General features: G+C 49.4%; 2 protein-coding genes across 7 annotated transcripts; one reads left to right on the top strand and one right to left on the bottom strand.

Annotated features, from left to right (window-relative positions):
• Window positions 1-26611: 26611 nt before the first annotated feature.
• NDEL1 (nudE neurodevelopment protein 1 like 1) lies at window positions 26612-51463 on the top strand. Of its 3 annotated transcripts, none has more exons than XM_064728845.1 (9): window positions 26612-26721; window positions 36282-36379; window positions 37727-37880; window positions 39070-39218; window positions 40664-40800; window positions 42831-43004; window positions 43856-43947; window positions 45960-46111; window positions 50036-51463. In XM_064728845.1, exons 2-9 carry the CDS (start codon window positions 36294-36296, stop codon window positions 50121-50123), a joined length of 1032 nt encoding a protein of 343 aa, XP_064584915.1. In that variant the 5' UTR covers window positions 26612-26721; window positions 36282-36293; the 3' UTR covers window positions 50124-51463. The 3 variants fall into 3 exon arrangements, with proteins under 3 accessions (XP_064584915.1, XP_064584916.1, XP_064584914.1); XM_064728846.1 differs by lacking the exon at window positions 26612-26721 and adding an exon at window positions 31095-31719; XM_064728844.1 differs by lacking the exon at window positions 26612-26721 and adding an exon at window positions 32198-32235.
• Window positions 51464-52413: 950 nt separating this feature from the next.
• MYH10 (myosin heavy chain 10) lies at window positions 52414-137167 on the bottom strand. Of its 4 annotated transcripts, XM_064728813.1 has the most exons (43): window positions 137127-137167; window positions 134317-134694; window positions 123420-123576; window positions 108768-108795; window positions 99618-99720; window positions 95180-95209; window positions 91566-91658; window positions 89065-89128; window positions 87210-87308; window positions 85697-85840; window positions 85305-85400; window positions 81450-81568; window positions 80789-80941; window positions 80225-80398; window positions 78803-78976; window positions 77955-78069; window positions 76886-76948; window positions 74367-74560; window positions 73602-73723; window positions 73135-73204; window positions 72877-73037; window positions 72189-72297; window positions 71972-72103; window positions 70849-71055; window positions 69765-69902; window positions 69169-69292; window positions 66922-67093; window positions 65973-66185; window positions 65728-65872; window positions 64275-64481; window positions 63291-63395; window positions 62164-62316; window positions 61606-61854; window positions 60880-61092; window positions 59717-59929; window positions 58471-58632; window positions 57718-57846; window positions 56948-57036; window positions 56536-56659; window positions 55855-56063; window positions 54996-55104; window positions 54493-54665; window positions 52414-53990 (listed from the first exon to the last, which is right to left on the bottom strand). In XM_064728813.1, exons 2-43 carry the CDS (start codon window positions 134659-134661, stop codon window positions 53846-53848), a joined length of 6024 nt encoding a protein of 2007 aa, XP_064584883.1. In that variant the 5' UTR covers window positions 134662-134694; window positions 137127-137167; the 3' UTR covers window positions 52414-53845. The 4 variants fall into 4 exon arrangements, with proteins under 4 accessions (XP_064584883.1, XP_064584885.1, XP_064584884.1 ...); XM_064728815.1 differs by lacking the exon at window positions 76886-76948; XM_064728814.1 differs by lacking the exon at window positions 95180-95209.
• Between the last annotated feature and the right edge of the window lie 4647 nt (window positions 137168-141814).

The raw sequence follows: 141814 nt of genomic DNA, 5'->3' as shown, positions 1-141814 counted from the left end.
AGTATCCTTTTTGGTGCGTTGGCCGGGAAATTCGGAGGCCAAAAAGAGTGGAAAAAAACCTATAACAATAATATTTTGGTTTTGGTTGTTTTGTGGGCATATTGGTGATTCATAATGTCATTTGGAGTGGAAGCTTGCCGGTTTTTCTGGTCCCTAGGGGCTTTTGAAGTTTTAATACCTTTGTGGTCCCTAGGGTTATTTCCTTACCCAAAAATAGCTCTGATGTTGTCCCTAATAAGTAGCTTTTGTAAGCGGGGGGCACTAACCAGAATAATCATTGTGCTGGCCTTATGTGTGATGATGTGTCGGATAACAATGCTGGACTTTATTTCAGGAATGTATGGATTGTTGTCATGGCTGTGTACTCAGTTTGTTTGGGGAGAAGAAGAGGAAGGGGCTTTTCAGCCTTTGTCTTCCTTCTTCTCCTACAAATTGTTGACATCTCTATTAGAAAATACTGAATTTCCCCTGAGTTTGAAAGAAACCATCTTTCTGGCATTTAATTTATTAAGCCTTGTCTATACTGTCTGGAGTGTATATAAAATGAAAGCTGAGATTTCTAGAGGGGTTAGAGAGACTCCTGATTCAGGAGTAAAACAAAGCAGGAAAAATCTTGACTAGAGTGGGAAATGGGAGGATATGGGCCAGACTTTAAAGGAATTTTCTGATCCAATAGACTGGGACTTTCCATCTGATCAAATTCAGAATCCAGTCGAGGTGGCAAAGTATTTGAGGGAGAAGTGCCATGGTAATACTAAGGAAGAAAGGATTAATGCAGTGAGCTGGGCCTTGGCGTTTGTTTACCGTACTCTGCTAGATACTGTGGAGCAGCAGATAGCAGAAAGGGAACAGGGAGATAAGTTAGTTACTATCCCAGTGACCCAGGCTGCAGCTAACATCCCAGGCTCCAGGCTAGCAGCTGAATCAGACAATAGGCCCCAAACCATGGCTGTTGCAGCTAATACAAGAGGTGGAAAGTGTAAAGGCAAGACCGATCGGAAGGTGGAGGATGATGACGATGATGCAGAAGAAGGACCCTCACCAAAATCAGAGGCCACATCAAGGGGCACAGAATCTGGAGCCAATATTGACTCCTTTTCTCTGAAGGACCTCAGAGGCCTAAGAAAGGATTACAGACGACAACCTGACGAATCTATAATTAGTTGGTTAGTCGCCTTTGGGATGCTGCAGGGGAAGTTACGATTTTGGATGGTACTGAAGTGAGGCATTTGGGATCCCTGTCACATGATCCTGCCATCGATCAAGGTGTGATGAGGGGGGCTAACCCTCACAGCCTCTGGGAACGGGTCCTAAGAAGCGTAGCAGAACGGTACCTGTGTACGGATGATCTCTATATGCAGCAGACACGGTGGAAGACCATAGAACAGGGGATCCAACGCCTGAGAGAGATGGCGGTCGCAGAGCTCATTTTCTCAGATGACACAACAACTAGGAATCCGGACCTGGTACCATGCACTCCGGTAATGTGGAGGAAACTTGTGCGACTTGGGCCACCTGAATACGCTTCTGCCCTAGCAATAATGAAGCGAGATGATACATATGAGACTGTGCTCGATATGGCAAAGAAGCTTCGAGCGTACGCAGATGCTGTGCATGGCCCAACTCATGCCAGAATTGCAGCAGTGGAAACCCGACTGCAGAAACTAGAAGACAAAATAGAGGAGAATCATAAGAAACTCCGGGAAGAGATCAAGGAGGACCTTATTCAAATCTCAGCCGTACAAATTAGAAGCCCTGGTGTCCAACGCCGGCGCTCCTTTGATGGGGAGAGAAGGTACATCCCACGGGCTGAGTTATGGTTTTTCCTGCGTGAGTCTGGAGAAGACATGAGGAGATGGGATGGAAAACCCACCGCTGCTTTGGCACAACGGGTGCGTGATTTGAAGAAAAGAGAAAGTATCACCAAAAAGATAGCAGCTCCGGTCGCTCGTAGCCGAGATGTTAAGTATGACGATGACGATGACATGTCCGATCCCCTTGAAGGAACTTCCAAGGCATGTGCCCAAGGAAAGAAGGACAATCTGGCTTAGAGGGGCCCTGCCTCCAGCCAGGAAGAGGCACGGGAGAACCGGGTTTTTTGGAAGGTGTGGATCAGATGGCCTGGCACATCAGAGCCACAAGACTATGAAGCATTGGTTGACACTGGATCACAATGTACCTTAATGCCATCGGAACACGTGGGGACAGAACCTGTTTCCATTGCTGGAGTGACGGGGGGATCACAACAGTTGACTTTGTTGGAAGCTGAGGTGAGCTTGACTGGGAAGGAGTGGCAGGAACATCCGATTGTGACTGGTCCAGAGGCTCCGTGTATTTTGGGCATAGACTTCCTCCGGAATGGCTACTACAAAGATCCTAAGGGATTCAGGTGGGCTTTTGGAATAGCTGCAGTGGGGATAGAGGGTATTAAACAATTGAATACCTTGTCTGGACTATCAGAGAACCCATCTGCAGTAGGACTCTTGAAGGTAGAGGAGCAGCGAGTGCCAATTGCCACCTCAACAGTGCACCGCAGGCAGTACCGGACGAATCGAGATGCCGTGATCCCCATCCACAAGATGATTCGAGAACTGGAGAGCCAAGGGGTGGTCAGTAAAACCCACTCAGCCTTTAACAGCCCTATCTGGCCCGTGCGAAAATCTGACGGAGAATGGAGATTGACTGTGGACTATCATGCCTTGAATGAGGTGACTCCACCACTGAGTGTGGCTGTACCGGACGTACTGGAACTGCAGTACGAGCTGGAGTCCAAGGCAGCAAAATGGTACGTGACTATTGATATAGCTAACGCATTTTTCTCCATCCCTCTGGCAGCAGAATGCAGGCCTCAGTTTGCTTTTACATGGAGGGGAGTGCAGTATACCTGGAACCGATTGCCCCAGGGGTGGAAACACAGTCCTACCATCTGTCATGGACTGATCCAGGCTGCACTAGAAGAGGGTGAGGCTCCAGAACATTTACAATATATTGATGATATCATTGTTTGGGGGAACACGGCAATAGAAGTGTTCGAAAAAGGAGAGAAGATAATTCATATTCTCCTGGACGCCGGATTTGCCATTAAGAAGAGCAAAGTCAAGGGACCTGCCCGAGAAATTCAGTTCTTGGGGGTGAAGTGGCAAGATGGACGGCGTCAGATTCCTGCGGATGTTATTGACAAAATCACTGCTATGTCCCCACCAACTGATAAGAAGGAGACACAAGCTTTCTTAGGTGCTATAGGTTTCTGGAGGATGCACATGCCTGAGTATAGTCAGATTGTGAGACCCCTTTATTTGGTTACCCACAAGAAGAACGACTTCCACTGGGGCCCTGAGCAGCAGCAAGCTTTCGTCCAGATCAAGCAGGAGATCGCTCATGCTGTAGCCCTTGGTCCAGTCAGGACAGGACCAGATGTGAAGAACGTGCTCTACTCTGCAGCCGGGAGCCATGGTCTGTCCTGGAGCCTTTGGCAAAAGCTACCTGGCGAGACCCGAGGCCGACCATTGGGATTTTGGAGTCGGAGCTACAGGGGGTCTGAAGATAACTATACTCCAACAGAAAAGGAAATCTTGGCCGCCTATGAAGGAGTCCAAGCCGCCTCGGAGGTGATTGGTACAGAGGCACAACTCCTTCTCGCACCCCGACTACCGGTGCTGGGATGGATGTTCAGAGGAAAGGTTCCCTCTACCCACCATGCCACCAGTGCTACTTGGAGTAAGTGGATTGCCCTCATTACGCAGCGCGCTCGAATTGGGAAGTTAAATCGCCCTGGGATTCTAGAAATAATTACAAATTGGCCCGAAGGTGAAAGCTTTAGTGTCGCAGATGAGGAGCCAGAGCCAGTGACCCGGGTTGAGGAAGCTCCGCCATACAATCAGTTGCCAGTAGAAGAAACACGTTACGCCCTATTCACTGATGGTTCTTGTCGTGTCATAGGGATGAAACGGAGGTGGAAAGCAGCTGTATGGAGTCCCACTCGATGGGTTGCAGAGGCTACTGAAGGAGAGGGTGAATCCAGTCAATTTGCTGAAATCAAAGCTATTCAACTGGCCCTAGGTATTGCAGAGAGAGAGAAGTGGCCAAGGCTCTATTTGTATACTGATTCTTGGATGGCAGCCAACGCTCTATGGGGATGGCTGAAGAGATGGAAAGAGGCCAACTGGCAGCGCAGAGGAAAACCAATTTGGGCTGCGGAAGAGTGGAAGGATATCGCTACTCGGTTAGAGAAATTACCTGTGAAGGTTCGCCATGTAGATGCCCATGTCCCCAGAAGTAGAGCTAATGAAGAGCAGCAAAACAACCAGCAAGTACATCAGGCTGCAAAGATAGGGGAGTTGAAGATAGATCTCGACTGGGAGCATAAGGGAGAGTTATTCTTAGCACGATGGGCCCACGATGCCTCAGGCCACCAGGGTAGAGATGCCACCTATAAGTGGGCACGAGACCGAGGGGTGGATCTAACCATGGACAGTATCTCTCAGGTTATTCGTGACTGTGAGACGTGCGCTGCCATTAAGCAGGCCAAGCGACTGAAGCCCCTCTGGTATGGGGGGCGGTGGTCTAAGTACAAATACGGGGAGGCCTGGCAGATTGATTACATCACACTGCCCCAGACACGCCAGGGCAAGCGCTATGTACTAACCATGGTAGAAGCCACCACAGGATGGTTGGAAACCTACCCTGTGTCCCATGCTACAGCCCGTAACACTATCTTGGGCCTTGAGAAGCAGGTCCTTTGGAGGCACGGTACTCCCGAGAGAATTGAGTCGGATAATGGAACTCATTTTAAAAACAATCTTATTAATACTTGGGCTAGGGAACATGGCATCGAGTGGGTATACCATATCCCCTATCATGCACCAGCTGCAGGGAAGGTGGAAAGGTACAATGGATTGTTAAAAACCACCTTAAAAGCATTGGGTGGGGGGTCTTTAAGAAACTGGGAGCAGCATTTGGCAAAGGCTACCTGGTTAGTTAACACTCGAGGTTCCACCAACCGAGCGGGTCCTGCTCAGTCTGAGCTCCTTAATATAGTAGATGGGGATAAAGCCCCAGTGGCCCATGTCAGAGGTTTGTTGGGAAAGACAGTATGGATCAACCCTGCCTCGAGTACAGACAAACCCATCCGTGGGATTGTCTTTGCTCAAGGACCAGGTAATACATGGTGGATAATGCAGAAAGATGGAACAACACGGTGTGTACCTCAGGGAGACCTGATTGTGGGATGAGACTCATATATGAATGTCATTGTTTGTTGAATGTGAGACAGAAGGAAACTGTAAGTGTCAAAGGTCTGAGCAAGTAAGATGAGAGGAATGCGTAAGTGTCAAAGGTGTGAGTAAGTGAAATGAAAGTTTTTTATTGTATGTTCACGATATGGGATAAGGGGTGGAGTGTCGTGGGGTGACAGCCTTCAGCCTTTATCCCAATATCGTGTGTTGTGTCTGGCAGCTGTGCCTTCCCCCCCCCCCCCCCCCCCCCCCCGGCCGTCTTGCTGTGGCTGGATGGGGAAGGGGGGGGGGGGGGGGTGTGCCCAGGCACTTTCGCTTTTGGCTTTGGCTGCTCGGCTTGGCTAGCTGCTTGCTTGCTTGCTTGCTTGCTTTCTGTTTTTTTTTTTTTTGTGCTGTTTTTTTTTTTTCCCTTTTCTTTTGTTCTCTCTTTCTTACCCTCCCCTGAAGATACTGGACTGGCTCCGGCCCTGACCTGAGAGCTCCAGGACACCCGAAGCCTGCGACAGAAGCTCGGCGCCCTCACAACACAGTCTGGTCCCTTTTCTTTTCTTGTGTTGGGGAGTGTTCTTTTTGTTACTTGTAAATAAATAGGTTTTGTTTTCCACTTTGCTCCTCCGAGGAATTCCTTCCCGAACCCGGTGTGGGAGAGGGGTGGTTGGAGGTTTGTTTTGTTTTGGGGGGCTCCCTTTTGGAGATTTCCCCCTAATTTGTCCTAAACCAGGACAAGGACTCAGGCTGGAACCAGTTGCAACTTGGCCTGGTTTGACAGTGCCAAGTGGCTCCTTCAACCTGCCATAAGAACCAGGGCAGGTAACTTTTGTTTGTCAGGAAAAAGGAGTGAGGTTATTATTTCGTGGCCTGTTGCCTGGAGTGGCCAGCTGGCTCCTGAAATTCCACAATACACCCGATGGATTCCAGACCCAAGCTGGCACCAGTGCAAACACGGGCTGGTGTGACAGTGCCAAGTCGTTCTCGCAATCTACCATCAAGAACTGGAGATGCTGAGTTTTTTTGCCAGGGAAAAGGGCAGAGGTTTTTATTCAGGGCCTATGGCTGGAGTGGCCTGCTGGCTCCTGAAATTCCACAATATGCAGGATGGTACCCAGACTCAAGCTGGTACCATTTGAAACTTGGGTAGGATTGACAGTGCCAATTTCCTCCTGGAATCTTCCATCAAGGACCCGGGCAGGTGAGTTTTGTTTGCCAGGAAAAACGAGCCTCTGAATACAGAGGCTTTTGGTAAGAGATGCTGGCTGGCTCCAGAAATTCCACAATACGCAGGATGGTTCCCAGATGCAAGTTGGGACCATTTACAACTCAGGCTGTTTTGACAGTGCCAAGTGGCTCCTGCAATCTGCCATCATGAACCGGGGAAGGTGAGTTTTGTTTGACAGGAAAAGGGAGCAAGGGTATTAATTCGAGCTCAGTGGCCGGGCATGGCCGGCCGGCTCATGAAATTCAGCAATACGCAGGATGGTTCCCAGACCCAAGCTGGCACAATTTGCAACTCGGGCTGCTTTGACAGTGCCAAGTTCCTTCTAGAATCTGCCATCAAGAACCAGGGATGGTGAGGTTTTTTTGCTTGGGAAAATGGCTGAAGTTTCTTTTAAGTGCCTATTCCTGTAGTCGCCACCTGGCTCCTGAAATTCCATATTACTCAGGATGGTTCCCAGATGCAAGCTGGCACCAGTGCCAAGTTGTTCTGGTTTGACAGTGCCAAGTGGCTCCTGCAATCTGCCATCAAGAACCAGGGCAGGTGAGTTTTTTTCATCACGGACAATGGCTCAGGTTTTTATTCGGGGCCTGTGTCTGGAGTGGCCAGCCGGCTCCTGAAATTCCGCATTATACGTAGGATGGTTCCCAGACCCAAGCTGGCACCAGTGCCAAGTCAGAGTGGTTTGACAGTGCCAAGTGGCTCCTGAAATCTTCCATGAAGAACCAGATATGATGAGTGTAGAGAGCTTTGTGCACAGTTGGTTAACTGAGAAAAGTCACGTCGACTTAATGCCACTAGTTAAGCTTGAAGGGGACAAGCATAGAACCCTGTAGTCAGTGTCCAATAACAGGCAAGGACATGGTGCCCTTGGTGCAACAGAAGGATAGGGGAGAGCCTCTTTGGCAGAAATACAAAGAAAAGTTTCAATAAAATATCCACAAGAATGCAGAAGTAGGCGTAGTTGGCTGATAAGTAACTAGCCAATAGTGAGCTCACCTTTGCAATATGTATGAGCCTAATTAACACTGACACAAAGATGTGTGCCTATCAGTAAGGATTTGAGATTTGCTGATCACTCATATTGCGTGCCGCATTTCTCCCGCCGGTCCCAACAACATGGTGACCCCGACGTGATATCAGTAACGGCCACCACGGGGGATCGGTGAAGGAGTTTGGGTCCTGTCGCAGCAAGGACGGCGAAAAAGCACCGCTGAAAACGGGGGAGGTTCCGCTCCCTGGGTGACTTCAAAGGAAGGCCTGGCCGATACGTGCTGCTGCGACCTTGTGGAGCTGCAACAACGCTGACGTTTTTAAAATGGAAAGGCAAGCAGCATATGATTTATTTTCTGGCTTTTTAAAAAAGCAACAGGTTAAGGGCATAAATTTGCAGAAAGAGCTTCATGGGTTATTAGCTTACGGGTATGCACAGGGATTTTTTCAAAATCCTCATACAGTTTATGAATTAAGTGAGTGGCAAAAGTTTGGAGATAAGCTGTGGGAGGCTGTTTTAGATGATGATAAAACTGCAAAGAAGTTAAGGAAGTTATGGCGAGTGCTGCATGAGTTAGTACAATATCAGGTAGAAAAGAAGGCAGCACAGCAAGCTACTGTGGCTCATGGTAAGAATAAAAGTTATAGAGATTGGTCAGATTGCCCATTCCACATCCACAGTTATCTTGCCACCAACATCGACTCCTGCTTCACGCAGCAACTCACCCCCCATAACAGCACCATCCGCATCGCCTGTGCCCTGGCCAGACCCTCCACTCCCTCTCCTAGCAATGAGCCGATCCCTGGGGCAGAGAGTGACCTAGCGGGGGCCATTGCACAAGAGCGGAGGAAGGCATGGGCAGCGGTAGCAAAAGAGATCATGGATTCGGGGGATAGTGAGGCTATGGCAGCAGCTATAGAAGTGGCTTGCCCGGTGGTGTATACTCCTCTGGACAGGGGTGGATTACAGGCAGCAATTACTGCCCTAGATTGGAAACTGTTGTCGCAGTTACGGTCCACAGTTAGTCAGTTTGGGGTGACCGGTGAGCCCACAAAGCAAATGCTTGACTATATTTGGGGGACCCAGGTGTTATTGCCAGCCGATTGTAGAGGAATTGCGAAGCTTATTTTTACTCAACATCAGCAGCTTCTGTTTAATGCACATTGGCAAGCACTCTGCCAGGAGTGCATAGCAGTGGTACGGCAACCAGGTGACCCTTTACATGGGGTAACCTTAGATGAATTATTGGGCATAGGGGCTTTTGCTCAAACAGAAGCACAAGCGTTAATCAGTCCTGATAAATGTCGAGAGGCTATGCGACTGGTGAGGCTGGCTATAGGTAGGATAAAAGAACCAGGCGGGGTTCCCTCATACATGGGTATAAAGCAAGGAAGGGATGAATCGTTTGGATCTTTTATAGATAAGGTGACTGCTGCTATCGAGCAAGCTGGCGTGGCAGATTTCATGAAAGGGGCCCTTCTCAAACAGTGTGCCATTCAAAATAGAAACCAGGCTACGAAAAGTGTGTTAAACACCCTAGGAGCTAATTGGACTATAGAAGAAGCTTTAGAACGCATGGCAAATGTGCCCGTAGGGAGTCAGGCGATGTTAGTAGAAGCTATTAGAGAGCTAGGGACAGGATTGAAGGAGCAGGCAGTAGCATAGCAGAGCCAAGTCCTTGCTGCCCTTGCGCCCCTACAGGCAGCAAGTCCATGATCTCCATCTACTGGCTGATTTAAATGTTACTGGTGCGGAGGCATGGGACATACCCGGCGAGCCTGCCAAGCAGCTAGCGTCTGGTGTCACAGCTGTCGCTCAGATACCCACAACACCGGAGCCTACCAACACCGCTCAGGAAACGGGAGGCCCAGCACGCCCAACAGCCGCCGCGCCCAGACACAAGTAGCAGCTGTCAACACCTCAGCCCAGCCCCCCTTCAACCAGCCACCGCCGGGAGCCTCGGGCTGGATGTGGCAGCCTCAGTAGCGGTAACACTGATGACCACCCAACCGGAAAAGGTCCCGACTGGAATAAAGGGACCAATCATCATTGATGGACAGCCTATGAGAGCTTTGCTTTTGGGGCGATCTTTAGTTACCATGATGAGATTATTTGTTTTAACAGGGGCAATTGACGCTGATTTTACTGGGGAAATTTGTGTTATGGTACAGACTCCTTTTCCACCGATACGAATTGAGAAAGGACAGAGGATAGCTCAATTAGTTCCATTAGAACAAATGACTAAAACATTACCCCCTCATCAATCTGTTGCCTTCTGATACAAGGCCTGGTTTCAGGAAGCAGCACGGCGACCCCCTTCCCCGGGGTCGCTCGGGCCTAAGAAACACGCGGACACCAATATGGTGGAGGATCAAAGGCCTTTATTCTCTCTTCTCGTGGGGTTTTATAGTCTAAGGAGCTTCTACATCAGGTGGGGGTCTGTCTTTACCATCTATGGTTAGTAGGGATGGAAAAGTTACCTGGGCAAGTGGAAAATTACCGGAATCCGGTTCAGGGGGCTACATTCCTATGTTAATTTTCTTATCTAAGGGGGCAGGGGCCCTGTCTTCCCGTAACATCACGAGATCTTCCGAACGCCAGGCCCTATCTGCTACATCTCCCCCCCCTTTTTCACAAATGAATGAGGTAGTCATACACTGAAATGAGGTATAAGTTTGTAGTTCCATAAGGAAAAGGGGGTTTGGTAAATCTGAGTAAGTTTTCGCCAGTCAAGGTTAGAACTTGTGGCTGGCAGTGTTCCCTGGTTGGATTCGCCGCCCGATGAACAGGATGTTGGCCCGTTCCAGGCGGGCCTGAACGAATGAGACCAGCTTGTTCAGCAGGCAAGGTCCGAAGGTAACCGCTAGAAGCAGCAATGCCAGTGGACCTATTAGGGTAGAAATCAGAGTGGTTAGCCATGGTGATTGATTGAACCAGGACTCGAACCAGCCCTGTTGGGCTTCTCTGTCCTTCTGCCTCTGAGCCAGTCTGTTTCTGAGTTCTGCCATGGAGTCTCTTACGACTCCTGTGTGGTCTGCATAGAAGCAGCACTCCTCTCTCAAGGCGGCACACAGGCCCCCTTGCTGCATGAACAGGAGGTCCAGACCTCGCCTGTTCTGCAAGACCACTTCCGAGAGAGAGGAGACTGACTTCTCCAGGAAGGAGATGGATTTCTCGATCCTTTGCAGGTCCTCGTTGATGGTCATTTGCAGCTGGGACAGTCCTTGGTGCTGTGTCGCTAGGGCTGAGACACCCGTTGCCATTCCTGCTGCTCCTAAACCGAGCAGCATTGCGATCTCTTTTGTGGAGTCGGCTGGGTTCCTCAAAAAGGTGGTACACTTCTTCGTCTGAGTGGTACAGGACCCTAGGAACAATCAGAACTTGGACACAAAAGTCGTTAGAGTCATCAAATTTGGCAAGGGACACACAGGGACTCACTCCAGATCGCTGGCAAACCCACATCCCAGGTGCGGATGGGACTACCCACTTATTGTTTTTCCTGTTAGGCTTGACAACTTTGGTGCAGACGTTGCCTCTCCGCCTAGCTAGGGTTTCATTGCCAAAGCATCTGCCCTGGCCTGTGACCTGGCTCAGGGTGATTCCTTTGCGAGGGGTTTCCCATCTGCACTGGTGAGGGGCATCAGCTGTGGAGTAACTGAAGGGAGTGTTTAAAGCGATTCCTTCATAAAAGGGAGGTTTGACATCGTAGCAAAGCCAGCAGGATTCGGTTAGGTTAGGGTTGGATTCATTCAGGGATATAAAGGTAGCTTCTAACATACGAAGGATTGGGTCTGAGTCCGACCTGGCAGCGCGGTCTGTCTGAAAGACTTCTGCATGGCCGGTTGGGACTTTGCTAACTCTAGTGGGTAGGGTTTTAGGGTAGGTTGCGTTTTTCCCTTTTGGCACGCTTTTAATCACTTTGTTTGGTCCGACTGCTTAGCCATTGCACTGTAAGCGGGGATGCAAAATTGACTGCTCTCTGTGAGGGCACAGGGCACAAGGGTCTCTTGCCCCTCTGGGGGTCGCCGTGGCTGGGCCGCTGCATCGGGGTGTCTTCCCGCAGCTCCTACGGATCCCTCTCGGGCGTGCTCGGAGCAAGGATGCTGCCAGGGAAAGCTATGCCGGCTGGGGGAGGTCCTTGCCCTATAAGGACCTAATTTGAATAGAGCGCTCTGATTGGTCTCCCGCTCCACTGCAGGGGCCGCCCCTTCTCCCCCCTCGACCGTGCATGCGTTGTCAAGCAGACTGATTGCATCTCCGCCCCCCACCTCTTCCCTTCCACCCTTGCCATGCGGTTCGGCGCCACCTTCAAACGCAAACGGCGGCGGCGAGTCCCCGCCGGTCCCGGCGGGGTTCGGCAATCTGGCCGCACTCCGCGCCCGCTCTGCCTGTCCCCGGCAGAAGAGCTGCGCGTGCCGCGCTGCGTCCCGCACTGGGCTGGCGGCCGGCGGGGAAGGGACGGATAGAGAAACCGCGGATTTTTCGGAAGGTTCCGCGGGGGGGCTGGGACCCGGCGGGCTCCGCGAGAGGGTCAGGGGGTCCCCTGGGGGCTCCGGGGGGTCCCCCGGGGGCTCCGGGGGGTCTGGGCTCGGGCTCGGGAAGGGGTGGAACGCGCCTGGCCCTGGCATATTCCCGCATTCAATCCGATCGCTCTCAGACACTGTGTGCGTCGCAGCCCCCGCCCCCCGCTTTACTGCAAGAAATAAACGTATATGGGCGACTTTCCACGTCTCCTGTTCTTCTAATGCCTTGCGTAGGGCCTCTTCTCCTTTCCCCACGCTTTGAGGCTTTTACCACTGCCTGAGGACTTAGTATCATCCGCTAAGGCGGCAGTGCGCTTCTCCCACACTTCCGAATATAATATATTTACCGGACGTTCGATCGTCCCGAGCTCTAGGAGCCTTGCAATAGCAAGATTAGAATTCCTGAGCTCACCCTTAATTTTACATTCTATCCCAAACTGTGCATGTACGACCTTTGCATAGGATTCCATGTTCCTTGCTGGTCCAGGGGCGTCCCCCTCGCTGCAGTCGGAACCCGCCGCTGCAGCCGCTGCTTCCCGTCCAGGCGAATCCCCGTTCCCCGGGCGCTGATCGGCTTCGCGGGTTTTCGGCACCAGATGTTGCCTTCTGATACAAGGCAGGCGGCCTGGTTTCAGGAAACAGCACGGCGACCCCCTTCCCCAGGGTCGCTCGGGCCTAAGAAACACGCGGACACCAATGTGGTGGAGGATCAAAGGCCTTTATTCTCTCTTCTCGTGGGGTTTTATAGTCTAGGGGGCTTCTACGTCAGGTGAGGGTCTGTCCTTACCATCTATGGTTAGTAGGGATGGAAAAGTTACCTGGGCAAGTGGAAAATTACCGGAATCCGGTTCAGGGGGCTACATTCCTATGTTAATTTTCTTATCTAAGGGGGCAGGGGCCCTGTCTTCCGGTAACATCACGAGATCTTCCGAAGGCCAGGCCCTATCTGCTACATCACCCCCTCCTTTTTCACAAATGAATGAGGTAGTCATATACTGAAATGAGGTATAAGGTTGTAGTTCGATAAGGAAAAGGGGGTTTGGTAAATCTGAATAAGTTTTCGCCAGTCAAGGTTAGGACTTGTGGCTGGCAGTGTTCCCTGGTTGGATTCGCCGCCCGATGAACAGGATGTTGGCCCGTTCCAGGCGGGCCTGAACGAATGAGACCAGCTTGTTCAGCAGGCAAGGTCCGAAGGTAACCGCCAGAAGTAGCAATGCCAGTGGACCTATTAGGGTAGAAATCAGAGTGGTTAGCCATGGTGATTGATTGAACCAGGACTCGAACCAGCCCTGTTGGGCTTCCCTGTCCTTCTGCCTCTGAGCCAGTCTGTTTCTGAGTTCTGCCATGGAGTCTCTCACGACTCCTGTGTGGTCTGCATAGAAGCAGCACTCCTCTCTCAAGGCGGCACACAGGCCCCCTTGCTGCATGAACAGGAAGTCCAGACCTCGCCTGTTCTGCAAGACCACTTCTGAGAGAGAGGAGACTGGCTTCTCCAGGAAGGAGATGGATTTCTCGATCCTTTGCAGGTCCTCGTTGATGGTCATTTGCAGCTGGGACAGTCCTTGGTGCTGTGTCGCTAGGGCTGAGACACCCGTTGCGTTCCTGCTGCTCCTAAACCGAGCAGCATTGCGATCTCTTTTGTGGAGTCGGCTGGGTTCCTCAAAAAGGTGGTACACTTCTTCGTCTGAGTGGTACAGGACCCTAGGAACAATCAGAACTTGGACACAAAAGTCGTTAGAGTCATCAAATTTGGCAAGGGACACACAGGGACTCACTCCAGATCGCTGGCAAACCCACATCCCAGGTGCGGATGGGACTACCCACTTATTGTTTTTCCTGTTAGGCTTGACAACTTTGGTGCAGACGTTGCCTCTCCGCCTAGCTAGGGTTGCATTGCCAAAGCATCTGCCCTGGCCTGTGACCTGGCTCAGGGTGATTCCTTTGCGAGGGGTTTCCCATCTGCACTGGTGTGGGGCATCAGCTGTGGAGTAACTGAAGGGAGTGTTTAAAGCGATTCCTTCATAAAAGGGAGGTTTGACATCGTAGCAAAGCCAGCAGGATTCGGTTAGGTTAGGGTTGGATTCATTCAGGGATATAAAGGTAGCTTCTAACATACGAAGGATCGGGTCTGAGTCCGACCTGGCGGCGCGGTCTGTCTGAAAGACTTCCGCATGGCCGGTTGGGACTTTGCTAACTCTAGTGGGTAGGGTTTTAGGGTAGGTTGCGTTTTTCCTTTTGGCACGCTTTTAATCACTTTGTTTGGTCCGACTGCTCGGCCATTGCACCGTAAGCGGGGATGCAAAATTGACCGCTCCCTGTGAGGGCACAGGGCACGAGAGTCTCTTGCTCTCCTGGGGGTCGCCGTGGCTGGGCCGCTGCATCGGGGTGTCTTCCCGCAGCTCCTACTCGGGCGTGCTCGGAGCAAGGATGCTGCCAGGGAAAGCTATGCCGGCTGGGGGAGGTCCTTGCCCTATAAGGACCTAATTTGAATAGAGCGCTCTGATTGGTCTCCCGCTCCACTGCAGGGGCCGCCCCTTCTCCCCCTCGACCGTGCATGCGTTGTCAAGCAGACTGATTGCATCTCCGCCCCCCACCTCTTCCCTTCCACCCTTGCCATGCGGTTCGGCGCCACCTTCAAACGCAAACGGCGGCGGCGAGTCCCCGCCGGTCCCGGCGGGGTTCGGCAATCTGGCCGCACTCCGCGCCCGCTCTGCCTGTCCCCGGCAGAAGAGCTGCGCGTGCCGCGCTGCGTCCCGCACTGGGCTGGCGACCGGCCGGGAAGGGACAGATAGAGAAACCGCGGATTTTTCGGAAGGTTCCGCGGGGGGGCTGGGACCCAGCGGGCTCAGCGAGAAGGTCAGGGGGTCCCCTGGGGGTCCCCAAGGGGCTCCGGGGGGTCTGGGCTCAGGCTCGGGAAGGGGTGGAACGCGCCTGGCCCCGGCATATTCCCGCATTCAATCCGATCGCTCTCAGACACTGTGTGCGTCGCAGCCCCCGCCCCCCGCTTTACTGCAACAAATAAACGTATATGGGCGACTTTCCACGTCTCCTGTTCTTCTAATGCCTTGCGTAGGGCCTCTTCTCCTTTCCCCCACGCTTTGAGGCTTTTACCACTGCCTGAGGACTTAGTATCCTCTGCTAAGGCGGCAGTGCGCTTCTCCCACACTTCCGAATATAATATATTTACCGGACGTTCGATCGTCCCGAGCTCTAGGAGCCTTGCAATAGCAAGATTAGAATTCCTGAGCTCACACTTAATTTTACATTCTATCCCAAACTGTGCATGCATATCTGATACGACCTTTGCATAGGATTCCATGTTCCTTGCTGGTCCAGGGGCGTCCCCCTCGCTGCAGTCGGAACCGGCCGCTGGCAGCCGCTGCTTATCGTCCAGGCGAATTCCCGTTCCCCGGGCGCTGATCGGCTTCGTGGGTTTTCGGCACCAGATGTTGCCTTCTGATACAAGGCAGGCGGCCTGGTTTCAGGAAGCAGCACGACGACCCATTTCCCAGGGCCGCTCGGGCCTAAGAAACACGTGGACACCAATGTGGTGGAGGATCAAAGGCCTTTATTCTCTCTTCTTGTGGGGTTTTATAGTCTAAGGGGCTTCTACGTCAGGTGGGGGTCTGTCCTTACCATCTGTGGTTAGTAGGGATGGAAAAGTTACCTGGGCAAGTGGAAAATTACCGGAATCCGGTTCAGGGGGCTACATTCCTATGTTAATTTTCTTATCTAAGGGGGCAGGGGCCCTGTCTTCCCGTAACATCACGAGATCTTCCGAACGCCAGGCCCTACTGCTACATCAATCACAGTCCAGGGGGGAACGGGGCTTTGGCTCCACTGGAGGACTTACTCTGTTAACAATGAATTTAAACTATCAGCCAAAACGTGCTGTATTGATAGAGTATCAGGGTGACAGGCAAACCTTGGAAGGTTTATTAGATACTGGCGCAGACTCCAGCATTATCAGCCTGGATTGCTAGCCCCACAACTGGCCGTTACAGCCAATCACAGTAGCAGTTACCGGGGTTGGAGGCTTAACGCTTGGAAGAAAATCACCCATGTTATCAGAAATTATCGACGGAAAAATTTTATGGAGTGTTTTCTCAGTTTTACCTTTGCCCCCTACTGTGCAGTGCCTCATTGGTCGGGACATTTTGGCTCAAATGGGGGTAGTGCTGACAAATGAGTACTGATTGGGCTAATGGCCATTGCGTGGACTTTCCCAGTCCCACTCATTTGGAACACGGACACACCAGTGTGGGTTAAGCAATGGCCATTAAAAAGGGAAAGTCTGGAACAAGCACATGTACTAGTACAAGAACAATATGAGCAGGGCCATTTACAGTTGTCAGTAAGCCCATGGAATACCCCTATTTTTGTTATAAAAAAGAAGTCGAGAAAGTATCATTTGCTACAGGATTTACGAGCTGTAAATGAACAAATGGAGCCTATGGGAGCCTTACAACCAGGTTTGCCTAACCCAGCCATGTTGCCAAAGAACTGTCCACTGTTAATTGTAGATCTTAAAGACTGCTTTTTTACTATTGCTCTTCACCCTCGAGACACTCGGAGGTTTGCATTTACCTTACCAGCTTTAAATAGGGAAGAACCAGACAAGAGATGTGAATGGCTTACTCTCCCACAGGGAATGTGCAACAGCACCCCCTTGTGTCAGCTGTATGTTGACAATGCTTTACAACCTTTGCGACAGGCCTGGGCCAAAACAACCATTTATCATTACATGGATGATATTTTATTTGCACAGCTGCAGCCTTTTACAGATCAACAAATTCAAGAAATACATAAGGCCCTGGAACTACATGGCTTGGTTGCAGCTCCTGAAAAAATTCAATTATCTGCACCCTGGAAATACTTGGGATGGGCACTTACTGATCAGGTTGGGATCCCCCAGAAATTGCATTTGAATATTAAAATACATACATTGCATGATGCTCAAAAGTTACTTGGTGATCTGCAATGGCTGCACCCTATTGTGGGCATCCCAAATGAGTTGTTAGATGAACTTCGACCTGTACTAAAAGGGACTGACCCAGCATAACCTGTCCATATAACCTCTGAGCAGGTTAAGACACTTCAGCAGATATTGGACTGTGTAACCCAAGGCAGTGTCCGGAGACGAGATCTTAACTTCCCCATACAGCTGACAGTTTGGTGTGGAACTAAATTTTTACTGGGTGCACTCATTCAGCAAAACAGAAAAATGGGGGAGGCGTGGGCCTTAGAATGGATATCTCCTCCACTTCAACAGCATAAAACCCTTCTTCAAAAAATCGAAATTTTGGCTGACCTGCTAAAGAAGGGTCGTGAACGGGCATTACAGATTACAGGAAAGGAGCCTGATCAGATATGGGTACCAATGAAGAAAGATACATTGACCTGGTACCTGATAAACAGTGTGGAATTACAAGAGGCCCTGCTGGGAGCTGGAAGCGTGATTGCCACTGATGATATTCCCAATATACCATTGAACTGGATAGGGTGGTGGGGTTGGATTCAATGCCCAAAAAGATCACAGAAGCCCCTGTCAGATGCTTTAACAGCCTACACGGATGCAGGAAGAAAATCAAGAACTGCTGCAGTGACCTGGCAGGAAAAGGGACAATGGCACCATCAGATTCTTCAGGCTTCCGAGTGGGATACTTTACAAACGATGGAGCTATTGGCTGTTTATTGGCCATGATGCATTTTTCGGGGCCCCTCAACATAGTGACAGATTCTTTGTATGTTGCAGGAGTGTGCGAGCGAATAGAGGATGCCTCTATAGAAGAGGTTCAAAATAGGAGATTACATGAACTGTTTATTCAATTACAGAGGGCGATTAAGCTGAGAACACATCCATTTTCTGTTATCCATCTCAGAAGTCACAAATGGGATATTGGTCTGGGAGAGGGTAATGCACGAGCAGATAAGCTAGTCTGAATCACACAAATGACTCCAACTCCCAGGCAGACTATGGCCAGAGAGGCACATTCCATGTATCACCAAAATGCAAAGGGCCTCCATAGAGAATTTCAGTTATCTATGGAAGAGGCACGGGCAATAGTCAATGCCTGTCCCATATGTAGTCATCATAATGGGGGCTGCAGGTTAGGTCTGGTAGTTAACCCAAGAGGGTTGAGTACAAATGAGACCTGGCAAATGGGTGTCACACATGTTGCTGAGTTTGGTAGGATGAAGTATGTGCATGTTACTATAGGCACCTACAGTCATTTTATATGGGCCACAGCACAGACTGGTGAGAAAGCCAGGCAAGTGGAGAAGCACCTCAGCAGCTGCTTTCTGTAATGGGAGTGCCACGGTGTATTAAGACAGGTAACGGGCCTGCCTATTGCAGCAAAAGAATAAAGCAGTTCATGCAAATGTGGGGGATAGAACACGTGACAGGCATTCCTAATTCCCCAGCAGGGCAAGCAATTGTAGAAAGAGCTAATGGTACCTTGAAAAGATATCTAGGTAAATTCAAAGATATTAAAAAACCACAAAAAAGACTGTTAAGGTGTTTATTTGTTTTAAATCACTTCTGTGTTTTTGGGGAAAGCAAGGTTCCTGCTGTAATTCACCACTATGTACACGAGAAAGAAAGTGTAAAGCAGGACGTATGGGTAAAATACAGAGATCCTAAAACAGGACAATGGCAAGGTCCTGCTAAGGTGTTACATCGGGGCCAAGGATATCTTTGTGTCTCTACCCCTACAGGATCCTTATGGGTACCTGCCAAATGGACCCGAGCAGCTGTGTTAGATGGAACCACCAGAACTCCATCAACTGAGTGCAGAAGACCGTTAGCGAGTAGAGACGAAGCTGTTGATCATCCTTCAACCAGTACTTCTTAAGCTGAAAGGACAGTGTAGCTTGGCTCTCGACCAAGTGATTGATCAGTGTAAATCCTTAGATTATATACTAAGCCTGCTTCCAGCGCTTTCTACGTTTGAATTTAGAGGGCTTAGGAACCTAGCTTGTATTGATTATCATAATAGACAGTGTGCTACAGGGGTATTGTTTTTTTGTGGGGGCTGTCAGCAAACTAAGTGGGTACATCAGACTCAATTACCTGACTTGTGGTGCAGGAACTGTGGATTTTATTGGCAGTTGGGCTCCTGGCAAGCAGAACTCCGGGCCTTTACAGGATTACCTGGCCGCCAAGGGTTACAGTTGTATGAATCACCAGAACAGAAAATTATTGCATGGTTTAGGTGGGAAACCCAGCATTTAGTTAAACGTGCTTTGGGACAGTCCAAGTCGCATATTTTACAGGCTAAGTGTGGTAGGGGTATTCCCCTTTCACAGACAAGTGTAATAGGTCCAATTTCGTGAGATCAAGATCCCAAACAAGTGTGGACAATTGTCCGAGAGACCTAAAGAGGTTAAATCTGGGCAGATCAAGGAGAAAGAAGGGGAAAAGAAAGAAGAGACATTCTTAACGACTTGTGGGAAACATGTTTATCTCCCAAATGTCTGGGTGGTTCAAAGCAGCGCCTGGGGAGACCAGGGTGATGTGGCACATTTATGCTGTTACCTTGCTAATCCTCACCCTCTTAGCAGACAGTGCAGATGCTGCCGGAAAAGTGAAAACTCATCATGCATGGGCCCCACCTCAGCCTAAGACTAACATTTGGGTCACCCTGGCAAACTTAACTAACCAGGAGGCTATTTGCCTGTCATTATCTTCTCCCAGTAATCCATTTACAACTTGCTTGGTTGGGCTACCAGCAGATCCCTGGCCATGTCCCTCAGGTGTACCCACCTGCAACACTGACAATCCTAAGACAAGTGTAGATAATTGGGACCAATGGGTTTCTCACTTCCCCATAGCACCACAGGAACCCCAAGAATTGGAGTTGTTAGGTTCAGTGATGGCAGATGCAAGTATTAATTTTAACCATACAAGCCAGCTTTCAGCAAAAAACCATTCCACTATTGTAACTTCCAGCATGGCTGTCTATCGTAATGCAACAGCTTGGTGCAATTATACCACAGGGAAAGTGTCAATCTCATCAAATGACCCTATTCAATTGCCAGCAGGTTACTTCTTAATCTGTGGGGACCGTGCTTGGCCTGGTGTCCCATCGGTGCTGCCATGTACAATTGGATGGCTGTCTCTGCTTACACCCAATACGTCCATGATATTAAATATGAGCTGCCGCCGTCATCAACATAAGAGAATAATCCATGCATTTACTGCTGACTGTAGGGAAGATGTAAAATTTTGGTCCCCAGGAGCCATAATTGCAGCATCCTTTCTGACTCCAGGGGTGGCAGCTGCAGGTGACCATGGTGCCCTAAATAAGTTGGGATGCTGGCTTGCAAAGCAAACCAATGCCACCTCTTTGGCACTTTCTAGCCTTTTGCTTGATGTTGATTCTATTCGTCATGCAACGCTTTAAAATAGAGCTGTGATCGACTTTCTTTTACTTGCACAAGGCCATGGCTGTGAAGAATTTGACGGCATGTGTTGCATGAATCTTTCTGACCATTCGTAGTTCATCCATGCCCCGCTTGCAGAATTGCGAAGGTTAACTGGAAACTTACAGGTAGAATCAGGTTTCGGTACTGATGGATGGCTCTCATCGTTAGGCCTGGGATCATGGTTACGTTCTGCTGTTAAAGTTAGCATTATAGTGGGCATTATAGCTCTGTTAGTAGTGTTAATTTTGCCGTGTTTTTGCATGTGCTTACAGAACATGGTGCAAAGAATGACATCCGCTGCATTTAATCAGACTATGCTTGTCCAATCGAAAAACAGGGGAAGGGGCTTTGTGGACAGTTGGTTAGCTGAGAAAGGTCATGTTGACATAATGCCGCTGGTTAAGCTTGAAAGGGACAAGCATAGAAGCCAGTAGTCAGTGTCCAATAACAGGCAAGGACATTGTGCCCTTGGTGCAACAGAAGGATAGGGGAGAGCATCTTTGGCAGAAATAAGAAGAAAAGTTTCAATAAAATATCCACAAGAATGCAGAAGTAGGCGTAGTTGGCTGATAAGTAACTAGCCAATAGTGAGCTCACCTTTGCAATATGTATGAGCCTAATGAACACCGACATAAAGATGTGTGCCTATCAATAAGGATTTGAGATTTGCTGATCACTCATATTGCGTGCCGCATTTCTCCCGCCGGTCCCAACAGGTGAGTTTTGTTTGCTTGGAAAAGGAGTGAGATTTCTATTCGGGGGCCTGTGGCTGAGAGTGGCCAGCTGGCTCCTGAAATTCAACATTACGCAGGATGGTTCCCAGACCCAAACTGGCACCAGTGCCAAATTGGGCTGGTTTGATAGTGCCAAGTGGCTCCTCCAATCTGCCATCAAGAACCGGTGAAGGACAGTCTTGTTTGCCAGGGAAAATGTCCGAAGTTTGTCTATGCCTTGAGTGGCCATGTGACTCCTGAAATTCCACATTACGTAGGATGGTTCCCAGACCCAAGATGGCACCTGTTGCAACTCATGCTCATTTGACAGTGCCAAGTGGCTCCTGAAAGCTGCCATCAAGAACCGGGGCAGGTGAGTATTTTTGCCAGGAATATGGGCCAGCATTTCTATTTGAGGACCTGTGGCTGAGAGTGGCCGGCTGGCTCCTGAAATTCAACAATACGCAGGATGGTTCCCAGATCCAAGCTGGCACCAGTTCCAAGTCTTACTGGTTTGACAGTGCCAAGTGGCTCCTGCAATCTACCATCAAGAACCGGGGCAGGTGAGATTTTTTGCCAGGGAAAACGTCTGAAGTTGATTTTCGGGGCATATGCCTGGAGTGGCTGGCTGGCTCCTGAAATTCTGCATTATACCGGATGGTTCCCAGACCGAAGCTGGCACCAGTGCCTAGTTGGGATGGTTTGAGAGTGCGAAGTGTCTCCTGAAATCTGCCATCAAGATCTGGGGATGGTGATTTTTTTTGCTTGGGAAAATGGCCAAAGTTGATTTTCAGGGCCTATGCCTGGAGTGTCCAGGTAGCTCCTGAAATTCCACATTATATAGGATGGTTCCCAGACCCAAGCTGAAACCAGTGCCAAGTCGGGCTGGTTTGAGAGTTCCAAGTGTCTCCTGAAATCGGTCATCGAGGACCGGTGATGGTGAGTTTTGTTTGCCAAGGAAAAGAACTGAGGTTTGTGTTCGGGGCCTTTGGATGGAGTGGCCGGCTGGCTCCTCAAATTCCGCAATACGCAGGATGGTTCCCAGACTCAAGCTGGCATCAGCGCCAAGTCAGGATGGTTTGACAGTGCTAAGTGACTCTTGCAATCTGCCATAAGAACGGGGGCAAGTCAGTTATGTTTACCAGAAAAAGGAATGAGTTTTGTATTTGTGGGCCTGTGACTGAAACTGGCCAGCTGGCTCCTGAAATTCCACAATACGCAAGATAGTTCCCAGACCCAAGCTGGCACCAGTTGCAATTCTGGCTTGTTTGACATTGCCAAGTGGCTCATGCAATCTGCCATCCAGAACCGGGGATGGTGAGTTGTGTTCGCCGGGAAAAAGGATCAAAGGAGCAAAGTTTTCATTCAGGGTCCTCTGGCTAGAGTGGCTTCTTCACGTAAAGAGCCTTATGCCGGTCGTAGATCATTGTGCCGATTGCAGAGTGTAGCTCGGCTCGCGGTGCGCTCCTGAGGGCAGCTTCTGCCGAAAGACGTCCGGGACCGGTGTCTAGCTTTGGAGAGCTCTGTATCTTCATCTGTAGCGTCTACAGTCACATACATCTAAGCAAAAAGCTTTTTCACTATGTCTCGCAAGGACAAACTGTGCCTGTTCAGAAAAAATCTCTGATTGTCCTCTGGACTTTGCACGTATGTCTACAGAGTGTTTTGCAAGAAGCAAAAGCAAGTTGTCCAAAACTCTTTTCATTTGAATGTTCACGTGTTTGGAAAGGGCAGGAGAGTGGAAAGATATTGTTTTCTATCAGTTTACAAGCTGCACAAAAAATCCCAGTGTTGTGCAGCTTCGTTATTCGCCTTTTGGATGCTGCCGCTCTCTCCGTCTCCTGGAGGCGAAGAAGCGGCTTCTTCGCAACAAGAGCATTGTGCCGGTCACAGAGCATGGTGCCGGTTGTGGTGCACTCCGTAATGCTGCTTCTGCCGAAAGTCTGCCCGGGACAAGTGCATAGCTTCGGAGAGCTCTGTATCTTCATCTGTAGTGTCTCTAGTCGCCTACATCTAAGCAAAAATCTTTTCCACTGTCTAGTGAGGAGAAAATATGCCTGTTCAGAAAACATCTCTGCTCATGCTCTAGAGGTTGCACACAGATCTGCAGAGTGTTTTGCAAGAAGAGAAAGAAAGCTGTCCAAAACACCTTTCATTCAAATGTTTTTGTGAATGGAAAATGCAGGAGAGTGGCAAGGTACCATTTTCTATCAGTTTGCAAGCTGCGCACACAATTGCAGTGTTGTGTGGCTTCATTGTTCCCCTTTCGGAGGCTGCCGCTCTCTCCGTCTCCCAGAGGCAAAGAAGCGGCTTCATCACCTGAAGAGCACTGTGCCGGTCAAAGAGCATGGTGCTGGCTGCGGTGTGCTCTGTAACACTGCTTCTGCCAAAAGACTGCTGGGACAAGCGTATAGATTCGGAGAGCTCTGTGTCTTTGTCTGTAGCGTCCCTAGCCCCCTACATTTGAGCAAAAAGCTTTTTCACTATGTCTCACAAAGAGAAACTGTGCCTGTTCAGAAAACATCTCTGATCGTGCTCTAGAAGTTGCACGCAGATCTGCAGAGTGTTTTGCAAGAATCAAAAGAAAGTTGTCCAAAACGCCTTTCATTTTAATGTTAATGTGTTTGGAAATGGCAGGAGAGTGGAAAGGTACCGTTCTCTATCAGTTTACAACTGCATACACAATCGCAGTGATGAGCGACTTCATTGTTGCCATTCGGAACTGCTGTTCTCTCTGTCTCCTGGAGGTGAAGAAGCGGCTTCTTTGTGTGAAGAGCATTGTGCCAGTCGAAGAGCATTGTGTCAGTTGCAGGGCATGGTGCCGGTTGCGGTAAGCTCCGCAGCCCCTGGAATGTGCCATGCAGAACCGGGGCAGATGAGTTTAGTTTGCCACAAAAAGGAGTGAGGTTTTTATTTGGGGGCCTGTGGCTGAGAGTGGCCGACTGGCTCCTGAAATTCCACATTACGTAGGATGGTTCCCAGACCCAAGCTGGCACCAGTGCCAAGTTGGGCTTGTTTGACAGTGCCAAGTGGCTCCTGCAATCTGCCATCAAGAACCAGAGATGGTGCATTTTGGTTGCTAGGGAAAATGGCTGAGGTTTTTATTCGAGGCCTATGGCTGGAATGGTGGGCTGGCTCCTGAAATTCCGCAATACCCAGGATGCTTCCCAGACCCAAGCTGACACAAGTTGCAAATCAGGCTGGTTCGACACTGCCAAGTGGCTACTTCAATCTGCCATCAAGAACCGGCGCAGGTGAGTATTGTTTGCCAGGAAAAAGTACCGAGGTTTGTGTTAGGGGCCTATGGCTGGAATGGCCGGCTGGCTCCTGAAATTCTACAATACGCAGGATGGTTCCCAGACCCAAGCTGGCACCAGTTGCAACTCTAGGCTGGTTTGACAGTGCCAAGTGGCTCCTGCAATCTGCCATCAAGAACCGGGGCAGGTGAGTTTAGTTTGCCAGTGAAATCGGCCAGAATTTCTGTTTGGGGGCCTCCTGTTGGAGTGGCCGACTGGCTCTTGAAATGCCACAATACGCAGGATGGTTTCCAGACTGAAACTGGCACCAGCGCCAAGTCGGGGTGGTTTGACAGTGCCAAGTGCCTCTTGCAATCTGCCATCAAGAACTGGGGCAGGTGAGTTTTGTTTGACAGGGAAAATGGGCCAATATTTTTTTTTGGGCGCCTTTTGCTGGGAGTGGCTGGCTGGCTCCTGAAATTCTGCAATATGCAGGATGGTTCCCCGACCTGCAGGATGGCAGCAGCAGCATCAGCCTCTGGGAGCAGAGAGCACAGGGAAGGTGTCTTGGGAAAAATGCTGGGAGCAGAGAGCACAGGGAAGGTGCCTGGGAACAAGGCTGTGCTCCCAGGAGCTATGAACAGAGCACAGGGAAGGTGTCCTGGAACAAGGCTGGGAGCAGAGAGTATAGGGAAAGTGCTCTGGGAATAAGGCTGTGCTCCCAGGAGGGATGAGGTAGCTCCAACGGCGGTTTGTCACCAAGGGAGGTTTGTCACTGCTCCCAAGACGCTGTGGCTTCCTTCCCCTTTCGGCACAGCCTCTGATTCAGTTGTCTCGGGAGATTCAGCTGTGCTGTCCTGCCCACCGGTCTGACACGGCTCATCAGCATTTCTGGCCTTGTGCAACACCCAGGTGACACGGCATGACCCAGAAAGGCCCGTGCAGGGTTCACGGGACAGCCAGGCTGGCTGGACACCCGGCTGGGGACAGGTGTGTGCCCTTCATCCTCGGGCTGTCTGCAGCAGTCCATTGGAAATGCAGCGTGGATAACCCATGGATGGATGGAATGGGAGGTGGCCGTGGGGACAGGGGCGGCCGTGGTGGCATTGTGCCCACCGGCTGTCCCAGATGCCGTTCGGGACACGGCCTCTGCCGAGGGAAGCACGGGGGCATCCCGGCCGCCCCGCCCACCGCTAATGACAGCACGGACGCTAATTACAGGGCAGGCAATTAAACACAAAGCCAGCCGGAGTATCGGGGCAGTGCCGGGAGCTGCGGGTCACGGCCCGCCCGGGAGCCCTGCAGAGGAACCCGAGCAGCCCGGGGACGGCGGGGACAGCTCTGGGGCAGTCCCGGAAGGCCGCGCCGTGCCCAGAAAACGGGAGTGAGAGAGGCACGATGGACAGGGACGGCCCTGGAGGCTGTCAGCTCTCCTAAGTTCAGCTCGGGCTAGAGGGGGTCCCTGGGGGAGCTCCAAAACCCTCCGTTCACGGAGTTCCCTGCTCCGGGGACAGACACAGTGTGCGAAGGACGAGGCAGCAGGCGCGGGATGCGAAGGAGGAGGAGCTGCCCCTGCCCGCTCCAGAGCTCCCCGGAGGGATGGATGTCCTGGGCCCCAAGGGATGGATGTCCTGAGCCCCGGGGCAGGGACGGTGTCCATGCCCGTGCCTGGCTGAGCCCCTGCCGGGGTCACCGAGACCGAGCGGCGGAGGACGGGCAGGAGGCAGCTCCCGAAGGCCGCAAAGGGGAGAGGGCGGGACCATCTCACCCCGGGAACTGCCGGTGGGACGGGGGCGAGCGGGGCGGAGGGGATCCCCTCACCGGCGGGACAGGGGCCGGGGGTTAAAGGGGCGAGAGGCTGTACCGGGAAGCGGCACTGGGGAGCGGCCCCGGGGTGCGGCACCGAGAGCGACACCCGGAACCGGCACCGGAGAGCAGAACCGGGGATCGCCACCCGGAACAGGCACCAGGAGCGGCCCTGGGGAGTCGCCCCGGAGACCGACACCGGGGAGCGGCACCGGGGAGCGACACCGGAGACCGGCGCGGGGACTGGCACCGGGGGCCAGCACCGGGAGCGGCACTGGGGACTGGCACCGGACAGCGGCACCGGCACCTGCACCGGCCCCGGACAGCGGCCCAGGACAGCGGCGCCGGTGAGCGGCACCGGAGGCCTGTACCGGGGACCGCCTCCGAGAACTGGCACCGGGGAGCGGCACCGCCCAGGCCCCGGCCCCGCCCTTGGGCCCGCCCCTCATGTGACAACAGCGCCCCCGCCCCCGCCGGCTCTTGCATCACGCGCCGGCCTCGCCCCCCAGTCCCCGGATGAGGCGGCCCCGGCGGGCGCGCGCGGCGGCGGCTGTGACAGGGGATGCGCTCCGGTGAGCGGCGGGGCCGGGCCCGGCTCGGGGCTCCCCGGGTGGCCCCGGCGAGCGGGACCCGGCGCGGCGGGCGGGGGGCGCGGGCCGGGCGGGGAGGGGGCCGGGGGTGCTGCGGGCCCGCTCCGCGCCGCGATTGGCTGGAAATTGACAACGGGGCAAGACCCTCCCCCGAGCCCCGCCATTGGCTGCGGGCGCGGCGGCGCCATCTCCCATTGGCCGCGGACGGTGTCAGTCACGGCGCGGCCCCGCTCGGCCGCCGCCCTGGCCGGATCCCGGTCCCTCTGCCGGGAGCGCGGCGGGAGCGGGGCCGGGGGTCGGGGCTCGGAGCTGCCTCGGGCCTGCCCGCCGGGGCTCGGAGCTCGGAGTTTCCCCGGGCCCTGCCCGCCGGGGCTCGGAGGTGTCCCGGGCCCTGGCGGGGCGTTTTCCCGTCACTGTCAGCGAGCTAGACGCGTGGTTTGCGTCTATTCTCGTAAAATCCCTGATCGATCATATGCCCAGGGCGCAGCGTCTTTTTCAGGAACAAATTCCTCCCGGAATTGGTGCTGGGATGCTGGAGGGGAAGGGAGGAGCTGATGGAGTCATCCCCCTGGGGGTGCTGAGGACAGGCGCTGGAGCTCTGTGCCCTGTGACACGGCTGTTTGCTCCCAGGCTGGACCCACAGGTCCCTTCCTGTCATTCTGCGGTCTCGCTGGGTGTTTGTCCGTCATTGCGTCCGTCATTCCGCCAGTGTTCCTCTCCGGGGTTGGTATCCTCCCCGAGAGCCCCGTGTGCTGTGCCTGAACGTGCCCTCCCGGGTGATGAGCGTGACCCGAATTGCAGCAGACGGGCTGGAAGGGTGCGCTGGGAGGAGAGCGGCGACATCCCCAAGCCAGCCCCGGGCTCCCACTCACATCCCTGTCCTTCCCGGGGAGCAGAGCTGAGCCATCCCCCTGGCACAACCCTGTCCCCAGAAGGAGCAGAGCTCTGTTCCCACCGGCACATCCCTGTCCCCAGGGGGAGCAGAGCAGAGCTGAGCTCTCCCACCCGCAGCCAGCTCTGCGCTGGGAGTGACTCAGGGCTTCTCTCTTCCCCCTGCCTTGACTTGCTCACAAGTGCAGGGGTTTGGCTGCCTGTGGCATTTGTTGCCTGAGAGGTGGTTAAATACAAGAAACTGCTGTAGGGGATAATACTGGATACTTCAGATACTTTTTTTCTTCCTTCGCATTTTTTTCCAACCCCTCCCAAGAAACAATTCCTTGTTGAGGAAGGAATTGTTCCTGCTGAGAGCTGGTGGCCTTTCCAAGGTCAGTGTTTTGTTGGAGATATCAGTAACTGTAAGAGGAAGAAGCTGTCCCAAGGCAGAAAAGAGTCTGGGAAGCTTTTACATCTTTTGGAAAGGGCTGCGCAGGAAGGCGGTGGAGTCCCTATCCATCCCTGGAGGTGTTCATGGAGCTCCTGGATGAGGCACTCAGTGCTCTGCTCTGGTTGACAAAGTGGTGATTAGTCAGAGGTTGACTTGATGATCTCAGAGGTCTTTTCCAACCTCAGTGACTCTGTGCTTCTATATTTATTTATTTAAATGGCAGTTTGATGTGTTTGCAGTGTGACTGCACAGACAGGCTGGCTGATGGTGCCAGTTAACTGTGGCTTCACAGGATGTGGGTAAAGAGTGTGGATCTGGGATTAATAGTGTTAGATCTGCTCTGTTTCCTGTCTGGGCTGTGCATTTCTGTGTTGTTGTATATGTGGAGGCAGAGCCCTGGTGAGAAGGTTTAATAATTTAATTATTAAAAGGAGTCCCAGAAGTGAAGGAAGAGGCAGTGTTTGACTCAGTGTTTGTCAGCCTTCCTTCCTCTTCAGGAGAAAACCCTCCCTTTTCTCCCCCTGACTCTTTAGAGTTTCCAGATACATAACATAATTCCTCATTTGGTGGAGAAGGACAGAGAAGGGAAAGGAAAATAAGAAAGTGGAGAGAAAGCATGAGACTGATGATGTCTGTGACCTTGGTTTCACAAGGAATCTCGTCTCTGCTGCTGGCAGCAGGCTGCCAAGAAGTACAGGAACAAAGCACAGTTTATGCCCTCAGCCCATTACATTGGTTTTTTGAGGTGCCAGGAAAGTCAGACTGCAGAAAGGAAATGGTATTTTTGCAGCCCTTGATGTTTGATGCAAACATCATCAGATAAACCAGGGAGTGTGTTCACAAAGTGCCTGCACTGCTGTGCTGCCCTGACCCCAGGCAAAGCCAGGCCCATCAGAGCAGATTTTTCATTATGTGCTCATGTCCCTCCAGGGCTCTTCTGTCCCCACAGCTCAGTGGAAGGTTGTGCTGGTTCCTTCTCCTGATCAACATAGAGTTTGGGGGGATACTTTTATTATTCTGTTTAATATTTTGTTAATATTTTGTTAATATTCTGTTTATTATTCAATTTAATATTCTGTTCAGAGCCCCTCTCTGCTGGGAGCTGGTCTGGGATCCATTTTGGGGGTTATTTTTCAAATCCATTTTACCTCCTCCCAGCACTGGTAGAACTTCAAAGCTGTAAAAGCAACATAATTCATTTTGGCAGAAATCCTGCTGAGTGCTTTTCCCTTGGAATTCCTTGGTCACTGTGTGGTGTCCAGAGTCATGTCACCCTCTGGGCACTGCCTTCCAAGGAGATGTTGTCATCATGGTTTAGATTCTGGGGTGACAGGCAGGCCCAGGGGACCTGGAGCTGTCCCTGGTGCAGGCTGTGTGTGCCACAGCCTCCCAGATAAGCCATTGCTGCTGCCAGGGATGCCCTGGTGTTCCTCAAGGTTGGAACTGAAAGCAGCAGAGCTTAAAGATGGAGGTGGCTAAGTGGTCTCAGAGGGGTTCAGGTCCTGGCAGCCCGTGTCAGCTGCCAGCCTGCTGTGGGTGAGTGTCGGGATATCTAGCTTGTCAGAGTGACCCCAAGAAAAGTTGGAAAGTCTCTTTTCCCAGCCCAGTGCTTGAAGAATGAGTCAGGGCTCTTCATTTCTTGGTCTCAAGGTTGTTAATTTTACCTTATCTATAAAATTCTTTCTCCTGCCCTGCCGAGGTCCATCCAGCAGGACAGTTCCAGGCACTCTGCTTCCCCCCAGAGTGGTATTATGTTATTATACTAAAAACTATGTGTACAATGTTTACAATTACTTCCCAATACCTATCACCTATGTTAGACAGTCAGCTTCTACTCTAAACCAATCCAAAAGTGCCACCATCATAGCAGAAGATGGAGGCCAAGAAGAAGAAGAAGGAGAAAGGCTGGACACACCCAGACCCCTCCATCTTGCCCTCCTGAATCCCCATTCTAAAAACCCCAAAATCTACTTTTTAACCCTGTGATAAATTCACTATCATTCTATTTAATTTGTCGTGGCTTGCTGATCTTCATCCAAGGTTGGTAATTTGCTCCGCAGGTCATAATCAAACCCACAGGTGTTTTGGGCTCTGTGCCAGCGTCTCTGACCCTCCTGGCAGGGGTCTGGGCTGTTCTGGACCGCCAGAGGGATGTTCTGGGTTCCAACAGGTGAGGATCAGAGCTCCTGGTGCCCACCACACCTCACGTCAGCCTGCCCAGGAGGGGGGAGAGGCTGGGGCAGAGACAAGCAAATCCTTTCCACAGGCAGAATCTCCTGCTCAGTTTGCTGGTTGCTCCTCTCTGTGTGGGTTCATCCCTCTGGAGTTCCTGGGTATGAAGCTGGGAGCAAATTATCCCTGTGCTAAGGCCTGGGTGTTCTGGGACAGGGACATCTCCAGGAGCCTTTCCTTCACCTCTGCAGTTGCTGAGCCTGCAGCAGAAGCACCAGCCTCTCCTTTTTTAGTCACTTCTGTGAGGTTACTTGGGAAGAAGAAAAGGTCAAATGTCTGAAACTTCCCATGTTTGTGAAAGCAATAAATGTTTTTAATAGAAAATTCTGATACTTTTGGTAGTCGTAGGTTGATTTCTGAGAAGAGGCTTTTTGCATCAGTCCCTTTCTTCTGGTTTCAAGGCTTCTAACACAGTGTTGGCTCACTCTTCAAGGGTTTTCTTGTGACTGGATATCAAATATTCACCAGACAGATGAGTCCTGGCCATGTGATGCAGAGCAGACATGTTATATTTGATTAATGAGGCTTGTTGAGATAACAAGGCTTTGCTGTGTGGTGCTTGGTTTATCTTAAAGGCTTTTCTGAGTTTGGCACCAAGTTCTGCAGGTAGGGTTGGTTATCTCCTGCCTCCTGTGCTGCCCAAATTGGAAATGCAGGATTTATTTATTATTGCAGCAGAGCGAGGAGCGTTGTGCTGACGCTGTGCTCGCTGACTTTCTTCTCTTGCTGACAGCTCCCGTGCTGCTGTTGTAAGAGAGAGGGAGGCATTTGTTGTGGTTCACTCGAGAACATTCAGTTCAGAAATAGAACTGCAGGGGAAGGTTCACTTCCCAGAGGTTCAGTTCCATCCCAGCCGTGGATACAGGCACACATCCAGGCACGGATGGAAATCCGCCGGCTCCTGTTCCAGCAGGGGCAGAACAAGCCCAAATTGATTGGTGACATCTGATATGTGCCTTCTGTTTGTTTGTTTTCCATCTTCGAATAAGACAGTGCACGTTTGCTCTGAGTTTTGGCTGAAGGGCTCTGGTTGCCTTGCTGTGAGTCTTGGTTGGGTTTGCAGGGGAAAAATCAATATCTTCAGGAGCTGGAGGTTACCTGTTGGTCCTTGTGGTTTGAGAAGGTGAAGAATGATGGAAACAAGATTTCTTCTGCTTTTCTGCCCATGAATCAGCAAAAAGGAGGAAGAGGAAGGAGAGCTGGCTGTGGACAGTCCTTGCTGCTGTGCTGGCAGCTCTGGATGGTGCCAGCCCTCCGTGACAGCGTCATTGCCTCCGAGAGGGGGGACTGGCAGCCAGCAGGCACTTGGACACTTTGTGATAGCCAGAGTGGGCTGTTATCTCCAGAGCTGAAGGCCACATGTGAGCTTGGCAGAACTTCTTGATCAGGTCCTGTTTGAGCTGGTTGCTTGTTTAATTCCAAAGGTCAGTGGATATTTGTGGTGTCTTGAGGGGAGGGGGGATCAGCCAAGCGTGGCTGGGGGAGTTCAGCCCTGTGGTTGGTCCTGTTTGAGTGGCCTTGCTTTGCTTCTGCTTAAATTTTCATGTTGGGTGTCTGAAAATCTTGGGCAAATGGGGTTGCGAGGAACAAAGCAGAAATTCATGAAGATCAAATAATATTAATTCTCTTTATAGGGCAGTATTTATGAGCTGGTTTTAAATGGGAGAGTGTGAGGCAATTAAAATCAGGAGGAATTCTTTCTGCAGCCACTTGAGATGCTGCAGGTACATCTGGGGTGAATTGCAGTGCTCAAAGTCATCCCTGCCGTGACGTGTGAGGGACTGGGTGACTTTGAGAGCCGGGAGGAGTGGATTCCCCTCTGTGGGAAGGGGTGGGTCCCAGCTGAGAGCCGTGTTGGATTTCAGGCTGAGTGTTTTGGTCTTAGATTTCACCCCAAGCTTCGCTGCAGTCACATGGAGAGCCTGGGGAGCTTGTTTAAGGTATGTGTTACACTTCAAGCTGTGCTTGTGCTTTCATGGCTTAGCTGAAGGTGGCTCCAGAGAGGTTTGGGGTTGGCTTTGAATGCAAGATTGCTTAAATTACTTTGAAAATCCTGTCTGCATGTTAGTTTGGTTATTTCTGGTGCATTCTTGAGCCTCTGGCTCTCGTGATATCCGCAGGATACTGCTCCTCTTGTTTTAAGGATGCTTTCGAGGTGGGAAAACAGATTTGTCCTGTACAAACCCCTCTGGGTTTAGACAAGTTCTTAACCTCCACACTGTGTTTTTTTAGAGTCATTGCAGCGTGGAGAAGTTCTTTCCTTTTCTCAGTGCAGAGTTGCTGGGTCCTGCTGACTTTGTCGGGGGGGTTTGAGAGGAGCTCCGGTGGTTTGAGGGTAGTTCTTGTCTGGGAGCAGCTTTGCAGCTGGAACTGTGCCCACGGAGCCGTGTTTTCCCAGGGCACTGTGTGAATGCTAAGCTGTGTTGGAATGAATTTGAGGGGGCAGCAGCATAAGCCTGCTCTCATTTTCCCTGGAAGACGCTGCTGCATTGTCTTGTCTGCTCCCTGAAAGCCTCAGTGTTGTTTGTCAAAGGCTGGATTCTGCAAGTGCCACGTATGCAAAGAAGCCCTGAATAGGAAGGACTGGCCATGTTGGTTCTCAGCTCCTGAGAGAATTCCCAGGGCCAGGACAACAGGCAGCAGGCTGAGGCAAAGCACTTTTTGTTAAACTCTTGGTATTCCGTGGGCCTCCACTCTCCCACACATGAGATCTGCGGGGTTGTCTGGCTGGGCTCTGATAACTCCTGGGATTTGCTCTCTGCTTGCACAATCCATCTTTTTGTGGATCATTCTGAGGGAATGGGCAGAGGTTGGCAGAGTGAAGGATTTTCCCATGGCCACATATGTGCTGGGAGCAGGTCTGGAAGTGTCAGCATGCCCCAGCTCCCAGGTTGATATTTTGGTTTGCAGGGTGGCTGTGTGCTCTGATCCCTTTGTCCTGCCCCTTGTGAGAATACAAAAAGCAGGATAAAATATAAATATAAATTAAAAAATGAAGAATACAAAAAGCAGGATAAAATAGAAATGAAATAATAAAGAATACAAAAAGCAGGATAAAATAGAAATAAAATAATAAAGAATATGAAAAGCAGGATAAAATAGAAATAAAATAATAAAGAATACAAAAAGCAGGATGTGAGTGCTGGAGCTCAGCAGTGCACACTGGTGTTGGCATCTGCAGCAGGGATTCATGTGCTGATCCCAAATCAGCAGATCCCAAATCCCTGCTGGTGGCATTAGGGATGGTGGGACACACAGAGCAGGGGCAATCATGACCTACCACACCCCTCACCAAGCAGGATGGGAGAGCTGGGGAAGATCTGGGAAGGCTGGGAAGGGAGAATTCCTGCCCAGAATTCCTGAGGCAGCTGAATCTCCTCCCTCAGGTGTGTGGAAGGAGAAGGTGCTGGACAAGGAGTCGGGGGCAAACACACCACCTGTCCTTGGCAGCCCCAGGCAGCCCCTCCCGGCCTTGAACAGGCTGCTGTGCCCGCAGGGATCCCTCAGATGTTGATCTCCAAGGGTGTGCCCCGTGTGAGCAGACAGGAAGGAGTCTTGTGCCTTATCTCAGCTGCTTCTAGGAAATTATGTAAGACACTTCCTTGCACAAGCTTTTTTCTAGCCACATCCTGAATTTTACTGACAGCCCGCTTGGCTGCTCACCTTTTGAACCCAGCTCCTGAGCTGTGGGAGCTGAGCCTGTGCTGTGCTTTATCTGGTTTATTCTGGGGTGAATGTGCTCCCTGCTGCTCTGAGCCTCTCTGGTTTAGAGCTAGTCAGGGAAAGGTTGGAGGGGTTTGTGGAAGGGTTGGATCAGTGTTGATAAGTTCTGGGGACAGCACCAGCAGTGCCCTGTCCTGTCAGTGGGAATCTCTGCCCAGGAGCTGCTGAGCACACCTGAGCTGTGCCAGGTGTCTGCTCCCACTGCCCAGGAGCTGCTGGGCACACCTGAGCTGTGCCAGGTGTCTGCTCTGTGCTCCCACTGTGGGACTGCAGCAGTCCAGGCAGGAATACTGAGCTCCACATCCACAGCTTCTGCACAGGGACCTGTCCCTGTGGAGTGACTGAGCTGCCTTGGTAACGGCTGATGCAAGTGCTCCCAAAGAAAATCCTGTCTGAAATTTGTGATGGGAATGGCTCCACAGGTACCTCTCATTTTCTCAGTGCAGGAGAGGAAAACCCATCCCTTCTCCTGAGCCATGACATGTTTGCTTCTGCAGCAAAGCTGTGCCGTTAAATGAGCCCAGTGTGAGGTTGGAGGTGGATTTGAGGTGCTTGGCACTCTGTGGATCATTTGCTCTTGGCTTGTGGCAGCTGCAGGCTCAGCTGGAGAGCCAATGTGCCACTTCTGCCTTGCTGTGCTTGGCCTGGCTGCCCTCTGGTGAAAGCAGGGGGTTGTTCTGGCCCACTTTGAGGTGTCAGGAATGTGGGTCACTGAGATACAGAACACATTAGTGTGACAGTTTTAGCCTGAGGGGACAGGCTTGGCTGGGAAGTGATGGCTGTTAAGTCAGGACTTTTAGGTCAGCTCTCCTGATCGATGGGCTCGGTGCAGGCATTGTTCACAGCCTCTGCCTGGAGCTTGGGTTCACCCCCTTCTTTTTTGGGGTGGTGAGGACAGAATTTGAGGCTTGGCTTTGTAAGGAGAAAAAAAAATGCCCTGAAGAGCTGTGGGATTGCTTGGGGAGGGCTCAGCAATGGTGCATCTCCTGGAGGGGTCTGAGCATTCTCTTGGTCCTGCTCTGCATTTTATCTCCTTCATCACCTCTGACACCTGGTGTGTGCTGAGGCCTCTGATATGTCCTCTAGACCATATAAAACCATAAAACCACACCAGAGGTATGTTGGGTTGTGTTTCCTGTGCTGGCTGATAGCCTGGGCAGTCCAAGTAAGCAGGATCCTCATGGAGAGGGGATCTCCAGTGCCTTGATGTGGGAAACTTCTCTGAACACTCCTCTTTGATGTGACCATGTCATTTCTGGGACAGGCTGATCTTCCTGTGGCTGGCTGAGGCAGCAGGACCACGTGGATAATTCCTGTAACCTGCATGTGACACAAGTGGGAATTAACCAGGACTTGCTGCAGGAAGAATGAGTTGAGTTTTGATGTGCACACAGAGCTGTTTGTGCTTACCTCACCTGGAGTGCTCATCCTCCTTCCCTGCTCACCTTGCAGCTCTGAAAGCAGCCTCAGTGCAGTTACTGTGTGGTGGCAGGAGGCAAAATCTCTTCAGAACATTTAATGGGGTAAAGTGGAAACTGATAGCTGTGAATTTGAGTGTGTGACAGCTGTGGGCCTGAGAGGGCTTGTGGTGTGGGAATTCTTCATCACTCAGGGTCACTAATTGTGGTGATGTTCACAGGGGTTTTAGGATGAGAGAAGAGGATCTGACTCCATGTTTCAGAAGGCTGATTTATTATTTTATGATATATATACTATTAAAACTATATTGAAATAATAGAAGAAAGGATTTCATCAGAAGGCTAGCTAAGAATAGAAAAAGGAATGATAACAAAGGCTTGTGACTGACTGAGACAGTTTGGACAGCTAGACTATGATTGGCCATTAATTAGAAACAACCACATGAGACCAATCACAGATCTACTTGTTGAATTTTATAGCAGCAGATAATCATTGTTTAGATTTTGTCTTTGAGGTCTCTCAGCCTCTCAGAAGAAAAAATCCTAAGGAAAGGATTTTTCATAAAACATGTCTGTGACATTGTGGCACCACTGGAATTTTGGTGGCAGCTACAAAATACAGCCAGCCCTTCTGCTCTTATTCCAGCTGCTCCAGGAGCCCTTTTAGAAGCTGGGTAAAGCCCTGGGGCTCCTTGGGGCAGCTCTGAGTGCTGGGTGAGCCCTGCAGGCACTCCTGGCATCTGCCTGTGGGTGCCAATCCTGGTGCCTGGAAAGGACTGAGCAGAGGTTTTGGAGTGATCTGCCTGGGTTTGTCCTGAGTGTATCCCTGTGTTTGTGTCCTGCAGGTCGTGTTGATCATGGACAGTGAAGAAATTCCTACTTTCTCGAGTCCAGAGGAGGAAACTGCATATTGGAAAGAACTTTCCTTGAAGTACAAGCAAAGGTATTGTGGATTTGCAAGCTGAATGTGGTTCTTAATGACCAGGATTTGGATCTTAATGATGGCTGTTTAATCTGTTCCTCTGCAAGGCCACACCAAGATGGTTATTAGATACTTCAGAGAAAACCTGTGAGAAGAGAATTCTCTGGAAAGGATTTCCAACTTTAAAATTTCCATCTTTGTGGGAGCTGAGTGTTCCTTGCCCAGTGTCACCATGCCAAGAACTGCAGGCTATGTTTTGAGCGTGTTTGAGCAAGAGCAGAGCCTTTCTATGATCTTGTGTAATTAAAGTGCTGCCTTGAGTGGTATCCTGGCGTTTTATCACAAGAAGGTGCCTTTGGGCTTGCCTTGTATCATTCCTGTTCCCTCAAGCTTCTTGTAGTGGAGTTACTGGTATGAAAAGTGCCTGATTTGGTCTCTGCTGCATTTTATCCAAGTGTTCCATGGCTCCTGGTCCTGCCTGTGCCTGTGGTTTGCATAATTTGCAGAGCTTTGGCACCCAAAGTGCCAGGAGAAACTGCAGCTGCTCTCAGGAGCAGTGCTGTGCATCTGGAGAGACTGGGGCATGGGCTGAGGTTTATTTGGAGTTAAATCCCTCTCAAACCCACAGAGCCCAAGGTCCAAATGGGGTTTCTTGTTCGGTTTGGGGTTTTTTGGGACTGTGTTGGGAATGTGGAGGGGCCTGTCTGTCTGGAGAAACCTGAGCTGTTCTTGTGGCTCAGGAATTCCATCTGAGGCACCCCTGGATGTGTTGTTGCCCAGAGCCTCGGTGTTTTTCTCTGCTGCTTGCTCAGGTCTCAGCCATTACCTGTGGTAAAGATGCAAATTTAATAAGCAAAGTATGTGGGGTGGCTACTTCTGGTATTTAATAACTCACAGTGGAATGAGGTAGGCATGTCCTGCCCTCCTGACTCTGCAGGATTTTTACTAACTTGAATTTTCCAGCTAGTGCAGAGATGCAGAAAATGTTGTTCTCTCTTCAGCTGCTGACCAAAATCTGGTTAAATGTTTGCTTAATTCATTGTCTGTTCCATAAAGTCTGCCAGCAGTGAGAGCTAGTGGAGCACAAAGTGCTGCTCAGGCTCCCTTGAATGCTGTAAATAGCTTTGATTCCACACAGGCATTCCAGGTGGCTGCTGGGTTTGATGTAAGAGAATTAATTTCCTTCAATAGCTTAGCTTAATGCAATTTCTCTATTTTCCCATTTTTCTTTTCCCCCTTAGAGGCCTATGGCTGACACTTAAGTGCTTTAAAACTCGTGTTTTTCAGCTTTTTCTTTGAGAAGAGCTGCAGTTTTGTTGTAACTTGGGAGATGCTGGCTTTTCCACTGATGCAATCCTCTCCTTGCAGCTTCCAGGAGGCTCGTGAAGAGCTGGCTGAGTTCCAGGAGGGAAGCAGGGAATTAGAGGCTGAGTTGGAGGCACAGCTAGTACAAGCTGAGCAGAGGAACAGAGATTTGCAAGCAGATAACCAAAGACTGAAATATGAAGTGGAAACATTAAAGGTAAGTTTTCTGTGTGGTAGTGCTGCTTTTCCTTTCAGCTCGTCTTGGATCTCTTCTTGGATTGTCTGGGCTGCTCTTGGACACTGAATATCCAAATTAAAAAGGAGATGTCTGGTTAAGATCCACACTGAAGCAAGCATGGCATGTACCCAAATAAGGCCAGGGACGTTTCTGGCGGAATTTTTCTCGTTCACGTCATGAAACTTGGTCCTGGAGTTTGTGATGCTTTGAATTCCCCAGGCTGTGCCAAGGAGGAGCTTTATTTGTTCCACAGGGAACAGCAGCATAGCAACAGGGCACAGCACAGGGGGTCTGCCAGGCCACTGCCTTGTCACCTTTCCTTGCAAACCAGTCTCGGTGCCCTCAGGGTCTCTCTGGTTTCATGAGACCCCACAGAAAGCAGGAATTGGGTGATTTGTGCCCATTTTCAGGGAGCCTCCAGTCCATTCACAGCTGTATCTGTGGAGCCAGGAATTGCTGAAGGATCTGCAAAAGGTGGCTCTCAATTGATGCCTCTGTGCTAACAGGTTCTTGCCTCTCTTGTAATCTTGAAAAATCATTTCGGGCAGTCTTGGCTTATTTAGTGAAGACAGAGGTTAGAAATTCACTCAGTGGAAGGAGGGTTTATGGGATTGCTTGGTGTCTCCAGTCCCAGCTGCACTTGCAGGGTCAGGATGTGTTTTAGGAGCTCAGGAGTTTCTCCATAGGCCTTCAGAGGGTTTTTGGCAGTGAATTCTTCTGTGGACCTGGTGGTTTTGTGACAATTTCAGTGGCCCATTTTTGCCAATGGACACATCAGAATTTCTGCATTTGGGTGTGTGCTGTCAGAGCAGGGGCACTCAGGGGAGGCTGTCAGGGCAGGGGCACAGAGAGATGGCAGGGTAGAGGCACAGAGGGGAGGCTGGCAGGGCACGTGGATGTCTCCCTGCCCTCCTGGAGCAGCTGTCAGTGCAGGCTGATGGCAGCAGATGCAGGGCTGCATCCCTGACAGGCAGCTGTGCCATTCTGCACTGGGGCCAGCTCTGAGGCTCACAGCCTGTTCCTTCTCCCTCTCCCGTTTCTGCTCTGAATTACCAGCACTCCAAAACCAGCATGCTGCACACAGAGTGACACTTTTTTGTCCCCTTTTTGTGCTGATGGCTTGGTCAGTGCCAGTAGCTGATATTTATCTCCCTGTGCTTTGTTTCAGGAGAAACTGGAGCACCAGTATGCCCAGAGTTACAAGCAGGTGTCGTTGTTGGAGGATGACCTGAGCCAGACAAGGGCCATCAAAGACCAGCTGCACAAGTATGTGAGGGAGCTGGAGCAGGCCAACGATGACCTGGAACGTGCCAAGAGGTGAAGGCTGCAAACCCTCTCTTCCCTTTGAATTTTCACCACAAAGATCTTTTCTTTGCTACTCAGCTCGAGCATTTCATTGTTCCTTAAAGGGAAAATATCAGAAAAACCCCAAACAGCCCCAAGATTTGGGATTCTTTGAGCAGTGCAGTTGCCCCTCATCACCAGCTGGTTCCTGCTGCAGCAGGAGGGGAGGTGTGCTTTGTGCCCAGAGCCAGCCAGGCCCCTGCACTGCCCCTGATATTTGTGACTGGTATTTGTGGTGCTGCTGCCTCAGAGCGCCTTTGAAGTCAGTCTCCTGCTTTCCATAGTCCTGTTCAATCAGGCAGGCCAGAGAGTGTCCTGGTGCCTTGCAGAGCAGCTGGAGGGAGCAGCCCTGCCCTGTCCTAGTGCTGCAATGAGCAGGCTGCAGCTGGCAGCACCCACTTTGGGAGGAGGTCATGCTTCCCTTCTGCGCAGTGGGAATGCTGCCATTGATTCAGGGAGAGCAGGAATGAGCCTCTGGCCATCTGGAGAAAAGGTCTGAGAGCTGAGCCCTGTTTGCACAAGGCTCTTAAGCCCATGACTAACTTTTGGCACTGGTTTTGGGAGGAATTGGGTCTGAGGTAATGTCCCAGTGCTCTGCTGCCCACCTGGCTGGGCTGGGGCTGTGCAGAGCCCTGAGAGCACAGCTCCACCTGAGCTGGGGTGTGCCAATTTTCCTCACTCAGGGTCACCAAATGTGGAGTTTGCAGGCAACCATGACATGGGAAGAGATGAGAATCTCGACTGCATGTTTCAGAAGGCTGATACATTATATTATGTTATGTTATGTTATATTGATTATATTATATTATATTATATTATATTATATTATAATTATATATTAAAACTATACTAAAAGAACAGAAGAAAGGATTTCATCAGAAGGCTTGAAAGGAATAGAAAGGAAAAGAATGATAATAAAATCTTGTGACTTCTTACAGCCTCGACACAGGTGGCTGTCGTTGGTCATCAAGTAAAAACAATTCACATGCTGGGTAAACAATTCTCCAAATCACATTCCAAAGCAGCAAAACATGGGGAAGCTGAAGCTTCTCAGCTTCTCAGGACAAAAGATCCTAATGAAAGGATTTTTCAGAAAATATGTCTGCGACACTGGTGCACTGATTAATGCTCAGCTTTGGAACATGGCTGGGGGAAAAGGAGTTCTGGGCTGGGGGAAAAGGAGCTCTGGGCTGGCTCTTTCCCACATCCTTGGTACCTCTCTGAGAGCCAGATGCTATCATGTTCTTCTCATCCTTTTCTCCTGTTTCTTTGATTACTCCTTCCTAAGCAGCATTTCCGTGGCTTTCAGATACTTCCCTTGAACATAGCCCTGCTAACATTTTCCTTCTGTTATGCTTCTGAATAAGCTTTTATGCTGGCTGAGCTGAAGAACCTAATATTCTGGATTTTGTTTCTAGGGCAACAATAGTTTCATTGGAAGACTTTGAACAAAGGCTGAACCAAGCTATTGAGAGAAATGCATTTTTAGAAAGTGAACTGGATGACAAGGAGTCATTGCTGGTCTCTGTACAGAGATTAAAGGATGAAGCAAGAGGTATGGCTGGTTTGGTTGGTTCTGGCTCCTGGTGCAGGGCTGGGTTGCTAAAGGAGATGTGCAACAAGCAGAGCTCGTGTTTCTAGAAAGCCTCACATGATGAGACTTGAACTGCATGCTTCAGGTTTTACTGACAGTGTGTTCTTTGTATGTCCAGTGTAGCCAAAAAGAAAAATTTCCTCATTTAGGGCAGAATTAACAATTGATGAATTCAGGATTTTTAACACAAAAATACTCTGTTCCACAGATGTAAGAGAATTGAGGAAGTTGCTTCACAAGTTCCTCTTGTTGTGGGTTTACAGGAAGGGAAAGCACAGGAAATGACAGGGAAATACACGATAAATGATCAAGCAACTCTTAAAAAATCTCTCCTGTGTTCCTTCTAAGCCCCTTGGAAATTGCCTTGAATGTATTATTTAAGGTGTTCTGGTAAAATCTGTGTTTAAACCTGTGGGAGATGTTTGAGATGGTGTCCTGGGATAAGATCAGGAGTTCCCCAGTGGATTTCACACTGAGGATTCTGGGGAATCATTTTTACTGGTGCTATAAACTGATTTCTCTAACAGTGGAGGTTTCTGCTCATCAGCCTGTGCCAGCCAATAATGGCTTTAGAGGTTGGTGGTTTGAAACTTTGTTCCCTAAATGAAGCTTTCTAAAATATTCCTCATTTAAGGCCTGGAGCTCAGTGTAAGAACACACCTGACAGCAGGCTGGCATTTTTTGTTGTTTTTCTCCTCTATGAACCTTTTTGAAGCAAATCTGTGCCCCAGAAATTGTATTGGAAGCACAGGGATTTTGAAATAAGTGTGAAGAAAGAAATTTTCTGAGGGAGTATATGTATTGTAATGTGATATTAGAGCAATAAAACTGGAAAAACCAGCAAAACCCAGGGGACTGTTTTCTAGAACACTGGAATAATCAGTAAAACAGACATCTTGTTTCTTAGATGAGTCATTTGGACATTTTTAGCATTTGTGAGTTATTCCCCCTGGCAGTAAGCAGGAACAATAGCCTCTAAAAGAACTGGTTCTGTCCAAATCAAATATGACAGTTCCGATTGAATAGCCTCAGATCCTAAAAGAACTGGTACTGTCCAATTCCAGCATGACATTTCTGATTGAACAGCCTCAGATCCTCTTCTGGGAGCCCAGGCAGATTTTCACTTCAGCTCTGCTGTTTTACCTAAAATCAGCTCTAAATATTTGTTACAGCTTTAAAGCTGTTATGTGCAGGTAATTTTGCTTTTGTACCAGATTGAGGCAAGGAATAGGAGTTCTGTGAAAGTGAAGTTACTCTGGCCCAAAAAGGAACAACTCACTTGGAGTGTTTGTTTGCATCTTTCTGAGGATTTGAGAGATCCATTGCTGGGCTGGGCTGGGTGTTCCTGGTAGCAAAAAGCTAGGAAAGGGGAAGGGATAAGCTGCAGTCTGGGGAGGAAGTGAGAATAAAGCCAGGCTTTTCTAAGGCCCAGTCCTTTAGACTGCCCTCCAGTCTGATCTTTGACTTGTCAGGGCATCAAGAAATTGGCTGCAACCTTTGGACTGCCTTTGGCTTGTGTGCATTATTAACTGGGAGGAGAATGCGGGGAAGGGGAAGCACAGGAACAGATCAGTGCTCTGTTCTCCCAGGCTGGGTTTGAGGAGGAGCTGGGCCCAGCAGCAGCAGCAGCAGCAGCTCCTCTTTGTGTCCAGCTGCAGTTTTGGGAATGTGGAGCTCACACTGCAAATGGGGAAAAATCCTGATGTAAATCAGCTGCCCTCATGCCAGGGACAGGAGCTGTGTGGGGCAGGCAGGGATGGGGTGGGACAATGGGGTGGGATGGGACAATGGGATGGGATAATCGGGTGGGATAATGGGATGGGGCTGCTCTGAGCACTGTCTCCACTCCTGGGGGAAGCAGCAGGCACCAACCCAGGATTGGTGGGAATTTCCTGCTGCTGCCCCTCCCAAATGAACAGAGAGACGGTTTGTGAGTTTGTCAATCACTAATATGGGATTTTGTGGGTTTTTTTCCTTCTTTCAACCCTCAGACCTGCGGCAGGAGCTGGCTGTGAGGGAAAGGCAGCAGGAGGTGACACGGAAATCAGCTCCCAGCTCCCCCACTCTGGACTGTGAGAAGATGGACTCAGCTGTCCAGGCCTCTCTCTCCTTGCCAGCCACACCCGTTGGAAAAGGATCAGAAAATAGTTTTCCTTCCCCAAAAGGTACCATCCACAGGAATGGGGTCTGGTTGTGCTCCTTAAGGAACTAGAGGTGGATGGGGTGTGGATCTCACACATTTCCAAGTGTGTGTGTGATCCCAGGGTAGCAGCAGTGCATTTCAGGAGTAAATTTACTGATTAATGCTCAGCTTTGGAACATGGCTGGGGGGAAAAGGAACTCTGGGCTGGCTCTTTCCCACATCCTTGGTACATCTCTGAGAGCCAGATGCTATCGTGTTCTTCTCATCCTTTTCTCCTGTTTCTTTGATTATTCCTTTCAAAGAAGCTTTTCATGGCTTTCAGAGGACAGTGAAGGTTGGGGACTGCCTTTGGGAGCAGGCAGGGTTTGCAGTGGGGTCCTGCAGATATTTGGGAGTGCAGGGGAGTGCAGGGACTGATAATTCTGCTCCATGTGCAGCAGCAGTGGTGGGTGAGCCTGGTCAGGAATTTGGAGTCTCTGTCACCACAGTGACTTCCCAGGGGTCTGTGTGGGGCAGTAGGATCTCAGCCCAGCCCCTTTCCCATCTGGAGGGCTCTGGGCTGTCCCAGGGATTAACAGTGGGTGTTTCAGAGGCAGCTCTGGCTGCTGGGATGGATTGCAGTCAGTAGCCTTGCAGATGGAGAGGGCATGAACTCTGCTGGGGGGGGCTGATGGCAGCCCGGGCAGGAATTAAACTTTATCATCCTCCCTGCCTAGTGATCCTGCAGTTACTATGGGTGATTGTATGAAATGTCTGCAGCAAGACTGTAGATGTGTTTGGGGTTTGTTTTTAATGTAGAAGCTGATGTATTTAAATTTTTGAAGAACCTGGGCTGTGGAGGAGTGAAGTAATGAGAGGTGTCTGTGTTTGCAGCTATACCAAATGGGTTTGGAACCAGCCCACTCACTCCTTCAGCTCGAATATCTGCACTCAACATCGTGGGAGATCTGCTACGCAAAGTGGGGGTGAGTGCTGAGCTCTGCCTGTCCCTGGGGCTGCTGTCCCTGTGCTCAGCCACAGCACAGCCTGGGCCCTGCTGGTTGCTTTCTGGAGCTGCCAGATCATCCATTCACTGCTTAGTATTTAACAATGCTTTATTTTTTAAATTATTTTGATTTTTAAAGCCTGATCCTATGGTTCTGAATCAAATTTGGGATGACAAAATTCACATTTGGAATAACAATTTTTCAAGTGGTGGGTTAGACACGGCCAACTTGTCCTTACCTTAGCTGGGCCTGCAGCTTCCTCTGCCTGGGCTGCAGAGCTGGAGCTCAGGCCCTGGGTGAGCAGGAGCTGGGATCTCCCTGCCAGGGTGGGACAGCTCCTCTGCCACTGAGATCTGCCACAGACACTGAAAGAAAAACCAGCCTGAAAACCTTTGGTAAGAAAGTGAGAAAATAAATGAGGAGAAAGCCAAATGCTCCCATCTGTGCCTGGTGGGGAAGTGAAATGCATGAGCCTTTAAAGGGATTACACTGTCAGCAGAGAAGAACTGCTCTCAACATCTGCTGCAGTGCTGCTCAGGACCCAGGCTCTCCCTGTGGAAGCAGAAATGACTTTGGAGCTGCCAGGAGCTGCTCTGAGCTGTGGAGGTTGGAGTGTGAGAGGACCTCAGGGCAGCTGTGGCTGGCTGTGCCCTGTGCCCCTGGAGCCTGCCAGGAGCTGCACTGCAGCAGACAGCTCACACAGTTGTTTTAGCAGGTTTGGACATGAAAAATGCCCTGGCTGCTCCCCTTGGAGCTCAGGCCTGGTTTGAAAGGGCAGCAGGACAGCTGGGGTTAGCAGTGACATGTTTCACAGGGGATCATTGTGAGCAAGAGGCTGCAGGGGATTTGGGGAGCTTAGTGCCAATCCCTGTGATTACTCTGTCAGGACAGGAAATGCCAAATAAGCAAGCTGCTCTCCAGCCTGCCTGAGCCACGCTGGCCCTGGGACAGGGCTCTGGAGCACTTAGGGGCTGCTCAGTTCTTTGGGGTCTGGCTGTGCCCCATCCCAAGCTTTGTCCTCCTGTCTCTGCAGGAGGTTTCCCCTCTGCTCCCCTGCCTGCAGCTGAGACAGGGCTCAGGTGACACTGCCTGTGGCCAGGGGACAATCTGTGACACCCAGAGCTGCCTACAGCTGCCCGCATAGTCCATAACCCCTAAATAAACTTCCAGGGATTCCTATAGGAGTGTGCCCAGGGCTCATTCACCGGTTGCAGCATGTCAGTGCCCTCTTAATGCAATATTCTGTGCAGAGCAGGAGCAAAGCCCACATTTGGGGAGATGGATTTCAGTCCCCACTGCAGGCATTTGCAATGTTCTGAAAGCTGTAATGAATGAGGGCTGTCTGGTACACCACGTGGATCTCCAGGACAAGGTGGATATTCAGCATCTGATGAGGGCAGAAAGGGCAGGTGATGCTCTGGACTAAAGGACAGAATCAGGATGTTGCTCCTCCTTCCAGGAGTCACTGGCACTTTGCGTGGGGGAAAGAAACTTCACCAGGCCTCTTTGGAAGGGTGGCAGTGAAACTTTAGAAATTGACTTTATTTTGCAAGCCAAGATTAAGAAAGAAACTCCAGGAAACATTGTCCTGGTGAAAAAAATAACTTTCCACATGCACAGTCCCTCTCAAAGCTTGAGGATTCTGCTTTAGGCTCTCAGTGCTCTGATCAGTTCAGGGCAGCTGCAGAGGGAAGAAGTTTGGGTAACTTCTGCTGGGATTTGGCTTCCTTATCTTGGGTAATTATTTCAGAGTTCGTCTGTTCTTGAATCTGAGCCCTCGTGGAGCTGAGTAATGTCTGGCAGTCTGCATCAGCATCTGTGTGTTCCTTTGTGGTGGGGTGATGAGGCAATGACAGCTTTGTTCCCGTTTTTTTGCCAGGGGTGATCACACTGGAGTCCTGATCATGGCAACTTGAGGCTCATGAGCAGCAAAACACATCCCTCTTCATGGTGTCACTTCTTTAACACTGTCCTTTCCTCCCCTTTCACAGGCCTTAGAATCCAAATTAGCTGCTTGCAGAAACTTTGCAAAGGACCAGGCATCACGGAAATCCTACATTTCAGGGAACGTCAGCAGCGCCATGCTGAGCAGCAACGGCACCAAGTACCCACACCCAGGGCACACGTCCTTCTTTGACAAGGGGTGAGTCAGGCACTGCTGTGCCCTCTCCTGCTCTGGCAAGGGGTAAATCAGGCACTGCTGTGCCCTCTCCTGCCTTGGCCAGGGGTGAGTCAGGCACTGCTGTGCCCTGGAGTGGCAGTGCCAGTCCTGCCCCATCACCTGGTGGCTGTGCCAACCCCAGGCTGTGAGGAATGAATGCCATTGAGCCCTCTATGGGCATCTGCCCCATCTCCTGGTGGCTCTACCAAGCCCAGGAAGTGGGGGATGAGCCCTCTAAAGGCGTCTGCCTGATCTGGTGGCTGTGCCAACCCCAGGCACTGAGGAATGGGCATCTCAGGGGCAGAGGAGGGGGTGCCCAAGCTGCAGGTGTGCTCTGGGGAGGTGCACAACCACAGCTGGAGATTCCCCCTCAGAGCCAGGGCAGGCAGGAATGTTCCCTGGAAGGAGGGAGGGAGTCCTGCAGCTCACACCCCCTCCAGGAGGGGAGGATGAATCATTGGTGATGGAGTTTGGCTCCTCCCTGCTGTGGGCCATCCTGGGAACAAGGACTCCGTGTGTGTGTGCTCAGAGCTCCCTCTGGGATGCTGGCAGTGCTGCTGCAGGAGGCATTCCCCCGTTCCTCACTGCTCAGGGCCACAGAGGTAGAAAGCACAGGGTTCTCCAGTGGTGCTGAGGGCAAACAGCCTCCATGCTCCCTGCACGTTAAATCTCAGTGCAGTTCAGTGCTGATAGTCAGCACTTCCCCAATTCTGCATTTATTTTAGAGAATATTTCAACCTGGAAGTGCCAGAGCAGCCAGCTGAGCTCCCCATATCCATCCTCAGCGGGACTGTGAGGGAAACAGGACAAGATGCACCCTAAAAACTGGCCCTGGGAGCTTCTGCAGCTGCTGGTGTTTGGAAAGGAAGGATTAAGAGCCTTGAACTCACGTGCAGATCAGCCTTTGGGGCTGTGTGAGCTGCAGGGTGGGCTGTCCCTCCCCAGCAGTGCTCCTGCAGCTGCAGGGAGGTGCTGGGCAGGGATTATGGCAGCTCCTGGCAGGCAGCAGGGCTATATTGAGGTGTGCTGGGACAATAAGCTGATTGCTCTCAGGGTGGGGGTCACTTTTAATTATACAGATTGTCATCACACTCCTTATCCAGGGCTGGCTGCCTGGAGGGAGGAGCAGGCTGGGAAGGCCTGGAAGGAAATGCTGCAGCAGAGCTGAGGGTGGCAGGGACAGGAACAGGGCTGGAAGTGTTCATGTGCTTATCTGCAAGTGGCCAGAGGTGCTGCATGGCCCCCTGTCCTGTCCTTGTCCCCTCAGCCCCTGGGCTGCTCCCAGGCTGTCCCTGAGACACTCTGTGCCCAGCAGGGCTGGCAGTGCCCGTGCTGTGCTCCAGGGCTGCTCTGGAAAGCCTGGCTGGGCCCTGGCAGCTGCACTGGGGGAGCAGCCCTGACCCAGGTGTGAGTGCAGCCCTGCTCCAGGTGTAATTCTGCTCCAGGTGTGAATGTAACCCTGCTCCAGATGTGACTCTGCCCCAGCTGTGAGCACAGCCCTGCTCCACTCTGCAGTCACTGCCCCAGGAGTAGCTGGTGGCTGAGTGCTGGGTTGGGCACAGATAACTCAGCCACACCATTACAGCTCTGTTACAGCTCTGTTTGCTCTGCCATTTCATTGAAATATCTGAGGTGTCTCCAGCTCTTGTCAACCCCCTCTTTAGGGGAGGCCTGGAGCACAGCAAGGGCTTGCACCAGAGCTTGGCTGCAGACCTGGGGCAGTCAGGGTTTATCTGCTTGTTAAAGACTCAGCAGTGTCAGGTATAAGATCAGTTTCCTGCAGATTTGTCCCTTCAGGAACATGCAGGTTTTGTCCAGATGCCAGAACAGCACCTGAGGATGATCCTCAGGATGGGTACTTGTATCTTGATATTGTAATTATTGTTAATTGGTTGTTAATGTCAGTCCAGTTTTGTCCAGGAAGCAGAACTGCTCTGGGCTCTGCAGGACAGCCAGCCTGAGGTGCTTGTTCCCCTCCTGCAGTCCTGACTGTCCTCACAGCTGATGTTTATTCTTGGCTGGTTTTGTGAATCCCTTGGGCTTTGTTTTAATGAAGGGGCTGAAGTTCAATGTGAGAAGTGCCTGTGCTCACACCCAGCACTCAGAGGTGTCTGCACTGGTACCCCGAGCCCTGACCACAATATCAGGCTGGGAAATCTGGGTTTTTCCAGGCTGGGAGATCTGTATTTTCCCAGTCCCTGACCCATTGGAAGGTTCCCTCGGAGAGGGGAGCTGTGTGTGGTGCAGTGATCTGTGCTGTGCTGCCCCTGCAGAGCAGCCTCACTGGGCAGAGCTCACTCAGCGGAGCTTTGCTTGGCCCCAGCTGCTCTGTGCTCAGGAATGTCATTTTTGTGTGAATAAACTTTCCCTTTCTCTCCACTAGGCATGAGAAGGTCATATTCCCCACCTTGGTCATGGGTAAATGAATTCATTTGCACTGATTGGCTGCATGTGGTGTAACCTGGGGCTTGGGGCAGGGCTGGGGCTCTGCTAACTGCACAAGCTAGTTGGTAGTGCCACACTAATGGGCCCTGGTCAAAGCCTGAGTGCAATTGCTCTTTCTCCTGACTTGAAATAAATCTCTCTGCTGCTGTGACCTGTTGCAGACATAAGCCTTAGTGCTGCTTGCTTTGTTTAATTCTGTTTAATATTCTGTTTAATACTTCCATAAGTGCATGTTTCTGATGGAACTGGTCACAGCAGGGGTGTAGGGGAAGTGAGGTTTCATGGATGGAGTTCATGTGGAAGGTTTGCCCTCTGCTTCGGATTTTCCTCCAGCATTTTGTGGTTCTTGACCTGCTGATGTGCAGTGGTGTGGTTGTGGCTGGCAGGAAAGCAAACAAGGGCACAGGGAGGGGACAGTGTGGGTGGGGACAGCAGTGTCCCTGCTCTGTGTCACTGTCCCTGCTTGGTGTCACTGTCCCTGCCCAGCTGTGGCAGCTGGGAGCACCTGGGGCAGTTCCAGGTGTGCTTTAGCAGGTCCATTTCTCCTTCAGGCCAGGCTGGTCAGCTCCAGGAAAATCTTCCACCCAGGATTTGTTGGATATTTAGAGCTGAGGGAGTCTTGGGCGTGAGGTGCTAAGTACAAAATACAGCTTGAAACGCAGATTAATGATTAATGAGTCCAAATTAGTAATCAGGGCAGAGAGTGGTTGGACATGGACACAAAGCTTGTGGCACTGCAGGGACAGGCAGCCAGAAACATCCCTGAGGAGCCAGTGCAGGGACATTTCCAGCAGGGAATGCTGCTCCTGGCTGGCAGGAGCTCCCAGGAGATGAGGAAAAGCTGCTGGACCCACAGGCTACTGTGGGAAGGCAGGAGCTGCACAGCTCCAGCAGGACTCTGGGGAGGGGGAGCCGCTGCATCCTGTGGTTCAGCACTGGGAGCCTCCCCTGCAGCCCTGTGGGGACTGTGGGGCACAGAGCCAGCTCTGCTGGGCTGGGACACTGCTGAGAGTGTGTGTGTGTGTGTGTGTGTGTGTGTGTGTCCCCTCCCAGGCACAGGGACACGGGGCTGAGACACTGCTGTGTGTGTATGTGTGTGTCTGTGTTTGTGTGTGTGTGTGTGTGTGTGTGTCCCCTCCTGGGCATGGGGACACGGGGCTGTGGCTGGGCTCTGACACAGAGCACTCACTGCCAGGGCAGGGACAGGTGGGGATGCCCTGAGGGCTGCCCTGACCCTGCCCAGCCCCTGGTGAGCCCCAGCAGGCTCAGGCTCTGTGGCCGCTCGTCCCCCTGGCACAGTGACCTCAGCCAGGCCGTGCCAGCTCCAGCCCTGGCATGGGCATCCAGCTGGGCCCATCCTGCCCTGCTGGCAGGGATGGAGGAGGGAAGGAGGGAGGAGCAGGGTCACTGCAGTGCCTGTGCTGACTGCTGCTCCCCTAACGGGCTGTCTCTTGTCCCCAGGGCAGTGAATGGCTTTGACCAAGGCCCCCCTGGCCTGGGGGGCTCCCGCCCGTCCTCGGCACCGGGAATGCTCCCCCTGAGCGTATGAGCCCCCAGGGCTTGGACTTGGATGCTTTTCTCAGCCCACCTCGAGAAGAACTGCTCCTGATTCCTCCCCATTGCCACCCCATTGCTGGAACATGGCCTGAGAGGAGACCCCGAGCCCACGGCCCTCCGTGTCCTGTCAATACAGTTTGTTTTCTGCTCTCGCTGTAGTGGACCTTGTCTACCCTGGCCCCGCCAGCTGCCACCTCTGCTGTGCTTGGGGACAGTGTCCTGCTGTGCTCGGGGACACTGAGTCCTGCTCTGTCTGGGGGCCAGGCCCAGCCTTGCCCCCTTGGCTTTCCCTCTCCTCTCACTTAGGTCTGACAGAGCCTTGTCCCCTCCTCTGCCCTGTCCCCTGCCAGGCCCTGCAGCTGCTGTTCTCAGACCTCGTGGAAGTGCCCTGGGGTGGCCACTGGTGGCCCTGGGGCCATTGGCACTTGGGATCAGCCCCAGGTGCTGTCTCAGGGGAGCCAGATTACGGCTGGGTGAGCAGCTCCAGCCTGGCCAGGCCAGTTCCATCCCCGCTGGACAGCTGGACACACACACACACAAAGCCAGGCACTGTGCCCATGCCAGCCCCCAGCTGGGCCTGGCACGGCTGAGCTGTTCTCCCTGGAGCAGGTGGGCAGTGCTGTGGCCAGGGGCTGTGCCCTCAGGTATGCCCAGGGCTGCCCCACAGCTCCCTGGCCCTGCTGGCCTCCATCCCTCAGCCCACTCACAACGACCCCATGGGAGCTTTAGGAAGCTGCTGCTCCCCCTGTCCATCACCCCTGTGCTGTAGGACTGGACTGTGCAGCCTCACCTGGAGGCTGCTCTGACACTTTGGGGCGACTGAACCTTGTGGGTCTTTCAGGCAGCACATTTGTGTGGTTTCTCTGTCCATGTGCCTCAGAGTCAGTGGATTTTTTTTCTGATCCAGCAAATGGAGCCAGGGTTGGAGCTGAGGGTTCAGCAGTCATCGGTCAGGGACTCTGCAGCTCCCAGGTGGTTGAATTAAATGCTGAGAAAAAAACCCCACTGGCCCAGCAGTGGAGGTGGGATTGTCCCTTTGCCATTAGGGTTTGTATGGTCTTTCCTTCCTGTGCATCCTCTGCTGCATTTGACTGTTTACATTTGTTTTATTGTACATAGATTTGTAAACATAATACCTTTGCCTGAGGTCTTTGTACATAACTTGGGCTTTGTAGCTTTATTTATTCAGCCTCTCTCTGGCATGTTTCCATAGGATGTACCGTTCCACCCTGGTGCCACTGACATGATGTGGTTTCAAAAGAATGAAAACAAATGAGAGTAATCTTCCAAAAATAAAGTTCTTTTAATGTGGAATCAGTGGATTTTGCAGAACCAGTGGCCGTGGCTCTTACTTTGTCCAGCAGGGTTTTCTGCCAAGCCCTGGGGAGGGGAGGGCAGTGTTCAAGCAGCGCCACATTATCCCACACCCCCTTCCCTTGGGAATGTTGCTCAGTTTGGGCACAGGGCACCCGGCACTGCTGGGGCCATACCAGCCTTGCTGCTGGCACTGAGGAGGAGACACGATATTTCACTTGGGGAAGTCTTGGAAGCCTCCAGCTGAGCCTTGTGGGGGATTTTTACTTCCTTAGAGCAGCTGGAAGGAGTTTGCTGTGCACGGGAGCTGGGCTGGGACCCTTCCCAGGCTGCTCCTTCCCCTCCCAGGCTGCTCCATCCCTTCCCTGGGTTGCTCCATCACCTCCCGGGCTGTTCCATCCTTTCCAGGGCTGTTCCATCTCTTCCTGGGTTGCTCCATCCCTCCAGGGCTGCTCCATCCTTCCCTTCCCGGGCTGCTCCATCCCCTCAGTGCCTGGGGCTGTGCCCGTGTCCTGCCCCTGTCCTGGAGTCCCTGGCCCCACACTAACACCCCTGCAGCCCATCCCATTCCTCTGGAGCTCCTGCCAGAGCCTCACCCCCCAGGCCGGTGGGGTAACCCTCCCCATGGCCACCCCCTCTCCCCATTACTGCCCTCCCCTCCCATCTGTCCCACCCTGGTCCCAAACCCAGCCAAAACCTCCCACCCTGGACTCCAGCTCCTGCCCAGCCCCAGGGCAGGTTCTGCACCCCAAGACCCCAAAATATGGGATGTAACTGCTCAGGCAGGAGCCCAGACCCTGTGCCACAGCTCAGAGTTTCTTTGTGCTCCAGCTGGGCCCTGCCAGTGGCATTCAAAGGCAAAGGCTCAGCTCAGACCAAGCCATTGATGCTGTATTTAGGTCAAAATAAAAGAAAAAAAAAAAAAACCAAAAAGAAAAGCAAGGAAACAAAAGAGGAGGAAGGGAAAATGCAGCTTCCAGTCATATCTCGTTTATTAAGGTCTATGCCAGCCTCGGGAGAGCTCTTCCAGTAAGTAAACAGAGCAGGCGGCCGCATCTATAATGAATAAATTTATTGTCTTACAAAAATCATTGTCTAGAAATATGGGTATACAAGAAAACAAGATATTTGCAGTCAGACGCCTGGTGGTCAACAGCCAGTTTGATTAAAAATATCCAAATACACACAACAAAACCTTTGCGACAGATGTTAAAGCTTTTAACCAAAAAGGGAAATCCATGGGTTTTGAGCATGTGGCAGAGGAAGTTTCCTAGTTAACACTGATTCATTGTCACTAATATCAATAATACCACTTGGACTAGAGAGGTACATGATATGAAGCACAGTCAAAATTAATACATTAAATCATTGTTATATAGGCAAATTATATATGTAACGTTGTCTTAGTACTGTAGTGTCTAAGGCACTTTCTGTAATGTCAGTTTTCAGCTATTTAAACAAAAAACGCTAACTACTCACTGTAATACTGCTCAAAATAAAAAAAACAACAACAAAACAACAACAACAAAAAAAAAGGATTCACATCCACTGGCATGTTAACTGTAGGCAGGCAACATCCATCCATCCAGGGCGGGAGCCCCATAGGACCCGGGGCCCCCACAGCCTGGCTCGGCCTCACATTAATAAATTAGTTTTGCCTGTGCTGTGTGTTTATTTCCCACTGGTGTTCACATTCTCCCAGCCCGGGGGGCTCTGAGCTCCACGGGCTGTGCGGGGACGGGACCCACCTCAGTGTGCCTGGACTGCATGGACACGAACGGATGGAGCTGAGAACACTTCAAATGGGATTGCAGGATAAAAACAGACACTACTCACTCATCCCTACACTTCCCTCTAACACTTCCCAAGGCCGTTTTTCACAGTTCACTCAGGGGTCGTGTGCGGATCACAACAATTGGGAGAAAAGAAAGAAATGGGAGCGGTTTGGTCTTCACTGATCCGAGAGGCTGCGGCCAGCCCGGAGCCTGAAGGATGCTGCTGGACACAAGGCATGCACAGCCACGGCAAGGGGTCTGTCCTGGCCCCCCACCCGCTGGGAATGACGCTTCTGGATCGATAAAAAAAAGTTTCATCCTTCACATGATGCTTTATAAAATGGCTTTACAATGAGTATCTGGAAAAGAGATGCACTGAACAGAGACGATCCCGGTTGTTTACTATATATAAAAAAGCAGTTGTACCTATATCTGAAGCAGGGTACAGTGTGGTGAGGCTGGAGAGCCTTAAGACATGGTTGACCTATGATAAGGAACCTTGTAGCACATGCCGAGGGTCGTAAGGCAGCTTTCCGGCCACAAGGCAGTTCCGAGGGCAGGGCAGGGCGCTCCTGGGGCGCTCCTGCGGGGCTGGAAAGGTCTCTGCATGCAGGCGGGGCCGGGGCTACTCGGAGGGGGCTGGCGGAGCCTCGTTCACGTCGCTGCCTTTACTCTCGGCGTCGTCGTCCGACAGCTCCAGCGAGGCACCCTCGATATGCAGCTGCCGCCGGCCCGAGCGGCTCGAGGAGAAGGTGATGGGTCCCCCCCTCCTGCGGACGGAGAGCAGCGCTGGGAGAGGCTCCTGGGCTCCTGCACCGCCCGGGCCCGCCCAGGGGCACGGCACGGGCTGGGCTGGGGGGATCTTAGAGCTCAGCCCGTTCCACCCCTGCCATGGCAGAGACACCTCCCACTGTCCCAGGCTGCTCCAAACTCTGTCCAGCCTGGCTTGGGCACTGCCAGGGATGCAGGGGCAGCCACAGCTGCTCTGGGCACCCTGTGCCAGGGCCTGCCCACCCTCCCTTCCCCAATATCCCACCCATCCCTGCAGCTGTCAAGAATATCCCCATGGAATATTCTTGTTCTCATTACCATGGCTCCAGTTTGATGGCTCATGGTAATGAGCCATGGTAATGAGAACAAGGTTATTCTTGTTCTCGTTCTCATGGCTCCAGTTTGAGCCATCCCTAACCCCAGCAGCTCCCCAGCTGGATGTTCCCCAGGGGGCTCTGTGGGCTCAGGTCAATCTCAGTCCCAGCGTTCCAGGGCACTGACCTTAGCCTGTTTTTGAGGGTGCTGACCTCCCTGCTCAGCCCCTCGTTGGCCTCTGTGGCATCGTCCAGCTCGCGCTGCAGCTTGCGCCGCGAGGCGTTGGCGCGCGTGGCCTCCTCCTCTGCCTCCTCCAGCTGCCGCTTCAGCTGCTTCATCCTGGCATTGGCCTTCTCCATCTGCAACCAAACCAGCACCCGGGGTCACCCCAGAGCTGCAGCCTGACTGGGGATGCAGCACAGCCCTCACTGGGGATGCAGCACAGCCCTCACTGGGAATGCAGCACTGCTCTCACTGGGGATGGAGCACAAACTCGTTCAGGCTCCAGCCTGGACCCTGGAACACCACAGAGCCTGGGAGAGCCTGTCCCAGCAGAGCTCACACACACACACACACACACACACACACAGTCCCTGCTGGGCTTAATCACCCCTCTAATTCCCTTTCCATTACAGTTCCTCCTCACCAGCCCTTCCCACCCCAGGAGGTTTCACTGAGCCCCCACCCACCTGCTCCTTGTACTGGTCCGCGTGGCGCCGTTCATCCTCCACCTGCATGAACACCTCCTTCAGCTTCTTCTCCGTGCGCCTCACCAGCTTGTTGGCAGCTGCTCTTTCCCTGCAACAGCCCAAAACCAGCATTGGTGCCACTGCCTGAGGGCTAGGAACACCTGATCTGCCCCCTGGTACAGAGCTCTAGGCATGCCAGACACAGCAATGCAACTGATGCATGTGCTGGGGCTGGCTGGGATGCAGGGATGTAGGGATGCAGAAATACAGGGATGCAGCTCTCAGAGCACAAAGCCTTAGCCCTGGGGCAATGTGACCATGGCACAAAGAGGACTCAGAGGGTTGCCTTCACAAGGAGATTGGACAGAGCAGCTTTAAAGTTGCTGCTTAGCCAGTAACACAATCCTGCTGCCGAGCCCAGAGCACAGAAAGGACAGAGGTGGTGGAGGGACAAGCTCCACCTGCAAACCAGCTAAAGAAGTGAATTTTGAGAATAGGATTCAAGGACAGATGGGTAATTCACCAAAGAAAGACTTCTGGAGAGCACAGGATTCATCTCAAGCTGTCCAACATAAGCTGTTCCTCTAACCAAGCACCCAGGGAACATTTCACCTTGTCCCAGGAAACTACTGCAGCACCTTGTGGCTCTGGGACATCAACACCTTGCAGAGTTCATGCAGCTGGTAGGAAGCAAATCCATTCTGGAGCTCCCAGCCCCAGTTACTCTACAGCTGCCTTGTTAAAAGTTTATTCCCTGAACAGGAGTCTCCAGACAATACACCCAAGGCCCTTCAGAAACGTCCAGCATGGAACTTCCAGCCATTCAACCCCCACAGGCAACCAGGTCTTGTCCCCTTACTTGGCTTCCTGCTCGAGCTGTTCTTCAAGCTGTGCAATCTTGGCTTCTAGAGTAGAAATTGTTGCCTTGAATTTGGACTTGACAGAGCCCTCCAGCTCCTGCAGCTTGGCCTTGAGCTCCTTGTTCTGCCTCTCCAGCTGCTGCCGCGCGTTCTCACTCTTCTGGGCCGCGCTGCGCTCGCCGGCCAGCTCCGCATTGAGCGTGTCCACCTGCAGGGAGGCGTCACAGACACATTTTATGGAAAATCCTTTCCTTAAGATTTTTTTTCTCCTGAGAAGCTGAGCGGCCTCAGGAACAAAATGTAAACAATGATTATCTGCTGCTGTGGAATGCAACAGGTGATCTGTGATTGGTCTTGTGTGGTTGTTTCTACTTAATGGCCAATCACAGTCAGCTGGCTCGGACTCTGTCCAAGACACAAGCTTTTGTTTTCTTTCTTTCCTTTTTCTATTCTTAGCTAGCCTTCTGATGAAATCCTTTCTTCTATTCTTTTAGTATAGTTTCAATATAATATATATCATAAAATAAAAAATCAAGCCTTCTGAAACATGGAGTCAGATCCTCATCTCTTCCCTCATCCTAAAACCCCAGTGAACACTGTCACAGGGAGGGACAGGGGTCACTCAGTGCCACCAGGGGCTCAGTGCACATCAGAGCCAGCAGCAGCTGCCCCGGGCTCACCTGCAGTGTGGTCTTTCGGAAGCGCTCATTGAGCAGCTCCATGTTGCTCTGCTCCTCCTCCAGCTCCTCCTCCAGCTGGGCAATCCGAGCCTCCAGCCGGCGCTTCTCGTCCAGCAGGGCTGACCTGCACAGGGGAAGGGGTCAGGGGTGTCCAGAACCAACAGAGCTCCTGGGGAGGTCACTTAGCATCAGGGAGACTCCTGAGCTGGAAGGGACCTACAAGGATCCAGCTCCTGTCCCTGCACAGACACCCCAACACTCCCACCCTGGCATCTCCTGGAGCTCTGGCTGCCTCGGAGCTGTTCCCTGGGGAGCCTGGGCAGTGCCAGCACCCTCTGGGGGAAGGACCTTTCCCTGAGCTCCATCCTGGCCCAGCCCAGGCCGTTCCCTGCCCCAGCCCAGCCTGACTCACTTCCCAGAGGCGCTGTTGGCGATCTCGTCTGCCAGCTCGTCGCGCTCCTGCTCCGCGTGCCGCCGCGCGCGCTCCGACGCCGCAAACTCCTGCCACGGTGGGGGAAAGAGTCAGGGCAGTCCCAGGCACCCCCCAGCCTCTGGGACACAGCCTCAACAGCCCCTGGGAGAGGCTGTGAACTGGGATATTCCTGGGGTTTGATGGATAAGGCAGCAGGACACTCAGCTGGATGTTCCCTCACTGCCCTGGGACTGCAGGGCAGTTACTTCTCCCTGTCCCTGAAATGTTCCTCACCCAAGGCAAAGGGAAAAAAAATCTGTGGAGATCAGTAACTCTCAAGCCCTCAGCAGCAGGAGAAACCATTGTGCTCCACGCTCTGATAGACACAGTCACTGTAAAGTAGGAGCTAAATTAAGCAAATGTTTTAGGCTCTCACAGAATTCTCAGCATGAAGACAAGGAGAATAAAAGTTAAAAAGCTTCAGCACAACAGCACACACTGCACTGAACCACAGATTATACATCTGCATTAAGTGGCAGAAACACTCAAGCATTTCCTAAGGACAATGAAATGCTCCACAAGTGCCACACTGAGGTCTGAAGGCCACTCAAGTCCACCTGGAGAAGCTCCAGGCAGTGCCAGGTTATCTGTGAAGGATCCAAGGGAAGTGTGGTGGGTCTGGGCAACTGCTGCAAGCCTTGCCCTGCAGCTAAAGCAGACAGGAGAGGCACAGGGACAAGAAAAACCAGTCTCTTGGATTTCCATCTCACCTCTTGGAGTTGGAGTATTTCTGCTTCGAGACTTTTGAGCTTCTTCTCACTCTCTTTGGACTGGGCAAAGATCTCATCCCTGGATGCTCGGGCCTCTTCCAGCTCCCGCTGGTAGTCCTTCATCTGAGCCTGCAGGTGGAGAGCAGGGTGAGGCACAGCCAGACTGCATCAAGACAATCAGCCCATTCCAGCTCTGAGGCATTTCAGCCCCTAAGAGATAAGGCTGTTCTCCCAAAGTGGCTTCATCTCACTTAAAGGCATTTCCAGTTATTCTGTATTCTTAAATTTCATTTTCTCATCTTTCCACCCCTCAAAGCCTGGTCAGAAATGTCACATTCCAAGACTTCAAGCGTTCCACAGAATTATAGAGTGGAATCTTAGAATTACCTGAGCTGGAAGCACCCTTAATTATCATCAGTGCCACCCCTGCCATGGCATGGACATCTTCCACTGTCCCAGGCTGCTCCAAGCCCTGTCCAGCCTGGCCTTGGGCACTGCCAGGGATGTGCAAAGTGGTTTTGTGGCAGGAGAGTTTGGAACAAGATTAGCTTCAGGGTCCCTTCCAACCCAAACCATCCTGTGATTCTGTATAAGGATGAGTTTTGCCCAGATGATAAATCCAGGCTGGACACTTTCAGACCCATCAGTGGAGTCTGGTTCTCCTCCTGCCCTCAGTTGCAGCTGTACTGAATAGAAGCAGCCCCTGGGCACCCCCCAAGGACAGCCCCCAGCCCCCTGACCAGTTGTGCCTACCTGGAGCTTCCTGAGCTGTTTGATGGCCTCATCCCGAGCCTTGTTTGCAGCCTCAATCTGCCCCTCCAGGTCCTTCAGGTCCATCTCCAGTTTCTTCTTGGCTGCCACGGCCAGAGCGCGCTGCTTGCGCTCGTCCTCCAGCTCTGCCTCCAGCTCCCGCACCTGGCATGGGGACAGCACCAGCTCAGCCCCTGCCAGGCTGGGCAGGGCCAGGCTGGCACCCAGGGCACAGGGGCAGCATCAGCACCAGACAGGGCCAGGCTGGCACCCAGGGACCCCTCCCCATGGCACAGCCCAAGGGAAGGCAGCCAAGGCCAGGTCCCAAATGGATGAGAGATCTGTGCACTGAGCACAAGGGAAACCCCAGGAAGGGACTCAGCTTCTGGTTTCCTCAGAAGCTGGACTCAGCTTCTGGGACTCCCTTCTGATTTCCATCTCAGCCTCGTGCCCACACTGCCATCCACCCCAGGGGATGGCTCCAGGGCAGATGGAGCTAACTCTGATGGAAAATAAGAAGTAGAATCACCTCATTGTCTCAAGACAATGAAGCCATTCCCTTTGAACACCCTGTTACTGGCACTTATACACCAGCAACTTCTCTTCCCAAAATGAAACAAAACAAGAGTGTGTGAACAGCCAGGCAACATGGGCTGGGCCAAACCGATGCAAAAACAAACTGAACCAGAAATGCCACAGGTGCCACAGGTTACCAACATGAAAGAATATTCTGTTTTGAAGCAAATCTCCCTCCCAGTGCAAGGTCAGGAGCTCTTGTCCAGTTCAGATAACAACAGCTTTGTCCCCTAAAGGCATTTCTTGAGGCTTTTCTGATTTCTGTGTTCCCAGAATTCTCAAGTCTGGAAACTTGGAAGCTCTGCCATGATTTGCATTTAGGAAACTGTTAAAAATCTATCTCAGCATCCATGGATTTGTTCCTGGACCTCAAATAGGATGGGCTTGAAAATGCACCTGAGGTATCCCTGTCCCGGGAATATACCCAGGCAGCAACAGCCAAACTCCTGGAGTGGCTTTGGAGGCCACCAGCACCACCTGACCCTGCCTGGGGACAGTGGCCACCCCTCAGCCAGAACTATTTATGGTTTGTAAAAATGCTGTGGTTTGGGGTTTCCACTGGATGGAGTCTTTAAGCAAAGGGGTTTATTTTTCTGGTAGCACAGAGGCCCAGAATTGTGCTCAAAGCCCTTCCTCCCCCTCCTGCCTACAACACAGAGTAAAGCACACGTACTTGTTTCACCAGCATCCTCTTCTTCTCCTCGTTCTGCTCATCTCTGGCTTGCAGGTCTCTGTCAAACTGGGCCTTCATGGCCTGCATGTTCACCTCCAGACGGAGCTTGGCATCTTCTGTGGCCTGCAGCTCATCCTCCAGCTCCTCCAGCTGAGTCCTCATCTCCTCCACCTGCTGCTCCAGGGTTCTCTTGGACTTCTCCAGCTCATGGACCTGCAGCACAAACTCTGCTCAGAGCAGTCCTTGGGGCTCTCCCAGCAGCAGCTCTGAGAGCAGGGAGGGCAGTGGCTCCCCTGGTCCCTTTGCCTCAGCTGGGTGCAGCAGGGAGGACACTAAGGGGTCACAGTTCTGCTCTGCCTTTGGTCCAACCATGTCCTGCAACTCAGCTTGACCAAAGGTAACAGAAATCCTCATGATCCCTCATTTACACACAATAAATATGCCCAGCAACACACAAATCGGTAGTGGCTGATCTGTCACAGCTGCAACGCAAAACCAGCTCTGTCTGACTGCAGTCCCACCTCCACTGACCCAAACGTACAAAACTGATATGTGGGATCCCCGTGAGGGTGAGAACACAGCTCTTGAAGATGTTAACAATTATGCTGGGCATTAATTCCTCCAGCATTTTGGGTGAGCTTCAGAAAGTTCTGCTCTAGTGCACAGACATGTAGCCATGATATTTTATGTAAAATCCTTTTGCCAGGATTTTTCTCCTGAGAAACTGAGAGGCCTCAGGAACAAAATGTAAACAGTGGTTATCTGCTGCTGTGGAATGCAACAGGTGCATCTGTGATTGGTCTCATGTGGTTGTTTCTAATTAATGGGCAATCACAGTCAGCTGGCAAGGACTCTCTGGTCAGTCACAAGGTTTTATTATCATTCTTTTCCTTTCCTTTCAAGCCTTCTGATGAAATCCTTTCTTCTATTCTTTTAGTATAGTTTTAAAATAATGTATATATCATAAAATAATAAATCAGCCTTCTGAACATGGAGTCAAGATTCTCATCTCTTCCCTGGTCCTGGGACCCCTGTGAACACCACCACACAGCCCCTTCTCCAGGCAGGGAGATTTCCCTGCTATCCCCAGGCTGGAACAAACAGCCTGTGGAACCATACTCACATTTTTGGAATTATACTCACATTTTTGGAACCATACTCACATTTTTGCCCACATCATCTTTGGAGCTCATCAGGTCTTCCATATCTGCCCGCAGCTGCTTGTTCTGCCTCTCAAATTCCTCCTTGGCTTCCAGGGCCTCCTCCAGGGCCCTGGCCAGGGACAGGGCTTTGGTTTCCTTCTCCCTGGCCTCTGCCTCAGCACGGTCCCGCTCCTCTGCATACCGGGCAGAAATGTTCTTTTCTTCTGCCAGCATCTGGACAGGAGAAACAATGAATCCATCTCCTAAGCTCTACAGCCAGGTCCTCCCTGCCTCAGGTGTTTTACTCAGGAAGAGGTTCATGTTCAGTGCTTAACTGGCCTTCAGGAGCTGTCTGGTCCCTCAGCTGTGATCAAAGTGCAAGTGAGGGAACAGCTACAGCTGCTCTGGGGTGAGAGGAGGAGAGCAAGCCACTCATCAATACTGGAGTTTCATGAGTCTCATCTTTCAGATCCTTTTTAGTCTACCTTGAGGGACTACAATAAAACTCTAAAGTTTCTGTTCCAGCATAATTCTCTTTTTCTACATGGTCACCTGCTCTAACAAGCCTCAGAGATGGAACCTGGCTCACAGAACTGGGAGTGACAGCCTGCTCCTAGCAAAGGCCAGCTGCTCACAGAGTTACTAATAACCACAGCAAGACCCTCCTTCCCACCAGGCTCAGCAGCAATAACCAGGTGCCATTTAAAAACCCCAAAAAGCCAGGCAGGTGGCAGGAGACTGCAGTACCTGATCAAACTTCTTCTGCTTCTTCTCCAGATTGGAGACAATCTGGCGCTGGTGGTCCAGATCCACCATCAGGTCATCCAGCTCCTGCTGCAGGCGGTTCTTGGTCTTCTCCAGCTTGTCGTAGGCCAGGGCCTTCTCCTCCAGGCGCTGGCTGAGGGACTCCATGTCCTTCAGCAGCTTCTTCTTGGTCTCCTCCAGCCCTTCAATGGTTCCCAAGTCATCATCCACCTTCTTCTTGGCCTCGGCCAACTGAAATTCAACAAGAGCAAGTGGAGCCCCTTAGAGCATCACCAGGGGGAGCAAAGGCACAGGGGCACAGCACAGCAGCAGGAGCAGTTCCTGCAGGCTAAGGGAACACAAACCTGGCACTTCTCAGGCTCCCAGAGGCCCCAGCCCTGCCCATCACAGTTCAGGGGACACAGGATTATTACTTCAATGGGAACTTGGCTCCAAAATCTGCCCCAGCACCGTGGAAGTGCCATGATGTGCCCCTCAAAGCTCTGGGACACCAGTTTGGGACAGCTCCTCACACAAGGGCTGCCACTCCCAGCAGCCTACCTGGGCCTGCAGGGCCAGCATCTGCTTCTCCAGGTTCTTCCTGGCCTCCTCCTCCTCCTCCTGCTGCTCCTGCAGGTTGTTCTTCTCCTCCTCCAGCTGCCTTATCCTGCTGCTGAGGTTGAGCTTCTGGCGGGTCTCCTCCTGGAGCAGCTCCTGAGACACAGCATGGGCAGGGCTGAGTGGGCTCCCAAACCCCCACAGCTCCTCACGGGGACTCCCAGGTTTATTTTCCCTCAGATTTGGGGACAAGGACATGCTTTATGAAGATATAAGTTATTTGGGGTCTCAAGAAGCCACTGACCATTCATTGTGGGCACATTTAAACCTTCATAAAGCAGATTTCTGCTCAGGGAACCCCTGCCAGAGTCTGCTCTAGAAATTCAGGGATGATACTTTCCCATCTTTCAAGGGACTGGCACAGAAGTCACCTGCAAAATGGATTTTTTCTTTTTTCAGACAAACACAGAGCACCTATTAAAAACCACCTGAGAAGAACATGGAGCAGCAAATCCTGCAATGGCAGCATGCTTCCAGGTTTTCTGCATTGGTTCAATATAAAGGTCACTTTAAAGGTGGAAACTTCTGTCATAACAAAGTAATGGAAGGTGCAACCCCCATCCTGCTCCCTACAAACCCCTCCAGTTGTGATTAACATTATTCACAGTTAAGTGGTCACCATTAGAACTTTAATACAGGCATGATAAAATGTATTGAAGTGATAAATATTTGCACAAAGCTCCATTTTCTTAATTAAGAACCAAAATCTGACAGTTTGAACTTGAGCTGTAAGAATTTGAAGCTGTCAGTAGAAGACTCCTGTTCCTCACATATCCCAAGGATATTGACATTAAATTCTGCCTGGGAAGGGTTTATTTGATTCTTATCTCCCTCAGAGACAAAGACATAAACCAGAACTCCCAACTCTCAGGAAGTGAAGCTCAGATAATGAAAACTTGGTTCCCCACGTGGCTGAGCCATCCCAACCCATCCCATCTCACTGGGCTGAGCAGGAAATTCAGCTGCTGCCCAAAGGGACTTTCCAAAGCATGAAATGAAAATGTGTTTTCTGTCAGCAGCTCCCTGAGGAGCAGAGCTCCATGGCCAGCCCAGCTCTGCTGCACACACACCTGTGTATCCTGGAGCTGGGATTCCAGACTGGCTGCATCCTTGGCAAACTTGATCCCTTTCTTCTCTGCCTCCTCCAGCAGACTGGAGACATTATCCAGCTCATTCTGCAAGGCAAGCAGCCCAAAGGTGAGAGCTCAGCCCAAATCCCACTGGGGCTGGAGCTGCACAGCACAGAACCTCAGCAGACTCCAGGCACAGAGCCCAACAGAGGGAGACAGCAAGCTAAAACCACTGAGGTTTGGCCACAAAAAAGGAAACTGAGTGTCAGTCCTGAAGTGCAGTAACAAAACCAGAGCCAGGCTACTTTGCTTCAGCACTTTGCTCTGATCCTGCATTCACACTTTAATGCCATTTTTAATTCCAGCACCACCTATTTCATGCAAGCATTAATTCAGGGATCAGCAGGGTGGCAGCTGGGTTTAGTCTAAAGCATCACTGAGAGGAAAGGTCACTGCCAGGTGCCAGCTCATTATTTTGGGTTACACTGCTTTTATACACACTGAGAGACAGCCTGAAAGCTTCCCCAGAGAGCAGGGTCATTCCCTGCTGGAAGTGCTTCACCTGGATTCACCTGAAGTCCTCACTGCTGGGGCTCAGAGTCAGCCATGGCTGCATTTTGCTATGAAAATGGGGCTGCGCTTGCACCCCCTCCCTGCCAGGCTCCAGCCTGGAGCACCAAACCAAACCTGAGGCCACCACCAAGTTTTGTTCATCCCTGTGGAAAAGCTCAGCCCAGTCTGCTCAGTCCCCAGCCAAGGAAAACCCTTCAAAGCCACTGGAACCCTCACATAGCCCAGGACTGATGTCACACAGCTCAGGACTGATGTTACACACCCCAGAAATGATGTTATACAGTTCAGGACTGATGTCACAGCACCACTTTGAGGCCTCCCAGGTCCATGAGAGCCCTTGCTGAGTCACCTCCCACACCAGGCCATTTCTGCACACGGTTTTCCAGGATTTTAGGATTCCCAGAGCCTTACCTGCAGCTTGTTTGCCTTCTCAGCCAGCTCCACCCTGAGCCTCTCCCCTTCTGACACCTTTGCAGTCAGCTCCTGCACCTGGGCATCGAGTTTCTTCCTCTTGTGCTCAGATTCTGCCTTGACCTGCTGCAGCACCTTCACCTCACAGGCCAGCTCCTTGTTGTCAGACTCCAAGCCCTGCTTGTTCTTTTCAAGGTTTGCTTTGAACTGGGGGAGACAAAAGGGGAGAAGTTCAGCTCTGTAGTGCAGGTGGATGTTTCCTGCTACAGATGATTGTGCAGATCAGGTTCCATGCTCAGAGGTGCTCAGCAGTGTGTGAAATGCTGCTGTGGAACATTCTGGGTGCCAGCAAAGGCTGAGGAAGCCAGGCTGCTGTGCCCCAGGTGAGGGTGAGGAGCAGCAGGGCAGGATCTGGGCTGGCAGCCCTGGAAATGACTGTTTTGGTAGCACTGCAAGGAGGAAGGAATGTGCCCATTAAGAGCTCAGCATGGCTCATCTCACAGAAATAAAGGGAAGATGTGAACCAAGGCTGCCCTGATTTGAGTGGGCAGAGCAGCCTGGAAGTGCAGAACAACGTAATTCTCAGCACTGACATTTGTCAGAAGCCTTTCACACAGCAATCACTGGCACCAGGGATGTTTAAGTGTCATTTCTGCTACATCACACCAGCTTGTCACAGGAGCTTTGTTTCAGATTGCAGGGTATTTTTCCATCTTTTCATGCTCTTATTGAGAATATTTATTGAATAAGGAGCAGAAGAGATGCAGAAGATTTTCAGGTGAATAAAGGTGGTGAAAATCATGGTTTAACTACTACATTTCTCACCTAATTTAGAACACTAAGGAAGACTGTGCAGTATTCACAATACATAAAAACATCACCACAGGACAGGAACTGTCCACACACACATTTGTGAATGACCCCAGGTGTAATTTCAAAAACCAGACACTTCTTTTTTTATGGAATAATTCTCCTTCTGAACAAGACCAGGAGTTGGGATCCACCTGTGCCTCTGCTGCTGGTCACCAGAGGACACAGCACAGATGTGCTGCTGAATATCTGCAGCATTGTCAAACCAACATGAGAAAGCTCAAGAGCTGGGATGGATTTTTAGAGGCCAGCTTAGCTCTGTGATGATGGAAAGCCTCAGCTCAGGTCTCCTGGAAGGAACCATACTGCCTATGGTATTTAGAATATAATATATAATATAGTATATATAATATAATATAATATAATATAATATAATATAATATAATATAATATAATATAATATAATATAATATAATATAATATAATATAATATAATATAATATAATATAATATAATATAAGTTATGTTATGTTATATTATGTTATGTTACATGTTTGTGTTATATGTTTATGTTATATGTTATATATTCTATTCTATTCTACATATAATAACCCCTGAAGCAGAAAGTTCCTTTTCCTCTCACCCTTTTGGCCTGTTCAAGCTGCTCAGAGAGCTCCTCCAGGGCAGTGGCATGCCTCTGCCTGATCTCCTGGATCTGGGCTTCGTGGTTTTTGGTTTCCTCCTCAATTGCTTTCTTCAGCTCAGCCACCTCCTGCTCTCGCTTTGTCCTGGAGGAAGCACAAAGGGTTACCCAAAAATCAGCATTTAAGTTTTCATAAATCACAGCTGAATTTCAGTGGTGCTTTCTTACACAGACCATGACCCTACCTCAGCTCTTGCTGTGCTGCAGTGGTGTCCAAGGTATCTTCCAGTTCAGTTTTCAAAGCCTCCAGCTCTTCACTCAGATCCCTTTTCTGCTTTTCTGCCTTGTTCCTCGATGCCTTCTCAGACTCCAGATCCTCCTGGAGCTCTGCAATCTGAGCCTGCAGCTCCCTGATCACCTTCAGGGCATTGTTCTTCTGTACTGCCTCCTCATCCCCCCTGTCAAACAGGCACCACAGTTACTGGGGCTGCCTCTCCCCAGAACCTCCTGCTTAAATTAGCTACAAACACAGCTCAGCTCTGCCACTGGAATAAAATAAATATCAACATTTATAGAATGGGTGGGTTGGAGCCTTAAACATCATCAAATTCCCACCCTTCACGGGCTGGAACACCTTCCTCCATCCCAGGTTGCTCCAAGCCCTGTCCAGCCTGGACAGCTCCAGGGATGGATGAAAAGTACCACAGATAAAACCAAGGTGCACCATCAGGATTATCAAGCTTTAGTTCACAGTCAGGTATTCCAATTTTGTAGACCTCATCATTGCCCCAGAAATGTTCCATTTCTGGAGTTTTCTCTTCCTACAAAATTATACTTAAAAAATCCAGGTGGTGTTCAGCACAACGTGGGACTGCAGGAGTATCACACAAACCCAGATAAAGTCTCTCCTGCCCAGTTGTTTGTTTAGATCCACTGAGAAATGCACATTTTCCCTCCCGAGGCCGAATTTGGGAGATTAAAAAGCTTCCAGAGCCCAAACACTGTTATACCACATAAAACTTCTCCGTTGTGCAGGTTTGCAGAGCCAGGATGCTGAGGGATCCCTGAATTTCTGTAAATTTGCCTTTTCTGTGCTCAGCACAGGGCTCCAGAGCTGGCTGCTGTTGGATTATCCCAGCCCTGACTGCAGGCAGGGGAAATTCTCTTTGGGGAGCAGCTTTGCCCCACTCTGACCTGGCCACAGCAGCCTGCAGCTCCTCCTCCTTCTTGGCCAGCTGGATCTTCAGCTCCTCAATCTGGGCTTGCAGCTCAGCTATTTGGTCCTGCAGGTCTGTGGTTTCCCCATCCAGTTTTCTTTTAGCTTTTTCCAACTCCTGGCGGGTCTTCTCCTCCTTTTTCAGGCGTTCTAAAGGAAGCACAGAATTAAATTCCTGTGGGATTGTCCCTCTCGTCACCCTCAGGGACTCTGGGGTGGCAGGAAGGGTGGGAAGTTTAATTTATGCTGCTCAATTCTTTCTCCAGTCTGCAGAAAAATGAAATAGCAAAGGAGAACTGCATGACTTAGTCAGAAAGACAGGGAAAGTCTCCGACAACTGTGAATAGTTCGAGATGAGGAAACAGAAACATCTTGGTAGAAAACAAGGAGTGGGATCTGACAGAGCAGCTTGAGCTGTTAGGCCAGATAATCCCAGCTATCAACACCCAAAAAAGAAGATAAACCGTGGGCTGGAACAATTGCATGGCTTTGGAAGGGCTAGGCCAGACTCCAAAAATCTGCTGGAAAATGGCATAGCTTAAAGTAAACTTGAATAAACCATTTTACAAGAGTCTGTGCTGTTTAATCACGTCCCATCAATATTTAGCAAAACTCTGCAGCCCTGAGAGCTCCCTCCCAGGGATTTATTGTGCAGCTGGGATATCCAGCCCCAAGGAGCTCTTTGGGACAGGCACCCCCCAGCAGGGCACAGCAACCTCAGCTGTCACTGGGATATTCTCTGAAAAATCCCTTTGCAGGATTTTTTCTCCTGGGAAGCTGAGAAGCCTCAGAAAAAAATGTAAATAATAATTATCTGATTGCTTCTCCTGTGCTTGGCTGCTTTGGAATGTGGCTGGACATTGTTTATCAACAGGTGCATGTTTGATTGGTTTCCTGTGAATTGTTTTTTATTAATGACCAATCACCATCAGCTGTGTCAGATTCTGAAGAGTCAGTTGTGAGTTTTTATTATTCATTCTTGTTCAGCCTTCTGATGTATCCTTTCTCTTTCTTTAATATAGTTTTAGTATAGCATGAATAGAATAGAATACGATATAATGTAATGTAATGTAATGTTCACAGCCTCAGCCCAGTTCTAAGGGCATAAATGGCACAAATGTACAATAAATGGCACAAATGTACAATTTTGAGTGACAGCAGGAGTTCATTCCCTTGTTCAATCCCTTGTGGCTCCTCGGTGCAGGGATTTCCCTCACACCCTTTCCAAAGCTCCTGGACAGGATGGAAAGGGAGCCAAGGTCAGGAACCACCTCAGGGCCACCCTGGGCTGTTTGGGGTTTCCAGACAACCCAAGGTAACTCTGCTTTTCTCCAAGCAGTTTCACATTCCCAAAGATTTGTACTTTTCCCTCTGTTTTTACATGAAGTTCCTGATGAGTGACACTGACAGCAGTGTCACAAGACCCAATTTTGTAATTGAGAGAGTTCCCAGCAAACTGAATTAATTTTTTTCCCCAAATATCAGTGCCTAGCAGTGACAAGACTCTAGCAGAGAGACCTTAATGGCTTCTTGAGTCATCTCCAAGAGTAAATATCATTTTACTCTGCTTTCCTAGCCAAGAAATTGCATGCCTTAAATACAAGCTTTAATTTCCACTTCTAAGGCCATCAGTCTTGGACTAGCTCTGTAACCAAACACATCTGTCAAGTTCCTAGTCCTGATTTAAGCACAAAGCTACTCCAGCATTATTTTCCAGGGAGTAAAGCTTGCTTAGACCCACCTTAAAGAGTCTGAATGAACAGTTAAAGATAAGGCTCATCAATCACTGCTACCCCTGTTAGCTCAGCACCTGCCTGCACAGATAAGGTAAAACTCTGGCATCCTTCCAGAAGCACATCAGCCTCAAAATATGCACCAAGACAGGCCCCAACACACCAAGTGCAGGAAGCATTACCAAATTAGGGCTCAGAGAACAACTTTCTCTTTTATTTTGCAACTTTCACTTGGCAGCTCGTTAATGTTGTGCAGTATCTATAGTAATTAAAATAAAACAACACCAAATCAAGAAGGGTTGCATATGGGTCAGGTTTAACTTGTGACAACACTGGCAAAACAACCAGAAATAAATGGCTAAAGGAATGGAACCATTTTAGGTGGAATCATGGAATGGTTTGGGTTGGAAGAGACCTTAAAGCTCAGCTCATTCCTTGGGCAGGACACCTTCCACCAGAGCAGGCTGCTCAATAAAATAAAGCACTACAAACCTTCCAAATCAGTGATCATCATCTCCTGCTTGTTCTTCAGCTTGGCCAAGTTCTTGGCTTTTTCTTCTTCTTCAGCCAGCTGAGAAGAGCACTCAGCAATCCTATCCTCCATCAGCTTCTTTTCCTGGGGAGGAGAAAGGAGAGGGAAAATAACTTCAACACAGCTTCCAGAGTCCCTGAGCAGTGCAAATAAAGGAATGTACAGAACCCACAGGGGCTGTCAGACAGCACAAGGTTCTATTACATATTTTGTTTCTGATACAGATCTTATTTCAAGTGATTGTCAATATCAAGGATCAATTGGAACTGTTTGGAACCATGAACATTTATTTTCCAAGAGAGACCTGCAATTCAGCACACAGCAGGCCCGCCTTTAGGACAGCACTGTTTGCAGGGAACAATGGCAGCTACAAACCATTTTTCCAGCTCTAAGATTTGGGAGAGTCATGAAACTGGGAAGAGTGCATGACAAACTCCCTCTGGAATGTCAGCCCAAACTTCTCTCCAGTGTCTCACACCCCAAAGGCGCCTCAGACCCTGTGACAGCAGCTCTGGGAGCTGTCCCTTGGCACCTCCACCATGCACACTGCTCCCACCTTCAGAAATTTGGAATTTTGGTCCTCCAACAGCAGGATCTCCTCCTCCATCTTCTTGATCTTTGCTTCAGCTGTCACTTTCTCAAGCTGCAGCTTCTGCCGAGCTCCCTCCTCCTCATCAAGCTGTTCCTCCAGGTCCTGGGAACAGAGACAACTGCATCTGAGCATTTCCCAGGTTATCCAGGTGGTAACTTGGGTTTTTTTAACTCAGTGACAAAGATGTGTCATTTTGAAAAGCCTTTTGCCCTAACACACAGCAAACCCACATTTGCTTTGTTAGATTCATTGACAGGATGAATGATCTGGTGAGGAATGAAGGGCCATGGGATGCACATGGAATTTTTGATGCTCTGGATTGCAGCTTCAGGTGAAATGTGCTCTCTAGGAAACACAAACTCACTGCCACAGGCTTCACCCTCCTAATTCCAACTATAAAATAAAAAATCTGTAATTAATGACAGCCAATCAGATCAGGCTGATTGGTCAGAGGCTTCCCAGCACACTGCACCTGAATGGGGCACCTGGTGGAAAAACAGCAGGATCTGGGAAGAGATTCCACAGGAAACAACCCTCCTTATTTCAGTATCACAGCTGAGCCAGTTCAGTTATTGACACAAGAGTTAAAAAGCAATAATGCCCTGTGCTTTTGAGGGTTTAAACATGATTCATTTAAATATGATTAACAGACATTTTTTTAATTGCATCAAAAGCTGTGAGAAGTGGAGTTTATTCCCTCTTCAACTACTTTTAATATTTTTCAAGACAGGTAAGTTCTCAGCTGCTCCCTTTTTCAGGGCCACCATTATTTAAAAGGAAGCATCTAAATAATCTGATTTTCAAAAACACCTCAATCAAGTAACGTGGAGGAAATGACATTGTCTTAGTGAAGTCAAAGGAGTCATTTCCTCATGATGTTCCCTGAATTTCAGTCCAAAAGGAACATTTCTCTCACAAGTGACATGAGGGCAGGGCAGGAGAGGAGAATCATTTTATTCCACTCAGGAGCCAAATTCCTCTGTCCTGTAGAGAAGCTGAGGGAGCTTTCCCATCCCACTTCCCCACCTCCAGTCACTGATAACCATACCTGGATATGGCCCTGCATCTTCTTCTTCTCATTCTGCAATATTTGGTTTCTTTCCTCCTCTTCCTCAACCCTGGACTCCAAATCATGGAGAATTTCTTCCAGCTCTTGTTTTTTGGCAGCCAAGCGAGCCCTCATCTCCTCAGCCTCTGCAAAGAGCTCTGTCTCAGCCTGGAGCTGCTCTGCAAGGATGTTCTTCTCCTCCAGCACCTGCAAATACAAAAGGCAGTGAAGCTTTAAAAATGATACTTCAGAGACTCTGGTGAGAGATTACAGCTGTGACAGCCACAGAGGAACTTCAAGACCACATTGTGCTCCAGTTCCTGCCTCCCATGTCCACATCCCACACCAAGGGCTTCCAGAAGAGGCTTTTGCTACTTTTATAGAGAGACATCTCTGACTGCCTCCTAACAATCTGCTGAGATGTTGAGATTAATTTAAATTTGAGGAAACAATGGCCAAACATCTACCAAATTGCTAACATGATTTCTTGCAGCACCCAGAATTTCCATTGTAGTTATAAACCTTAGTACGTATCTTGTTCATAGAATTCCTCTCACAAGGAGAACAAAAAGATAAAAGTTACAAAAAGACATAAAGCTACAATATAATAAATAATTATAATTTAGCTGCAGGGTGGCCGGGCAGTGCCATGTGCTGATCCTGGCACTTCTGGCCAGTCCCAGTCCCCATCCTTGTCACTGGAATGGAGGCACTGCCTGCCAGCCCTGGAGTGCCCTCACCCACTGAGGGTCCATCCATCAGCTCCTTGTCTCTCCAGGTGACACTGGAACTGCTCTTCCTTTATTCACCAAGTTTTTGCCAGCACAGAAAGCCACCAAAGATCTGCACAGCTGCCCCAAGTGTTTGCCCACAGCCTGCCCAGCCCAGGCACAGAATGACACTGCCACTGAATTTCTCCTGTAAACCAGGGAAGGCCACAAAATCAGGTTTTGTTTTGGTAACATGTTCCTGCACCCCTATTCCACATTTCAGTGCTGTATCTTCCCATTCCACACTCCAGCAGAGTGGGAATCAGCTCACCTGACCCTCCTTGGCTCCCTCACATGGGACACAGCACAATAATCCATGTCCTGCATATCAAAAGCCGATCTTGGACACAAACCTGTTGATGTTTCCTTTCCATTTCCTCCAGCTCTGCCTCCACTTTTGTCTGTTTTTCTTTGACCTTCATCAGCTCCTCATCCTTGGCTTGAAGCTCTTCTTCCTGACGAGTGACCTGCAGAAGAGGCTTCACCTGCACAGGTGGGAAATGAAGATGTGAGAGCCAGCCCTCAGCTATTTATAGGTGAATGAAAGAGAAAAGACAGAACATGAAGAACCTTGGTGAAGACTCTCCACCACTGCCAGTGCCTCAGCTTCAAATATGCAGCACAATTCCTCTGCAGGATTTTCAGTGCACTCAGTTGCTGCTGCTTCTTTGCAAAGGCCCTGAAGACAGCAAGAAGTTAAATAAATAGATGTGTTAAATACAGCTGACCATCATTTAATTTTTAGGTTACACAACCTTACAACACTTATAGACCATAAATAGCCTTATTTATAAGTTTCAGTAACTACAGTGAATTTATGAGTTCTTGTTCCTACAGAGTCAGAGCAGGAGCTGCATTCATCATTTCCAATAAAAAGTCTGTTTGCTCTTACTCTCAACAGGTTTTTTTCTTAAAAAGACAAAATCAGGATGGATTAGCTACTTTAATTTTTAAAAAGCAGCTTTTCAAAGAACTTCCAGGAACCTCCAGTGGGACAGGAGGAGAGACAAAGGAATTTGCAGCCACTGTTTAGGGCTGTGTATGCCACAAAGGCAAGAGCAGGGAAAGGAGATTTTCTTAAGGAATGAAGGTGCAAATTCTCCCCAGACAAAAATCCTCTTAATACCCAGGATACAATTACAGTTCCTCAGGCAGCACACTCAGAAAATCTCTCCTAAAATTCAAGTTTTAAAGCACAGCTCCCCATCAGAGGGGCTTGGGAGAGCCAAGGGAAGATCCAGTCCCAGAGCACACTCACTTCCTGGCCAGGTATCCCCTGCACACCGCCTGGAAGAAGATGATGATGTCTGTGATCTTCAGGTCCCTCTCTTCCTCCAGGTGTGCCAGGACTCCAGCTCGGAAGAAGATCTTGCTCTGTCCAATTCTGTACAAGTTGGGGTCCAGCTCCAAGGCCCTGATCTGAACACACAGGCAAGGCCGTTGTTGTTACACCAAGAAAAGGACAATTTAGGGAAATTTTCCAATGTTTAGACAATATTTAGCTATGGACACTTACCATACGCTCACAGGCCTGCTTACCATCCATGAAACCTTTGGGAATTGCATTGGGAGTGAGGATCTCATACCTGGAAGGCAAATGATAAAACACTTTTACATTCAGCAATAAACAATATGATTTTTAGTATAAACTTATAAACGAATAAACACCTTTACACTCAGCAATGGCCAATGTGGTTTATAGTATAAACTTAGTGATTTGTAGCATGAACTACAGTGACCAAGTGCACAGTTAGGGAATTCCTCCAGGAATCTTTTCCAGCAGCCAACTTTGGATTGTTCCCCTTGCCTACTGCCTTCAGAATAAACTGCAGTAGTTAAACATATGAAATTCAAGGCCTCACAATCAGGTTTTGATTTTCTTTGAGCTGTGCTGGGGGAGAAGGGAGGAATGTGGGGTCTTCAATTATTTAAAAAGGAACTTTAGCTCCTAGGAACTGAAAAGGGTGTTGCTGCTGCTATTACCTCTGCCTGAATTCCTGGAACACAATCCTGTTTGGGAATCCCTGCCGACAAATCCTTATTCCTTCCAAAACCCCATTGCAGCGGAGCTGATCCAGAACCAGGTGTGGGTCCAGTTTTCCAGCCTGGACAAAACAAAACACGGATTCTTTTAATTGGTATTAAATTAATTATTAAATTAATTATAAAAATAATTTGTATTATTGAATTAGAAATTAAATAAATTAAATAAATTAAATTATAGATTAAATAAATTAAAAATTAAAAATTAAATTATATTATTAAATTAATTACTACAGTGGCAAAGTGTACTTTCAGTTTTCCAGCCTGGACAAAATAAAACACAGATTCTTTTAATTGGTATTAAATTAATTATTAAAATAGTTATAAAATGAATTTATATTATTAAATGATAAATAAATTAAATGATAAATTAAATTAATTAAATTATAAATTAAATAAATTATAAATTAAATTATATTATTAAATTAATTATAAAATAAATTTATATTATTAAATTATAAATGAAATAAACTATAAATTAAATTAAATTCTATTATTAAATCAATTATTACAGTGGCAAAGTGTACTTTCAGTTGTTCAGGCCAGAAGCCATCTGGGTGAGTCAGGGCATGTGCAGGGAACTCTGAGTAGCCAGTGCCCAGTGTGACAGCCCTGAGTGGAGAGGGAAGGCCCGGGCAGGCCGCAGGGCTCAGGGTAGGTGAGACCAAGGAGAAGCAGGCACCAGGAGTGGCCTGCAGCCCCTACCCTCTTCTCGTGGTTGGGGATGATGCAGCGCACAAAGTTGGGGTTGGTGTTGCGCAGCGTGGCCATCAGCTTGGTCAGGGACTCCTTGTAGAGCTGGCCCACGGTGCGGAACATGCCCTTCTTGGTCTTGTAGGCTGAGCCAAAGGCCGTCTCCGTGATGCCCGTCACCTGGTCCAGCCCCACGATGCGATCCACTGCAGGGGACAAGAGGCAAGGGTTGAGCGGCCGCCCCGAGGGGCTGCCAGGGTGGCCCTGGTGGCACGGGAGCAGCAGCAGAAGCCGGGGACAGTGCTGGTGGGCGAGGCGGCGCAGCGGGACCGCGACACAAGCTCGGGGACCAACAGCCACAGACTCATCCAGCACACGAGTGCAGCTTCAGGAGGTACAGGCTGAGATATCCAGCTCTTTACCTGCAGTTCTACATGACCAGGAAAGCTGTTTTGTGTTTAAATCACTTTGTACAGAGGTAAATGCCAGTTCACAGGCAGCTCTCTGTCTGAGTCCTTACAGTGCACAGTGTTCATGGGTTGAACATTTGCAATTACACATCTGTGCGTGAAAAGTCACTTATGACAATAGAACAGATTAAATAGAATAGCTTAAACCTGACTTTACTTCATAGAAATAGTTTTAATAGAAATTTCCAGAAGAGTTGGAAATAGTGTTATTTCAATGATAAGAGGGAAAAAAGTGTCTGCCAGATTTGTGCTCAGCTGCTATTTGGGAGAGTTGTTCCCACTTTTAAATACATCTGGAAAAATCTCCCCGCCCAAAAGACAAGTTTCCAACCAGGAAAACTCCACACCAAAGCACTTCCAAGCTGCCTTTAATAAAGCATCAGAATAGAGACTTGTCTTTGATTTTTTGGAACATTTTGGGTAAGAATCTCAAGGGTTTGTTTTTCAGAAGCACAATTAGAAATGTGAGTGCCATTATTAAAACCTTGAAGGTGATTCCATATGCAAGTCAAGAATTGTTAAACAGTTCAGTAAAAGATATACAGGTGGTTTAACACCTCAGTAATTATAGCTGGTGCTTCTCAGGACTGAGCAGATCCCAACATTTGGGGGTTCTCCATGAAATCCAAGCTGGGCAGCCAGAAACAAGAATCTATTTGTAGGCTACATCTTCACTTTTGTCACATTATTTTCAAATTCATTTAAACCAAAGCAGAGGGAATTATGCTTTGCTACTAGAATTATCTGACAAGTAAGGGACACTATTTAATTTCTTCCTAATATTCAATTGGTCAAAGGTCTATTAAAAAAAAGGAAAATTAAAAAGCAGAGAAATACAGGGCAGCAAATCTGAATAATCAGTTTTAAGTCTTGTGTGTAGAGCAGAGCCTGGATCCTCCATAGGGTTTTGAACACAAGAATTAAACTTATTAAATTTGGAGAAGTAAGTAGGTGGTAAGGTGTTTATAAGGTCAAATCCCAAATATTTGTTTCGAAGCAGAATTTAGTCCCAAATCAGACATGAGACAGAGACTACAGGAGTCAGTTTTCTAGAGAATTAAATTATTGCCAATATTAGAAACCTGCAGCCACAAGGCCCCACTAAGGACTGCAACCACTCAGCTTTATTTCACCTTGTACTTCCTACAATTTGGCACACAGATCTGATCCTGCAGTTTTGTGTGCTCCAGCTCTAGGAGGGTGATTTATGTTCGAAACAGGATGACTGGAGTTAAACGTGAGCTCTGCCTATAGGTAAAAGCATGAACTGCATGGCTGGGCCACCACCCCTGGCTGGAGCTCCTGGGTCAAAGCTCTGCAGGAATTCCTTTAGGAATATCCCTGGTTTCCTCAAGGATGGGATCTATCAGGAATGGTGAGAGATAAACCCAAAATCTGAGGGCACAACCTTCACATCCCTGTGCTTCTACACTTGGGGAGAGGAATCCAAGAAAGATGAGGAAATTGAATTAAATATCTAAAGTGTCTTCAAAGATATTCCAAGTGCACTTCTTGATTTCTCAATACCCCAAAAAACATCTGCAGCTTATATAAATATTAAAATTAATAGGCTTTTAAACAAAAGAACAATTCCAACAAGAAGTTTATTTCACTTTCTACCCCCACTAAAACTGCAGCACTCATCCTGATACTTCAAAACATTCTTAAGCTCTCCTCCCAAACTGACACAGCCACGTCCTAAAGATCCCAGAGTTTTGTCAATGTTGGACTGCAGAAAGAAGCTTGATAGTGTTCCAAAGCTTTTGCATTCTCTCAAATGCTTGCAGCTACCAGAATTGTCACTTTTAGAGGCAATTCTACATCTCCTCATGGAACCAGGAAGCAACAAACCTTTTCATCTGCAATGCAAAACTGGAGATGCTTTGTGTGTGTGCAGCAGCAGCTGGACAGGAATGCACTGGGGGCCCCAGGGGGGCTGGGGGGGGTTTACCTAAATTCAGCATGAAATGAGAAGTTCATGCAAGCCTACGAGCAAAAATGGCTCTCCTGGAGGTACAACAGCCCTGCCTTTAGTAGGCCTAGTGTTTTATATCCATTCACCTGGTGGCTCATGAAGACCAGAAATATTGTCATAGAAACAGGCTCTCTGAATATTCTGAATCTCTAAGGCAGAGAAACAGCAGAAACACAAAGACAGAAGAGCAGATACACAAGACACTTGAGTTAGTAAAAACAACAGGTTCATCAATTGCAAACACACTTCACTGTGCCACAACATATCCCATGCACATCTCAATGGTCTGTGGGAAGAGGGTGTGAGGATTTGGAGCAAAACACAATTGCTCTGTGGGAAAGGGGCAGATCCTCAACCAAAAAGTTCTTTACAGATTCATTAAAGCTGGTCTCTGTGGCTGCCCAAAGAGGGAAACTCAGCATTAACCTCCAGCACCACCTAAATCACAAGCTGCATTTCCTCCTCAAGTAACAAACTGCAGGGTTTATATCCTGAGACATGTAAATATACACTGTGATGTTAAAAAGTAGAATAGAAAAGTCCCTGCTAAGTATTTATGTGGCTATTTCTGCTTTTTGGAGTCATTTGGTGCAAGTACTGATAAATACTTGCAGGTGATGGGCAGGTAACCTGGCTGAGCAGCAGTGTGCAGCTAAAACAGGATTTGATTTTAATCTCAGCACTGCTACAGCTGCTATTGCAATGAATTTTAGGAGATGTGGATTTCCAGAGCACCACCCACCACTGCACAGGAAATAACTGTGCTGGTGCTCACAGACACAGTGTTTACAGTGCTTTACCAACAGCAAGAACCACTCCAGCTGTTCACACTCAGGACTCCACTGCAGCAAGCCCCAACCAAGAGTTCTGGACAAGATTCCACATGAAATTGGACACAGAGAAACAAGAAATAAGTGAGTATCAGTTCCAGTAATGAACATGAGAAGCAGCTACTCAGAAATGGTACATGTGCAAGGGACCAGAGGTGCAACTCAGCTTCCTTGGTGGACTTTGGGCACTAATAAGAGAGAAAATGCTGTAGGGATTTACAATGGAGAAGTGGAGGGTGAGGAAGGAACAGGCATTAAAAAACCACCCCAAACAACTCATCCAGCAAGGTGAAATCACCAACGATTGTGCTCAGAGCTCTCTTACCATCCTTCCAGAGCTCAGCCACAAATTTATCCGAGGACTGGTGCAGGAGCGTGGCCACGTTGTCGTTCAGGGGGTCCATGTTCTTCATCAGCCACTCATCTGCCTTGTAGTCCACCTGCAGGTCAGCCAAGGGCTCAGGCTCAGAGCAAAACCAGCTCCAGGTTTCCATTTCTCAGCATCAAACATCAGAGGTGCTTTCCTCTCACTGCCCAAGCTCAGAACCACCAAGGCTGGCTCCAAGCTCAGATCCAGCCCTGCCTGGTGCTCACATTTGCTGGCTGAGCCTCCTTAGGACAGCTCAAAGTACCACAATTGGCTTTTGGAAGAGTAAATGGGGTTTTCTTCAAAATTCAGCAATCTGACTGCTTTCTTACTGACAGCTGGGTATTTATTTGCTGCCCACTTTATTGCCAAAGTAAGTTTCATTGTGAAGATGTAAAACCAGCTCTAGGATAGACACCAATTACTTTATGTAAATTACTGGAGAGTAAACTAAGGATGTGCTGCAGCATGATTTTTTAGAATTTCTCTACAGTATTTACATTTAAACACTTGGTTCTATACAGAAAACAAATTCTTATGTTTAAAGTGCCCAACCTGTGATTTCCAAATAAACCCCAGCTCAGCAGCTAAAAAATCACTGACACCAACCTGGGTTTCATCCCAACCCAGAGAGCCCTAAAATTCTGTAATTCCCTACAGAGATTCCCTGAAATCTCTGTAGACCAGCATGGTTCTGCTCCAACCAAGGCAGAAGCTGTCTATTTTTGCATCCAGGCTTTGGCAGGAAAACAGAGAACTTTCCCCAAACCAACCTTTCCAAATAGAATTTAATGGTGAGCCCTTACCTTCCCTGCATAGTGAATAATGCAGAAGTCTGCTTTGTCCTTTAGCTGTCTTGGCTTTTGGAACTTGGAATGAGTTCCTTGCTCTTGGACCAATTTCTCCACAAATGTCTTGTCAGTAGCTTTAGGGAACCAGCATTCCTCATCCAGCAATGCCAACACACCAGGAGGATTTGCCTGAAAAGCAGGTAAGGAATGTGTTCATGTTTTATAGATGTATATACATATATATTAATTTTTTTAAGTTTAATATTTCCAGTGCACCACTGAACATCACAATAAGGGTAATCCAAAATACTCCAAGGCTTATTTCAGTTAAAACAAGCTGTGGGAGAGTCCAGGTCAAGAAGGATGCTATGGCTGACTCAAACAAACTCATTCCAATATCCATGGGCACACCACTGAGCTGGTCATTGCTGACCAGAGCCTTGCTTTGCAAAGGTTTATACTTAAAAGGTTCTGAGGGAATGCAAAGTTCACCCATTTGGTGAGAGATGTTTCCATGTACCTGGCATCACACTTACAGAACAACTGGGAGGGTACAGAGGTTTGCTTTGAAGTTAATAAATAACTTGAGGTGTTTTAGGATATTCACCTAAACATGTGCACACTGAGGGCAGCCACACTTGTCCCCTGAGGCTTTTTGGAGGAGGTTTTACCTTCTAAGGAGGCAGAACTTTCTCAGTTCCACACACAAAGTGCAGACCTTTGGTAAGTGAAACCAAATTTCCCTTTTCCCCCAGGGAAACAGGAATGCAGCTTTTCTGCTGGTCAGGATGCACAGCAGCACTGGGAGCTCCCCTGCACCCCAGGATACACAGAAACAGGCAGGAGAGTACCTGCACTGGCCCAGGTTTCATTTAAAAGGTTCTGAGATGGACAGAACAAACTTTCAGGAGTCTCTGTTCTCCCCATCTGCTCCTCAGCTTCCATGGAGCCAGAGGAGGATGTTAAAAACCACAGTGACTAAAACCACTTTTAAGATCCTGTTTTCCTATTTACAAGGCAATTTTCTGAGGGGAAACTCTACACAAAGTTTCAGGAATTTTGCTATTGATTTCCAATGAAGGAAGTCTACCACAAGTCTTGGGAAAACCTTCTACACCAGAAAAAGCTCCTACACCACAATGGCACAGTTTAATGACACTGACAGGATTAATGACTTCATTAGTACTAGCGGAAAAGGTATAAAAATAGCAGCTTCATATCTTGAGCTCAGTGTTTTACACTGACATGAGGGCAAAATCCCCTCTAGATAAATCCTTTTATTAACAATACACAGTATTTTAGATTTGAGCTTCAGCATTCCAGTTAATTCCCTTTTAATGACAGCTCCACAAAGAAATGTCTTATTTGCAGGCAGCAAAAGACACAGTCAGCACTCCAAGCTCTCCTCCTCAGAGCATTATTCATGTGCAAACTTACAGGTCTTTCAATTAAGTCAATGCAAGGCTGCAGGTCCAGGCCAAAATCAATGAAGTTCCACTCGATGCCCTCTCGCTGATATTCCTCTTGCTCCAGGATAAACATGGTGTGGTTGAACAACTGTTGCAGTTTCTCGTTGGTGTAGTTAATGCAGAGCTGCTCAAAGGAGTTCAGCTACAAAACAACATCAGCGTTCAAGAATGAGTTAGTGACAAGGCACCGCAGATCTGGGAGGCAAAAATTTGACTTTATTAGGAAATTCTCCAAAACTTTGTGAAGTTCGAATGTAACGCAAAGAAAACTGGAATGCAATTCTACCCATCTCCCTGACATAAATTATAGTAGGAATTACTAAATTATAGTAGGAACAACTACCACACATAACGAAGGATTAAAGATTAAATTATGATTTTCTGGCACTGTAACTTTGGGCTGTCAAAGCCTTTACACCCCAAACCAACCCCTCGTGTAACCTCAGACCACGCTGCTTTCGGTGCCTCTGCAGCTGCCCTGACCCCACAGAAACAGGAAAAGGAAAACCTGTGCAGCGACATCTCCCTGTACCTCGAAGATCTCGAAGCCAGCAATGTCCAGGATGCCAATGAAGGAGGCTCCCTGGCGCTTGGTCCTGTCCAGGGCTTTGTTGATGCGGTGCACGAGCCAGCGGAACAGGCGCTCGTAGGTGGCCTTTGCCAAGGCTTCCACTGCAAAGTCCGCCTGCAAACCCAAACAGGAACATTTATTTACCCTGGAAAAGCCATCAAAAGGACACAGACATGGATGTTATCACAACTCAGTAAAGGAAGAAGCTGGATGGAGTTAATACCAGTGAGGAATGAAAACAAGCAGTAGGAATGGTTTGGAGTTTGATCAATGTTAAGAAAAATTTCTTTCTAAACTGCTCCATAAAAACAAAAGGTCTCCAAGTATTTGATAATGTCACAACATGAAAGGATGAAACCAGGAGAAAGGAAATGGAAAGGTTTCTTCTACTCTACAGATGATTTTTACCATATAAGAACATTTCACAAAGACAGTGAAGCTTTAAGAGAGCAGCAAACACTCAAAGCCAATTGTCTTTGTTAGGAGCTAATGAGGACGAGGCAGCTTCCCTCGGCCTTTAAAGCACCTTTTAAAGCTCACCTGTTTTTTGGTCTGAGCTCTCTAGACCTTTTAGAGCTCACCTGTTCTTTGGTGTGGGCTTTGTGGCCCTTTCAGAGCTCACCTGTTCTTTGGTCTGGGCTTTCTGCACGTAGTCCCGGCCCACCTTGATGCGGGGGGTGAGGATGGCGCGGGTGAACTCCATGACGTTCATTCCCAGCAGGTGGCAGAGCTTCTGTGCGACTGCGAGGGACACACGGATACAGGGACACACGAACAGAGGGACACAGGGACACAGGAGCACGGGGACAGAGGGGCACAGGGGGACAGATGGACATGGGGATATGGGGACACAGGGCCAGATGGACACGGGGACGGAGGGACATGGGGAGAGAGGGACAGAGGGACACAGGGAGAGAGGGACAGAGAGACAAAGGGAGCACTGAGACCCTGCCCTGACACCTGGAGCAGCTCCTCACCAGGAGGTGGCATCTCAGGAGCCAGCATAGGTGCCCAGGTCAGTGCCAGCCTCGGGGGCTGTGTCCCCAAGGCTGGCAGAGCTCTCCACAGGAACACAGCTGGATGTGCCTGGGGAGCAGGGAAAGGCTGGAATTCATCAGGGGTCAGCTCATTAACAGCTCATTTAGATCCCTTTTCTGATGCCCAGGAAAAAAGGACAGGATTGGGACATCACACATCAAATCCACCATCCTAAAGGTGCCTTAAAACCTGGCTCAGGGCAGGCAGCTGTGCCAGCCCAAAGCAGGGCTGTGCCACCTTGTCAGGGAGCTGAGCACTCCCCAGGCCAGCCTGGCACACTGGGAGGTGTCCCTGCCATGGCAGGCGGCTGGAATGGGATAATCTTTAACCCAAACCACCCTGGGATACCAATATTTCACACAGAATAACACCACAGGCAGCAGGGCACTTCAAGAGCAGGAGCCTCCTGATGTAATTTCATTATTTAAATGTGCATTACCCACCCCAGCCCTCCAGGCTCCTGCTGCATCAGTCCCTCCCCTGAACACGAGGCCCAGGAGCTTGGGTGTTTGTGACTCCACACTTCTAAAAATGACAGTGACACTGAAGGTATTTTTAGGTCCAGGGAAGTGTTGCCCTTTAGCAGGAAGCTCTCCACACCACCCAGTAAGAACTTGGCCCCTTATCTTTATCATCTGATAGCTTCTTTTACTGTCAAAATGAAAATAAAAAGTTGTTTTTTCAAACCAGCATTGGAAAACAGATGTTCATACTAATATAAGTGAGGTTTTGCTGCATTATTTTTTCTTTAGTATTAAGAAAACTATTATTGCTCTTTAATGTTGAGATTCTCTGTCTGGCCATATGCTCACTAGAAGGGTTCATGACCTGACACACAAGCAGTGAGATCAGGGGAGTGTCACAAACTAAGCACTCCTTCACTTGAGCCACAAACAGGAGCATTTCTGGGCTCTGAGCACACAAATCTGCACCAGCACATCAGATAAAAGTCACAACCTCAGGCACCAAGCAGGAAGTGCTCTCAGGATCTTTAAAACAAACAAATAAAACAAGAACTTGAAAATATTAAGTAGCCAGGGGATGTTGTAAAGGATATTGCAGTGCAAGGAAGGAGGGCCCAGAGCACCCCAAATACCACACTCAGCTCCCTGCATAACCCAGGGGCTTGGAATTTATTGTTCCAGCCTTTCCAGTCAGTCATAACTGTGCTTCAAGTGAGAATGATCCCAATAGACCACAGCAGGTGAGATCCCAGTCAGTGATCCCAGTCAATGATCCCAATAAACCACAGCAGGAGGTGAGATCCCAGCCAATGATCCCAATAAACCACAGCAGGAGCAGGTGAGATCCCAGTCAATGATCCCAATAAACCACAGCAGGAGCAGGTGAGATCCTAGCCAATGATCCCAATAAACCACAGCAGGAATGATCCCAGCCAATAATCCCAATAAACCACAGCAGGTGAGATCCCAATAAACCACAGCAGGTGAGATCCCAGCCAATGATCCCAATAAACCACAGCAGGAATGATCCCAGCCAATAATCCAAATAAACCACAGCAGGTGAGATCCCAATAAACCACAGCAGGAATGATCCCAGCCAATAATCCCAATAAACCACAGCAGGTGAGATCCCAGCCAATGATCCCAATAAACCACAGCAGGTGAGATCCCAGCCAATAATCCAGAGCAGGTGGTAGAAGAGACCTCAAATATCGCCCAATTCACCCCCTGCCACAGGCAGGGCACCTCCTTGTTTGTTTGTAATGAGAAAGGACAACTTAAAAAGTGGGACTGGAGAAAACCTTGATGTCCTGACCCATGTTTTATTACTGCTGGGGTTTGGACAGAAAGTTCTGAATTAATTACAAAGCCAAGATACTGAGGAGCTCCTGTCAGAGGTGAACATGAACTTTATGAGGTTGCTTTGAACTTTTGCCCTCCCTGCTGCAAGGTCCCTTCCCAACCTGGTGATCATGAACTGACTCTCCAAGCACAGCTTCTCCATCCTCCTGAGCCACAAAGGCTCTGTGGCTGCTCTGATAGCTGTACTTGAGCCCAGGATTTTTTTTATCTCCATTTCCCATCTCCAGGGGAGAATGTGCTTGCCATGTTCTTTGAATGGGTTCCCATCTCATGCCCACACAAACTGCTCCTACCCACAGAGGAAGTGCCTGACTGTGTCACACCCAGGCTCTGAGCAAGGGCAGTCCCTGCAGGAACACCCTGATTTCTGCAGAGAATGCAGGGAAACCCTCACAATGGGATGTGACAAGAAAAGATAGATCAGTTACCCTCAATTCCTTCAGAAAGATGCAATAACTTAAACCATATCACCAAATTCTTAAACACAAGAGGGCAAAAATATGCTTTAATTGTGATCTGAGCCTTTCATCCTTTTGGCTTTAGAAGTCAGAATTTTGGATCCAGTACTATAAATATCCAAGAGTATCAATGTATTTATAGTCAGTGTTGTAATTCAGAATTGATGTCTAAAAACCAATAATAATGCAACTAAAGACAGCCAGGAAGCATCTGTGTCTTTCCACATCACACCTTCCACATGGACATGACCTGGGTGAATTCTCTAAACCAGCAGGAAAAGCCAAAAAAATTAACCCCTCACCCACCTTTTCTCCCCATTGCAACACAGAAAGTGCCACAAGCCAGGTCAGTAACTACTGACCTTTAACCTGGGCAGCACCACTGCCCTCAGAAAGGACAATTGTGGGCTTTGCAAGTGACCCAGGTGCTCAGGAATTTGGGGCAGCCACAGAATGAGACCAGACAAGAAGGTGAGCTGTCCATGTCAGCAGCTCCTGGGAATGGGGGTTCCCCTGCCTCTCCACTGATGCCAGCTCTCCAAACTGCCTCTCATGAGAACATTTCAAGGGCTGGCACTGCAGCCTGCAATAAAAACCTCAAATGTGCCTCTCAGCAGCTTTTTCTTTTTTTGGGGGTGGGGGAAGAAATGTATCCTTCCAAATGCTGATTGCATTGCAGGCACTGATAAATTCAGTGTCAGCCACACTGCCAGGACACTCCAGCAATGAGCCTGCTCTAAATGCAGCATTCCTGTCCTCAGCCACTGCACCAGGGAAGTTGTGCTTGGCTCCAGGGCTCTTATCATTGGCAACAAAACTGCTCTCAGCAACCAAAGCAAACAAACTGATTTAAGCATGAACTTCTTGCTAGGGCTTAAATCTTTGGAGAGAGCAATAAACAAGATTACAACCAAAATACTTGTTCCAAGCTTAGCAGCAATGCAAACAGCATCAATTCCCCTGATGGACATTGCATTTGTCTGCAGCAGGAGATGGAAAGGAGAGGTTTAGGAATTGTTTGTTGGTGCCATCAGCCCAGAGCCCTCCCAAGGATGCTCAGCACTGCTCTGTGCTTGCCAAGATTGCCCTGGACAGGGCAGGGTAGGCAGAGAGCTCAGCACAAGCCCAAGGACTCCCCCAGACATGGGAACTCACCAGTGTTCTCTGGCATGGAGGCCTGGTCTGTGTTCCTCTCCTTCTTAAAGGAAATGTTTCCAAACTGCAGCACTGAGGACACCACTTTCAGCATGGCTGTGATAACAAGAGACATTGCATCAGTTCCATGGCACAGGGCTCAGCTGAACACATTTTCCTCCTGTTTCTTGTGTCACTCTCCTTCCAGATTGCAAGGAGAAAGAAGTTCAGGGAGGAAATACAGTTTGTACTGTGCTTTTTGGGCAAATGGCTTGAATTCAACTCCAGTTGGAGTTAAGCAAACATTTTCTTCAGGCTGTCAGAGACACTGAAGCAACATTAAATTTGGTGACACTAAATTAGCAGAGTGTGTGTGTGTGAGAGAGAGCGAAAAGGACCCTGGAATAACTTACACAAGATCTCATCGTGTGAAAAGCCCATGATATGCATGGCTTCCATTGTCTCCTGGAAGTTGTCCTTGTCCTGTTGCCCAGGGATGGGGATGTAGCCATTAGATAAAAATCTGTAATTGTTAAATCCCTCGAGCAGCAGGTCAGCTGTGTTGGAGGAAGGGGAAGAGACAGAAAAATAACTCAGCAATGCTGTTCACACCCACCCGTGCTCTGTTCTCACCCAATTCCCCAGCTCTCCTTTGGGAAACCAGTCCTTCAGAAATGGCTACAAGCCAGGAGAGCAGCTTCTGAAACCCTAAAAATACCCTAAAAACACAAGTGCACCTCCCAAGCTGAGGTCAGACTCAGACTCTCCCTGCAGCAACCTCCACAAGCTCCTTAATGCATTAAACCAGCCCCAGAACAGTGCCCAGATCCATCTCAAATCCTCATCTGGAGTATCTTAAAAGGAAATCTCTACTGAAAGGTACAAGACCCAGGCAGAAATGGAGCTGGGGATTGATGACCCTATCAAGGATGCTGAGCACAGCTTATCTCCTACAGAATGAGTGGACCAGTTCTCTGAAGTCTCTATCTTTATGAGCTTCACTTATCACAACCCACCAGGAACTCCTAAGGAGGGGAAAAAGCCCCAAACAGAGCTGAGATAACCACCCGTGCACTGCCATGGCTTGAAGAAAGGCCAGGGTTTCATTGGGTTTGGGTTCAATTTCTCTGTAGGCTGGAGGAGATGGGGCTGGTTGTTTCCAGCTGGGAACTTTGCACTCCAATCCAGGGATTCCCAAACTGGGCTTCGGCAGGGAGGAGACACTGCCTTGGAATGGCAGAGTGGCTCCCCAGCACATCTGATAAAACTCAGTGTCACAGACACATTTTCTGAAAAATCCTTTCATTAGGATCTTTTCTCCTGAGAAGCTGGGAAGCTTCAGCTTCTCCATGTTTTGCTACTTTGGAATGTGATTTGGAGAACTGTTTACCCAGCATGTGAATTTGTTAAATAACAGACACCTGTGTCGAGGCTGTGAGCAGTCACAAGATTTTATCCTTTCCTTTCCTTTCCTTTCCTTTCCTTTCCTTTCCTTTCCTTTCCTTTCCTTTCCTTTCCTTTCCTTTCCTTTCCTTTCCTTTCCTTCTTCCTTTCCTTTTTCCTTTCCTTCTTTCCTTTCCTTTCCTTTCCTTTCCTTTCCTTTCCTTTCCTTTCCTTTCCTTTTTCTGATGAAATCCTTTCTTCTGTTCTTTTAGTACAGTTTTAATATATCATTTCCTTTTAATATATCTATCACAAAATAATGAATCAGCTTCTGGAACATGGAGTCAAGGTTCTCATCTCTTTCTTCATCCTGGGACCCCTGCGAACACCAGCACAACCCAGCAGTGATTTCAGGACAAACCTACCCGGCCTCTCCTTTTAGAGCTCACCACTCACAACCACAGAATAACCCAAACCCACCCTGTACCCTTGAAACAACAAACTCAGCACCCAAGAGGTGTCAAAGGGACATTCCCAGCTTACACTTGAGGTGCTCTCCTGCTCCAGCCAGCAGCTGGTAGAAGATGTGGAACGTGCGCTCGTCCTTGGCCTGACGCACGGCTCGGGACTTCTCCAGCAGGTCTGGGGTCACCTGGAGTCAAGGGCCACCTGCAATCCCTGCTTCAAAATCTACTGAGAGCTCCAAAGCAGGCCAGGGAATCAGTCTGAGACCAAAGAGAATTGTAGGAGTAATGTCCAGAGCTGCTGGGGCTGCCCCTGGATCTCTGGGTGTGCCTAGGGCCAGGCTGGACACCGGGACTGGGAGCACCTGGAGCAGGGGAAGGTGTCCCTGGGGCAGTGAGAGGTCCCTAGAATAGGGGAAGGTGTCCCTAGGACAGTGAGAGGTGTCCCTGCCATGGCAGGATGGACACTGAGGTCCCTTCCACCCCAAACCAGGCCGGCATTCCGTGACTGGACTTGGTCCAACATGGACTTTAGTGTCTAAATAAGAGATTTCCAGCTAGTAGAAACCCACTGTTCATCTCAGCCAATTCCTGACATTTCCATCCCTACATTTCCCTGCATCCCCTGCTCCTTGTAGCCACCACTGCCTGGACCAGCTGCTGGTCTGCCATGGACCAGCTGCACTTTTGCTGAGGGGGAGCTCCATCCTTCTCCATCATCACTTCTATTGAGGTCCCAGCTGAACTCCTAATCCCAAAAGGCAGCAGCTGCTGAACTCAGAAGTCCTTTGTTATCCAAAGTGCATCTGCCATTCCTTCCAAGCATTGCCTTTCTCCATAACAATCCACACTGCCTTTCAACAGCGCCCAGATTCCATTTCTGCAGCAGGTAGTGCCTGATTAGCTGCCATGAGCTGTAATCTTATTTCATTTTTTTATTTCTTGATATCCTATATTGTAAAGCAAATGCAGGAGAGGGATATGAATTGACAATGCCAAGGATGGGTTCCTGTGATGAAGAAGAAATTCCCCAAGAGTTAAACCCTCCTGTTTTCACAAAGCTCTGAGCAAAACAATTCATCTGGACTTTCCTAAAGGCTGCCTTCATTCCTGTGCTGTGGTGAATGAAAAAAAAAAACACTTATTGCAGCATATTTTGAATAACTATAGATCTTTCCCAACCTTATTGGGAAATCACATTTTCTGACAATTCCAAACACTTAATGTTCAGATCAAGCAGTTTCAAAACACAGGAACCAAATGGAAACTTAACTACAGCATTGTTTATGATCAATATTCACTTCATGTTGTTTAGCAAGACTCCCAGCTCCATCCTTTTATGACCACTCCATTGCTATTCTCCCAGAAAACTCAAAATTACATAATACATTTTCAGCACAGAGAAAACAACTTCAGGGAAGGGCTTTCAGTGCCACTATTTTGACTTGGTTTTACACTCATAAACAAGAACAACTCTTAGAGCTAAAACTGAATACGCTTTGGTATTAATTACAATTAATGAAGCATAATAGAAGGCCCTGTGTTACTGAACCTTCATGGTAGCCAGAAGAGCTCCTGGCACACACAGAGGCTCAGCTCCTCCTCAGGAAGGCGTTGGGGATTTTCAGAAATGTTCCCAGAACAAGCACATTTCACATGGTTTCCCTTTCTAACACAGCCTGGCTTTAAGGCCAGCCTGAAAACCCTGCAGGTTCCAGGGGGTGGGATTTGGGAGTTTAGGATTTCTGAGCACACAGAAGCTGCTGAGTTTGTGATATTTGAGCAGTTATTTTGAAACAAAGGGAGAGATGGATGCTGTCAAAGGAATGTCCAAGTGTGGCAACCTCTCACTGCATTCCAGTGAATTCTAGGGTTAAAAGCAAAACAAAGCAGGGCAGCTGCCTTTTGCAAGGATGTGGCAGGAAAAAGGATACAGGTCTCAATGTTGGCCCCAACAATGTAACCAGTGACATCAAAGTTAATCCTGATGAATTTGCCCTGCAAAGGAAAGAAGATTTTTTCATAAGTACTTTGGTTTTTTTTTTTTTAATTAGAACAATGCTGTCCATACCAGAGATAACCCAAATACACTCATGGCTCAAGGATTTCCCAGGTTCAGAGGAAACATTTTCCCTTCCATGGGCTCACTCCAAGGGAGCACACTGCACACAAACACCCTCCAGGATTGGGGAACTCCTAGGGCAGATTTATTTGGGATCCAAACCCCTCTGAAGGTGAGGCTGCATTTTCCCTGAGCAAACACTGTGAGGTGGGGAGCAAGGCTGGGATTCCAGGTGTGCACATCTCTGGGGCATTTTCTGGTGCTGCCTGGCCCAAAGGATTTCTCCCTCCTTTTCCAAAAGGCCTCCATGGTCATCTAAGGGCTCAATTCACCATCACAGCACTGAGCCCAGGGCTTTGGAAAAGCCATATCAGAGGGAAGCAATCAGGGCTGCCACATCAATCCAGCAAGGCCACTCTCATGGCCAATACAAACCAGAGACTGATGATCCCCTGGAACACAAGAGAACTGCCTTTGGTAGAATAAAAAAGGGGAAAAAATAAAATACATTGGCCACTGGGCTTCTCTGAGTCCTGCCTGGGTTCCCAGGAGCAGGGCAAGGCTGAACCACCTCTCACCTTGTGGGAGGACAGAGATTTCTAAATCAGGTTTGGAAATGGCTGTTAAAGATGATTTTTTTCTGCATGAGATGAGACCATCTGGAATGAATTATACTGGTTCCTTTATGAAAACAGAGCTGGAGCCATCAGAGTGATTATGTTCATGATGGAAATGCAGAGCTCAAAATAACACAAACCAGATGCTGACATCTTTTAGGGAAAGAAGTATTCTCATTAAGTTAGTACAGCCTCTGATGGATTCAAGACAGGTAACAAAGGAGAATCACTGTGCAGTGAAACCTGTTGATGTTATAAATCCTGTACCCAGCTTCTATAAGCATCAGGAAACATTATAAATAACAGGGCTGTAAAATTAAAAAAGCTGAATTTCCACAGAACTGTGCTCTCCCTCCTCAGCTGAAGGGGCTGATGGATTTAGTCATACAGTTTTCCAGAGTTCTTATCATGGAGTTGAGTTCATGCATTATAAATCCAAGCAACTGTTGAAATGTCAAAGGCAGACAAGAAATCTTTCATTTGTTCTGTAAATTTTAGTGCTGTTCTCACAAGCAAAATGATTTAATACCTCCTGAACACTTTTGAAGTTGTACTAAAAACATCTTCCCCCTGAAATAAGAGATGGCTCTTTTTTTCCTTCAAAGGAGAGGAAGTTCTAAGAAGTGCTAAAAAGCTATTTATTCATCCTGAGCTCCACCACAATTTTTAAAACAATAGAACCCATCAGAAGTGGTTATCAGCCACCAAAACACTGTGAACAGCAGGCAGGGACCCAACAAAAACATGGAGCAGCTACAGCAGTGCCTGCCACCTGGGCCAGGTCACACAGTGGCCTTCTGACTTTCCTGCAGTAAATCAGGACATTGAGACGGGTTTTATGTGTGCTTTTGCAGAAATTCAGGATGTTCTCTCCAACCCAAGCACTGGATAAAGCCACGGCTCTGCACAGGAAGGCTGCAGGCTTTGCCAGCCCCATGGATGCCCCAGTCCTGGGCACCTGACAGCAAGCCAGCAGCATCTGTGCACACAAGCCCAGCACAGCTCTATTTGATAGACTGTGAGCTGCTGTCAGCTCAGGGATGGCTAGAGTCAGAATAAAATCCCTTTGCCAGGAGCCAGTGAGAAGGTACCTTCAGTGAGCCCAGAAAGCAGAAGGCATTGGAAGGAAACCTGGATTCATGGGGGATGAGGAGAGAGAAATGTCCTGATACAATCAGAGAACACATGGCACAGGGCATTTCTGCAGCAGCAGCTCTGGGATCAGGGGCACAGGCTGTGGGATCAGGGGCACAGGCCCTGGGATCAGGGCACAGGCCCTGGGATCAGGGCACAGCTCTGGGATCAGGGCACAGCTCTGGGATCAGGGCACAGGCTGTGGGATCAGGGCACAGGCTCTGGGATCAGGGCACAGGCTCTGGGATCAGGGCACAGCTCTGGGATCACGGCACAGCTCTGAGATCACGGCACAGCTCTGGGATCACGGCACAGCTCTGGGATCACGGCACAGGCTCTGGGATCAGGGGCACAGGCTCTGCAGGGATGAGGTGCCCAGGCTCTGCAGGTGCCCAGGCTCTGGGATCAGGAGGCTCTGCAGGGATCAGGAGGCTCTGCAGGGATCAGGAGGCTCTGCAGGGATCAGGAGGCTCTGCAGGGATCAGGAGGCTCTGCAGGATGAGGTGCCCAGGCTCTGGGGTCAGGGCTCTGGGATCAGGAGGCTCTGCAGGGATCAGGGCACAGGCTCTGCAGATGCCCAGGTTCTGGGATCAGGGGGCTCTGCAGGGATCAGGGCACTCACAAAGCGGGAGGAGTTGTCGTTCTTCACGGTCTTGGCGTTGCCAAAGGACTCCAGGATGGGGTTGGCCTGCAGCAGCTGCCTCTCCAGCTCCCCCTGCAAACCACAGAGACACAAACACAACACATTTACCCAGAGCACAGGGCCCAGGCGCTCTGCCTGTCCTGCAGTCACCTCCCCGGGTGTGGCAGTGCCACCACCTCCAAGGGGATTCTCATCCTGCCCTCACTCCCAAACCTGCAGCTGCCTCCATCCAGGGGTGAACGTGGCTGGATTTGGGTGGTGGTTGTTTATCAAAACACACAGAGACACACACAGACAGAGCAGGGACCAGACAGGACTTGATGGATGTTGAATGTCACTGAATATGGGAAAGAAAATTCACATTTAGGGCTAATGAAATCAGGCACAGACATTTGAGTGCTTAGGGAAGAAAGCAATTTAACTAATTTAAGGTTTTAGGTTTAAACTTTGTGCTGGCAACACAGCTATCTCAGAACAGCTATTTCCAATTTCAGAAATACCTATTTTCAAGCTTATTTTCAGGTGAGTGAAACTCCCCTTCAATCAGCCAGACTGAAACTCATCTCATTGCATCACCTCTGACCTGGCCACACCAGCACTGAGCAACCCCAATTACAAACACTGCTTTCAAATTGCTCAATCCAGCCAGCATTGCTCAGGGTGCTTAATGCATTTGTTAAATGCTTCTGTCAGCTCTGGCCAATGAGTTTAGAATTTGAAGTACTTATCTCAAGGAAATTTCACAACAGCTTTTACAAGTTCTGTCCATGAGGAGGTCTGGTAACAAAAAAAGTCTGTGCTGCTTCCAAGAGCCCAGGAGGCACAAATGTACACAGGAAACTATATAAATATATTGTCTTCTTGCTCTGAAGGATGGTGTGGGGAAAAAAAAATTAAGTGAACCTGTCTGGAATGTAGTCTCCAATCTGACATTTGTGTTCATGAACCTGCTTTTTCCAATTATTTATAGTCCTGGTGAATAAAGGCCCAGATCAAGCATCAAAGAACAGGAAGCATTAAGTCTCTTAAGGCTTCCACATGGGGTCAATTCTTAGACAGGAATTTTTAAAATTCACTACTTAACACCTAAAAGAGTTTGATTTGTATATTGAAATATATTTCAAGCTCTCCTGGAAATAAATGGCTGCACCTTCGTTAATGTGACCTCAAGTTATCTGCTCAGAAGTTGCTTAGTTCCAAATGTTGTTCCCTTTGGGACAACACATTCCCTAAATGCTGGGGTGGGTAAGAAAGAATAAATGCAGAAGGAATAAATGCAGAAGGAATAAATGTGAGTCCCAGCCCAGAGCAGAGCCAGCAGTGCCATGGCAGGGCTGCCAAGGTGACAGCTTAAAAGCATTTTTAAACTCACAAAAAACTGGAACTGGAGAGAAACTGGATGCCTGTTATAGCCACTCTGTGCTGTTATATTCTCCAAATTTCCCAAGTAAAAGCCGCAGAGAGCCTGGAATGCTCCCACCTCCCCTCCCCTCTCTCAGCTCCTGTGGGCACACCAAGATCCAGGGCAGCATTCCCTCATCAGCACTGCTCCTGGGATAAACCCACAGTGCCCAGCCAGGGCAGGGAGTGTGGCACAGCTGGCATGTCCCATTTCTGTTATTTCAGAAAAGAAATGCCCTGAGTGTCCAGTGAGTGCTGCATGGCATGGCTGTGTGCCACCAGCACTGTCTGGGCTGGGAGGGCACAGCAGGGCTGGATAAACCTGGGATAAACCTGGAATAAAGCAGCAGAGGATGTGGATAAACACATTTACCCATGAAATGCTCTGGCTGCTCCTTGCTGCCATCACCCTGAGGGGCTGAGGGAGCAGGGGATGCTCAGCTGAGGGTGAACACCATGGGAACCAGCAGAGCTCAGTGCTGCACACACAGACCTGTCCCAGCCCTCACTGTGCAAAAGGCTCCTAATTTGGGGGGTTCCTCTCTCCAGGCACTGCTTTCAGCCAAGCCCAACCCTCTCTGGGGAGGGCTCAGGGTTCTACACAGACACTGAACTCCAGCTTGGCCTCTGGGCACAGCCCCTGCACAGCATCTCCCCAGAACTTTTGGAAAAAGCAGAATGGGAACTGTGGGAGAAGTGAGGGCATGCAATGGCTCATGCAGCACCACGAACACAGGGCCAGGAAATGTCTCAGTTCCAGAAAAGCAGCAGCAGCAGCCCAGGGGCTGGCTCTGGGGAGGCCTGGGGCAGGCAGGGATGCTCCATGCTACTCACATACAGCAGGGATCCACTCTGCACTTCCAAGTGACATTGAAACACAGATGTTAATGATTCCATGCCTTATGCAGCATCAACAGCCTGGGATTAGCATTTTCCACAGCCACAGTCAAAATGTTCACCAGCAAATGTTTCATGTCCACCCTGGCACCCAGCTCCAAGCAAGAGGAGGGTCCAACCAAACACCACTCTGTCTATTCTTGGACTTGACAAATATTTGAGTAAAAACCCTTAGAAGTGACTGATGTGTGCAAGGAGGGAGGATTCAGTGTCTCACTGGGAATGTCTGCAGCTTCTGAACAGGACAGCACAGCCCCACAGCTGGGTCTGACTGCACCACACACTCCCAGGGCATCACAGCTGCCCAGGCACTGCCTTTTGCTCCCAATAGATCACACCTGAAGGTCCCTTTATTATTTCCCTTTGCATTCATCAGCTCCAGAGAAATGCAAGGGGGGAATTCACCCAGCTGAATTAACCCTTCAGTTTCCATGGCTGGTCACACCCATGGGAGCTGGGACAAAGCTTTGCTTTATTTAAAAGCTCAAAGGCATCCCTTATCAGCTCGGGTTAGACTGGGGCATTTCCCCTGTGGCTGCAATTGTTTGTTTATCCCTCCCCACAGTCCTGCCCTCAACCTCCACTTAAGCCTCCTCCAGGTGAGCTCCACCTGGAGCCCTGCAATCCCTTCTGTGCCCCAGAAATTGGGATCAGACAGAGCAGGGGATGGGGAGTGTGCCATGGGCAGGGGATGTGCCCAGCACTCTGCCAGCCTGGGCACTGACAGCAGCTGGAGCTCACATCAGCACACTTCACTCAGACCCCACTCTGCTCACACCACCTGTCCTACAAAGGCTGGGGAAATCCTTCATTTCTCAAGGCTTTTGGTTATGCCAGGCCTTTCACACTTGAGATCAAAGTCTTCACTGGTGATTTGCCAAGCTATAAAAGTATTCAGACAAAGCACTTAATCAAAAGAATTTTGTAGCTTCCATTAATCAAATCTTTTATTTAGTGCTTTGTTTAATATTTACAAAGTGTTCTGCACTCTCTCAGCATCACATTACCCAATATACACAAAGTAATGGCTGGAGAGAGGGCAAACCTTTCATTTCAGGGCTCAAAAGTGCTTAAATCCTTTGCAATAAAAGTAAAATAAAAGTAGTTAAAATCGTTTGCAATGCTGAGAAACTCACAAGCTGCTCACTATTCCCTCTCTCAAAGCCAGTTAAATATTTCCAAAATTCTCTACTAGCTGTGTGTTCCTTCAAGGTTTCCCACATTATCAGCACAAAGAGCAGAATACACATCAGTTCTCCTACATAACTTGAAAAGCATTAAGAAAAACCACTTGCCTGGTGTTTGACGGGTTTGGGAGATTCGGGCTGTTCATTGCAAACAAACAGATGATAAGTTAGCAAGCAGGCATTCCAGCTGCATGTCACATCCCACATTAGCACTGTCAGCACCTTAAACACACTCACTTCACATAGAGTCACACAGAGAGTTCCACAGACACTGCCCAGATTTCAGAACAGGGTTTATGGCATGTGCCACACACTGCACCCTGTGTTTATGCAAGGGTTAATGAAGCCCAGGGTGGCACAGGGCCCTTGAGAACCAGGGAGAGGCAGGAGCTGCATTATTTGGGCACTGCTTCCAAAATTAACCCAGCCTGAGTCCCCTTGTGGCCAGCCCTGGGCACTGTGGGGTGGCTGGGGTGAGAGGGGATCACTTGTCACTGCAATATTCTCTGAAAAATTCCCTTTGCCCAGGATTTTCTCCTGGGAAGCTGAGAGGCCTCACAAAAGAACAAAAACAATAATTATCTGATTGTTTGGGAATGGGGTCTGGAGATCATTTACCAACAGGTGCATCTTTGATTGGTTCCATGTGAATTGTTTTTAATTAATGGCCAATCACCGTCAGCTGTGTCAGACTGAGGAGTCAGTCACTAACTTTCATCATTCTTGTTCAGCCTTCTGATGTCTCCTTTCTCTTTCTTTAGTATAGTTTAGTACAGCATTATTTAATATAATACAATATCATAAAATAGCAAATCAGCCTTCTGAGCACATGGAGTCAGATTCTCATCTCTCACCGTGTCCTGGGGACCCTCAAACACCACAATCACTGTCCTGAGCACTCCCATAGGGGTGGAACAGCCCAAGGGGAGCCACACAAAGCAGTCAGGGGGGCTGGATTTGCACCCTACTGCAAATATGTAAAAATGCAAACCCACACTCGAGACAGAACCTTTGCTTCTTTTGTTCAAGCAGCAGCACAACCTTGCACTGGACACTTTGCTAGCCAGAAGGACAGAGGGAACATGAAGGTAACAAACTAAAATAAAATCCCTTCAAAACTCAAATCTGCACAGCTTCAGCAGAAATTTTCAATTCCATCCTCTCTTCCTTGGCTCAGTCTGTGAGTTTAATAATCTTAAGGTTCATATGTGAGAGCCTGAGGCAAAGTATTGTGGAGAAACACACACAACAAGAGGTTTTTACAGCAGCCAAATGTGCTCCCTCTGTCTGTGACTCTTATTTTATTAGGGCAGGATAGCAGATTTGGACAGAGGTCTGTCAGGCAGCTGGCAGTGGCCTGGCTTGCTAGGTGAGCAAAGTGAATTTTCAAATTGCCAAGGAGAGAACCAGCTTTCCTGAAACCATGGGGCAGGACAGGAGCACCTCAGGATTCAGAGGAGTTTTGTTTGTTTATATTTACAAATGATGAATTGCACTCCTGGGTGTCCATTCCTGCCCTACCAGAGACAGAACTGAGACCAGCAGGCACAGCTTGAACTTCTCTGTGTTTAAAGGAGGGCAGTTAAACCTACTTGGGAAACCCAGGGGAGCTTTAGCCTGAGTGAGCCTGCCTGAGATCCTGTCCTTCAAAAACTAATTCTGTTCCTTTAGAAATTAATAAGGCAACTTAGCATTTCAGCTACCAAGGCAAGGCAGCCACTGAAAGCAATCATTAATCTAAAGTACCAGTAATGAGTTATGAAGTCTAAAATAGCAACATGAGAGCTGGGTTTAGTGAAAACAGGCAGTTTGGGTAAGAACACTTTGGGGAAAGCTTAAAGCCCCTTCCAGAGCCTAAAAAAGGGGCTGGGAGGGACTGGGGACAAGGCATGGAGGGACAGGACACAGGGAATGGCTCCAGTGCCAGAGGGCAGGGCTGTATGGGATATTGGGAATGAGGAATTGTGCCCTGTGAAGGTTGAAGGTTGCCCAGAGCAGCTGTGGCTGCCCCTGGATCCCTGGCAGTGCCCAAGGCCAGGCTGGACAGTGGAAGGTGTCCCTGGGACATGGAAAGTGTCCCTGCCATGGCAGGGGTGGCAATGGATAATCTTTAGCATCCCCTCCAACCCAACCCATTCTGGGATTCTGTGGTCTACATTTGATGTAAAGGTTTCCCCTGATGGAGACTGCACACCCTGCCTTATTTCAGCCCTCAGAGCAGCTCCTGTTCCAGCCCTGCCCAGCAGCTCTCCCTCCCCAGCCTCTATTCCCTCTTTTAGGGCTGCTGCAGCCTCAGCTGGCTCTGCCAAACCCCACAGGTGCTGAGGTTCCTCTGCCACCTCTCCTCCTCCCCACACTTGGAGTGCAGTGCCCAGGACACCACCTTGGGATCACCCAGGAAATGAGATTCCCACACTCCCAACCCAGGAATCCTCACTGAAATTCAGGCTGGAACTCCAGCCCTGTGTCACTGACTCCATTTGCAAGGCCCACGTGCTCAGGGCTGTGCAGGACTCTGTCAGCTCTAAGGAAAGAGGGATTTGGGGACAGAAAAGCCTCCTGGACAAGCAGCTGGATGCCAGCCATTGGGCAGAGCTCTCACAAAAGCTGAACATCTCCCCTCCACCCCAGCTGGAGGAGGCAGCTGCTGAGCCCCAGTGTGCTCTGAGGTGTCACTCTGGGGCTCCTCTGCTTTGTTCTGCTTTTACAGCATTAGGTCAGGCAAATCACAGTTAACCCTTGGCTTAGCACACAAATTGCTTTGTTTAAAAAAATAATCAATGAGGCATTCAAAGACGCTCAGAAACACACATGTCACTGATAACTACCTGTAACAGGAATGCTACAGACAGACTGCAAGCCATGGATTAATTTAACAAGTCTATTTAGCATCTCCTTGTGCACAGGGCAATGCACAGGTTGCACACACTGTGGATCACCACCAGCCCTCTGCAGCTTTCTAATGAATATGCTAACAGGGTAAATTAGGGCTGCTTCTGTAACCCCCATTCTCACCCTTCCTACCTTCCCAGTGGCACTGAGAGGGTTGGACATTCTTTGTTCCCAATATATAAACACAAACTAATGGTTGCACAACAAGGGAGACTAATTTGTATTTTCAAAATGAGTTTGGTGACAAACACTCTGCATTTTTCATGGAGACATGGCAAATCCAGTGTCCACTATGGTACTGCATTGAATAAAGAGCACAATCCAAGACTTTTATTCAGGACACTCCCTGTTCCTTTTGTTCACATCCCAGCTTTCCTCTTTCTTTCTGTGCCTTCACAGGCTCCCTGAGAAGTTGCATCATCCCCATCCCTCAAGATTTTGAAAACTCAGCTTTTGTGGGGATTGGGCAATGCAATCTCACTTTGAAGGGAGGCACATTTTGAAAGGTGTCGGGGCAAGAGGCTTCCACAAGTGTCTGAGGTATTGCAAGTTGTCAACAGTGTATTTAGAAATACTTGGTGCAAACCCTGCACAATTCCCTTCTCTCCTAAAGCCTACTGGCAATTTTGCTTCTGTAGAAATGGAAAAAACACTGAGTTTGTCCAGGGCTGCACAGTGGAACAGCCAAGAACATGCACAACTGCAAACCTCACAGAAAATCACCTGTGCTGGGTGATGTCCCAGTGTCACCAGAGTCACAACATGAGTGGAGGTGACACTCCAAGGGATGCTTCAGTGGGAATGGGGTGTGGGCAAAGGCTGGGCTGATCTCAGAGCTCTTTGCTGTAATTCTGTACGCCTCTAACTCTATAATTCCATAAGATAATGCAGTTTGAAGGTTCCAGCCACCACAGACACCAGGATTGCTACTGGAAAACCATTTGTGATTACAACAAGACACTGTTTGGAGCAAAGCTGAATTAAAACTTCACTGCAAACATATCCAAATGACCCTAACAATGAATATTCAAACACATTCCTGGATTTTAAAAGCAAAGAATCACTCCAAATTCAGTGAAAATGTTGAAGCCTGGCAGGAAATCTGAAAAAAATTCTATATAAATCAGAGTTGGTTTCAAGCTATCAAAAAAGCCAATATTCTCTGATATAAAAGTATATACTCACTTGTTTATAGTGTAATAAAATCTGAGCTTTTAGTTAGATGTTGGCTCCTAGATATAGCAACTCTAGAGTAGTTTTTAAGCTGGATGATTTTCCCATCTACAAGTTAATTTCTGAAAGCACAGAAAGCTTGTTCACAAATATAATACCAAAAACTGCATCTAGTGGGAACTAAATTCAGCTAGAATTGCCTGGGTTTATTGAATCTTTTTGGAAAATGGGGTTTATTGCATCAGAAAGCTTTGCTTTTATTTGTATAAAGCCTTTAATTTCACAACAGAAATTAGGCAGCTGACATGGACTAGAAATTTTGATGTAACTGCTCATTTCAGCCACTGCTAAAGAGAAAATAATGGTTGAGACAAAATTGCACAGATTATATTACAGTTCAATAAAAAAGTCATTTTTTCAAATGCAAAGATGGTAATTTGCAAAAAGAGCAATGAAGAAATGAGAAAATACCCCAACTTACAGGAATATTATGGTCCTTTCTTCCTTTATGGGAGGAAGCAACATGAGCAAGGTACTGAATAACCTTCTTGGTGTTCTCAGTCTTCCCAGCACCAGATTCACCTCTGCAAAACAGGGCACACATTTCCTTCAAAATTCACCTTCCACAACAGAATCCTTTGTTTACAATCCCTCACCCATCCCATTGATGGCTCTGGCTATGCACAGACCAAAACCCAAAAGCAGGGATGCTGCAGGGAACCACAAGGTGTTAGGTTAAAATCCCTCCTCCATCCCAAAGATCTCCTGAGCTTTAAGGTGTTGATACAAGGTGTGACATCAGTTTGATTAAGAGCTTCTGGCTTTGTGCCTGAAGCCCTTTGCTAGCCAAGGTGACATGAAACACTTGTGCCCTGCCTGGATCACTGCAGACAGAATTTTTCAGAGTGCAGGAACATTTTTATTTTTAAATCATGAGATATACACACACACTTATACACTTAGCACCATTTTAATACTTCAGGGTTTGGTTATGGGAATTGCCACGTTAAGGGAAACACTCAGCACCTTTAGGAGCCAGAAACAGAGTGCAGTAAAACACACCTTAAACAAGATATTCTTCTCTTTCCAGACTCACTTCAGAGTCTTTGCTAGGTTAAAAATATTATGAAGGCCACAGGGCTACATGAAACCATAAAGAAATGAATTTATCATTGCAGAATTCACAGATCAATAAAGATAGCAAATGAACATTTCATTTTTAAGCCAGAGGTGGATTTAAAGCAGACCATGTTTAGACAGAATTTATGGAGAGGTTTACAGGAGATACTCAAGGCAGGAAATGTGACCAGGTTCATGTCCCTGCAATCACAAATGAGGTTACTGCAGCTCTAAAAATGACAGTTTGGGGTTTTTTCCCCAACATAGGTCTGATCTTCAGACAAACCCAGCCCCAGAGAGGTTCAGGGGTGCCTTAGGCAGGGTTCAAGCAGTGCAAGGCAGATTTCCAGGGAGACAGAGACTGCCGTGAGCAGCTCTGAAGTGTGGGAAGCTAAAAAGGGTTTTATGATGGGGATTTGCACGGAAAGAGTGGAAGCACTCCTGCCATTCAACAGTTGTTCAAAAATTAACAGTTTGGAAGCCAGCTCCTTTGTGAGAATGACAAGCACACATTTTCCCTGCCTGCTTATTTCTCCTCTAAGCTACTTAGAATGGAAATGTTCATTTAGCAGGGGAATTCAGGCACATTCTTGTGCAGCCTTTTTCATCATACACCCCAGTTTTCAGCTAATCTGCATTTGCTTAGGGATTCAGCACCTCCAGAGCTGCACTTGTGGATCAGATAAGAGCTGAGGAGCATCCCTGTCCTCACCCTGCACTCAGCAGCTGCAGAGGGAGCTGAGAGAGCCCCTGGAACTACAGGAGGGATATTGACACTGGCCCAGATTTTCAAGACTCAAACACTCTCATTGCTCCTCACCTTCCAAAACTCTAAAATCCCAGAAACACTACAGGGAATGGCCCTAAGAGAGGGGAACCTCTGCTGAAGGGTGGTGGGATGGGCATTTCTGCACCCAGGAGCAAGAACCTGCATTCACTGCAACTCATGGGACTCCTCACAGGAGTTCCAGGTGAAACAGATGAAAACCCCAGGCAAAAAGGTCCTGCAGATGAGCTGCGGGACAGTGCACAGCCCCAGTGACCCAGCTGTGGCCTCAGCTCCAGAGGTGGAACTCAACCAAGGGTCCCTGGATTCCTGACGGCATCTGCTCCTTGGAAACAGCTCCATCAGTCTGGCTAAAACCATTTGGGTTCCATCCTCCTCACAATCAGAAAATAGCAGAGAATATGAAGATAAGAAAGCTCTGCCCTCCATTCCCCAAAGCTCCAGGGAGACAGGGGAGTTCCCTGCAGACTTGTTGGCTGAGCTGGCTTTGCTCAGTGCCTGGAAAAACCTGGAAGGTGCTACCTGAAAAGCTGGTTGCAAAGGAGATTACTCTGAGAATTGGCTAATGGATAACTGGGTTTCCTTTTTGCCAAGATAGCATCACTGTGAAACCCAGAACCTGGGTGCACTTTGGGACAAATGGACAAGTGGAACAACACCCTCTGACTTAATGAAAAATCCCATTTCCACCCAGCCCAGAGTCCCCACAAACGAGGCAAATGTGAATGCTGATAAGCAGAAAAAAAAGCCCCAAACCATCAGGTGCCAATTTTTGCTTCTCAAGTCTTTATTTCTCATTTCCCTTTCACTGCAGTGTTTACATTAACATAATTCATGACCATGAGCAATAATAAAAGCAGCTTTGCCTGTTTCTGGATGTGTATTAAAAAATGCTAATGCTAAAACCATTCCAGCAGGTAAGAGAAGTAAGAAGCACAGCAAAATATACATTTACATTTTAAAACAATACAATTTGTTCTTATTGTCAGCAGAGCTTGGGAATGCACTATTAGCTGCGCCTGTAAAGCTGGAGAAATAATCTTTTCTGTCAAATCACAAGAAGAAAGTTTATTACATTTTAAAGGAGGAAAATCTCCTGTAACACATGCAGTGCAGAGAAGCTGCTACAATAAATACAGCTCAGATGTCAGCTCTGGAAAAGGGCAGCACAGGGCTGGAGGAGTCAGCACAAGCACAGGAAAGACAGCAGCTTGAAGCACATTCCTTGTGTTAAAAACCCTCTAAATCTATCAGAGGGGTATTTTAGAGAGAGTCTTTGTGCAAGAGCTCATTGAAAAACAGCGCCAGAGGATGTTATCATCCCAGTCCTGCTCTCCCTGGAGCTTACAGGAATGCCAAATATTTCCTGCAGCATCGTGGCAAATAGCTCTGCTGCCACATACTATGAAAGAATTAGAAGATTTAGGATAAAGTCCTTTGCATTTACAGGAATAATGACATCTGCATACTTTGGTTCTTTCCCAGGAGTGCAAACACACAGATTACAAAAATAAATTAAAATCTTCTACCTCTATCAACCTGCCCAAAAAAGGTAAAATCTGAGTAACACCGCCTACAGTATTTACGGAATGGGGATGGAATCACAAAGCTAAAGCTTAACTTTTTCTAAACCTTGTTTTAATACAACTCAATCTGTGGCCATAAATTAAACAACTAAAGCCCTGGGCTGAGAAGCAGCCTCACCTCAGCCAGTGGCAGCTCTGCTAAATGATTTCATCTCCTTCATTCCAGGCTGGCAGAATCCCAAACTCAGCTCCAGCCATGGGCCATGCCAAACTGTGCTCCCAAGGAAGCAAACCCTGCTTGGCTCCAGCTGGCAGCACAAGGTTATTCCATCCTCTAACTGAGGGATCTCTCCCTTGGAAGCCACCTTCAGGGACAGGTCAAACCAAGCCTGCCAGTGGCTGGTGAATTCATGCAGGATCCCATGTCCAAGAGCTCTTCCCTGGAGCAGCAAAGCTCCTGCTTTGAAGCAGCTTCATGCACATTTAAAAGAGGAAAAGTTTAGCCAGCATGAGCACTTGAAAGTTGAACATGGTTTTGAATTCATTGCATGTAAAACTGGAGTGTCATTTTGAGCAAAGCCCAGAACTCTGCAGGCAAATTCATCCCAGCTCAAATTTGCTTAGGAAAATGCAGGCACTGACTCAACCAGCTGCAGCTCTTTCCCTGAGCAGCCTGAGCCCAAACCTTGTACAAGAAGCACTTCCACACTGGATGGGCTCTCCCTGGAGAACAGCCAGCTCACAGAGGGGAGGGCTCACAGCAAAGAGCAGGGATGGAGCTGCTCTCCCCCACAGCACCACTCCCAGGGCAGGCATTATCCCCAAAACAGGTCAGTGCCCTTCCTAGGGGTCCGTTCCAGGAGGAAACACCATTTCTGAAGGAAAGAGAAGTGGAACAGCTGCTTTCCTTATGCCAGGCAGGTCTGAAGCACTCACACACCTTGTGACAGTGACAGCACCCAGCATGGCAGGGCCACCACCCCTCCCTGACCTGGGAAATGCCTTGTGGGCTGCAGGGAAATGAGATGAGGTTCAAGCTGCTTGCTGAAGGCCACTGGCCCCTCTCCAATTGCCTTCCCAGAGAGCCATGAACTCCATCCCACAAGGTGCCACAAGCAGCAGGACACAGGGACGCAAACCCAAAGAAAGCCTTGCAGCTCCAAGTGCCATGAGCAGCACAGGACACAGGGACACAAACCCAAAACAGCTCCAAGTGCCAGGAACAGCACAGGACACAGGGACACAAACCCAAAACAGCTCCAAGTGCCATGAGCAGCACAGGACACGGACACAAACCCAAAGAAAGCTTTGCAGTTCCAGGTGCCACGAGCAGCACAGGACACAGGGACACAGACCCAAAGAAAGCCTTGCAGTCCCAAGGCAGGCTGTGCTTTATCTCCCTGCCTGGGCACACTCTCCATTCTAACAATTATTCCTGAAGATGTGGAATGTGTTAGCATGGCCAGATTGCAGTTGGAGATCATCTCTGTGATTTAAATTCCTGGAAAACTAACCCAAACAAAATCAGGATTTTATATTTTGGATGGCTGGGTCTCTCAAACTCTATCTCTGGCCCAGGGATTTCAGTCAAGACAAGCCCTGCGATGAGAAGCTGATGTGGCAGCACTGGGTCCTCCTGTGCAGAAGTGGCACCTGGGCAAGGTCCCAGCACACAAGAGCCCACCCTGCTGCTCACAGCTCCCCTGCCATCAACACCTCCTGCCAAGGAAGCAGCCACTCACAGAAGGCCCCAAACCACAGAAATATGGAAATATGCACTTAAATTGTTTGGAGGAGAAAGTAACTGCGTCTGTAAGAGCCCCAACAATGGCCTTTTGTCCTGTGACAACAGCAGTTGCAAAGAACAGAGGAGACACTTATTCTCAGGCACAACTGAGCGCATCATCTGCCAGTTACAAATTAACAGATATTTACAGACAAGACCTGTAATTAAAGGGTGCCTTAATCACCTGCCTTATTTTCTGCAAGAGGTATAACTGATAGTTTGGAAAAGTGTCATTAATTGGCTTTACAGTTTAAGTGGCTGCTCTGGAGCTGCTTCCCTTCCCTCCTGGTGCTCCCCATCATCTCCCCAGCACTTGCCATGGGAATGTTCCCAGCTGGAGCCCAGCCAGGGGTTGTATACAGCAATGTTTGGTATTTGCTGCTGCTGGCCTTTAATAAGCAGCCTCTATTCCCTGCACAGCCCATCACTCCCACGGAAGGCAGCTCAGATTAGATAACCTTGTAGGGCTGCAGGCATCTGCTGGACACCTCTTTATCAGGCCAGGCCCAGCCCTGGGAATGCCACAGCTCTGTGCTAAGAGTCTCCAGAACACACGGGTGTGTTTCAAAGTGCAGTGCAGCACATTTCCAGAGCTCACTTTCTTCTGTGTTTCCCAAATTCCTAATTACCACAACAAAATTTCTTCATCTTGGTCATGAGCCTGGCATGCTCAGTGAGCAGAGAAACACCAAAACTTCACAAAATAGCAGCTGCAGCTTCTCCAAGAGAAAAATAAAATAACAAATATAAAAAAATTCAACACTCTGAAAAGCTCTTCAGCCCAGCTTCACATTCCACAGAAAGAGGAAAATGTGCAGGAAGGTCTGGGAATGCATCACAGCTCTGCACAAACCACTGATGAATGCTGAGTCAACACAGACTGAAAGCCACTGCTTCTAGACACAAATATATCACTTATATTATATATTTGTTACTTATAAGCTAGAAGGAACATGAAATTTCTGGAATTACACATATTTTCCTTTCTTTTCAGCAAACTAAGAATTTACAGAGAGAAGGTCCAAAATAAACTCTCATTTGCAGTCCCACCAAGGGGGAATGATGAGATGGAAGCCGGTTGAGTCCAGCTCCCCAGAAAAGTGCTAGTGGTGAGGGCTGCTCCTTTGGTTTTCATTGCAAAGCTGGATGAACCAAACTCCAGAGCAGAGGAGAGCTCCAGCAGCCTTCCTCACCATCTGTTAGTGGTTAGCAGCCCAAGATTAAACCATCCAACTTCAAAGCTAAAAAGAAATTCTCACCACTGCTGTTTGTTCAGCTCCTCCCATCTCCTCTCCAGCCAGGCAATAACCTGGCTTTCACCCATGGATTGTCCAATGGATTTGGGTGCTGAAGCTGTTCCTGTCTCTAAAAACTCATATTTGGGTTTCTCAGTTGGTGAAAGGCCAAAGGGCACAGCAGAAATCCCATCCCTGCTCCTGAAGAAATCAGGGGGATGCCTTGGAGCAGCAGAGGCTGCTGGATATGGTTCACTGTGAGAAAAGCACATCCATAGTAAGAATTCCATCAAGAAGTTCCTTCTACAACTTTCATCCCTGGCCTCAGCAGTCCCAGCTCACACAAGCAGATGGGGAAGGGGAGAAGAACAGAACTGAAGATCAGAGTGTGCAAAGGTTCCCAAGGTAAGTACAAAGGGGTCAGACACTCACTGAGCCAGAACCCAAGGAAGGCACCTGGAAAACTGCAGAGACAAACTGTGAAGAACAAGAACCCAAGGGCTTGTCACAGCCCCAAACCCAGGAATCCTCCCAAAAGCAGCACTCCTGGCTGTCAAGAAGAAAAGGCGATGGATCCAGAGACCTGCTAAAGTGTCCTTCAAATAGCATTGCTGGAGAAGTGACTGCCCCTCCTCTGAAGGCCATGGAAGGTAAAAAACCAGGAAACTTCACCAATAAAGGCAGGGGGGAAAGGGGAAGGTAAAAACCCAGGAAACTCCACCAACAGAGGCAGCGGGGAAAGGGGGAGGTAAAAAACCAGGAAACTTCACCAACAGAGGCAGGGGAGGGAGGTGAAGGTGCAAAGCAGGGGGACAGGTGAAGGCACAAAGCAGGCAGACCCTCAGCAAGCAGAGGCACAGCTCTGTCCCAGACAATTCCTGCTAGGCAGCTGGAGACAGGGAAATGACAGGCACACCAAACTGTCCACTCAGCTCAGGGCACCACTGACGAGGTGGTTTTTTCCCCATTAGCTACCCTGAACTACTCCTACTGGAGAAATGAGAAATTATTCTGAGGGCTCCCAGCCTCAGTAAACATCAGGGTCAATCAGGTGATGCAGGTCCTGAGACAGCAAGTTTGGGATGAGAAGATGACTCTTTATGAAGTGCCACAGGAGTTTCTGAAAGCACCTCCGGGCTGGTTAGCACTCTGCTTGCACTTTATTTACTGCTGCCTTAGTCCAGGACCTGCAAAACCAGTGCCATGAAGGGGAACACAATTTAAATTTACCTCATCACCAGAAAGAGCAATGAAGGTCAGTCCTGGACCCCTTTCCCCCTCCTGATCAAACCATGGGATCTCTTCCCAAACAAGAGGGAGCTCCCCATGGCCCTGTCCCACTCCCAAGGAGGATTTAATCCCCAAAATCCCAGTTTATACTGCAGACCTACAAAAGAACAAGGCTCTCTCAAGAGGTGTGGTGGCATTCTCCATGTGAGGATATGTGTCCCTCCTCACCCTCATCACCTGAGCTCCAGCTGCTCTGCAAGGCAGAGCCAAGCCCAGATAGAGGGAACCAACTCTGCAAGGCAGAGCCAAGCCCAGCCAAGGGGGATCCCAGCACGAGATGCACAAACTCCACACTCTGTACCAGACACAAACAGGGATCAATTGTCCACTCAGTGCAGGTGGATCAAGAGCTCACAGGGACCTTAGAGGGGAGGTAATGACAATGTTGAAGACAGGAGAGCTTTGAGGCTTTCCAGTTCGTAAATTATCAGATTGGACATTCACCAAATCCTGCAGCGCTGCCATTCCAGCCCTGTGGGCTTGGCTGACCATGCAAAGGAGAGGAAAGTTCATGGGCAGACACAGAACATGAAGCTACTTCCAAACACTCACCTGGGGCAAGCACACACTGCCAAGGCATCCACAATCACAGGGGAACAAAGCCTTTCTCCTCACCCTGGGATCCCACCCTGCTTTGAGGGCTGCTTTGTGCATAGCACATGGAACAGGCAGCACACAAAACAGGAGTCCTGCTAGGAGCAGGAGCCACAGACCCAGCCAAGCCAGAGTTAACCAGATCAACTTTTATATGAAGCACAGAACTCTTTCTGCTTCTGTGTCCTTAGGCCCTGGGAATCCTGCATCCATGGTATCCATGGCTTGCAAGGATCCAGCCTCAGTCTTGTACAGACTCTGGGAGTTGAGGCACCTCTGTGGGGAGCACAAGATGGAGATTTGAATCCCCTATGCCAGGAAGGAACTGAGCCCAGGCCTGCTTGCAGCAGTCAGTGTCCCAGTGAGCTGCTCCAGGCAGCAGGGTCCCCCCAAGCACATCCCCAACACCAGGGCCGCAAGCACTGGAGCTGCCCTGTGCCTCAGACCCTGCATTTGCTGTGTCCACCCTGCACACAGAGCCACAGTGAGGTTTCCAGTCCAGATGAGCCCCCCTAACCCCCAGGCTGCTCCCAGCAGGGACAATGTCCCCCTGCAGCCCAGGCTGGCACAGGGAGTGCTGGCCCCGGGCAGCGCTCTGAGCTGAGCTGTTCCTGCCCAGTGCAGCTGGGGCTGGGCCAGCCTGGCTCCCCAAGCCCAGGGAATCCTTATCTGCCTGCTGACACTCCCTGCAGCAGCACAGGAAGCTGCAGGAACACGCAGTCCATGGGGGAGAGGGCAGGAAGCTGGCTCACCCCTGCCAGCTGCACTCTGAGTACTGAGAGCCTCAAACCCCCCTTGTGCTCTGCCTTCCCAAGCAGGGAAACCTCTGCTACACGCACAGCTTTGCTCAGGTGAAAGGCAGCCCTGGTGTCCCCCTCCTCAGAGATTCCTTGGAGGCACACCCAGAGCTGAGCTGCTGCTCAGGGTCCCCAGACCCACTTTTGGGTCTTGTCTTCCCCAGGCCTTTCCCCCTGAGCAGTTACTGCACAGCAGTGCAGAGATGAACTCCTTAAAGCTTCTGGGTTGGATGCAGAGCTCCTCACTGACATTTTTAAGTCACATTTCTTAAGCAGAACATGCCTAGGAAACTCAATAATGTGATTTACAGTACTAAAAGGCTATATCCCCATATTAAACATCATTGACTATATCCCCATATTAAATATCACTACATGCTACATCTTTTCCCACTGCCTGTCAAGACTGAAGACCAAGCTTTGCCTCCCACAGCTGCATCAAAGCCCCTCTCACAACACAGATTCCCCAAAGTGCCAAATGAAAAATGATCACTCACGTGCAGAGAATGGATTGGTCCTCACGGTCTGCAAAACAAGAACAAACATGGTTATAGGGCTTTGCTTACGCTGCTCTGTGATCTGCAAAACAGCTCCTTTTAATTGAGTATTTCTAACATTCATCTTTTCAGTTTAACAATTCGAAGGACACTCTGAAGCAGTGTTAATAATGTCCCCATTTCCCATGCACACACCCCTCAAACAACAGCTTGGAAGTTCCTCAAAGTCCTGACATTTCAGATAATGAAATCAAAATTCTGGTTAAATTTAATAATCTTCCACCACAAGGCTTTCAACTATATTTTCAGATAAAGTGGCCCTAACACTTCTCATTCTGAATGCAGTAAGAATATAAACCCTTACATGAGCAGAAAAGCAGTTTCAAGCACACAACACTGACAAGCACACTTGGAAAGAGCACTGCCATCTCCAGCAAACAAGTGCTTTCCTCCCCAGCATTTTGTTCTCTTTTTTAAATGAACATGCAGGCCTGAAGAGTTCCCACAATTCAGCTTATTCATGAAAGCCTTGTCTAAAGGACACCCAGGGAAAGCAAAATGCTGCAGCACTTGCTCAGCACTTTGTGCTGCATTCACGACCTTTGGGAAGAACTGAAGGTCAGGTGCAGCCTGCAAGGGCTATTTCACCATGCCAAGAGCTTCACAGAGTGTATTTCAGCACCATATTAAAAATTCTATCATCAGAACACGGGAATATACCTGCAGCAAGAGAACATTTCAGCTGAAGCCTTTCAGAGCAGGCAGGTGCCAGCACAGGCTGAGCCACAGATGCCACCCCTGGCAAGTTCCAGACTACATTAACACCAAGGATGACAAAAAATGGAGATGCTCTCTGGCTGAAAAATGTTAAAAACATGCAGTCAGCTGTACTTGGGGCCTGCTGTTCAAATGTACCAAGGATCAGGAGTGCTGGGCTGGGTTCTGTGCAGAGCAGCTGCACTGGCTGTGCCTCACCAGGCAAACCCTGCAGCTCATGGCTGTGTCCTGTAGGCAGACTGATCTCCAAAAATCTCTCCTAAGGGTAACACACAGCAGAATTAGTGCAGAGAACTGGAGAATATTAGTTCATATCGTTAAAAGTGGGGGAGAAAAATTCCAAGTGTTGGAGACCCTCCTGACAAGGCTGCAGGGATGCTCCTGGATCATTCCCTACAGCTGCAAGACCAAAACAAGGAATGGGAAGCCTGGGACTGCAGGAAATGCAAAATGAGAGGGGGCAAAAGCAGTGGGAGTATGACAAGAGAAACATTAGTAAAACATTTATTTATGTTCTTTTAGGTTTGATATCAGGCAGCAGGTCCTGCAAGACGTGTCCAAAAGAAGATTTTAGTGGGAGAAGCAGGGCCAGGGCAGGGCTCAGGTGCAGCTGAGGGTCCTGCAGAGCCAGGGGTGCAGCTCTGAGCCTGGGCTGCTCCCAGGGCAGTGGCTCTGCAGCAGCTCTGGCCAGCACAGGCTCGAGGTGACCAGGATAGCACAGAACATTTGTTCTTGCCGGAGAAACAGCTGAATGAAAGCCAGGCTGGGACTGTGAGTAGAGCTGAAAGTTAGAACTTCTTAGCTTTAGTATTTACTGAGGCATTTCTGTAAAGTGACAAGTTGATTTTACCTTTTCTTACTTCCCAGAAATAACTTCATGCTAATTTTGGCACTGTAGCTGGGCCATTACCTCAAAAAGCACAGCCTCCTCTAAACCAGACCTCTTCAGTTTAGCACTTCAAAAAACACAGCTTTGCCTTGAAGTTTAATTCATTTAAAGACAGTGTGAGTTTGTCAATGCTTTGTATTGTGACTTTTGTTATCTGTGTATTTGCCATGCAGTCCTACTGTGCCACAATACACACTATAAGTGACTTTTCTTACCTATTTAAATTTAAAGAAAATCTACAAGTCCAGAAAGTTGTATTTATTTGCCACTGCCAGAAGCCCCAGCAAGTGCAGCCATGCTCTTCAACTTTCTCTGTCCAGGAGCCTAAACTGCCACAACCCTTACAAAGTCAATTATCTGCATTTCCTGGGTTCCAACAAGAGGCTCTCTGACAAATGACCAAGGTGGAAGGGTTATGTATGGTTCTTTAGCTCCTTCTCCCCCAGATAACACAGATAACAGTGTGTGCCTGCAGCCCTGATTTCAGAGCAGGTGCTTCCTCTCCCCAGTCTGTCTGCAGGGCAGCACAGGAGCTCTGTCCCAGAACAGTTCCCAGGCACACAGACACCCAGCCTCTCTCTGCCTGGCTGTGCTCCAGTCACCCTGCACTACACTGATATTTAAAGTATTGCAGATGCCCAGATCCCCCTCACCAACTGACTGGGGATGAATGGGAGAAGGCATTTGGAGCTTCCCTGGGTGAAGTGCCCAGCCAGAAAAGCATTTTTGGAATTATCACTCATTCACAGACCTGGGAAAACAATTCCACAGGTGCCTTACCTGCTTTGGGCTTGAACCTGTCTCGGATTGCAATTCTTATCAAACAGTGACTTTTATACAGACACTGACTGTCTCACAATCCCTTCTTTAATGAAACAAGTGTGCCCCGTGAAAACAGTTAAATCTGCTTTCCCAGCTCAGGCTGGAGGGAAAGCAATAGGCTAGCACACAGCACGCAGAGGAAAATGGTTCTGATTTGCAGGTCGTTATTGGTCCTTCCTCAAACCCAAGCACAAAATTCCTGTGGATCATTCACTCTGGCACAGCCTTTCCTTTTCCTGTCCAGAGCAGTGATCAAATGCCACCCCCATTGCTGGAGCTGACATTTAAAAATTCCTGCTTTTTTGGGAGGTGGAGGAGGCAAGTTCTTTGGCATTTGTCAAACAGGAGAAATCAAAATCCTTGGCTTTCTAAAAGGAGCCCTGTGCAGGGAGCAGAGGGCTCTGTTTATTTGTTTATTTGTAGGTGGTGTTTCATGCTCAGGTGCCACTCAGCCCAGCCCAGGAGAAGCTCCTGGCTCCTGTTTGTTGTGGAAGCAGCTCCAAGGAGCTGCTGTGTGTGTGTCCTGTGCTCTAGGTGAACAGGCTCAGATATCAATCTAGCCAAGGTCATTTAAAAATTGCATTCCTGACAAGTTCTGTGAAAACAGGGCAGTGCCTGGGGGACAGGGACCTTCCCAGCAGCACAGACTTTCTGCTGCCAGAACTCTCCCAGCACTGCTCCATGAATGCCACATGACAAGGAGAGCACACAGGTGTCCCCAACCTGCCACTCCTCAAGTCCAATTATTTTATTTTTCCAACTTTCCTGCTGGGTTGATAAACATGGGAAGAGATCTGGTTACAGAGATGAAGCATGCCTTTATAATTTGTGTTTGCCTTTAAAATGTTGCCTGGTTACTCCCTAAACCATCATCAAACACTTAGCACTGTGTCAGTGACTCCCAACAAACACCTCTGCCCAGAGCCAGCAGCAAGAGTGACAGGCACAAGTTGGTGTGCTGGACACCCACCAGGCCAAATGTGCCCTGGCACACTCCTGGGCACCACAAGAGTTATTCTGCATTATTATCTCCGGTTATTCTGCATTTCAGCTCCATGGGTAGCTCACCCTCCTCAGTGCAGCTCTGCAGCTTCCCAAAGCCAGGGCGGGAATAAATGAGCAGGAATAAATAAATAAAGCCAGTTTGCAGGAATAAATGAGCACTGTGCCCCCAGTGACCCATCCAACACTCCAGGGAGCTCTGCAGGCAGCAGGACACTTGCTAATAACACAAAATTGATATTTTGAGTTTTAACACCAAAATTCCAGCAAGTTACAAGTGTTTAAAGTTTTAAAGAAGCTGAAGCCAAGGCACCTGACGTGACACACTCAGCAGTGTCACTGTCACCCTCCCTGGCAGGGCTCAGGTGACTGAAGGATGGAAACACCACAGGTATCTCCTAGAAAGGTGAGCAAGATCACTGCACTATCCTTCCAGCAGCTGAAAGGAACTCTGGAAGGGAGAAATTCTCAAGGACACTTCAGGAGAAGCCATCTCTCTTGGTGCACCTTCAGACTACATTTATTTTCTTTCTTCTTGCCCTGTCATCACCAGCTCATTGATATATTGGTGGGGTTTTACATCCAACCCTTATTGCTTTGAAACTGTCAAGCGATGAACTCCCAGAAATTATTATTATTTCTCCTAAAAGGTGTAACATTAATTTATACCAAATTCAGATGCAGCCTACTCCTCATGGGTATCCAGTGGTTTAAAGTCCTAGAATAATAATATTTATCAAATAATATTTATCAGCTTTGCTCCATCAGTGCTTAGATACTTTTCTCTCAGAGCACTGAAACTGCTCACTGAAACTCCATGGGCAATTCCATCAACCCTGTCCCAAAGGCCACTCCACAGGGCTGCCCTCAATCACCCAGCAGTTCCAGCCCTGTGCTCACCTGGTGTCCCCACTCAGCCTGACACAGCACAGGCACAGCCAGAGCCTCCTGCACTTCCCCTGCTGCCTGAGAGCTGCAGCTCCAGCGGCCACACACCCTTAACAAGCAGCATCTCCCTCCTGCCCCTGCTGCAGGGCATCTCCAGGGCTGGGTCAGTCAAACGCCTCCTCACTGTGGGGTGGAGCACTGATGGAAACACTCCAGGTGTCTCTGCTATTTGGGGAGGTAAAATAACAACAGCTTTTATTCAAAAGGAGGGGAAAAAAGGCTTTTCCTGGGGTGGGCTGAGTGGCACCTGAGCATGAAACACCACCTACAAATAAACAAATAAACAGAGCCCTCTGCTCCCTGCACAGGGCTCCTTTTAGAAAGCCAAGGATTTTGATTTCTCCTGTTTGACAAATGCCAAAGAACTTGCCTCCTCCACCTCCCAAAAAAGCAGGAATTTTTAAATGTCAGCTCCAGCAATGGGGGTGGCATTTGATCACTGCTCTGGACAGGAAAAGGAAAGGCTGTGCCAGAGTGAATGATCTACCAGAATTTGTGCTTGGGTTTGAGGAAGGACCAATAACGACCTGCAAATCAGAACCATTTTCCTCTGCATGCTGTCTGTCCTGCTGGCTGGATGTGGTTCTGTCCCTTCCTGAGATAAATCACAGAGCCACGCTCCAGGTCTGGGCTGGCTGAGCACATGGGGTTAATAATTAGCAGGATACATAGCAGAGGTCACCCAAAGCCCAGTCCTGGCTCACCCTGCCCTTGTTCCAGTGACCCACACACAGGGATTGTGTGCCTGTCCCAGCACACGAGGTGGCCACACTGGTTATTCCCTCACCCAGCACTGCCCCAGCCTGGGGGGACTGGCCCAGCTGGGAACTGAGACTGGTTTAGAAATCACAAATCACGAGAGAGGTATTTGCAACATTAGCCCGAAATTCCCCAAATTCCTGAGGAGAAAAGTGTGACGTGCTCAGCCTGGCAGCCAGGGCTGAGTCAGCAGAGAGGACAAAGCAAACAGGACTCTGTCCTGCCCACTGCAGCATTCCCCACCACAGCAGCCACAACTGGCACTTGGTTTGACTTTTTAGCCCTAATTAAGTTGGAAGAACCTCAAATATGGTTTAGTTTTCACTGTCAGTCTCTCACTCCCTTTATTAACGACCATTAATGAAGCTTTAGCAGAATTAATTCAGAAATTGCAGCAGAGCTGCTGTGTTTGTGAACAGCAGTTCATGGGTAACGTACTGCTCACCCAACAAATCCCAGCAGCTCTGGGGAGAGTGATCTGCTGTGATTCAGGAGATAAGCAGAGCACACAGGGCAGCTGCAGTCTGGAGAGAACTAGGGGAGCTCCATGGGCTGGGTGAGGGCTCCTGATGCCCACAGTGCCCAGCTCAGTGCCCTGGGGCTCACAGGGGTTTCAGCAGCTCAGCTAAAGGGCAGAGACAATCCAGAGGGGAAAAGTGCCCTGGCCAGAGCTGCCAGGACTTGCTCTGACACCCACAGAGCCATGGGCACACAGGGGAGCAGATCCCTGCCTTCCTCCAGCCCTTCATTCACACAAGGAGCCCTCCCAGGAGAAATGAAAATCCACATAGGCCATCCCCACACTTACATTTCAGCCCTTATTTGCATTCTGCTTAGCACAAACCCAAGATTAGTAGGAGCTGGCAAGCCACAGGCTGGACAGGGTTTATTTGGACTGCAGAGCCTCAGCACAGCAGTGGTTTCCATTCTCCATCAGCCGTGCTTAAGTTGTTCTACTTCCCATGTTGAATAATTCTTTTTAGACAAATATTACACTGTCCACTGAGAGAATGACTCAAGGAGGCCCTTTAGCTTTAAGATCTGCCATGTAAGCTCACTCGTTTAACTTCTGCTCGTCTCCTTTCCAAACAAACAACCAAGCACCAACCACTCAACAAAGGGGACTGGCAACTCTCACTGCAATGACCTTCTTCCCAAGCTGCTTCATCCTGCCTCAACTGCACTGAAGAGACAGCAATGTGACAGCAGGGCCACTGCAGGGCATGGTTTAGTGCTATGTCCAGCCACATACAGGGCACAGATCACCCCCCAGAGCAAGGCCAGGCACAGACACTCATGGCAGCCACCAAACCCTCCTCCAGTTTCCTGATCCATGTGTTCCTGTTCATGTACTCCTGATCCATGCACTCCTGTCCATGTGTTCCTCACCCAGGCTTTAAGCCCCCACTACATCCTGAGGCACAGAGTTTAGCTCCGCTATTAAAAAATTTGCTTCTTTTTGGTGTTTTGGACACATTATCTGCAAATTTCAAGTAATGATTGTTCCTGCATAGGAAGAGAAGGATGGAGAGGCTCCCCATTCCCTCTGCCTCTGCCACTTACGACTCCTGTTACATCTGACCTGAATTGTCATTTCCTTACTGGAGTTTTGTTCATTCTGGTTGTTCTTTCAATGTCTCCTGTTCCATTTCCTCTCTGCTCAAAGCAGGGCTGTACAAAGTGCACATTAAAAAGGAACTTTAGAGATCCTCCAGCTCCACCCCTGCCATGGCAGGGACACCTTTCACTGTCCCAGGCTGCTCCCAGCCCTGTCCAGCCTGGCCTTGGGCACTGCCAGCCCCAGCTGCTCTGGGCACCCTGTGCCAGGGCCTCCCCACCCTCCCAGGGAACAATTCCTTCCTAATCTCTAATTTAAACTTCAGCTTTGGCAGTTTACACCCGTTCCCCTATGTGCTGTCACGCCATCCCTGGTCCCTCTCCAGCTCTCCTGGAGCCCCTCGAGGCACTGGAAGGGGCTCTAAGGTCTCCCCAGGGCTTTTTCTTCTCCAGGCTGAATAACTCCAGTCCTCAGAGCATCAACCTGGAGCCTCCCCTGGCCTGGCTCCAGCAGCTCCAAGTCCTGCCTGAGCTGGAGGCAGCTCTGCATGTGGGCTCTCACCTGTGTTTGTGCTTGGCATTCTAAGTCTATGTATTCTAAAAGTATTACATTATTATACATTGATTGTATGTATTATGAAAAGATTGTATGTATTAGAAAGAAAATGTGTCCAGTCTATGGCAAAAATGTTTCTTAGATGGATCCCTTTCCCACTCACTCCTCACACTCTCTACCTGATTTACAGCCACTGCTGCTTTTAGATGTCCCCAGACCCCTCATCCCTTCAGCTCCTGCTCAAGCAGCAGCAGCTCCAGCATTACCAAGGGAATTCATCTTTCCCAAGATGTTCATGCACAAAAAGCACAAACAGAGGAATGCAGGTTCCAGGGTCTGCAGCAGCAACTCCCAAACCACAAAAAGCACAAAACAATGGGAAGGATTGACCAATCTTTAACCACTTCTCTGCCCATATGAAGGCCTTTCCTCACACTGCTTACAGCCCCCTTTGCTTAGGATTGTTATCAAACTCCTTTTGCAAAGCTCATCATGAGCACAGGGGTCTCCAGATTCTGAGCAGGACCCTCAGAGATGGCTCCAGCAGCTCTCATCTGGCTGCTCTGCTGCCAAATGTTTTTGTGCAGCACAGTCCATCAACTATTCCATCTCTGAGATCAAGGATTTAGTTCTTGTAAATTTTCTATTTTCAGTATTTTCCATTTACTAACCCTTCAGAGAATGATTTCCTGCTATTTTCCCCCAATTCTCTGCAAGAACTTCCCTGAGCAACTTCACAGCAGATACACATAAAGAGGTAGACATCTATTTTTTCCTGCTTTTTCTTCTGCATTTTCCTTCTCCACACCATCTGATGGCTTTGAAAAAGCCCTAGAACAGGGTGAATTTGAATGGCCCAAGGTGACCAGAAAGCCATGAGCTTTTATTCACCTTCTTCTCTGAAACAGATGCACAACACCTTGCAACCCTGAGTCCTTGAGGAAGGCTCCAAAGCCTGCCAGGAACACCTGAGAGCATCAATCCTGGACAAGAGAGAGGAGGCTGGAGATGCACCAAGACAGAAATTGGCAATTGTGCTGCTGGGATCCAGGACAAGGAGCAGGACAAGGAGCAGGACAGTCCCCACCTCTGGGGTCCCAGACAAGGAGCAGGACAGAGCAGCTCTCACCTCTCCCCACTGGCCATGGGATAAATCCTGCTCTGCCGCTCCCTTGCCAAAAACCAACAAATTTAAGAGGAAGGGGAGGAAAAAGGAGCTGCAGCAAGTGCTGGCAGTGGCAGTATAGCTGCACTCCCAGCTCAGCAGCCCAGGAATGCAGCAGTTCTGACAAGCCCCAGCTTTGTGCCCAGCACAGCTCTCACGCTGCTGCCGAGATTAGAGCACATTGGAGGTTTTGTTACATCAAGGCATTGCTGCTTGTGCCTGTCATCCCAGGCTTGGGCCAAGCAGGAGCAAATTAGCCATTTCACAACTACCTAGAAATAAAAGGAGTTTAATTTAAAGGAAAGCTTCAGCGCAGGAGCAGGTGCTGACTGAGTGATCACACAAAATGATTCATCTCATGAATGATTTCCCAAGTTGGGAGCACTTAGCCTTGAATTCCTGTCTGTAGGCACAGTCACAATTCAATTATAAGGCCAGCTTGCATAGCAAGTTTTAAAATTAAAGTAATCTCTGCTTGCTCAGAATATCAACCAAAAAAGCCCATGGAAGTGGCTCATCTACTGCAGCACTGCACCTCAGGAGGGGGAAGAAAACCCAGGCACCAAGGAAACTAAAAATTCCTTATGTAACAATTGTCACCCTTGTGACATTTGTAAATACAACAAAGTTACTGAAATTACATAAAAAAGATGTCAACTTCCAAGCAATTAAGCCTTCAGAGAGAGCTGTGCACTGAAAGTGTCATCATTGCTAATTAAGTGCCCAACCTTGAGCTGAACAACAAACAGGGACTCAGTCACATTTTGACACAGAGAAGGACAAAGGTCAGCAGAGCACTAAAACTTTTCCAACAATAACAAAAAAAGTTTAAAATGCAGTTTCTAGAACTAGATTGTGTAAGCTCAGTAAGTACCTGCTGCCATTCACAGCTGGCCAAGCAAAGTGCAGTGATTTCAATCCTGACAACTCCCAGCCCCTGAATCCCACAGGTTTAATACCAATAGCCAGAACACAAAGGTGAGGGGAAGGAGATGAAATATTGCAAAACAAGTTCAGCTGACAGAAGTATTTATCATTCTACTTCAAATTCAAAAATAATGAGGCAGGAGACTTCCAGCATGATGGATTTCAGTTTTTTCTACTGTGTTTCCTGCTTCAGGAATCTCCCTGCACTCAGCCATGCACACACTGCATGTGACACTCCTGGAGGTGTACAAGCAATCTGGATGTTAATGGTGTCGTCACCTGAGCATTTATATTCCACACCTGCCTGAGTGGACCAAGTGAAAGCCCAGAATTCTCAATGTAACCATAAAGGGACCTATAAATCCTTCACATGACATTTACCAAGCAGCCAGTTCTGCTGGGATCATCATCCTGCACTCTGTAACTCCTTAAAAGGCCTTGGGGACCCTTTTGGGAAGTCAAGATGCAGTGAAAACACCAAGAACATTCATGGCACATTTATCAGGTTCCATCTGCTCCTCACAACAGAGAACACCAACCATCACTCCCAACTTTTCCAGTCTCAGAGCAATTTTTCCCCCTTTCATTTTTATTTAATAGATTTAATAGACCTTTAAAAGAAAAAAATTGTCTTATTTTACTTTCAATTCTTGTCTTCCGTAGCTGGGGGTGGCTATGCCCCCAAGGGAGGACTTAAATCAAGATTAACTACAAATATAGCTCAAGAAGATGTTTTCAAGGCAGAAGCATTGCACCTGTAGGCAGTTCTGGCTCCTCCAACACCAAGTGTTCCCTTCCCCTCTGAGGCTGTTTCCGATAAACCTTCTCTGCAACAGGATTAAAGGCAGGCCTAAAATATCAGTGCTAATTTGGTGCTCATCAAGATGTCCTCAGGGAAACAGGATAAAAAGGAGACTAAGCATAATTATACAAGAGTAATATTGACAGGCAAGCTGGGCTTTAGCAGCAAAAAGTCAAAAAGTTTTCCTCAATATTTCCTCTGAAGCACTTGTATGTCACTGAATAAACAGGCACAATAAAACAAAGCCACACTTCCTCCAGAAATCTAGTGGGAAAACTGGAAGGGAAGAGGGAAAAGAGAAAGTCAGCTGTGGAAAAAGCACTAGAGGAAAATTTGTGAGTGCTGCTTTTGCACAATCAAATCTCCCTCGCAGGTAAAGTATTGTCACAGCCCTATCAGCCCTAGAAAATTCATTTTTTCTCAAAGACAATCCTGCTCTGTGGCAAATTTTCATGGCCCATAATTTTGGGCAGGACTGAAGAACACTAGCAAGGCTTGCAAATTGTATAACCAAGCAGAATTAAGGTCAACCTTGTCCCAGGGATTAGGACAGCAATTCCTTATGATCATGTCAGCAATGCTGTGTGGGGCCAGCTCAGCCCTACCCCAGTGCTGGGCTCTGCTCCAGCCCATCACCCCTGGCCATGGGTACTCCCTGCTTCACCTCCTCCCCCTCAGGGAAATGAAGGGAAAGTGCAGCAGAAATCCACTAAACCACCTGTGAAGTAACACCCTACCACCACAGCACTTTGAAAAATAATTACTGGTGGAAAGAGAGGGGAAATCCAGTCTGGAAAGCTGAATTGCAGGTTACTATCTGCTGCGGTCAGGCACTGGGTAATGAGGCTTTTCCTGAAGAGAAACCCTGACTGGCATAACTAGAATGCAGCCCAGGCCCTGCCTGTCTCCAACAAGAGCTCCTTCAACTCAATCTTTAATGCAATTGCTGCTGCAAGGGCAGCACTCAGCACACCCTGCACTGCCTGAGTTTGCTTTTCCCTGCAGAACCTGCTCATCTGAAACACTCAGCCATGGAGAGCAACCCTGCACCTCCCAGAAATCCTTTTGTGTGCCTGGGGAGTCCATCCCCTCCAAAGTGGGCTCTCAGATCTATTCTGTGTGTCAGACTCTTCCCCCAGCCCCTGCCCTCTGTCTTTGGCAAGCACTGCCCCACATTTCCAGCCATTCCTCCCTCCCTAGAGGGCACAGGCAGGGCTGGCCTGGGCAGCCAGGGGGGCAGGAGGTGCCCCCAAATAGGAAATTATTCAGGGGGTGAAGGACAGAGCAGGGGTTGATGGCTGGCAGGCAGCAATGCTTCCACACACACTCTTCCGCCACAGCACACATGGAGAACTGCAGGGATTCCTTTGTATCCCCAGCTCAGGAAAATTCAGTGTTCCAGCAATGCTCAACACAAGGAATAACTATGGAGATGCACACACACCAGTTCTGCTGACCAGAAAACCCTTTGCTTTCATAATCTAAATTAAAATCTCCATTTTCTTATTTAAACACACAAAACCTCAGCAAAGCAGAAGCTGGAAGCTGAGCTGTGAGTCTCCATGCTCTGAATTAGAGGCATGAAAGCACTGAGAGCCTGAGTAACACTTTACTCACTGTGCCCAACTCTCAGCACAGTAAAACTGTGGTTTCAGGAATCAGCTTGCTCAGAGTCACAGCTCAGGTCCAGGTATCCTGTTAATCACAGTAAACAGCTCACAAACACCTGGAAATGAGTAGTTTGTGATTAGCTGCAAGGAAAATAAACATGATTATACTGCACAAAATACCACTGAACAGGCCAGAAAAATCCAGCCAACCACTTTCATTAATCTAGATTAGTGGCCAGGATATTTCTATTAGGGGAAGGTCATATTCTCCAAAGGAATTGCATTCCTATGGTTTCAATTTCAGGTCTGAATCCTAATAATTAAACTTCAGACGTCAAACACTGAAACACAGCAGCCATTCCTATCAAAAGGAACCTGTGGATATGCTGCAGCAGCAGAAGCAGGACTTCAATAATCCTGGAAAAACTCCTCTCTCTCTATGTACCAGCCCAGCTATGTGCACAGAACAGACAGGAACTGCACAGCAACACTTTTACAAGCATGTGTCAGTAACTTATCAGCAACAGCACCCCGGCCAAGGATTCTGCTGCACATAAATGCTTGCAGACACCTCTGATGATTAATCTGAAGAGCTTTGATTAACCCAGCTAATGGTTACAGACACATTTCTACCAGGCAAAACTTCCTGACACAAATTCTCTGTTGCATTGAAGACTGAGTGCTGACTAAAACACAGGGCAGAGTTAGGAGTAATGAGGGACATTTTGCACATTGTGTTAAATACTTGATAGGGAAAACCCATCCTCACCAAGCACTGGGCACACTCAGTAGCTGACCTTGTGTTGCCACTGATAACCAGAAACAAACTGAATAATGTGTTACTGTTTAGACAAATATTATTTGGAGCTCTAACGACTACAAAACCTTGGTTGTTGTAGCTGCAAGTTTTATTTACATGGAGACAAAGTTCCCTGAAGTGTCTCTGCAGCAGGGTCAGTGGCAGAGCCCCCCACTCCACCTGGCACAAACACTCACTGCTCCCCCTCACCAGCACTCACGCCTGGGTTGGAGTTTTTATTTATCCCTGCAATGCACCTGTGCAGACAAATCATCAATGGGAAATTCACCAACTCCTGCAAATGCTGCCTAAAACAAACGGGGAGTGACTCCATACAGATGAAGGGCACTGGAAACACAGACTTTGTTACCCTTAAACAAGTTATTCCCTAAATAATGGATCCCATTGCACGGGTTTCATCCACTCTTATTCCAAGCTATGCCTTCATTAGTTAAGATGAGAACTCAGGCTATCAAAACCAAAAAGCAAGCACAGAGAGATTCGATACAAAATATAAACCTCCATGCATCAGAAGGAAAGAAAAGAGGACTGTAACCAAACATACATCACTATGTGCATTTATTTTAATTCCACCTTCCAAAAATAGTAACATTTCTGCATGTAGCAGGATCTCCAGAGATACAAATGAATTCCAGCAGGGTATGTGAGCAAATATATGGAGCACCTGGAGTGTGGTTATTGCTGACACTGACTTACTTTATTAGAGGACATTTGGCTCAAGGACATTTCAGTGCATTCTTGAGACCATTTCAAGAGGTGCTTTCAGACTGGGAAGCACTTAATCACAATCCACTTGAGACTGCTACAATAAACTCCTTAAAATAAATCTTAAGGTTTGCCCTGCTATTATTCCACATGCACTTATTAGGGGTGCTCTGATCTGAGCTGTTAGAGGTTGTTGTTCTGGTCAAGAAGTCAGAGTTTCTTTGACAAAAACACATGAAAACAGAGCCCCAGGTATCCATGGGAAGCAGAACAACTCCTGGTGGCCCCAATTTGCTGCTCCTCTGCCTGTCCCTGCATCACCTCTCTGCTGGCACAGCTCTGCTGAGGTGAAAGGACACTCAGCAACCTGCAGTTGATTATTAAGCAGCTCTAAAGACAAAGTCACAAATCAAGAAACAAAGACTTGTGTGATGTATTTAAAGTGTCTAAAAAACCAAAAGTTAACAATTAAATGGTTTAACCTGGCAGCAGAAACAGCTTTCCCTCAGTTTGTGTGAAGTAGGTCAAACAGCTCTTCCCCTCCTTCCAGCCCAAACTAGGCTGGAAGGAGGGGAAGAGAATTCTGGGCTTTCACTTGGTCCACTCAGGCAGGTGTGGAATATAAATGCTCAGGTGACGACACCAGCAAGGTGTGGAGAGCAAGGTGGTTACACACACAACATGCTGCTGTCCCCACACCTCCAACAGCCCCCTAAACAGGAATCAGTGTTGGAATGAGCTGTGCTTCCAAAATCCTGTGTCAGAAAAGCAAGTGTGTGAGTTCAACAGCACATGCTCATTTCTGTCACATCAGATTCAGTTTTCATGTTTGTCCAGCACAGCCTTAAAGCCAAAATTCAAACCATGAGCCCTCCATGAACTCACTCTATTCTGCTACAGACACACATCAGTCAGCAGAAAAAGACAGAAATTCCTCCAAGTTAAGTATTTCCCTGACCCCTTTTTGAACTCAAGCCCCCATTGTTGCATTGTCACCTCGGATTATCTGGCAGCTGCCAAACACCAGCACTTTTATAGCACTGCTTTTTCAACCCCACTCTTTCACTCCTCCTTCATCCAGAGCCAGTGCACAACATCTTTGGGCATGCAATTAGCTCTTTTCTTTGAGGAACAAAGTATTTCTGCCACAACTCCCAGAGCAGCAATGGCCCAGCCTGGCTGTGCTGGTGCATCTCAGTGAGTTACAAACCTGGTTCTCTCCCCTCTTTAAAACCCCAATTGCACATGGCAAACCCCAGCTGCAGGGACAATGAGGGGTGGCCAGGCAGTGTCCAAGCCCAGATGCTCCTTACCTTGCAGCATGCACCTGTAGGCAGACTCGGAGATGGCGTAAATGTGTGGTGGCATCTCGTGGCGCTTCTTCCCTCTGTACATCTCAATAATGTTCTCTGAATAAATTGGGAGGTTCTTGTAAGGATTTATGACTACACAGAACAGCCCTGAATAGGTCTGGGAAAAGAAAAAAATAACAAACATTTCTGTTAGTAAACAGTATTGAAATAAAGTCGGAAAGAACAGAAAGCCTTTTCACAGGTTCTAGAATATCTATCTTAAAACAAAATTGAGGTGCTTTTTGTAGAGCAACTCAAAGAACATGCTATATTCAAATTATTGGTTTCTAGTTGTCTTAAAAGGCTCTTTAATTACCTGCATAAAAAGTAATTTAAAGATAATAAGGCTAGGTAAATTTGAAGAGGAGTATCTGATCTCTTTCCCACAGACATTTAAATCTCTCTTCCGTTTGCCAAGTTCCAGCTCTATGGACACCTTTTGATGTTCACCTCCTTCAGTAAAATGTGCATTCCAAGTTAGTTTCATTTTGAAGGAACTGATAATATCCACTGCTCTGGTAAATAATCTAGATGAGGGAAGAGCTTATGTCAAACCACCATCATTTCTGCTGTCCTGTCTCATAACTGTCCATCCTTCCTGCCATCAGCCCTTTTCATCCCACAGAGGGCTCATTCCCTTCCTTGCCAGCCCAGCTGAGGGACAGATCTGCCCTGCAGATGTTTCACACCCTCCCTGCAGAGCTGACACTGCACACAAGTGGACAAGCAGAGTGTCAAGGAACACAAATTGGACACTGGTGATTTCACTGGGACATTTCTGTTCAGCCAAAATGCCCCAAGTGCCACAGGACTGAGCCCACACTGCAGCCATGGCCATGGGGCTGCACTGGACTCCCAGAATATGGAGGAACCAGCACAAATTGGACATTGCTGATTCCACTGAGACATTTCTGATCAGCCAAAATGCCTCGAGTGCCACAGGACTGAGCCCAGCAGTGCCCACAGGGTGCATTTCCCTGTGACCCAAGCAGTCTCCTGCAGCAAACTCCATCCCTGCTCCTGCAGTTATTCCTGAGGAACCATGACAGAACAGCCCTGGCAGAAGGAGGCAGCCACAGACACTGGGTTAGGAGGAGGACAGAGGAGCCTGGACTAGCCCAGGATCAGGGGCTCTGACACTGCTCCCTGCACACAGCACAGCTCCTGGGTGCTCCCTGTCCAAGGAATCTGCTTGGTCACAGCCCTCCAGCAGCAACCACACCTGACTGCTCTCAGGAAAGCAGAATATCCAATCTCTCCATTCCCTGACTGCTCTGAAGAAAGCAGAATCTCTATCTCTCCATTTACTGCTGTCTCCTCAAATGCTCAGTTCCTTTTGATCACTATTGAAATTCCCATCTTTACCAGCTCAGGAAGGGAGCAAGAGACCAGGTTTGGCAGAAATAGGAAATACCCTTCTGAATGTCAGGAAAACCACATTTCTTACCTCTGCAGGTTGAGAGGAGAAAAAGGATGGGGAGAATAAACAAGAAGCTTTAACAGCTGTTGAGAGCCCAGAGTACTCAGCAGGTTACCCAGGATATAACATTTGTCCATTTTAAAAAGTATTTCTGCTGCAGTCTGCCTCCTTTTTCCTTTGTAAGTATAAAAGATTTTATTTGGAGGAAAAGGCGCCCCCCTGTCCTTTCTACAGCTCCACCAGCCTCTGGCAAGACAGGCAGAAGGTGTTCTCTGAACTGAATCCAGCAGCACCATCAGCAAAGAAAAAGAACTTGGTTTTCAGCCAGGTGTCCTGACATGGGGACATCTTATGTCCTTGCAGGAAAATACTCCCTCTGCTTTGGTGAGATCTGCTGGATGATAACTGCAGGGCCTTGCCACCCCAACAAGGTATTTATTTCTCAAGAGAAAGGAAACACATCTTATCAGGGCAACCGAGCCAAGCATAAAGAACAACTTATCAGTCATTAACTCAACATAACATGGGGCTCTTGGCAGGTGGGCAGCTCCTCCCCAGCCTCTTTCCTACCACTGTCCCTCCTGCCAGCATCAGTGCTCCTGCCCCTCCTGACTGACCTGGATAGTGCTGCAGACAAATGTCACCCAGAGCTGGCTGCAAACTGCAGCACTTCCCTGCCCAAATCCATTCCTGCTCCCTGGGGAAGGGAGGGAAGGCAGGACAGTGATGTCAACAGCTTGCTACAGCCATGCAAGGAGCCAATTAACTGCTCAACAGAGGCACCCCTTCCCAGCAGCCTCCCTGTGCCCAGCTGAGGTCACCCACATCCCTCTGCCACCACCAGCAGTGACACAGAGGCTCTGAGAATGCCACAAGCCTGGTTCCAGTCCAGCCTTCCAGACAGGGCAACCAGAAGAAGGAAGAGGTTTGTCAAGCCCAGCACAGAATCCCAGCTCAGAGCCAGGGAGCAGCACCTCCCCTGTGCTCCTCCAGTGCAGGCACAGCTCAGGAGGGAGCTGGTCACTGCTGAGAGCTGGGAGAGGAATTCCCAGGGCCAGAGTCCATCCCAGAGCTGTCCCAGCACAGCCCTGAGCAGTGCAAAGCACCACAAGGAGCTGGGGCCAGCAGGGCTCTGTCCTCCAGGAGGGGTCTGGATGCTCACTCTGCTCTACTCCTTACCCACTGAGCCTCACAGACTGGTAATTCCCCTGCTGGGCTGCTGCTCCTCATCCTCACAGATTGGCCATGTCCCTGCTGGGCTGCTGCTCCTCATCCTCAGTTTGGCCATTTCCCTGCTGGGCTGCTGCTCCTCATCCTCAGTTTGGCCATTTCCCTGCTGGGCTGCTGCTCCTCATCCTCAGTTTGGCCATTTCCCTGCTGAGCTGCTGCTGCTCACCTGAGCAAGGACAGAACTCCCAAAGCTCTCAGGGAATTATTGCAAACCCACCTGCATTGGTGATCCCCTCGCAACACAACCCTGACTGCTCTGCAGGTTCATCCAGAACTCTGACTTTGTTTTGGCATTTAATGTTCCCAAAGGAAAGCTGTTGTTCTTTCCCCAGAATCACTGCCCTTGCCTAGACATAAATAAATTGATCTGGTAAATAATTAAAAAAAAAAATTAAGTGATGGGATAAGGCAGTTCTTTGAAGATGATCCTTCTCTCCTCCCTCCAGTTGCTTTGGCATCTTTAGTTTATTTCCCCAGCACAAGCATGGAGTAAACGTTACTATTTTAGCTACATAAAGAATTAATAACCTAGAAACATAAACTTAACAAACCTCTATTGATAACACCTAACCTGGAAGCCTGTCCAGCTATCTCCTGCAGCAGCAGCTGATGGACCTGTGAACCTGGAAGGAATGGAATAAGCAAAGCCCAACATAACCAAACCAGAGAAGGCCAACAAATACCTAGGCAACTGAAAAGGGTTAATTGAAGAAGCTCTGTATTGAACAGGGCTAAATTAGAAGTTATGAAACACAAAATTCTACATTTTGTTAGTGCTGGGTTCATTTATTTGAAACTAAATCGAAAGGAGATGCTTGGATCCCAGACTATCCCTCTGTGCCATGGCAGCTCTTTGCATGCAGCACCCTGAACTCCTGAATGTGTTACCAGTTTCCTCTCCTGCTGTTTCCCTGCAGAATTTCAAAATGAGACCTTGCCCAAACCAGCACCACCCTGCACTACCTTCATTTATTCACAGGAAGATGGAATTGAATTTTCCCAATTTCCTGACTGTCATCTATTGCAGCAAGCAATACATGAACATATTGGTGGGCTGGCTTCATGGCTTGGCAGGCACAGAAGCACAGAAAGGATGCTTCTAATGAGCCAAATTTAATTGGGAGGGAGCAAATGGTACCAAAATCTTCCACAGCTGTTTTATAACTGCAAGTCTCACAGTGAATCACCGGGCCTAAAAAAGCAGGAAAGGGCTTTGTGCATGGAAACCAAACACATGAACAGTAGGGACTGTTTAAAACCCCTCAAAAAAGCTTCTTGGTGAGCAGCCCCAGGAGAAATTATCAGCAATACACACACATCTGTTTAACAAATGGACACCCATTGAATGAACTCTATCCTGTGCACTCTGATGGAATAGTCAGGGATCAGCTGGGTGAGCTCCAGTAACAGCCCAAGCTGGAGGGAGAACCAGCCCTCATTCATTTTTCAGCTGACAGAGGTGGATAAGCACATTAAGAATTGAAAGGCAAGCAAAGATGCTGATTCACCTTGAGCTGATGGATCAGCTGTTGGAACACATTCCAGCCTCAGGAATAGCCAGCACCAGCCCAGCACAGGACAGGACAGCTGGAATGCACTCTGCAGGCAGGGCTCCAGACACCAGCAGTAAAGGAGACTCTGACTGAGGGCTGGGTTATACAAGCTCCCCTCCAGAACACTAAATGTGCAGCTTGAAGGTTTCCAGATGCTTCCAGCCTGTATCCAGTAGTTTATCATGCAGTAATTTGGGTTCTGGTAAGCTGTCCAAACCTGCAGAGCTCAGGATCCTGGCATTGGCCTGTTTCACACCCCACTCTATCCCTGCAGCCTGGCAGGGAGTGAACAACTGGCAAACAGGGGGAGTTACTCCAAGGTGAAACCACCTCTGCTCTGCCAGGCCATGCAGAGGCCTCCTCAAAGCAGCACTGAGACACCAGCACCATGCAGGTACTGCTGGGCACTGTAACAACCAGTGTGGTGATCTAACCATCACCCCAAATACAGGCTCAATATTTATCTGCAATTCTTCACATATGAAAAATGACAGATCCACTCTATTACTACATAAATAATTAAGCTGAAGTAAGCATCTAGCCAGGTCTCATTATTAGCTGAAACAGAAACCAGCCATGCCCAGCCCAGCACTGCTTTAAGCATTATCCCATAACTAAGGGAGTGGAGCTCACTCTCCAGTTGATAAATTGCCCCAACAGAGCATTTTCTTTGCCTGGTTTTCACTTCCTGAGGTTACAGACTCACCTTTCACACTCCAAGATGAGTTCCCTGACCTAGACATGGTTTTCTCACACCTTCTCACCTTTTCTCCCTGGAATTATCTAAGCCAAGCCGTAAAGAAGGGCAGGGACTCCTCTTCCCCAGAGGGGATGAAGGTGAGGCTGTGTCCTGGGGTGGGCACAGCACTGGAATCAAAGGGTGCTCAGCAAGGGCAAGGAGCAGCCTGGGAAGCTCAGGTCAGAGCCTGGGGATCACAGCCACAGATCCATGCAGGGCAGCCCAGCAGGAGAGTGAGAGAGGGAAGGAACCCAACACACCCAGCAGGCAGGAATGGAAAAGCTGAGCCCACACTATAGATGATGTGTCTGTTATAGCTGAGCCCACACTATAGATGATGTGGATGTTCTGCAGAGCTGGGGCTGAGCAGAGGCTCAGCAGGGCTGAGTTTCCACACTCACAGCCCTCAGGTGATGTGTCAGAGAGAACCCCCAGCCCAACAGTGCCCTGCCAGCTCCTCCTCTTACACAGACACACTCAGGGTCACAGCCTGGGCTCAAACTGCCTCAGCACTGCTCAGAGCTAAAACACGAGCTGAGCTTGCAGCAGGGCCACAGGAGAATTAAAATCCACCCACCAGGCTGCTGGAGAGCTGCATGTCAGAGCCTGACTGCCCCACACACAGCCCTGCAGCGGCTCTGACCCAGGCACAGGGCTGGAAGGGTGTCCTGAGCACAATGCAGCCCCCCGAGCACCTGCACAGGAGAGAACAGAGCAAACTGCTGCTCCTTTTTACCCACCCTTTTTTACAGAAACACACTTTGACAAGAACAAGCCCTCACTCATACCTCTGCTTGCCTAATTCACTTCCTTGCAGTCCCTCAGACACTTCTAACCCTGCACACAGCTCCCTCAACTTGAGCACATTTATGAGTCTTCCAAAAATCAGAGTCAACATAAATAAAAGTTCTTGTGCCAAAGCAGCTCCACCAGTGAACCCCAGCACTTCTGCCACATGCTGGGTATCAGATCCAGTGACTGGCTTGTGGTAGGAAAGAGAATTAAGTAACAAACTCCATTTCTTGCAGGTTTCCTTTAATACCAATCTTTGACACTCAGTAACGTGAAACATTCCCAACTGAACCAGCAGGAAAATTAAAGCAATTAGAACACAGATGCTTATATAATAGCAGAGATTGTTCTAGGTTACACTCAGGCCTCACAGGAGGCAGCAGCTTAGCAGAAGGAACAGCTTAAAGACAGCTCCTCCAGTGCAGGGCTGTAAGAGCTGCCACCCACAGCAGGCTCTGGAGCTGGGGCCTGTGCCACGGCTCCATTCCTTCCCTCCCCTACTACAATAAAATAGAAAGTACATTCAGAAGTGAAATAACAGGGCTACAGACTCATTACAGAGGTAACAGTTGCAATTACCAACAAATACCTGCTGCAGTGCTTTACTTGCACAACACTGAGCACGTTTTCTACTTCACTGGTGCACAGAAAGCGCAGCAGCCCTGTGCCAGGAGAGCAGAACCAGCAGGAGGCTTCCAGGAACTCAAAGCCTCACACAAACAGCTTCCAACGCTTTTCCAAAAGTCTTGGCTTAAAAAAAAAAAACATGGGGGAGTGAGAAGGGAAGATAATGCACAGTTCACTGGAGCTTGGGGGACTCTGAAGCTGTATCTAAACCTTTCCCCAAGCTTCACCAGCTTGCTGTCCTTCCTCAAGAACTCTTCACTCCAACCTGACTCACCCCACAGCACACACACCGCGGGTACCTGTCCCCACCTGAGCCCCCCAGGGCTCCCCACAGCCCCCTCCACTCACAAGGGACCATCTGGACACTGGCACAGTCACCATGTGAGAAACTCTCTGTTCATTTCAGTCCTTCTGGCTCAATGGGGCAGGAAGCAGTTAAGGAGAAGCTGCAATGATCTCTGGGGCTATCACAAAGCCACACAAGCACCTGGGGGCAAGGGCTTATCCAGGAAAGCTGGGCCTACCACAGATGTGGCAACTGCAATGGTTTTAAAATAAATCACTATAAAGTACATGGAATTTGGCATACCTTGGTTAATACCTAAGCTTAATTACACCCTGTGTGTGAGCAATTCCTTCATCCCATCTCACTGCACTGGGAACTTCTGAGTGCACAGGGTAGACTTGTGCCCTGCCAGAGCATCAGAAAAGGCACTCAGGCTTCAAATTTACAGACCCAGGGAGTGGGAAATGTGCATTTACCCCAGAAGTGCTCCATGTTCACCTGCACTCACCAGTCAGACCATTAACAGCAGCCAGCTGCAGCTCACCTCCTGGAGTCCCTGCAGAATCAGAACTTTGTGCCAAACCTGCACAGCCATGAGAGACCCACTGGCTTTGACAGAGTATTTCTGTCCACAGGAGTACATAAGGTGATGTTTCTAAATTTAAAATACATTTTTAAAAGCAGGATTTAAGAGTCCTTCTGGCCATCAAAAGAGCTTTAAATTGCTGGGTAAAGTGTCACCTAATGCCTGTCACAGCTTGTGACAAAGAACTAAATGTGGTCCTGAAAGAGCAGCATGCTGGGCTTAGGGACCCTCACCATCCCCTCTTCCCAGTGGATTTCACTTCTCCATCTCATTCTCTGACCCAAAGGCTTCTTCCCCCATGAAATCATGTTCTGCAGACACAACCTGAGCACAAACCAAGCTCTAGGGCTGATATCTAGAAACCTCCACAGTGGCATTTGACATGCAGGCCTTACAAGAATAAAAATGTTTCCTCAGCCAGGGTACAGACTCCAGTGAGTGAAAACCTCTGACTAGAACTGCTCCTTTCTTAAAGCAACACCCCCAGAAAGTCACCCCAGAAAGTTCATGGGATAAGGATATTCAGGAAGCACCATAAAACCAGTCTGAGCAAAATCATGTTTATTCCAAATCTTCAAAGGGCCTCCTAAGCCTGTGGGTATTCCTCCTGGGTGCCCTCCCAGTGAACCACCTCCAGCTCCTGATTTGCAGCTGAGGGATGTCACTAATGCAACCTGGAGCCAGGATTAAAGGTGGCCACTCCAAAGCAGGGCAGCCCCAGCAGCTCAGTTTTGAACTGGAGAATCAACACTCACAAGCATTCACAGGAAGTAAAACCCACTCCAGCAGGATGTGAAGATCAATTCAGAGCATTAGTGACTGAAATGATAGGTAAGAAACATTGATATCCCTAGAAAAGCACAGGACTTGGGGAAGTTCAGCCATGAAACACAAGGGAGAGTGAAAATCCCAAGCAAAGGCAGAAACAATAAAAAAACAACCAAACTACCTGCCGTAGGCGGCTCTACCTTCACACAAACAGCACTAATACTCCAAATAAACCTTGTGACAACCAACGCAATAGATGATGTTGAAGTGGAGCAAGCAAGTTATTTCATCTCCAAATCAAACTGGGATTACCATAACTGACATTCCAACCACCTTTCCCAGCATTCTTGTACAATCCTGCTCCTTTCCATGCTCTGTGCTGCCATGAGCAGACCCCAGAGGGACAGGACCAAGCAGTCACACCATGCCTTCACAATCCCTGACCTTCCATGTTCTCCACTCTGCTCACCTCCCCCAGCTCAGCAGTGGTGCTCAGAGCCTGAGATCACCACGCTTGGCAGGCAGCAGAGATGCTGCAAGTTCCAGAAACTGCTGGCCACCCCTACTTGGATGTTACATGAAACTCCTGGAGGGAGCATCAGTGCCCAGGTCACCGCAGGCCTTAGTCAGCCTCCTGTTCCTGGACACAGATCACAGCCAGATGACTGCAGCCACCCAAAGCTCGCTCCTTTCCTTTCTAGGGACAGACAGGAAACATGTGGCCAGTCTGCTTCACTCGGCATTCTTGCATCTTTCACTTCCTAGAAAGGCAACACTCCAGGCTGCCTGTTGGGAAATTCCAGGAGACCTGATCAGATTCACCACCTGCACCTCAACTGCTTGAGACCAACACCAAAATACACAGTCTTCATTTGGTTATTATGGGAGTACAACCTGGAAATCCAACCAGAGCTTTAACCAGCTCCTGTCAGCACGGCCAAACCACCAGAACTCACTTGAGCTCAGCTCACCTGGGCTCTTTTCCTTACACCAGGCAAACAGGAATGTGGGCAATGGCTCTGGGTTGTGCCAGCAGCAGCAGTGCCACATCCATGAAGTTCAGGGATGCCACAGAGAGCCCCCAGCAGCTTGAGCTCCTGCAGGGTCCCTCTGGCCTGTGAATCCCTGCAGCATCCAGTCCCCCACACACCCCACACCGCCCTGTTGCACACCCTCACCAAGCAAGCCAGGTTACACCTCAGCCCAGGAGCGAAGTGCTACAGCTGCACTGAACCAGGGCTCTTGGGAAGAGCAGCATCCTCCAGCAACATCCCTGTACTCAGCAAAGCCCAACAAATGCTGGAGCTTCTCAGCCCAACCAGGCTTTCCCAGCTTGGGCAGGGAGGCCACAAACCCCACATGCAGTGACCCCCCTGTGGCAGAGCATCACACAAGGAACAAGCTCCAGTGTGCCCCAGCAGAGCGGGATGAACCCTTTGGGAAGGGAACAAGGTCAGGCACCTGCAGGACCTCACAAACCCCACATGCAGGAGCAGCCAGGCAGCCAGGGGAACTGTCAGACCCAAAGTGACATCCCGTGCCCTGTGTGCCAGCACCCCGACAAACACCTGGGCCTGTGTTTGCAGGCCCTGCACTAGAGCTTGCTGTGACATTCAAGCCTGCAGGTTTTTAACCTCCATCATGAAATAGGGCTATAATAATTGTAATGAATTTCCTAACAGCCATAATTAGGATTGATACATAGACTGGAAACTTTTGACCTATCAACATGTTTACTTTTGATTTTCAATCCATTAATTATGCCATTAGTTTCCTTATGCAGGAATCATTCCAGAAGTATTTTTCACCCAGCTCTGCTATGAGCACCTTGATGTAAGGCCTTGGAGGAGGAAGCTGACAAAGACACACAAATACAGAAAAAACACTTTGTAGTTGAACATAATTTTTAATAAGTCCAAATACTATCAAGGGTCAAGCTAAAAATGTACCCCCTAATCCCCAGATGGAGGGGAATATGAGCCAACTATCAGGACTAAATAAAATGGAGTGTTTATAAAAAGTGAAGCAAGCATTTAAGCAGATGTTCCAGTGTCTTTTGAGACAGAAAGTCTCCTTGTAGCTGTTCCTGACTCCCTGACCCAACAGTCACTGCACAGCCAGGCTGCCAAGAGAGCAGGAGCTGCTCCTGACTGCAGGCACAGACCTGGGACAGAGCCCAGGGGAGGAGCAGGGTCAGACACAGCACCAAGGGCACTGCGATTCCCAACTCCAGAGCAAGATGCTGATAAGCCAGATGTTCAATCAGTGCTTCAAAACCACTGGAAAAAAACAAGCTTTATCTTACTGGTTTATTTTAAGCACTTGAACACATCCCTTCCTGGCCACTAGGCTGATATTCAGTTCCAAAAAGACATTTCGCACTCGCAGTACTCCCAAACTTCATATTTTAAATACCAGCAGAGCCTCTTATTGCCATTTTTAACACACAGCAAGTTAAAACAAGAGATGTGCTCATTCACATGAGCAGTTAACCTCAGCAATCCAGCAAAGCGAGGGTTTGTCACCTCCCTCAGCTCAAGGAAGCCACTCACCACTGCTCAGTGGATCAGTTCAGCAGGAGGCAAGTGCTCCAAGGAGCAGCACAGCAGAGCCCCTCCAGCTGCCATGGCACACTCGGTGGCTGGAAGATGCTCACAGAAATGTATTATTTGTTTTATGACAGAACTCTTGACCTGTACACAGCACGGAAAAAGACTTTGGACTCATGCAAATGCTGGGGATACAAAGTATATAGGCTGCCAAAATTAAAGCCAGGACCTACTCTGACAGCAGGGATGGCAATCAGGTAAGGTCAGCTAAATTAGCACCCAGAATGGATCCCATAATTACTACTTACATAGATGAGCCCAGAGTAATAGCGATCCTTTAAATTATGCAATACAGAGGCTTCATTTAAACAGGTTAATTCTGCCATGTCTTCCACTTTGGAGAACTTGGGAGGATTCATCTTCTGAACATCATCTTTATTGACGAGCGCCTTCTTCCCGTTCTCCGCCAGTTCAACCAACACCTCGTCCCCCTTCTCCTCCTTGATGCTGGCTGCCTCGAAGCCATGGCGCTCCGAGGGGATCCACACCAGCTTCTTGGCAGTCCAGTCAGCCTGGGTGGCAGGGTTGTAGATGACAGCCCTGTCCACGAAGAGGTAGCGCTCCGGATCCTCCTGGCCCAACCTCTGCGCCATCCCGGCACGAGAAGGGCTCTGCTCCCAGTCACCCTGCCAGAGAGAGGGGAAAGCAAGGAGCACATTACACACAGCATCACAAGCCAGTGATCCAGCACCAGCTCCTGCTCCAGCACCAGCTCCTGCTCTGGGAGAAGCAGCACCAGGCAGCGCTCCCAGCCTCGAGGAGCTGCTGCACAACCAAGGCTCTGTTCACACACCCGTGCCACACAACAGCTCAGTTACCTGTCAAGTGCCACCCAAACCCAGTGCAGGACAGCCAGCAGGGTTCCAGCTGTGCAGCAGCAAGGCAGAGACATCACAGCAAGAAAAGCTCACACTTGTGTGCTGGGCTTAGATAAGGAACGAGAGCAAACAGAGCAGGAGCTTGGCAGTAAACTCAGCTGTGATGGAACAGTGAAAAACAAAAATACAGAGATAGATACAAACCCATAAATCTGCTCAGTGGATTCTGCTGCAAAAACCAGAAGGCAGCAAGGAGGAGTTTTAAAAATGGATTTTCAGCTACAGACAAGAACTTGGGACACTCTGGGTTTCTGCAAGCCATGCAGGCAGCTAAACCTTGCTCATATTCTCCCTAAAAAGCTTTGCATTTCTACAGCCAGCTCCCGTTCTCAGTCCTGAGTGCTGACATCACCATATTCCAAAAAATGTCTCCAGATCTCAAGTTTACCTCCAAGCTCAAAGCACTGCAAGGAATGATGCTGGATTTTCCAACAGCTCTGCGGGTAATTTGAAGCAGAAAGAAAAACCACTGACTGACAAGAGCCCCTGCACACTCATTTTACCTGGCTGCCTCTACCCAGAGAGGCTCCTGCCATCACAGCCACGATTCCTGGGGCTGCCAGATCCAGCTGCAACTGCCCACAGAGCACCAAGGTAAAGCCTGACCCCTGGTCCTCAGGATTTTAAACGTCTTGGTTTGTAACACACACCACCTTCCCTGCTGAAGAACTCCACACTGGCTACGGAATCCTTTCCCAGCAGGTAACCCAAAGGCCAGCTTGGGAACAAAGCCACGGAGGTTCCCAAACTGCATTTGTCACCTTTCCTACTATGGCACGCGCCCCGATGGAAGTTCTGCGACCCAACCCTCCCGAGAAGAACGTGTAATTAAACACGATAATTGTGTCTCCAGCTAAAGCAGAGAGATTTGTTACATTGTCCAACTTTAGTGCAAAGCAAGCCTTGAAGTCACTGAACCCTTCAGAGGTGTGAGGAGCAGATCCCTTAGCACAGATGGCTTAATTCAAATCAAGAGATGATGACTCAACATTTAAAGTATTTTAGAAGAGCCTCTCAGAGAAAATTTTCATGAACAAAGATGGAACCGTCGAGGGCACACCTCTAAGCGACAGCTGGACTCCTCCGCCAGGAAACTGACGGTTTAGTCAATGAAAGCCACATTTGGCTGGAGAAACCGACAGATGAAACAGACGAGCTCTGAAACCCACGTGAGAAAGGTGACTATCCCCACCGTGCCAGGCTCCAGCCCAAGGTCTAACAAAGCCCTGGAACGGCAGTGCCACCCTGGCGTGCCAATGGCCCTCGGTGTGAGCTCCTGAGCGGTGCCAGGCAGGTGAGACACAGCCCGGAGCAGCCAGCACTCCGCTTTTACACACCAAGGGGCCTGGAACCTGAAGGTCACATAAAGCTCATACAGCGAAATGAACCATCATTGCACCCAGGGAATTAAAGAGTGCAGACGGAGATGAACGCATTCATAGAAGAGTGCACGCACCGGTCACACACCAACGGTGTGAGTGACTGAGAGCAGTTCTGAGCTAAACCCAAACCCCGGGCAGCACTAACACCTTCAGGGTCATTCCCCCAGCCGGGCTCCCAGCCCCACAAAGCCCAGCACAAAAGACCCTCTGCAGAAGCAAGGCAAGCTGCAGCTCTCCCTAGCCAGGGCTGCTCCGCTAACAATGGCATTCAAATGAAACACACAAATGAGCACATTTATCATGCAGGAATCCAGCACTCCCAACAGACGACGTGCGAATAAAGGCAAAAAAAAAAAAAAAAAAACAAGAAAAACCCTCGGACACGTTGTGAACAAAAGGGGGGCGGGGGGCGCGGCGGGGCAGGGCAGGGCCGGCGGGCAGCCTCGGGCCCGAGCAGCGCCCCGGGGCCGCCCCGCGCTGCCGCTCGCCGGGCCCGAAGGACAAAGAGGCGGCCGCGGCTCGGCCCGGCGGCGCCCGCAGCGGCCGCGGCCCCGCGCCCCCCGCCCGGGGCCCGCGGGGAAGGCAGAAAATGGCCGAAAACGGCCGGGAACGGCCCCCTCCTCTCGCGGCCGGGGCCGGCACCGGCAGCGGGGGGGAGGGCGGCGCGGGCGGGCGGCCCAACAAGGGGGTCTTTGTGTGCCGGCCCCGCCGCCCCCGCCACACCCCCGCCGCGGGCGGGCCCCGCCGAGCCGCCCCCCTCCCGGTGCCGCGGCCCCACCGCCGGCCCCGCCGGCTCACCTGTGCAGCGCCGGCCGCCGCCCGCCCGCCGCCCGCCGGCTCCGCCGCGCCCGCTCCGCCCCGCGCCCGCCGCGCTCCTTTAGCGCCGCGCCGGCCCCGCCGCCCCCCGCCGCACCGCCCGCCCCCGCCGCCGCGCGCCGCGCGACCATTGGTCCGCAGCCGCGTCCGTCAGCGGCTCCGAGCGCTCCCATTGGTCCGCGCCGCGGCCGCTCTCCGGCCACAGCCATAGCAACCTCCGCACGCCGTGGGCCGGCCCGCCCCCGCGCCGCGCCCCGCCCCCTCAGCGCCCATTGGCTCTCGTCACCCCGCAGCGCCGCTCTGATTCGGCGGCCGCCACGCCCGTCACGGCGGGCTCCGCCCCGCGCTGCAGTACGGTCGGCGGGGGCGCGTCCCCGGTGCTGCGGCGAGCGGCGGGAGCGCGCCTCCCCCGCGCCCGCCCGCGCGGCCCCGCCGCCCGTCCCCATCCTCGTTCCCGTCCTAGGCACCGCCACCGCCAGTGCGGCCGGGATCGGAGCCGGGCTGCGCAGAGCCCCGGGCTCGCTCCCCACGCGGCCCGTCCCGCGGAGCCGGCCGCAGCCCTCGGTGACCGCCCCCGGGTCACTCCCGCACGGTCGCAGACACGCCGTGTCCCGGCCGAGTGTTCCCGGGCCGCCTCTGCAGCGCTCGGGCCCCGTGTCCTGCCCGACTCCCGTTCTCCGCTCCTGAACCGTGTCCCCGGGGCTCCGATCGCGGCTCGGCCGGGATGCGGGACCGCCGGCGGGAGCGGAGCCTCCGAGCGCCCGGGGCTCGCTGCGCTCTGCCAGGGATGGATCCCTCGGGGGACCCGCGCTCCCGGTCTAGCACGGACAGCTTCCCCGCTCCCGATCCAGCACGGACAGCTTCCCCGGCCTTTCCAGAGCCTTCCTCCCTGGCCGAGCCTCCCGGGGCCCGCCCGGTGCCTGCAGCCCGGGGTGGGCACGGCCCCTGCCCGAGGCACGGCTGTGGAGCCCCGGGGCTGCTGCCCCGAGCGAGAGCCTCGGCGTTAAAGGCTTTGTGTGGAAGGAATTTGAGTTGGACCCTCCCGGGGCGAGGAGCGGGGAGATGCGGCAGGAGGGAGCATCGGAGCTGGAATCTGGGGGATCCCGGGCAGGGCTGGGGACAGCTCCAGGGATGTGTCCTCTTGTCCCCGTGCAGGGATGTGTCCCCTTGTCCCCGTGCTTGGCAAGCAGGACTGTCTGTGATCTGGAGCAGAAGTGTTTCAAATCACACCTGCCTTTACAGTACAACTTTAAATTTTTGGGTGGGTTGCAGGGTTCAAAAGGAGGCAATCAGACAAACGTGGGGTGCCAGGCTCCTGGTAGGGAGCAGGGGATCACTGGCTCACTCAAAGGAGGCAGTCAGGTGAAGGAGGGGTGCCAGGCTCACCCCAGCCCATCACTGCACACAGATCAGCCCTGCACAGCTCCTAGCGCCCGGGTTTCTCTGACAGCCTCCCTGGTAATTACCATGGCAGTGGGAGGTCTTGCACGTCCTGTTTCTCCGAAAATTCAGGGTGTTGACTCGCAGGCAGATGAAAGCCCAAAGGCTCAACTGGTTCCTCCCCTGGTTAGGCTGTGCAAGGGCTGTGCCACTCCCGGGCAGCCCAGCTCCAGCTCGTGGCCACTGCCCCGAGCAGCCCCAGGCACCGAGTGAGGCAACCCCACGTGGATTTGGGTTGCCTAAATACGGGCATGTCCCAGGATCTCCACGTTTCCCTTGCTCAGCCATCAGTTTCTGTGAGATGAGGCAGTCAGCAGTGCTCACAGAGCAACAGCAGCTCCCTGGCACTGCCTGAACTTTCCAATGGAGAAGCCTGATGAGATTTTTGCTCCCTTTGGAAAGATCACAGGCACCAGGAGCAGCACCTGGAGCAGCACCATCACCTGTGGTCACCCCCCAAGGCAGCCAAGGGCTGGGGATGGAGCAGCATCCAAACCTTGACACCCTCACACCCCAGGGCAGCACCTCCACATCTCCCTGCTTCCAGAAAACTTCCATTTTTACACATTCAGCACCATTTAAAAGAGAAATGGAAACACCACCCAGAAAACATTAATCTAGGCACAAGCTGTTTGAGGGGTTTCGTTTCTTCTAGGAAATTATTTCCATGGAAAATCTTTGAGGATCCCGTAGATGCCATGTGGAGCTTGTCAAGGTATAGCATTGGGTTATTATTTTTATCACACAATTATTTTTATCCAAGCTCCTGTTAGGAAGGAAATCTCCAAATCCACTCAATGCCTTTAACCCATGGAGAGAAAGATAATATTTGTGTCCAACCCAGGAGAATGGAAAGAGGAGAGGCTGGAGAAAGCAGAGAGAAACATCTTTATACAGGATTTTTATTTCAATGGAAACTCAGCTGGTCATTAATCCTATAATTGGCCCTGTACCTTTACAGAGAAGTCTCTTGATACCAAGCTTGAGGCCAAGCCTGTCCCAGGGGTTCTCCAGAGCTGGTCAATAAGAACCACATGCGCCTGAAGCAGCACTTGATATGTTTGAAACAACACAGAGAATTTAAGCAAACAATGCTCCAATTGTTCCTAATGTAGAGGTCTTGCTGCTGGTGGCATGTCCTGTACAGCTCCTTTCCACACTGGGTGATGCTCCTCTCCCTCCCAAGGGACAGCACCAGGCAGGACAAACTTCTGCAAGGGACAGACACCCCTGGCACCCCAGTGCTGTTTGTCCTCTCCCATGGCCCTGCAGCATCCACAATAAGTCAAAACCCCTCGTTCCTTGGCTATTTGGCACTTTTGGTGCCTCCCTTTCTGTCTGTGGGAGATTTTGGGTGCATCTCCAAGAGTTACAGACCTGGGTCTGGCCCCAAGGAACCCCTGCAGAGCAGAACTCCTCAGGATTTCTGGGTCAGGTTTGTCCCCCATAGCAATTTTGAGCCAGGGTTTAGATTCAGTATTTAATGCAGGGGTCTCATATGCACAGAATGAGGTTTGAGCTTAGTGGTGACAAGGGGACACCTAAATAAAATCTATTTGAATTAATTTCCCAGTTCAGATCCTGAGCTGCTGTGACTTTGGGTGGCCACAGGGAAGAGATGTCACCATACCCATGGCACAGGTGAGGTCACATCTGAGGCACATGGTGCTGTGACTCCTTCGAAGGAAGGGGGAGGAAAAGGCAGAACTGCTCCTGTGCAAACTGCCTGCTTTGTTGTGTGGGATCAAAACAGAGAGGTGTAGGGATAAAAGATAAATTATTCCACGAGAAAATGGCCTTATAATAAACATTTCTATGTGAGAGGCATGAAAGGAATGGGAAATTCAAGCCTCATGCTTGATGCTTGAGTTTCAAAGCTTTCTGAGCTGTACTAAATGGCAGTCAGATGAGGTTAACATTTATTTCTTGCAGCAGACTGTCCTCCACGGCCACACCACTTATTTCACCTCGTGTGTCAATAGGAAACGTTCCCAAACAGGAGGGATCAGCACCAAACACCAGCTCCATTGTCTCACCCAGCATATATTTCAGTCCTGGAAAGTTTTAAAAGTTCTCTAAATCAGGAATGGAAAGTGTGTTCCTTCCTGTCCAGAGGGGATTGCACAAGAGCTGGCTGGCCAGGCTGCAGTGCCCCTGATGTCACAGCAGCAGAAATAGCCCCTATGCAGGGCTGAGCACCCTGCCAGGCTGAGAGGGGTGGATCTGGGGTCTGCATTGCTCCCAGCACACCTGGCAGCCAAGGCGTTCCATGGAGCACTCCTAGCCTCCTGGAGCAGGAAGGGCTGGAGCTGAGGACAGGCTGAGATCCACCCCACACACACAATCACACAATCACAGAATCACACAGAATCACACAATTCACAGAATCACAGAATCACAGAATTCCCAGAGTCACAGAATTCACGGAGTCACTGGGTTGGGAGAGACCTTCAAGATCATCAAGTCCAACCCATCCCCAGCACCTCAACTGAACCCTGGCACTCAGTGCCACATCCAGACTTTGTTAAACACCCCCAGGGATGGTGATTCCAGCACCTCCCTGGGCAGCCATTCCAGAACTTTATCACCCTTTCTGTAAAACACTTTTTCCTGATATCCAGCCTGCATTTCCCTTGGTGAAGCTTGAGGCTGTGTGCTCTGGTTGTGTCAGTGCTGCTGGAGAAAGAGCCCAGCTCCAGCTGAGCACAGGCACCTTTCAGGAGCTGTGCAGAGTGATGACGGCACCCCTGAGTCTCCTTTTCTCCAGGCTGAGCACCCCCAGCTCCCTCAGGGGTTCCTCACAGGGGTTGTGTTCCCAGCCTTGTTCCCCTCCTCTGAACGTGCTCCAGCCCCTCCAGCCCAAACTGAGGGCCCAGAACTGGGCACAGCACTTGGGGTGTGCCCTCACCAGAGCTGGGCACAGGGGAGGAATCCATGCCCTGCTCCTGCTGCCACACCAGCCCTGAGCCAGGCCAGCAGCACCAGGATCCCAGATGATGCTGGATCAACCCCTGGGTGTGCAGGGGAACCTGTGCTCAGCTGCTCCTGGCTTCCTTCCTTCCACCCATCACCGGCAAGGAGTGGAAGCTGGGAAGGCAGAGCAGCATTTTCACAGCTTCCTTCCACTCTCACCACGAGGGTTTGGTGTGCAGGGCTCTTCCCTCAAGGAAAAGGAGGGATCGTTCACAAATCTCAACTTAAACCCTTCCAGAAATCTAAACCTCCCTTCT

The sequence above is a fragment of the Zonotrichia leucophrys genome, chromosome 18, assembly GCF_028769735.1.
Source record: "Zonotrichia leucophrys gambelii isolate GWCS_2022_RI chromosome 18, RI_Zleu_2.0, whole genome shotgun sequence".
Lineage (NCBI taxonomy): Eukaryota > Metazoa > Chordata > Aves > Passeriformes > Passerellidae > Zonotrichia > Zonotrichia leucophrys.
This window is presented reverse-complemented; position numbering and strand designations above follow the sequence as displayed.

Excerpts from the sequence above, each read along its gene's own strand:
- NDEL1 (XM_064728844.1), top strand. The coding sequence starts at position 32,209 with ATGGAGAGCCTGGGGAGCTTGTTTAAG. Across the intron at positions 36,380-37,726 it reads TCCTTGAAGTACAAGCAAAG|CTTCCAGGAGGCTCGTGAAG; the intron begins GTATTGTGGATT and ends CTCTCCTTGCAG. Across the intron at positions 46,112-50,035 it reads ACGTCCTTCTTTGACAAGGG|GGCAGTGAATGGCTTTGACC; the intron begins GTGAGTCAGGCA and ends TCTTGTCCCCAG.
- MYH10 (XM_064728813.1), bottom strand. The coding sequence starts at position 134,661 with ATGGCGCAGAGGTTGGGCCAGGAGGATCCGGAGCGCTACCTCTTCGTG. Across the intron at positions 78,070-78,802 it reads TTATTCACTATGCAGGGAAG|GTGGACTACAAGGCAGATGA; the intron begins GTAAGGGCTCAC and ends GCTGACCTGCAG. Across the intron at positions 73,724-74,366 it reads TCCCCAACCACGAGAAGAGG|GCTGGAAAACTGGACCCACA; the intron begins GTAGGGGCTGCA and ends TGTTTTGTCCAG.